Source organism: Bubalus bubalis, chromosome 18 (genome assembly GCF_019923935.1).
Source record: "Bubalus bubalis isolate 160015118507 breed Murrah chromosome 18, NDDB_SH_1, whole genome shotgun sequence".
NCBI lineage: Eukaryota > Metazoa > Chordata > Mammalia > Artiodactyla > Bovidae > Bubalus > Bubalus bubalis.
The window spans coordinates 4551010-4655625 of NC_059174.1; the positions used below are offsets into that span (position 1 = coordinate 4551010).

General features: G+C 43.2%; 2 long non-coding RNA genes across 2 annotated transcripts; both read right to left on the bottom strand.

The window, feature by feature from the left end:
- Positions 1-575: 575 nt before the first annotated feature.
- Positions 576-103883, bottom strand: LOC123330213. The gene is made up of 3 exons (XR_006545943.2): positions 102791-103883; positions 29982-30646; positions 576-1167 (listed from the first exon to the last, which is right to left on the bottom strand). It is a non-coding gene; the product is annotated as an uncharacterized LOC123330213 (long non-coding RNA).
- On the bottom strand, positions 33113-84169 carry LOC123330214. The gene is made up of 3 exons (XR_006545944.1): positions 84087-84169; positions 50070-50370; positions 33113-33935 (listed from the first exon to the last, which is right to left on the bottom strand). It is a non-coding gene; the product is annotated as an uncharacterized LOC123330214 (long non-coding RNA).
- Positions 103884-104616: the final 733 nt, after the last annotated feature.

Consider the following 104616-nt stretch of genomic DNA (forward strand, 5'->3'; position numbering starts at 1 on the left):
TACTGTCAGAATTGATTTAAAAAATAAGGCCCAAGGATATGTTCACTATAAGACACCTTGTTAAATACATTGCTGTAGGTTGGTAATAATAAAAGGATGGGAAAAGACATACCACGAAAATACTAATCAAAGAAGCTGGAATGACTCTATGGATATCGGATAAGGTAGACTTTAGAAGGAGGAAAATCACCAGAAATAAGGAGGAATGTGACAGAATGATAAAAAGGTCAGTTGATGAAGAGACATAACAACCAAATGTGTATTCACCTAAAAACAGAACTTTAAAATACTTGAAGGGAAAATTAACAGAATGAAAAGGAAAGACAGAGAAATTCCCAATTATAGCTGAAAACTTCAACTTTCTCTTTCAACCACAGATACCATGATTAAACAAACAAATCAGCAAGGATGCAGAAGAATTAAACAACACCCTCAACGAACTTGATTTAATTGACCTTTGTCAAGGGCCCCTTTGCTAAGACAGGAAGGACACTGTATCAAAAGAACCCGTGTGCAGCGAAAATGCCGGACAAGTTGCTAGGGGGCAGATAGCACACGTCCTAAGTCCAGGATTAGCGGGATTGGTGATGAAAAGCAACAAGCTTTTCCTGGGCTTTCAACTTCTTAGCAGTGGAGCAGGCAGCTGGTGAAACAGGGCAGTGAACAGGCTGAAAACAGATGCTCTGGGTTAAAATCCTACCCCTGCCTCTTGTTAGCTGGATGAGCTTGGTCAAATGCCCTGACTACTTGTCTAGGTCTCTTTATGCTTCTCTGTGTAGCATCTCCACATTCCTGGGTAAAAGCACCTACTCTGCACCAGGGTTGGGTGGAGGGAAAAGGTGGGGGATGGGCAAGGAAAATGAAACAGTCTAAGCTGCTGTTGTTCAGTGGCTCAGTCATGTCCAACTCTTTGGGACCTCACTAACTGCAGCACGCCAGGCTTCCCCATCTCCAAGCATGCAAGACTTCACTATCGCTCAGTTTGCTCAGACTTACGTCCATCGAATCGGTGATGCCATCCAACCATCTCATCCTCTGTTGCACCCTTCTCCTCCTGCCCTCAATCTTTCCCAGCATCAGGGTCTCTGCCAATAAATGGGCTCTTTGCATCAGGTGGCCAAGGTCCTGGAGCTTCAGCTTCAGCAAGCAGTACACTTAAAGCAGTATCTGATCCACGGTAAACAGACAACAAATGTTAGTTATTATTAAAAACTATGATTAATTCCAAAATTACTGAGATAGAGCAGTGTTTCTCAACTATTTTATTATCGCCTCCTTAAGAGGCTTCTTTTTGATTTTTTTCTCCTTAATCATTCCCCTTCTCCTTGAAATTTTAATACCACAGGTAGACTGTATATCTGTATATGTATTATGACCCTTAATATTTAAGAACCAATTTATATCCTCGGGAGAAATATTATGACTGTTGAAAATGCACATGTTAAAGAAATTAATCTCTAACATTCTATAATTCTAAATCAGTACAGATCGTATTGTAAGACCTTTAAAATTACATAGTCTTCCCTGGTGGCTCAGTGGTGAAAAAAAAAAAAAAAATTCACCTGCCAATGCAGGAGATGGTTCAATCCCTGGGTTGGGAAGATCCCCTGGAGAAGGAAATGGCAACTGACTCCAGTATTCTTGCCTGGGAAATCCCAAGGACAGAGGAGCCTGGTGGGCTACAGTCCATGGGGTCCCAAAGAGTCAGACATGACTGAACACACACACATGCACAAGCACAAAATTACAAATTTATGTTACATAAAATGCGAACTCAAGTTGCCAGTAGAATTGTTTATTTATTGTTAAATTATGCTTGGCAGGCTTTGGGAGTATAATGGGTTAAATCAAAGGATTTGGGAAAGGCTCCCTGAATAGTACAGACAGGCAGCTGGCCAGAGACTCGGTCCCATTAGATAAATATCATTACATCCTGGAAACAGATTTATGTCTAAGTTACTGGTATACACTCTGAGATTGAAGATTTATGAGAGTATAAAAAATTTTTAGTCATGAAGAATATGAAAAAAATGAAATATTTTTCTTCTAGTCATGTAACTGGGCAAATTGCAATGTTCTAATTTCTCTTGACCTACAGCCCATTTCTCATTAGCTTATAAGGGTGTCTGTAACTGCGGCACCTGTCAAATACTTATTTCCAGTGATCAACGATCACATTACAAAGACAGCCCAACCTCATCTCATCTTTAAAAGTGGAGAAAAAAGCCTAATGCTAAATGTCTCTTCTGCAGTCAGGAAAGCATGTATTTTCTCAGCCCCTAAATCACACACTGATGGTTAAATAAGACCCAAACAGCTCTTTGGAATACTCCAACCTTTCATTCCTTATTGACCATAGAGATATTCAGCCTATTCTTCATAAATTATCAGAGCATCACTTATCCTTCACATTGGTTTCTATTTTTTCCCTTAAAATTCTCATTTCGGTCATAACGAGTTATTTCACATGGGTTCCACCTCTGATGCCATCTAGTTGACAATTATTGAAGTATTCCAAATTATTTCAGAAAGAAAGAATTTAGTGATGTCAGAGGAAACTGACCAGTTTTCTAAACAGGGAATGTCTTCTGGGACGATCACGCTCAAGGTCAGATTTTCACATGAAGGAATTTACATTATCACTTGATCATGATCTCTGAAACTGACTCAATTTAATCAAACTCCTGAATGATTAATATAAATCATGGTGTCAAACTTCTGGCTTTAGGTTTTTGGATTTGTTGGTTTTCGCTTTATTTTTCCCCTACTGTGAAGAAGACACCTATCTTGTGACTAAAAAATGGATGTCTGTCATTCATATCATCTCTACCCAAATAGCAAGGAATACATGGACACAAATTAGTAATCAGGTTGTTAGGTCAGAATGCAATCCCCCCAAAAGGGGGAGCTGAGTGGGAAATGATGATCTGGAATAGCAAAGCAGATACAGGCAGGTGTCCCACTATTACCAATGAAAGACACTGTGCCAACGTCTGTACCATTGGAACACGGTACCATTGGTACACTGTCAATGTACCAGTGAACGGCTGTACCAATGAAAGACATTGTTAATCAGCCACTGCACACTTGTCATGATAAGCTCTGATGCAGCCCTCTATCCGTCCCACAAAATACTCTAGGCAGCCTTGTCCAATCAATCAGAGTTACTAAATGAGATGAAATCTTATATGCCATATTGGCCTAGAGGGATCATTAGTCCAAGCCATGGATCTCCTTTTTCTGCCATGAAACAGAACACTCTTCATTAGTTATCAGGTTTCATAGTCTTCTCTCACTAGTGGGACTAAAAAATTATTACCAAATTCTCCTTTTATTCTGGTGGAGCATATCTGACTGGTAAAATCTGAGAAAGTAACACTGAACTTTAGGAAAAAGGACTCTAAGCAATGTGACCTGAGCCTCTGTATTTGTCGAAATCCCCATGGAGATTCAGCGCTTAAGAGCACCAAAACTGTGTACTGATGACCATCCAGGAAACGACTCAGCCCATGTGATTCAAAGGTCCTAATGCTAGCATTACAGATAATAGTGATTAATCACAGCCCTGCTAGATAAGTGAGGCCAGATATTCAAGACTTCACAATAGGGTGCTCTAGACTCCTCCTCCCAAGCAAGTAGATGTGGTGTGCCACATCTTTCACACACTTTTCTTCTGAGCATGGCAGGAGAATATTGAATGACATATGCCCAGTCCCTTTAAGGTAAGTGTGGCCAGGGCCAACGCTATTGGAGCTGAAGAGACATGCAGATTTCTAAGAGGCAGTTCGTGATTACACTGCATCAAAGTGATTGAACTGCATCATTCTACATGGCAAGTTCAATATCAGCTTTGGGCTTACACAGATGTGCTTCAAGTCCCCCAGTCTACCCACGATAAAAACTTGGATGGTTAATTGCATGTGTCAGCTTGACTGGGGCAGGTCATCTGCTTTACTGGCTTCATCAATTCAAATGCTAACCTTATCAGGAGACACCCTTGCAGATACACCTAGAAAGAATGTATCTGCAAGGGTGTCTCCTGATAAGGTTAGCATTTGAATTGATGAAGCCAGTAAAGCAGATGACCTGCCCCAGTGTAGGTAGGCATCTTTCAATCCGCTGAGACCAAAACAGAACAAAAGGCAGAGAAAGGAGGAATTTGTCCCTTTTCTTCCCTGCCTCACTATGTGAGCTGGGACATCTCATTTCATCTTCTCCTTTCCTCAGACTGGGATTTATACCATAGGCTCCCTTGGTTCTCACGCCTTCAGATTCACACTCAATTACATCATCAGCTTTCCTGGGTCTCCAGGCTGCAAAGAGTAGACCACTGGACTTCTCATCCTTCATAAGTGTGTGAATCAATTCCTCATAATAAATATTTGTGCATATTATTGGTTCTGTTTCCCCTGAGAACCCTGACAAATACAAGCATGCAGAATGAGTGAGAAATAAGCCTTTGTTCTTTCAGGCCATAGAGATGGAGGGGCTGGTTGTTTCTTCAGCATAATGCAGCTCATTCTGAGACGTCGTGCAAGGATAACATTTTTGCAATCCTTGCAAAATCTTTCTGGGAACTTTCAATGGGAAAAATTTGTCCTCATCAAGGTCCATTCGATTCTGGAAAACTTTAAACATACAAGTAGATAAAAATAAGCTCTCTTGATGCTGGGGGAATCTTTGGAGATGAGATCTCGAAAGAGGACCAGAGAGCGGGTTTGAACACGATGGGGAGAAGAAGAGGGAAGGAAATGAGGGCGAAATACACATGGGAACAATTCTGCAGGCCCCGTGCAAACTTGTGCTGATCCCTGATTTTTCATTTCTCCAGGATAGCTGGGCAGGGACCCAAGCCAGTCTGTGTTGGAATAAGATACTCTGAACCACAGTGACTGTGCTGGACCCAGAACTACCATTGAAAGCAAGATGGGGATGGGAATGGTTAAAAGTTACCAAGCACCACTATTTTCTAGGCAAACATTTGATTCTTTTGTTGTTTATATATCTTCCACAATACGAAAAAAAATTCAAATGACTAATTTAAAGAGGGCTTGGTGCTATAAAAGATGGTATTTTTTTTCTGCCTAGCTTTCACAATATATAGTACTTTCAGGCTTTAAAACATTTTTCAACAGTATGATTACAAATTTTAAGAGGTACCATCCAAAAATTATAAATGACAAATCCAAATTCGAAAAGTGCATACAATGTCAAACAATACAATTTTTATATAATAGAAAACATGTTTTCTTGAGTAAAGTAGGCTGCTGATATTTTAAATAATCCCATAATAATTAATTCTCAAACAAACAAACTGAATTCACTTTCGTTCTCCCTCCAACTGTTAGTTTCCTAGCAAGGATATGTTTTAGAAGAAGATTCGAAAGCGATAATGTCAACTCGCATACAAATACAGTGCTTTCCCTGTCAAATTTCATCAAAACTACACATTCAGTTATGGTTTTATTAAAGTATAAGGCTCTGGGAATACATTTCATAATTGTGGGTGACACTGAGAAGATAAACTTTTATAAATCATCCCAAAGGAGAAATTCAATTATTGGACACAGATTATGAATAATTTTTCCCTTCAAATCAGATAGGCAGTATTTTTCTGAATGGCATAGATTAATTCATCCATTTATTTTATAAAAGAATATATTTCTAAGCTCTTATCACTCACCAGGCTCAGTTCTAGACGCTGAAACTACCACTGTGAAGGAGACAGACAATAACCAGGGCTTTCCTGGTGGTCCAGTGGTGAAGAATCTGCTTGTCAATGCAGGGGACATGGGTTCAATCCCTGGCCTGGGAAGATCCCACACACCATGCACAGCTAAGCCTCTCTGCCACAGCTGCTGAGCCTGTGCTCTGGAGCCTGAGAACCGCAACTCCTGAAGCGCACGCGCCCTAGAACCCGTGAGCTACAACAAGAGAAGCCGCCGCAATGAGAACCCGTGCACCGCAGCTAGAGAGTAGTCCCCACTGGCCACAACTAGAGTGAGCCAGTGTGCATCAACAAAGACCCGGAGCAGCCAAAAATAGATAAATTTTAAAAGACCGACAATAGCCATGAGCTCAAAGAGCTTACACTCTCGCTGGGGTAACAAATAAACAGAAATGACAGAGATAGATGGACGGGTGGGTGAAGGATGGATAGATAGATAGGGATGATATGTATCACACATGACTTGTTACTTTATATATAAAAGTTATAGTCAAGGGATAAAGGATGATGGTCAGAGGTACTATTTAAATAAAAGAGTCAAGGAAGGCATCTCTGAGGAAGAAACCTCTGGGAAGGAACCTCAATGAAGTGAGGAAGAACAGTCCAAGTAGAAGGGAGAAGAACTGAAAAATCCCTGAGGTAGAAACAAACTCAGAAGATTTAAGATGTGGACCTTGAGATGACTTTCCAGGTGGCACAGCAGTGAAGAATCCAACTGTCAATGCAGGAGATGCAAGAGAGGCAGGTTCAGATCCCTGGATCGGGAAGATCCCCTGGAATAGGAAATGAAAACCCACTCCAATATTCTTGCTTAGAAAATTCCATGGACAGAGGAGCCTGGCAGGCTACAATCCTTAGGATCACAAAGAGTCAGACACGACTGAGCACTCAAGCACTCAACTCAAGATGGAACGATGAGAAAAGATAGTCAAATGAGGTGAATAAAGGCCTCATTGGAGGCAAGAAGGTCAAAGACAGAGAACCCAAAGCATCAGCTGATTCATTTAGGTGGAAGGTCCCAAATCCTTTGGTTAAGCATTTGTGAATTAATTTTGAATTTAATCTCTCTTATGCATTCATGTCAGAGAAGGCGATGGCACCCCACTCCAGTGCTCTTGCCTGGAAAATCCCATGGACGAGGAGCCTGGTGGGCTGCAGTCCATGGGGTTGCGAAGAATCGGACACGACTGAGCGACTTCACTTTCACTTTTCACTTTCCTGCATTGGAGAAGGAAACGGCAGCCCACTCCAGTGTTCTTGCCTGGAGAATCCTAGGGACGGGGAAGCCTGGTGGGCTGCCGTCTATGGGGTCGCACAGAGTCAGACACAACTGAAGCGACTTAGCAGCAGCAGCAGCAGCATGCATTCATGTAAAGCTCAAATTTTCACTCTAAAGGCCACATCTCACCATTCCTCAAGTGTTTGATATGTAGTGTTTGTACTGTCATTTGGTTCTAAATATTTTCTAAATTCCACTACAGACTTTTTTAGTTGAGCAATGTTAAGTTTGAAGTTTTAAAATTACCAAACATATAGCCTGTGAGGGGGCTATTATCATTGATTTCTAAGTTTATTGCCTTGCAGGCAAAGAATGTGGTATAATCAATTCTTTGGTTGTGATTGAGAATTATTCTACAACCTGGTATAGGATCAATTTTTGCAGATGTTCAATGTTTGCTTGAAAAAAAAAGTCAGTATTCTGTAATTTCTGAAACAGGGGTATATGCATCCATGACATAACTGTTGCTCAAGTGTGGTGTTTGCCTGTTTAATCTACTGGTATCTATAAGAAGTATGCTTCAATCTCCTACTTCAGTTTTTTCCATTTCTCCTTGTAATTCTGTCCATTTTTGCTTTATATATTTTTGTGATTATCTTGTTATTTATGTACATCCAGGAACAACTTTCTAGTACCTTCTTGGGTAATGATTTCCTTTATTCAGATCAGAGTAGTCGCTCAGTCGTGTCCGACTCTTTGCGACCCCATGAATCGCAGCACGCCAGGCCTCCCTGTCCATCACCAACTCCCGGAGTTCACTCAAACTCACGTCCATTGAGTCAGTGATGCCATCCAGCCATCTCATCCTCTGTCGTCCCCTTCTCCTCCTGCCCCCAATCCCTCCCAGCATCAGAGTCTTTTCCAATGAGTCAACTCTTCGCATGAGGTGGCCAAAGTACTGGAGTTTCAGCTTTAGCATCATTCCTTCCAAAGAAATCCCAGGGCTGATCTCCTTCAGAATGGACTGGTTGGATCTCCTTGCAGTCCAAGGGACTCTCAAGAGTCTTCTCCAACAACACAGTTCAAAAGCATCAATTTTTCAGTGCTCAGCCTTCTTCACAGTCCAACTCTCACATCCATACATGACCACAGGAAAAATCATAGCCCTGACTAGATGAACCTTTGTTGGCAAAGTAATGTCTCTGCTTTTGAATATGCTATCTAGGTTGGTCATAACTTTCCTTCCAAGGAGTAAGCGTCTTTTAATTTCATGGCTGCAGTCACCATCCGCAGTGATTTTGGAGCCCAGAAAAATAAAGTCTGACACTGTTTCCACTGTTTCCCCATCTATTTCCCATGACGTGGTGGGACCGGATGCCATGATCTTCGTTTTCTGAATGTTGAGCTTTAAGCCAACTTTTTCACTCTCCACTTTCACTTTCATCAAGAGGCTTTTGAGTTCCTCTTCACTTTCTGCCATAAGGGTGGTGTCATCTGCATATCTGAGGTTATTGGTATTTCTCCTGGCAATCTTGATTCCAGCTTGTGTTTCTTCCAGTCCAGCATTTCTCTTGATGTACTCTGCATATAAGTTAAATAAACAGGGTGACAATATATAGCCTTGACAAACTCCTTTTCCTATTTGGAACCAGTCTGTTGTTCCATGTCCAGTTCTACTAACTGTTGCTTCCTGACCTGCATACAAATTTCTCAAGAGACAGATCAGGTGGTCTGGTATTCCCATCTCTTTCAGAATTTTCCACAGATTATTGTTATCCACACAGTCAAAGGCTTTGGCATAGTCAATAAAGCAGAAATAGATGCTTTTCTGGAACTCTCTTGCTTTTTCGATGATCCAGCGGATGTTGGCAATTTGATCTCTGGTTCCTCTGCCTTTTCTAAAACCAGCTTGAACATCAGGAAGTTCACGGTTCACATATTGCTGAAGCCTGGCTTGGAGAATTTTGAGCATTACTTTACTAGCATGTGAGATGAGTGCAATTGTGCAGTAGTTTGAGCATTCTTTGGCATTGCCTTTCTTTGGGATTGGAATGAAAACTGACCTTTTCCAGTCCTGTGGCCACTGCTGAGTTTTCCAAATTTGCTGGCATATTGAGTGCAGCACTTCCACAGCATCATCTTTTAGGATTTGGAATAGCTCAACTGGAATTCCATCACCTCCACTAGCTTTGTTCGTAGTGATGCTTTCTAAGGCCCACTTGACTTCACATTCCAGGATGTCTGGCTCTAGGTCAGTGATCACACCATCATGATTATCTGGGTTGTGAAGATCTTTTTTGTACAGTTCTTCTGTGTATTCTTGCCACCTCTTCTTAATATCTTCTGCTTCTGTTAGGTCCATACCATTTCTGTCCTTTATCGAGCTCATCTTTGCATGAAATGTTCCTTTGGTATCTCTAATTTTCTTGAAGAGATCCCTAGTCTTTCCCATTCTGTTGTTTTCCTCTATTTCTTTGCATTGATCACTGAAGAAGGCTTTCTTATCTAGGATTTAATAAATCTTAATTGTGCAATGTAGGGGCTTCCCCAGCGGCTCAGCGGTAAAGAATCTGCCTGCAATGCAGGAGCTGCAGGAGATGTGGGTTTGACCCCTGGGTCAAGAAGATTCCCCTGAAGGAGGGCATGGCAACCCACTCCAGTAATCTTGACTGGGAAATCCCACAGAGGAACCTGGCAGGCTACAGTCCATGGGGTTGTGAAGAGTCAGACATGACTGAAGTGACTTAGCACACATGCATGCACTAATACAATATATTTTACCTTATAGTCTATTCTGTCTGACATTAATAGGACCACTCAATCTTTCCCTGATATATATATATACACACACACACACACATATATATATATATATATATATATATATAGTTTAACCCTCAACTCTTTCGTGTTATCATATTTAAAAATATCTCAGGACTCTGTGGGAGAGGGAGAGGGTGGGATGATTTGGGAGAATGGCATTGAAATATGTATAATATCATATACAAAATGAGTCGCCAGTCCAGGTTCGATGCACAATACTGGATGCTTGGGGCTGGTGCACTGGGACGACCCAGAGGGATGGTATGGGGAGGAAGGAGGGAGGAGGGTTCAGGATGGGGAACACATGTATACCTGTGGCAGATTCATTTTGATACATGGCAAAACCAATACAATATTGTAAAGTTAAATAAAATAAAATAAATATCTCTTATAAACAAAATGCAGATTTTTCCCCAGTCTAAAAATTGCTATATTTTAATACGTGGTCTAAGAAATGTACATCTATTATGATTATTGATATATTTAAATTTAATTCCACCACTATTATTTTTAAGACCAATTATTTTGTTAATCAAATTTCAATGAGAACTTGATAGCAACAGTCAGATTATACACTAAAGCATGGCACAAACTTGTGACTTTGCCTCCTCTTGGGGAATTTTTTCCCCTCTACAGACCCCCAAACAGCATCATGCTCCCAGTTGTTCCTCCACCTAGTGTTTCTACCGTCCATTTCACACTGAGGCAGCACTTTGGGGTTTCATGTGAGGGTCTCCATCCCAAGGGGCTCCCTTAGGGACTCAGACTGTAAAGAATCTGCCTGTAATGTGGGAGACTAGGGTTTGATCCCTAGGTCAGGAAGATCCCAGGGAGAAGGGCATGGTAACCCACCCCGTATTTTTGCCTGGAGAATTCCACGGACAGAGGAGTCTAGTGGGTTACAGTCCATGGGGGTGTAGCCTGCCAGGTTCTCCTGTCCATGGGGTCGCAAGGAATCAGATTGGATTACTAACACTGTCACTTTCTTTCACAGTCCAGAATACAAAGAGAGGGAGTTTGCTGGTGGTCCAGTGATTGAGAATCCACCTTGCAATGCAGGAAACATGGGTTCAATCCCTTGACGGGAAACCAAGACCTCGTATGCCAGGAGCACCTAAACCCACATGTGTGGCAACTACCAAACCCTCACACAACTATGGGATTCGCACACCGCAGTGAAAGATTCTGCAGGATGCAACAAAGGCCCCAAATGGCCAAATAAATAAATAACCATTTAAATATTTTTTTTAAAAAAGGGATACAAAGAGAATATCCCAAACAGGAAGAGTATGTCCCAAGATCCTGTAGAGGAAGAAGACTGGACAAAAACCAAAGAACTGGAAGAAGATCCATGTGGCTAGAGCACAGAGTGAGAAAGAAGGCAGTGTGGATGATTTTAGAGAGGCTGGATGGGAGAGAAGATGCTACACCTCCCTACAGACTTCTACCAAAAGGGTCTTACCAGATTTAATCCATCCATAACCTGTCAACAATAATTCCTTCCTTGTAAGGCTGTAGTGAGGATCTTTTGGAAAAAAAAAAAAAAAAAAAAAAAACTATGCCAAATGTCTGGGTCGTGGTCAGCCCTCAGCCACCAGTCTTTTCTTCAGCTTTTCTCCACTGTATTTCTTGTAAGGAATGTCTAGTCAACAGTCTTGCCCACTGGGGTTTTAGTCCTCCTTCAAATTGATTTCCACACAAAAAGTAGGACATTGGTATCTCGCTCTGCAGCCTGTCCTTTCAACCTTCCATTTGCATGAAACTTACTAGATCAAATAATGTCATCCTGCAGAAAAACCACAACTGTGAAATCAAGCAAACCCTGCAAAAGTGGCCAAAGCAGAGGATCTGCCAAACGCTACCACTACCAATTAGAAGCCGGGGTGATTTGGGACAACATCTTTAAAAAAGAACAAGAAGTCTTTCTTCCAAAGAGTACCACGAAAGCGCTCCTTTCATACAGAGAACAGAGGGTAACAAGGTTGAACGTATTCTTCCCCACTTTTCAGTACAGCTGAGTGCTGAGGGCTGATCTGGCGAGTACTTTCAGTGGGTGCTTCACGGTTTTCTTTAGGGCTCTACATTTCCTGACTTCTCAAATCTAATGTAAAGTACCCCTTCTCTCTTATCTTTATCAAGTACAACATTTGGAACTATGAAGCTCACCGCTGCAAGGAGACTTTGGTTGAGAAGGACAGTTAGATCTTGCAGCTCCGACTCCGTCCTAAGATTGATATTTTCTATAGGAGGCCCAGTGCCACCACCCCCAGTGGCCTTGGGTAGTGTTAAACCAGATGAAATGACTCCCATTTTAACTTAAATGTGGGCAAAAGACCCTTTCTTTATACGCTATAACTTAACTAAGACTTTGTCAACATGGTCACATCCAACTTTGCTAAAAGGGAAACCAACCCCAAAGTCAAGACTACCATGAACACAGATCATGTGCTTTCCAGGCGTGACCTACTCACTGTCAGCTTGTAGTTCCATTAGCTGAAGACAACCTCAAACTTCTTTAACTCTCAGCATCTCGGAGTTCATATATACATGTCTTACCTCTTATATTTCCCAACTAAACACTGAGCCCAAAGAGAAAGACCCATATCTCCTTTGTGGTTTACCTAAACCCATCTCTTCCTTGGTGGATGACAACAGGAATAAAATTCACTTGCGACCTCACCTCCTATTCATCCTTAGACTGAGGCTTTCATGGGCATCTCTCAAAACAAACCCAGAAATGCAAGAGCTGCCTGCCCATCAGCAGAGGGTCATCTCCTCACAAATACTCTGTTCTCCAAAGCCCAGTTTTCTCAAAAATGGGGGGAAAAAACTGCACCACAGAAAAGAACAAATCTAATATGCACTAACCACTCTCTTGGGATATCTTTTTTAAAATGCAGATGTTCCTTGAGAGAACAGCATTGAAACATGTATATTACCATATGTGAAACATGACCAGTCCAAGTTCCACACATGAAACAGGGCACTCAAAGCCGGTGCACGAGGACAACCCAGAGGGATGAGATGGGACGGAGGTGGGAGGGGTGTTCAGGATGGGGGACACATGTACACCCATGGCTGACTCATGTCAACATATGGCAAAAACCACAATATTGTAAAGCAATTAGCCTCCAATTAAAATAAATTAATTAATTTTTAAAATGAAGATGTTATTGTCATGTAATTATGTCTCAGTTCAGTTCAGTTCAGTCACTCAGTCGTGTCCGACTCTGCAACCCCATGAATCACAGCACGCTAGGCCTCCCTGTCCATCACCAACTCCCGGAGCTCACTCAGACTCACGTCCATCAAGTTGGTGATACCATCCAGCCATCTCATCTTCTGTCGTCCCCTTCTCCTCCTGCCCCCAATCCCTCCCAGCATCAGAGTCTTTTCCAATGAGTCAACTCTTCACATGAGGTGGCCAAAGTACTGGAGTTTCAGCTTTAGCATCATTCCTTCCAAAGAACACCCAGGGCTGATCTCCTTCAGAATGGACTGGTTGGATCTCCTTGCAGTCCAAGGGACTCTCAAGAGTCTTCTCCAACACCACAGTTCAAAAGCATCAATTCTTCGGCATTCAGCCTTCTTCACAGTCCAACTCTCACATCCATACGTGACTACTGGAAAAACCATAGCCTTGACTAGACGGACCTTTGTTGGCAAAGTAATGTCTCTGCTTTTGAATATGTTGTCTAGGTTGGTCATAACTTTCCTTCCAAGGAGTAAGCGTCTTTTAATTTCATGGCTGCAATCACCATCTGCAGTGATTTTGGAGTCCAAAATAAAATAAAGTCTGACACTGTTTCCGCATCTATTTCCCATGAAGTGATGGGACCAGATGCCATGATCTTTGCTTTCTGAATGTTGAGTTTTAAGCCAACTTTTTCACTCTCCTCTTTCACTTTCATCAAGAGGTTTTTTAGTTCTTCTTCACCTTCTGCCATAAGGGTGGTGTCATCTGCATATCTGAGGTTATTGATATTTCTCCCAGCAATCTTGATTCCCGCTTGTACATAATTTTCATGGAATTATGTCTACATTCTATTTAATAATTTTGTAATAATTTTCAGGCTGTTACATCTCTCTTCTCTAGTCCCCAAATACCTCTATTTACTGAATTGTACAGAAATAACTAAAAGATGAAGCACAGCAGGCTGTGACCCCCTCTTCTCAAATGAGCTATAAGCTCTGAGAGGGCCAGGCTGTGTGAGTCACTTTTTATACAGCTATGATTTTGCACGTACTGGTGATCCTGTCTTGAATTGCTTCAAGTAGACACTTACTGGCTTCCTGGCATCTCAACTTTCTTCTGTGTTTGGAGAGTTCTCCCTGTGCTTCACTACAAACGCTGCAAATGTCAGGCACAGGTACTTGTTTCCCATTCTCCCTTGCAGCTACGGCATGAACACATGACTCAGGCTCTGCCAATCAACATTCAAAAAGCTGAGATCATGGCATATGGTCTGACCACTTCATGGAAAATAGGTGGGGAAACAGTGGAAACAGTGTCAGACTTTATTTTTGGGGGCTCCAAAATCACTGTAGATGGTCACTGCAACCATGAAATTAAAAGATGCTTACTCCTTGGAAGAAAGCTAGGACTAACCTAGACAGCATATTAAAAAGCACAGACATTCCTTTGCTGATAAAGGTCCATCTAGTCACAGCTATGGTTTTTCCAGTAGTCATGTATGGATGTGAGAGTTGGACCATAAAGAAAGCTGAGCGCCGAAGAATTGATACTTTTGAACTGTGGTGTTGAAGACTCTTAAGAGTCCCTTGGACTGCAAGGAAATCCAACCAGTCAATCCTAAAGGAAATCAGTCCTGAATATTCATTGGAAGGACTGATGCTGAAACTGAAGCTCCAATACTTTGGCCATCTGATGCGAAGAACTGACTCATTTGTAAAGACCCCGATGCTGGGGAAGATTGAAGACAGGAGGAGAAGGGGATGACAGAGGATGAGATGGTTGCATGGCTTCACCGACTCAATCGGCATGAGTTTGAGCAAGCTCCAGGAGTTGGTGATGGACAGGGAAGCCTGGCGTGCTGCAGTGCATGGGGTCACAAAGAGTTGGACACGACTGAGCGACTGAACCGAACTGGACTGCCAGTCAGATACACTCTCAACAGACTTTGGAACTGGATCTATCGGTACCAGGAAGTGGAAACATCTCAGGAAGCAATAGAGGTTGCAACAAACTTGAGTTCCCAGGGCACATCTACAGGCTGTAAGTCCAAGTATTCAAGGCTTGAGCTTTTTTGCCAGACCAGTTCTAGCTATGATTTTGATCTTTGTCTCTGGCTGTGCAGATTTGAGACTGGTTTAGCCCTAACAACATCCTTTTAACAAAACATCACTTCTGCTTAAATCAGCCAGAATCAGTGCCTGGAATGTCCAGTTAAGTGTCCCCACTACACTTTTCTTACCTGGAGAACCCACTCCAAGCTCCCACTAAGTGGCTGGTAAATGAAAATAGGAGGCAATTGCCCATCTATCAGTAATCTAATTCCTGCAGATAAACAGGAAAATGGATTTTCTAAAAAAAAAAAAAAAAGACCAATCTCTGATTTTGGAGTTTATGGATCCAGTTCAGAATGCTGTTCTCCTTTATGTGGGAGCATAGACTTTCTTCCCAAGTTAACTGCCCATCAGACCGATGACAATACTGTATATCTGTAGAGACACACAGAAAATTCTTCTGAACTATGATGGTGAAAATGTTTTTGTTTTTTTTTTTAAATGCTTTCCACTGTTAAAAGATAGAAATCCTCAGCTGAAGGGAATTTTTTTTTTCCCTATGAACATTTTGGACTACAGGTCTCTGCACACTTTTACTGGAAAGCAAATAACATGTCACGGTTTCAAAGCACAAAGAAACATTGCCAAGTGAACCTGCATAATTCCATCCTTTATTTTTGTCACAGACTCGGGGTCAGGCATGAGTGAAGTGGCTAAGCAGCTGCAGCAGCAAGATCAGGTGAATTATGTTTAATGGCATAAGTCCTCTCTCAAGGGCTGAGAAGTAAGATCTTTCCAGAACAGGAAAGAAGACCCAGTCACCCTCCAGGGTTGTTCACTGCTCATGCCCTCTATTCCCCTTCCAAAAGCTTCCGTGTGGGGAACCCTCCCTTCTATGCCGCAGACAGAGAGGCATGGGGTGTCCTCTGAGAAAACCTGGGAATGGAGCTCATCACGTTGTCACCAAGACTTGAGGACAAAGCAGTGAGTGATGATGTGCAAGCAGATTCACAAGCAGCCCATTGTTTGAGGCTGTGGTTACTCATATGTCACTGTGCTTGCAAAGTGCAGGCTTCTCACCAACGGGGTCAGCAACAGACCCTCAAATTACATGGTTGCGGGTGTAGACAGTACCTTCCGACCCTGGCTCTCAATCAGAACAAAATTTGTGCTGAGACGTAGAGAAAGTTTTGTGCTGCTGGGAATGTTCATTCCGGGAAACCTACAAACAGTGAGCTGTGATACTACAGATGCCCAAGCGGGAGCTGAGGATAACACTTTGCTATCGGTGAGTTTCAGGCACAGTTTACCTGCTGAGCTGCCAGTAGAGAAATCCTACCTAGAATCCAAGAGGATAAACTGGACTCAACCTGCTTGTCAATCTCAAACAGTGGGTGACTCGCTGGCTTAGAAGGAAAGAGTACAATATTTTTTTTAATTGCCATTTAGCTTTTATTTATTTATTTTTAAATTTTATTTTATTTTTTAACTTTACAATATTGTATTGGTTTTGCCATGTATCAAAATGAATCCTCCACAGGTATACATGTGTTCCCCATCCTGAACCCTCCTCCCTCCTCCCTCCCCATACCATCCCTCTGGGTCGTCCCAGTGCACCAGCCCCAAGCATCCAGTATCGTGCATCAAACCTGGACTGGTGACTCGTTTCATATATGATATTATACACGTTTCAATGCCATTCTCCCAAATCATCCCACCCTCTCCCTCTCCCACAGAGTCCAAAAGACTGTTCTATACATCAGTGTCTCTTTTGCTGCCTCGTATACACGGTTATTGTTACCATCTTTCTAAATTCCATAAATATGTGTTAGTATACTGTATTGGTGTTTTTCTTTCTGGCTTACTTCAGTCTGTATAATAGGCTCAAGTTTCATCCACCTCATTAGAACTGATTCAAATGTATTCTTTTTAATGGCTGAGTAATACTCCATTGTGTTTATGTACCACAGCTTTCTTATCCATTCATCTGCTGATGGACATCTAGGTTGCTTCCATGTCCTGGCTATTATAAACAGTGCTGCGATGAACATTGGGGTACATGTGTCTCTTTCCCTTCTGGTTTCCTCAGTGTGTATGCCCAGCAGTGGGATTGCTGGGTCATAAGGCAGTTCTATTTCCAGTTTTTTAAGGAATCTCCACACTGCTCTCCATAGTGGCTGTACTAGTTTGCATTCCCACCAACAGTGTAAGAGGGTTCCCTTTTCTCCACACCCTCACCATACACAAAAATAAACTCAAAATGGATTAAAGATCTAAACATAAGACCAGAAACTATAAAACTCCTAGAGGAGAACATAGGCAAAACACTCTCCGACATACATCACAGCAGGATCCTCTATGACCCACCTCCCAGAATATTGGAAATAAAAGTAAAAATAAACAAATGGGAACTAATTAAACTTAAAAGCTTCTGCACAACAAAGGAAATTATAAGCAAGGTGAAAAGACAGCCTTCAGAATGGGAGAAAATAATAGCAAATGAAGCAACTGACAAACAACTAATCTCAAAAATATACAAGCAACTCCTACAGCTCAATTCCAGAAAAATAAATGACCCAATCAAAAAATGGGCCAAAGAACTAAATAGACATTTCTCCAAAGACATACAGATGGCTAACAAACACATGAAAAGATGCTCAACATCACTCATTATCAGAGAAATACAAATCAAAACCACTATGAGGTACCATTTCATGCCAGTCAGAATGACTGCGATCCAAAAGTCTACAAGCAATAAATGCTGGAGAGGGTGTGGAGAAAAGGAAAGAGTACAATATTGATTAGTCATGTCTACCCTGGGATGGGAAGTGGTACTATGAGTTCCGCGAATGTTTAAAACCTTGTCATCTGATGTCACAGTGTCAATTAAGCATTGCCTGATCAGCTCTACTCTGTTGAATTCTCTGTCCTTAGAAACCCCAAAACTGTTTCCATCTGCTTCTTTTGTAATACTTATTATACTCCCCTCCAAGTTATTTTTTTTTTCAGTGTTACAGCTCTATTTTATTTAAAAGATAGCAGGAGAATCCATCCTCACTCCAAGTTATTTGCATGTTTCTGTTTACCTCTTCCAGCTCTTGAATTCCCCAACATAAGGAACTTTATCTTATCTACAACTGCATTCCTTTCACATCCTAGCAATCTTCTATCCCTCCTTTTGTTGTCGTTGTTCAGTCACTAAGTCCTGTGCAACTCTTTCACGACTCCATGGACTGTAGTCAGTCAGGCTCCTCTGTTGGTGGGATTTCCTAGGCAAAGATACTGGGATGGGTTGCCATTTCCTCCTCCAGGGAATCTTCCCGACCCAGGGATCGAACCCACATCTCCTGCTTGGAAGGTGGATTCTCTACTACTGAGCCAGGGAGGTCCAACCAACCTTTTACCTGTTCCTTAATTCTGCAGCAACTATTGAATTTCTTCTTTGTGTAGCAACTGGTTAGGCTTTATAAAAGAAGCGTTAATAAGATTCACCCACACCTTCAGCAAGCGCATGGCCTAGTGGACCCCTGAGTGAATGAAGCAACAATAATATTCTGGTTCCCCCACTGCTGTGGTCTGTGTTGATGACCGCCTCTTAGAGGGGTTGGTAGTTTATGATGCATGAAGTTGGTTTCCATATGCATTATACTCTGATGTCATCCCAGCAAAATGGACAAAACAGTGAACTGAAATCATATCAGAGAGACTTGCCCCGAGTTTCACACGATGTGTTTTGGCAAATCAATTGAGGAATGTTTTTCAAAGTAGCCACACAGCAAATAGTCCCATAGTGCTGTGACCTGAAGCCTGGATCTCAAGCCTGGATCTTCTTGTCAAAGCTCCCTAGGCAATTCTAAGGTGTGATGAAGGCTGAAAATACCCACCCAAAGCTGCCGAGGAGCTTTTACAGCAAAAGTGTGAACACAGCCCTCTTGATCTTGTGACCCTAAAACTGTCCCCACAATGCCCACAATATGACATTCCAGCACCTTTTCCTCAGTAAACTGGTTCTCCTGTTTTGTATTTAGTACCAGAAAGCTCTTGCCAAGATAAAACTGACTCAGAAGTCTAGTTGATGAAAATGGGATATGAGAGCCAAGAGTCCTTTGAATTCCAGCCTTCTACATGTCCCCTGGAGCCAAAGTTCCATAGTTGGAATTACTGCTCATCAGTTGACCATGGAGGTGGGCTGGACTTGAACACTCATCTGGTGTGGCATGCCCCCAGCTGTACACTACAGACCACTAGATTCTCAAGACACTAACGGACAATAACAATGGGGTGGGGGGTCCGTGATCAAATACCTTTGAGAAACACCACCCACACTCTCCCGCTGTTGGATATTAAAGGCTCTGGGATGCCCTGCAATTGAAAATATATTTATTGTTTAACTTCATACTTTCTAAACTTACTTGACCAAGGAACTGTTTTGCAAGGAATACCTGTCACCCAGGGGACCCGGTGTGGAATTTCAATTCCTTCTGGTGAAAGATGATACAATGGGGTCTTAGGGGATGATGGAATTGGTTCAAGGTCAGGAAGCACCAAATATTCAGTCCTGAATATTCATTGGAAGGGCTGATGTTGAAGCTGAAGCTCCAATACTTTGGCCACCTGATGTGAAGAACCAACTCATTTGAAAAGACCCTGATGCTGGGAGGGATTGGGGGCAGGAGGAGAAGGGGACAACAGAGTATGAGATGATTGGATGGCATCACTGACTCAATGGACATGAGTTTGAGTAAACTCTGGGAATTGGTGATGGAGAGGGAAGCCTGCCGTCCATGGGGTCACAGAGTCAGACACGACTGAGCGACTGAACTGAACTGAACAGGAAGCACAGTCTGCCAGTGCCTCCCTGTCTCCCCCTGACTCACCAGGGCTTCCAGGACCCAGGCTATTTCCAGCTCCCTGACAGCTTCCCAGCCCCAGGGGTTTACGTTTGCCGTCCCTGGCCCAGTCCACCTGGAAGACTGGCTTCTGAGCCGTCCTCTTACTGGCTTCCCTCCTTCTCCTCCCCCTGCTTTTCCACCTGCTGTTCCCGAGATCAACCTCCTAATGAGTTCCTCCCAGGTTTGCTTTTGGGGAACCCCAAAGAGTTATTCAGAGCTTCCCTGGTGGCTCAGCTGGTAAAGAATCCACCTGCAATGCAGGAGACCTGGGTTTGATCCCTGGGTTGGGAGATCCCCTGGAGAAGGGAATGGCAACCCACTCCAGTAGTCCTGCCTGGAGAATCCCACGGACAGAGGAGCCTGGAGAGCTACAGTCCACAGGGTTGCAAAAAGTCAGACATGACTGGGTAACTATGCTACAACAACCTGGGTTTGGACAAATGTATCATGACATGTATATATCATTAGAGTATCATACAGAATGCTTTCACTGCCTTAAAGCCCCTCTGTGATAATGATTGGGTTTCTACAAATGAAATTAGATTCAAGCTCAAGATTCTAAGTTTTCAGCACACATAGACATTCTCTCCTGAGACAAGCAGTTAAATTCTGTCAAAATCAAGACGTTACGCTTTTTTTTCCCCTTCTTACACTAAAAAAAAAATTTTTTTAATATAAGGCTGTATTAGAGATAAAGCATTTTGCCTTATCTTCAGAAAGTAGCAGGGCTCCTCCATGTGTGTGCCCCATTAGTGAAAGGTCACAGACAAATAATCAGTCATGTTGCTAGAATGTTCTTTGAGAGCTAAGAAGAAAACAGAAACGCTTAAGAAAGTTGGACTCGGGAATTTCTGAACAGGCTGCACATCTGAGGTGGCTCCAGGCAGCCAAGTTTTTTTTGTTTTTTTTTTTGTTTTTTTCAAAAACAGTGAATAAATTTGCTCAAGAAATTAGCTGTCAATAGCAGGGGTATGAACACCCAGCCAGAACTCTAAGTTTGGCCAAGGATCTCAAACTGTTTTCCAGATATATGGGGCTCAGTAAACTCTAACACATTTCCCCCAGCAACTTCTTTTCCCCTTTCGTTTCCAAACCCTGAAATTACAAGGGAACTTTGATGTGTGCTTTTTAAACAGTAGTTGATATCAAGCCAGCAGATAAGCATTTTCTGGTTTTTGCTTTAATGGAAGGATTTTCAAGAAATTAATACTTGATTTTGGTGAATGCTACTTTTCTCCATATTTAAATTTTGCACCCTCTGTTGAGGGTGGGCATTTATGGTTGAACTCTTCATGAGAGAAGCTTACACTTTCACAGGGAGGGGAGGAGGGAGACAGAGAAAGACCAAGAGAGGGCGAGAGGGAGAGAGTCTACAGGGGCTTCAGAAGACCTGCCCTTTTAGACCTGGGAGGAGGGAAACATCTACTGAGGCAGAGAAAATGCAGCCCTTGCCTGTCACTTTGGAGGAGACTCATGCTGTCGGAGGCCAGCTGGACAACAGTCAGCACAGCCGTGACAAGTGGATGAATAAGTTGTTAGAATCCATCTGCTCAGCTCCGAGTCCTTTCACAACTGGCTGGATCAACAGTTGTGTGTTTCGAAGCACAACTACATCTGACTGCTCTTCATGAAAAGTCACGGCTGCCCAGAAATCCATTCCCAGAGGTCCCCCTTTCGTGCCCCATGAGGGTGTGACTGTGTCGCTCCTTCCTAATTGCTTTCTCCATCCACAGCTCTCATCACCCCCACGGCCAGAAACTTCCCACCTTCCTGGGGTCTGACTTTAATCCCAGACAAATGACCAGACCATCTGATTCTCCACTAGCCTAGCTCTGAAGACAGATTTCATTCTGAAGGACGGAGAGTCCATCTGAAAAGGTTGCTCTGTGTCACCTTGACCTTACACTGTGGAGCTCCTGCCAATGGATAACACCAGCCCATCTGCACATTTTGGACCATGACTCCTCCCACAAAGCCTCCCTCCACAAACATTCTCCCTACTCCATACATCTAGTCACCCTGCTGTGCAACCACCCTCCGCAGATTAAACAGGAGTTCTCCTCCAAGGAATGCTTTGTGAGAGTGATGGAAAAGGTCCCTTTTGACCAAAGGTGACTCCCTTAGGAGCATGCCATGGGACCAAAAAGTCCACCATTCCTATCTCTGGATGAAAACATGGATGGCAACTGTCTAGGGAGATGGGGGACAGGCAAAGCTGTTATCAACCCTAGGCTAACAAGGAGCTTAGCAAATTTGCTGTGGTCACCAGCAGGGCTAATGAAAATGGATCATGGACTCAAAATATGTGTTTAGATCTGACAAGGAAACATGCCTGGGGCACACGGGGCTGAGCGACCAAAATGCATTCTGCTTTGAACAAGGAACTTGCCTGCAATTCTAGTGGGAATGCAAACTGGGGCAGCCACTATGAAGAAGAGTGTGGAGGCCCTTAAGGCATTAAAAACAGATTTGCTATATGATCCAGCAATCCCACCTCTGGCCATATATCAGGGAAAAACTCTAATTCAAAAAGATACTTGCACCTTCCATGTTCACAGCAGCACTCCTTACAACAGCCAAGACATGGAAGCGATCTAAATGTCCATTGACCAAATGAATGGATAAAGAAGATGTGATGTATATACACAGTGGAATACTATTCAGCCATAAAAAAGAGTGAAATAATGCCATTTGCAGTTTATATGGATGGACCTAGAAATTATCATACTAAGTGAAGTAAGTCAGAAAGAGAAGTATATGGTAGCACTTATAAAGTGACAAAAAAGTGAAAAGTCGCACAGTCGTGTCTGAGTCTTTGTGATCCCATGGACTGTATCCTGCCTGGCTCCTCTGTCCATGGGATTCTCCAGGCAAGAATACTGGAGTGGGTTGCCATTTCCTTCTCCAGGGGATCTTCCCAACCCAGGGATCAAACCTGGGTCTCCTGCATTGCAGGCAGATTCTTTACCAACTGAGCCACTAGGGAAGCTTATGTGGACTCTAAAACAAAATGATTCAAATGAACTATTTTATGAAACAGAAATAGACTCATGGACACAGAAAGCAAACTTATGGCTACTAAAGGGGGATGAAGAAGAGGGATAAATCAGGAGTTTGGGATTAACAGATACACACCACTGTATATAAAATAGATAAACAGGGCTCTACTGTATAGCACAGGGAACTATATTCAATATCTTGTAAACACCTATAATTGAAAAGAATCTGAAAAGAACACATATATGTCTATATTATATATGTGAACCACCTTGCTGTATACTTGAAACTAACAACATTGTAAATCAACTTTACTTCAAAAAAATATTCCTCCTTAGTTAGGGGAATAAGTTGGAGCTGGGCAGGCATTAGGAAACAAGACTACTACATGCCTATAAAAGAAGATAACCCCAAGGAGAAGACACACAGGTAGGAAAAGATGATGAAATGAGCATGAAAACAAGGCTGTAGCCATTCAGGGAGAAGACACGGTCTACACATTTAGGAAACAGTCCCTGATCTGATTACCACTATCTTTATATGAGGTCAGTATCCTTATTTCCATTTTACAGAGGAGTATATCGAGGCTCATAGGAACTTCACCGCTTACCTCATTCACATGACTAAGTGGCAGGTTGTGGGTTCAAGCCCAGATTCCCCTCCAAAGATCATCATCATTCTATTTGGCTCCACCATCTTCCTAATAATGCATCAGTTGCAATATTGTTAGGGGTACATATGTGCTTTCTCAGGGAAAGAAAAAGAGAGGAAAAAAATTCCACTAGACTTCAGACTAGAGGCTTGGCCCAGAGAAGCAGAAATGTCAGAGAACTCAACCTATGATTGTTCCTTAGCCTCACGCCCCACATTCACTTAAGTCTGTGGCTCCCAACCGGGGACTCAGAGGTATTGTAAGGGATCTGTGTATCCATGTGTATGTTGAACCTTGTCTGCAGACAACATACATCATGGACATCTATTTCTGTGATTGATAATATACCAGTTGATTCGAAAGTGTTATTGAATTCACAGGAGATATTTATCATTGTATATTTCCCAACCTAGGAATATTAAAAGCATAATTAGAATCATATGAGATGGCCGTCTTTGTTATTAAAAAGGGATTTTCAATCCTGCAACCCAGAAATCCCATCCTTAGATACATACTCAACAGAAATGCAGCAATGTGTCCATCCACGGACATTATACAGGAATAGTCTTAGAAGCATATTCAGAAATTCCCCAAAGTGAAGCAACTCAAATGCCAGCAATGGATAAACACTGTTCAACAATCACATGGCAGATACAACACCGCAGCACACATGGACAGACCACAAGTGTACACAGTAACAGGACAAACCTCACAACGCAATACAGAGCAAGGAAGCCACACACATAAACAGGACGCTCTGTGTCATTTATATGATAAATTATGTATTTATATAATAACTTAGATAATATTCAAAACATTATTTTGAATATTGCCAAAGAATTGATGCTTTTGAACTGTGGTGTTGGAGAAGACTCTTGAGAGTCCCTTGGACTGCAAGGAGATCCAACCAGTCCATCCTAAAGGAGATCAGTCCTGGGTGTTCATTGGAAGGACTGATGCTGAAGCTGAAACTCATAGTACTTTGGCCACCTCATGCGAAGAACTGACTCATTGGAAAAGACTCTAATGCTGGGAAAGCCTGAAGGCAGGAGGAGAAGGAGATGACAGAGGATGAGATGGTTGGATGGCATCACCAACTCGATGGACATGAGTTTGAACAAGCTGTGGGAGCTGGAGATGAACAGGGAGACCTGGCGTGCTGCAGTCCATGGGGTCGCAAAGAGTCAGACACAACTGAGCAACTGAACTGAACTGAGTATTCAAAAACAAGCAAATAAATCTATGCTGTTAGAAGTCAGGAGAAAGTTTACCATGAGGTGACTGGGGGCCGGTGAGTGGAAGTTGAGTGACAGAGCCTGAGAATGTCCTGTTTCTTGATCATTTGGTTGTGTGAGTGTATCCAGTTAATGGACATTCCTTGGGATGTGTGTGTGATTTGTTGGTTTTATGTTTCTATTTTAAGAAAAGACTTTTAAAACAGAGGGGGTCAGACCTCTAACACCAACGACCACAGCTCTATACAAAGTTCATCCCAGCCAAGCCAGACATTGAGGTTTAGCCTCCCCATTTTTGCTCAGGTTAACTCCCCAACTACAAATCACCCACCCCACATTCTCTGACTATAAAAATCATTTTTTATTCTTCCAGACTCAGCTCCATAGCACTGCCTCCAAGGAACCCTTTCCAGTTCTCTGGTCAGAAGGGAACTCTTGCGCCCCAAGCCCCAGAGAACTTTCATAGCAATTTCTCTGATCACAGCTCAGAGGTCCCCAAGCCTAGCACAGTGTAGTGCTTGCCAAACGATAGGTCATCAACAAAGGTTTTCTGTTGTTATGATAACCTCCGCATCTGAACCTCTGAATGCAGGATTATGTTCACTTACCTCCTGCCCTCAAGAAACTCCTGGTCTTGGGAGAAACAGACGTCTACTCATCTTTGTATTACCCACCAGACCCAGCCAGTGACCAGCCATCCAGCTGGTGCTCAGGTAATGTTTCTGAATGAAGATTTATGTCCTCTGCAAAAAGCACCTGCAGTGAAAGACTCCTTGAAGACCTTCACAGGTCTAGATCACACATGCACAAAGGCCAATAAAGAAGAATTGAAGATGAACGTCACCCTTTCTCCCTGCTGGCTGGCATTGTAGTAGATGGATACTAGACTGCATACCCCCTTGGGAATCTAATTATCTCTACAGGCAAAAATGTGCTTTTGTTTTTTTTTTTTACAATAAGAAAACTGAAGGCAGCTGATATGTTTGGATCACGGGGATGAAAACCTCAGCCCAATTCCAAGCCCCTTGGATCAACCTTGGCACACACTTCCAAAATGAGGAAAAGGCATCTGACAATCAAATCAACAAGGCAACATCCCAGGAAAGATGACAGAAGTGGCCTCGACGGATAAGTCCTCAAAGCCACTTCATCCTTGTCGCCTGGGGAAGAAGCCTCCCCCGCGTGTCCTCAGTCTACCTCTCTGCCTCCTTCCTTCCCCGTTTCCTCCCCTTTTCTCACTAACCTGCACACACACTATCTGGGACAAACTCACAATGGAATGATTTTTTTCCCTTTAATCATTAGGGCAAAATGAGTGGCGCTGGAGCACTAAGATCCCTGAATTAATAATATTGCTGCCATCCGTGATTTGAGCTTTCTCTTTCCTGGTGGCAGAAGCCAAAGTATGAGGAGATATTTTCCAGCATTACATTTTTAGATTTGTGGGCAGGCTGAGTGATCTTCAGCCAGCCTCTCAGCCCTCAGGCCTACATTCCAATGTCATTCTCTGACCGCAGCATCATTCCTGGGCTCCCCCAAGTCATCGCTCTGGAGAAAATGAAGCACATTTTCAGAATTTAATTTAAGAACAACCCAGGCAACCTAAGGCTAACTGACAAGGCACTGGGTCAAGTCTGCTAGAAGGAAGGGCAGATATTGACGATATGGATGTGGTCAACACCTCCCACCAAGAAGATCTTTTATGCCTACATCAAGAACTTCATCAAAAGCTGGAGTTCACAGGTCCAAGAAGCCTCAACTGCCCACATCTTGTGCTTTTTATTCCATTTAAAAGATAACAGAGCATTTGAATTAAAATATGTATGGTAGGATTAACCTACTTACCATTTAAGTATCAACTTGAATTGCATATCTCATGGGAGCCTGGCAGAAGGCCTTCCTTCAAGGCCTTTACTATGATTGTTATTTGCTAATAATTACTTGAGCAATCCTACATACTATGGAAAAATAAGTTCCATGAAGACAAGGATTGAGGCTGTCATGTTCATGACATCAGTAGTACCTGGGAAATACTTGGTGTACTTAATATTTGCTTGCTGGCTCCACGGATTACTAGAACCCATCCATCCAGCAACCTCCACCCTCCATGGTTAGAAAGAAGGGAGGCCAGAGAAGTGTTTTTCATGAGCCCATACAGATGGTGAATCCATGATCAAATTTTCATTCCTTCTTCCTTTCTCTCAGACTTTAGGGCCTCAAATGGTCTCCTGATCCTAATTTATGGCTCTGCCATCCTCCAAGTTAATCAGTTCAAAGCCTAAGCAACATCACTGATTCTGTCTGCCTTGCCAATCTGCCTACTTCCGACTCACTGATGCTGCCTCTAAAGGCTTTCTTTCAGCCCTACCGCTCTCCTTCCCCTCAAATCACTGCTGTGTAGGACCTTGTTTCCACTCTCTTGGACCTTCCACTGGCCTTGACCTTCACTCTCTCTTTCAACCAAATCTCTTCATTTCTAGCTAGCAGATAACTCGTAGTACTTTCAGATCACTCCTTACTAGAAAAAACATTCATACATTTCTCACACTGCAGTGAATAAAATGTAAATATCCTACTTTAGAATACTCTTCTGTCCCCAGGTTGTCTCCAGCCGCCTTCCAGATGATCCGTCTATGCCCAGTTGAAATGCCGTTTTCACACAGGAAGTCTTTGCTAAATCGATCTCCACATGAAAAAGCAACCAAACGCTGCCACCACATTTTTAAGAACTTTGTAAATGTTCAATTTTATAAATTCTAAAGCATCTCTTAAATTGTTCCTATTAGTCTGGAAAGATCTTCCAGTCATAATCTAGATCACATTGGTTTTTGTTTACCATTGAACGCCTAACACTATGTCTGGCACAGAGTAGCTTTTCAAAACTATTTCTGGAACTTAATCAAATTCATTCCTTCATTCATTCTTTCAAACATGCAGTCTTTGTTTACTATCCCTGGCTCCACCCCAGGAATAATGACTTAGAATAATTGTGTGACCTCAGACACGTACCTTTCATACACCCATAGCTCCTTCATCCACAAAACAAGCTATGCTGTGGACCAAATAAAATAATGCATGTAAAGCACTAATCCCAGGATCTGATGCATAGTATATGCTCAATAAGCATTAACCTCTTATTATTTAAGAAGGCACTCTGTTCCACTGTTGGGCAGCTATGATTACTAAAACATTTTCCCCCAATTCTGAGTTAAAACAGACCTCCCTATAACTCGTCTTCACCGATCAGAGCTTCTTTGCCTGCGGGCAATAAGAATGAAGTGACTCCAAAGAAAGCTCAGATACACTTTTAAAAACCTGATTCTCAGCCCCAGGCCTGGAGCTGAGAAAGGAAAACCGGGGTCAACTGAGGAGAGAAGCTGGATTTTATTAACTCCATGGGTTTCTGAAAGGGGCTAAGGTTCTGTAAGTTGGTGTTCATTTCTATCTTAGGACTTGCGCTCTGGGAGTCCAATATACTGCTTAAATTTCACTTATTTCCTTCAGCTGTAGGATTTGGGCAAGAAAGGAAAATTCTGCACAATGACTTCACCTTTGGCAGTCATTTGCCCTTGGCCAAATTAGTTTGCAATTACTCAAGAATGTCAGGAGTTTCCAAATCAACTTAGGCCGTCTGATGCTGAGTGGGCTCCTTGGGGTGGGTCACGTCCATGACCTGAGTCTTAGGGCGTGAGATGGACCCAGCTGTTCTGCGGAGGCCTGCGTCCTGTGTCCTCACTTTCCCCAGCACCTGGTTCAACTCCTGCCAGGAACCATGACCCTTCAGGACTTGTTTTCATTTCTCTGGCTTCCCACTCCCTCTTCCGCTGGACTTTCCACCTCTGGGCTAATTATTTTTTTTAATAAGTGGACTTCAGCTGACAGAAGGTTCCCTTCTTTAAGACAGCAGTTTCTCCCTTGCTGGACAGTTGTTCTGCTGTGTTCTGCTTGTGCGTGCCAGGTCACTTCAGTCATGTCCAACTCTTTGTGACCCCACGGACAGTAGCCCGCCAGGCTCCTCTGTCCATAGACTTCTCCAGGCAAGAATGCTGGAGTGGGTTGTCATCACCTGCTCTGGGGGAACTTTCTGACCTGGGGATCAAACCTGTGTCTCTTACGTCTCCTACATTGGCAGGCAGGTTCAGGCAGCTTCTTTACCGCTAGAGCCACCAGTCTGCACAAACCAAGTTGTGTAGAAACTTCCACACCTCCACACAGGTATGAGGGCTGATGATGCTATAAGCCTATTTTCAGAAATCTGAAACCATTTCTAGAACTTTCAAGAAGAGTCTATAACTCTCCAAGGCTTGGCAATGATTTATTGTCAACTACCTTCAGAATAATCTGTAATTCTCTTCAACTCAAGCACCTAGGGAGAATGAATTATATAGTATTTTTACAAAATTCATTGAGTATCTACTCTAACCCACAGCCTGACAGCCTAGCCTCCTAATTGACCTCTGTTTCCACTTTTGTCCTTTATATTCTATTCTGTATTAGACCCCAGAGTGATTTTTTTTTCAATATAAATCATAATATCTTATGCCTTGTTTAAGAATGTTCCATGGCTTCAACCATATTCCAAATGAAACCACGGTTGCTGAAGCTCTAAACACCTTGGCTCCTTAAGTTTCTCAGCTCCCCACAACCTGCCCTGCTTTGTGTACCATGCACACACAGGGCTCCTCCGAGTTCCTCAAGTGTGTGGAGTCTGTCCTGGCTACAGGCCTGTAATTTTTGTACTTCCTCTTCCTTCCATCTGGACTCTTCTTCCCAAGCTTCTAAATATATGTCTCAGTCACATATTTTTGCTCTTACCTTGCATTTAGCTTTCTCAGGGAACCAGAAAATAGAAACCCCTTCCTCAACCTGCAAAGCTGCTCTTTAAATAATTCAGCATATTTTCTTCACATCAGCCTTCCTGGGATGGTCATAATTTATGTCATTGATGGCCCCAATTCTACATAAATAAAGAGGCTAATGAGAGTCAACAAGTATGACTGGCTGCACTGACCACTGTGGGAGGGGGGGAATATATCAATCCTGTAGTCGTTAGACAAATGTGAATCATATATAAAAGTTAGCAACATCGCAGTCATGGAGCCCCACCACCAGAGAGGAGGATTAAAAAGAGGAAACACTCCCTTCTTTTGAGCAGCGTCTTGCTCACTTTGTAAGAAGGAATGCTTACCCAGGATGGAGCTTCTCACTGCCACTGGAAGAGCCAAGTTTGATGGGACTGCGACAACAAATTGTTTCTTGAATATTCCAATTTCCTTCTAGGATTGAATTACCAGCCTACTTCATACTACTTAGACGTCACAAGAGAAATAAAACTAACCAGAAGAGGAATTTCTTCTTGATCACCATCCACAGTTCCTTTCCTCAGCAGCAGACTCTTTTTTTTTTTTTTTTTTTTTTTCATTTTGGTCCCTTGAGGACAGACTGTCTCAAGAGGCTTTATAACACTGAAAACTACGATTCAAAAAGAAATCTGAGGGACTTTCACGGCTGTCCAGTGGTTGAGACTCCAAGCTTCCAGTGCAGGTGGTGGGAGTTCAATCCCTGGTTGGGGAACTAAGATCTTGCCTGTGTCTTGTTAGGACTTCTTCTTTGTCTTTGGACGTGAGGTACCTCTTTTGGTGGGTTCCAGTGTCCTCCTGTCGATGGTTGTTCAGTAGCTAGTTGCAATTTTGGTTTTCTCAAAGAGGTAAGCACACATTCTTCTATTCCATCATCTTGAACTGGAAGTCAAAGGGAGAGTCTTGATACAGAAACCCTTCTCCATGCTGAATGAACAAGCCTGTGGCTTGTGAAGTTAGTGAGAGCGTGTCCAGGTGTCACGAGGGTTAGAAGCTGAAAACACAAAAATAAAAGTGTAAAAAAAAAAATAGTAGCAATATTAGTGAATCCTAACATTAAGCGAGTGCTTATTGTCTGCCAGAAAAGCATTTAAGCCTGTTATAAATGTTATTTCACTTCAATCCCATACAATCTTATCTGTTTTACAGGAGAAAAAAAATGAGGCACAAAGAGATGAAATAAACTAGCACAGGGTCATTCAGGCCATTAGTGGAGTGTCAGAATTTGAACCCATGAAATCTGAGTTCCACTCCTCCGTCTTAATCACTTACTGCTCCTCCGTGTGCCAGAGGGACTTAGGGGTCAGGACATCACAAACAGTACTGACAACACCCACGAACTCAAACTCCAAGTCCCAGAGGGACAGGGTCTGCAGAAGTGGCCACGTAAGGTGTCTGCCAACATGTTGAAATCATGAGAGACGGTGATGAGTCTACTCAACTCTGCTCCTGGAAAGTTCTGGGAATTCTTGCAATGTCTCTCCCTCTCTTCCACTGGGCAGCTCTTTTGTATATAACCCTGTGTGTGCCATTTCAACACACTCCTCACCATCAATTTCTTCTCTTTCATCATGTAGTCAACGATCATTCTGAATCTCAGTTCTAATCACATTGACCCTAGTACCCCCATTACCTACTGAACCACCAGATTTCCCTGCCACAGTCTCCTGTTTAGCCCAAAGGGCTGGAGAAATTTCCCCAGCATCTTGTTTGGTTTCTGACTCTGTGAACAGTGCAGGCTGGTTGCTGTTCTCAGTACAACTGAGCAGAAGCACTCACTCACTCAATGTGCTCCCTGTCAAAGTATCCCAGTAATTTTCACTCCTATGTTTTAGGCAGCTTGGGCTGCTACAACAGAACGTTATACAGACTGGGTTGCTTAAACAATTGACACTTATTTCCCACAGCTCCGAAGGCTGGAAGTCTGAGATCAGGGTGCCAGCGTGGTTGGGGGCTTGGTGAGGGCTCTCCTCCTAATTGACAGACCACCCAGCCTCTCACTGTGTCTTCCATGACTGAGAGAAGAGGGGAGGCACTAGGGAGAAGGCGTCTCGCTCCTATCGCTTCGTTGAAGAATATCAGCCCATTTGTGGGGGCTCCACTCTCATGATCTGGTCACCTTCCAAAAGCTATGCTTCCAAATACCATCACATTGCAGATTTGGGCTCCAACACGTGAATATGGGAGGGGGACACAAGCATTTAGTTCTTACCACCCCAAGCGCCATGATCTCAGTACAGCACATCCTGAGTTTGGGCACTCCTTCTCCTGAAGCAGTGGCAAGCAAGATGGCAGGGACTATGCCAGTGTAATTCCAGATGCAACAGTGAACTCCCATTTCACTAAGGCAAGAACAGGAGTAACTGCTTTCCCGGCACACTCATCTTACTCACTGTTTTCCAGCCACTCATCCTCCAGTTCTTCAAATACACCAAGCTTCCCACCTCAAGCCCTTGCCAATTCCATCAGTCTGTGATGCTCCCCCTCCATTTATACACAGAGATAAAACTTTCCTTTAAATCATCTTTCCTTTAAGCCTCAGCTTAAATCCTCAGTCTACAGAGCAGGTGTCTATGGGTGTATTTTTTTTTTTTAATTAAAGTAACGTCCTTTTCCAATTCATTCCTATTTTACCCCCTTCCTTCCTTCCTTCCTTCCTGGCATGTACCACAGTCTCTGATTCTTCTATTCATTTCTTTATTTTCTGACTTCTAGTTGGTCTTTCCAGAAATGATATAAATGGAACAAGGTCAAAAATTGTGTCCAGGGGAAGGAGGGGTGGATTGGGATGAATTGAGAGGCTGGCATTGACACATATACACTATTGATAGTCTGTATAAAATAGATGGCTAATGAGAGCCTACTGTAGAGCTCAGGGAACTCCACTCAATGGTCTGTGTATGTTTGTGTGTTAGTCCTTCAGTCGTGTCTGATTCTTTGTGACCACACGGATGTAGCCCACCAGGCTCCTCTGTCCATGGAATTCTCCAGGAAAGAATACTGGAGTGGGAAGCCATTCCCTTCTCCAGGGGATCTTTCTGACCCAGGGGTGGAACCCAGATCTCCTGCATTGCAGGTGGATTTTTTATCATCTGAGCCACCAGGGAAGCCCATTCAGCGATCTGTGGTGACCTAAATGGGAAGGAAATCCAAAAAAGAAGGGATATATGTGTATAGATAGCTGATTCACTTTGCTGTAGAGCAGAAACTAACACAACATTGTAAAGCAACTATACTCCAGTAAAAATTAATTTTTAAAAATTATGGTCAAAATAAAACAAAAAAGGAATACAATTGTGTCTATCTTGTTCACCATTCCTGACACATACTGGCAGTTCAATGAATATTTGTTGAATGATTGAATAAAATAATTACACAATATATAATCATAAGGAAAAGGAAGGGAGTCACAAAATAAATACATCAAATCTTTTACTCATAAATAATGTTACAACCAGGAAATAATCATCTCATTTAATTTTGTAACAATATCAGATTTCAACATGAGCTCCCTGATTTGTTCTTTTGCTACTAAAACAAACCGGTCCTCCTCTTTCTCCTGGACTATGATTTACCATGATACTTACTCTATTGCCTCTAAAGAATAAATCTTATTTCTCCCAATGGAACCTAGTTCTTGGAGATTAAAAGTTGACATCCTTATGAGACATCAACAAAGAAAAGACAACTTGAAGAAGCAGATGTGGCTATTTTAGAAGGAAAAAAAAAAGTCTACATTCTGTTTTGACTTTGCAAGTCTCAAAGAATTCTTTCATGACAATGCATGGAGAACTACTTCGTGAAAATAAATAGCCACAGTGGAATATGGATTTAATTGCTTGAATTGCTGCATTAGCTAAAATAAAACAGCTGTGATCACATTCTGGGATAAAAACCATTGTTCAACAAAGGCTTCTATTAAAGATCACCCCGGTGATGAGTCTGGCTTTCTAAAATTAGGCATACCCCTTCCTGGACCACCCATTGTCCTTAGGGTAACAGTGATTCCAATTTGGGGGGCATCTGGGTTGGACAAATGTTGTCTGTACCATAGGGCACAGGACTGCTTGATAGATTTTTCCCTTTTTCACCCAATACACAGCTCAAGTTACTCAAAATTATCCAGCAAAACAAATTCCTTTCATAGTTCCATAATCCCAAGACACAGGAAGGTGTTGGGCTGGCAGCTGGGGTTTTAGAGTTCCAATTCACTAAAAGATGAAACTTGAAGCAAACCTTGTCCAAGTTCTTCCCAAAGAACCCTGGTGAACAGACCATGGTCCCTGAAAAAAAAAAAAAAGTCTCTGAGGTGGTGGGTTTTGATATTTCTTGGGCCATAGTGCTTTTCCATGGAAAATTTCTAAATGTATCGACACAAAGTTTGAAGCCTTGCCTCCAGAAGTTCTGTGTACACCCTAAAATTATCCATGAACCACAAACGCAGAACTCTTATTCCAAAATGCAGAAGTAGGGCTTGAGATGGGGAAAGCCAAGAATTCAAATGTTTTTGTCACCAACCACCATCGTGTATCAACTTTAAATAACTGCCACACTCCAGTCCCACCTCTAACCCATCTGCAGACCTTGAAACCTGCGATCAATATCAAGGGAAAGTTTGATGGAAAAGAAAGCCCAGAGGGCAATTAAACTGAAAGTCACTCAGTCATGTCCAACTGTTTGTGACCCCATGGGCTATACAGTCCATGGAATTCTCCAGGCCAGAATACTGGAGTGGGTAGCCTTTCCCTTCTCCAGGGGATGTTCCCAACCCAGGGATCCTATCCAGGTCTCCCACATTGCAGGTGGATTCTTTACCAGCAGAGCCACAGGGAAGCCCAAGAATACTGGAGTGGGTAGCCGATCCCTTCTTCAGCGGATCTTCCCGACCCAGGAATCGAACTGGGGTCTCCTGCATTGCAGGCGGATTCTTTATCAGCTGAGCTATCAGGGAAGCCCAAGTACCAGAGGCACCACTCCTTCCTTCTCATCTATACCCCTTCTCAGGGGAACTTGCAGAGAAAAGATGGAATGAGAGGTTCCCAGGTGACCCAGTGCCTAAGAGTTGCCCGATGACTATCAATTGATCAGTAACCTTATTTCATCTGCATAGTCCCTGTTGCCATGGTGTGAAACAGTCACGACTGTGCAGGGATAAGGTCAGAGGGCCAGTATCTTTCCTAACCTTCTCTGCCCATCCTTCAAAGTCCTTCTCTAGAATGTCTCCTTGATGATTTTAGCCCTAATTCCCACAAATGATCTCTCTCCTTTTGGGGTTCCTATTTCACCTGGTGAACTATTAATATAGAGATAATTCCCCTTCTTGTTCTCATACTGTTTCTTCTTATCTGCCTCCTGAGTACTAGTTCTTTGAGAATATGAGTATGCGTGAAATGCCTCTTCATCCCACACAATACACAACCCATCATAAGCACATAGCAGCACCTGCTACTCTGGCCTGCCCCCAGAGCTGCTGCTGCTGCTGCTGCTCAGTCGCGTCAGTCGTGTCCGACTCTGTGCGACCCCATAGACGGCAGCCCACCAGGCTGCCCCGTCCCTGGGATTCTCCAGGCAAGAACACTGGAGTGGGTTGCCATTTCCTTCTCCAATGCGTGAAAGTGAAGTCGCTCAGTTGTGTCCGACTCTTCGCGACCCCATGGACTGCAGCCTACCAGGCTCCTCGGTCCATGGGATTTAGCAGTCAGCGTCTATTCCCCTCTTTCCCGAATTCTTTCCTAGTAACCCTATCTCAGTTTCCCTTGAGAAAACTACCCTCCTCCAGCCTAAGTTCATTTGTTTCAGAGAGCCTAATTCTATCCCTTGATTGTAGACGTGGGCCCGTGATCTAGGTTGGACCAATCAACATAAGCCATTTTCCCGGCGCAAATGATTGGTTTCTGATTGTCACATGATCCGAGCTGGGCCAATGAGATTCAGTCCCGAAACTCTGGCAAGAATTACCAAGGAAGTGAGTGGTCTCTTTTTGAGCAGGCTGTCGGGGCTAGTGAGCTGGCGTCGTGTCAGGTGACCTGAGAATTGCTCAGGCCCCTGGCTTCCCTGAGCTAGTGACAGGCATCCTGTCATCACCAGGGGAAGACCCGCTCAAGAAGAAGCAGTTGCAAGCGGGGGCTGAGAAATGCAGAACCAGTGACTGAATCCTAGGGACCTGGTTCCTCGGTTCAGCCCAGCCAGAAGCTAGCCCTACCTCCCAAAGTTTTCAGTTATACACAGTGAACAGCTAATAAATAGTATCTCACAGTATTTGAACCAGTTTAAGTGTGTTTCTGTCACTTAGACAGAAACAGCCCAGATTTGCTTAATGCTTTATAAATATTGACTGAATTAACAGTCATTTTTAGTTTCGGAAATGTTGGATGTATTTGGGTTATTAAAGCCTACTAAGTACCTTTTTTGCAGAAGGTCAGCTGCTTAACTTCCGTCTTTGGCAATGAACACCGATATGGTCATTAAAGAATGCCCTTTGGAACTGGACAAATGAACTTGGATTCCCAGCTCTGCCACTTAACAAAGGGTGTGGCCTTGGGCATTTTACTTAGGAATCTCTCAACTGAGGAAGACCACAGTAAAACAATGTGCATTGTTACTAGAGGGTTAGTTTTATGTAGATGATGGAATGAAGGGTGGAGAGACAGAGGCAGGATAGCATTAGCCAGTTGCATCAATAGCAGATGAGGCTTTAGACTAAGGCAGGATCACAAGAGACGCAGACCAGAGGACAAACTGCAAAAACTGCAGCATATTGGCAAGTTCAATGTGGGATGCAAGAAAAACAAAGAAGTAAAAGTTCCTGGAAACTAGTTCAATTATTTTTAGTATGAAACATTAAAATAAAAACAGACTTGCAGCCTGCTAGACAGGTGAGGGGGCTGCACTTAAATTCTAGTCTATCTAGATGAGTTATCTTTAATAACACAGATAGCTTTGGAGTTATATCCGTAGCTTCCTTCTTCCTTGTGAAGAAGTTGAGTGGCTTCTCGCTTCTAGGCAATAGCTGTGATTTAAAGCTGTGTTTCCCAAGGTATTAGAGGATCTGCTGGTGGTAGGCAGGTTGTTTTAGGTGGATTATAGGATGACTATCTGCACAGACAAGACATGAAATAATTCTGAATCGTGTTGGGGGAAAGCTGTTCCCTTTCAGGCCTCTTGATTATTTTGTCAAGGAAAATAAAAATCTCATAGGGGGCCTAAAACGTCTTTAACACCTCTTTCTAGCACTTGCTAATCCTCTTGCTTAAGAGGGAGCAGGTCTCAAGCTTAAAATTTTGAGGAGGGCTGAGTATCCATCTAAGTAATATCGTTGTCTGCTGAATTTATCTTGACACATGCTTTCTATCAATGGCAAGTGGAACTTATTTTCCACTTATAATAGCTATACGTCTCTTTTTAAGATAAATTTATTTTAAAAAGTTGATCCTATAAAGGCAGCTAAAGAAATGTGGCACACAGCCATGGCAAGAATTGGAAGAGCATCTACAAAAAAATAATAATAATAACTGTCCAGGGCCAGGGATTCTGAAACGTCATTCATCAGCGGTGGGACTTCTGGCACTCGGACAGATGTCTTCTTAGGAGGTATATACCCGGAGCACCACTGAGCGCGTGACTTGCTGCTAAAAGCGCGTCTTAAGTGTGTCTATTCTTTGGACAGGTACCGGGGCCGAGTCTAGCCCTGCTCTGTGCGCAGCACCCTTGCAAACCCTTGGGAGGCCAGCGCGATCTCCTATGCAACTTCTGATTCTAATCAGTCCGGGAGTTTGGTTCACTCGTGAATAAGCACTCTCAGTGTGGAAGCACTGGGGTTTGTCCCAGACGCGCTGCGCTCGGCGGCCCGCGCCTCGGCCGGGTGCATCAGCCCTTCCCGGACGCCCCGCCGTGCTTCTGCGCAGCGTCGGCTCAAAGGTGCCGCGGGAGAACTCCGGACACGCACACCAAACCTTCTGGCCTGGTGCTGTTTGGTTTCGAGAGCGATCTTTTGTTTACTGAGGAGTCGACAAAAACACTTCTGGCTGAGCGGAGGAGCTCTAACGCTACTAAACTTCTCCCCCTAGCGGACCTTTCGTTAAGACGTAAATCATTCAGAGGTGGAAGTCCAAAGACCACGGAACGAGAAACTTTAATTTCACAGTCAAAAACGGCACTAAAAAACCAAAAAAAAAAAAGGAAAAGAAGTTGCCAACCTTGTTCAGTTCGTGCCTTGTGCCTTTTTTTTTTTTTTTGCCAACTAAGATGAATAGAAAATATATGTCATCTGACATCACTTGAAACGCATAGATGTTTGATGTTTTCACACCAAAAAGTGGAAGGGCAGAATCTCGAAGTAAAGGCCAGCACCAAGGTTTTCTCCATGGACAAGGTGGATGGCTTCCAATGCTGGGTTAAGTGGTCTTTCTTCTTCTTCAGTGCATTAAAAATAAATGAAATACATCACCGACTCAATGGACATGAATTTGAGCAGACTCCAGGAGACAGTGGAGGACAGAGGAGCCTGGCATGCTGCAGTCCATGGGGTCACAAAGAATCGGATGTGACTTAGCTGCTGAACAATAACAACATAAATATAGTCAGTTGATCTTCAAAAAGAACAAAGGCAATACCATGGAGGAAAAGCAGGCTTTACAACAAATGGTATTGGAAAACTGGATAGTCTAAGGCAAAAAGAGAAGAAAAAAATCTAGACCTTTCACAAAAATCAATTCAAAATGGATCATAATGCTAAATGTAAAGCACAGAGTTATAAGATTCCTGGAAGATAACACAGAAGAGAATCCAGATGACTTTGGGTACGGTGATGGCAGATACAACACCAAAAGCATGATCTGTGCAATAAACAATCGATAATCTGGTCTTGATTAAAATTAAAAACCTCTGCTCTGTGAAAGATACTAGAGAGAATGAGGACTCAAGCCACAGACTGAATAAGATATTTGCAAAAGACACAACTGATGAAGGACTGTCATCCAAATATACAAAGAACTCTTAAAACTCAACAGTAAGAGAATGAAGAAGCTGACTTAAAAAAAGGCAGAAGAACCGAGCAGATGCCTCACCAAAGATACACAGATGGCAAATGACTATATGAAAAGATGCTCCACAGCGCCTCAAAAAACTAAAAATAGAACTACCATGGGATCCAGCAATCCCACTCCTGGGAATATATCCAGACAAAACTATAATTTAAAAAGATACATGCACCCCAGTGTTTACAGCACCGCTATTCACAACAGTCAAGACATGGAAACAATATAAATATCCATGGAAAGATGAATGGATAAAGAAAAAGTGGTACATATATGCAATGGAATACTACTCAGCCATAAAAAGAATGAAATAACATTTGCAACAACATGGATGGGCCTAGAGATCACCCTACTAAGTGAAGGAAGTTAAAGCAGGACAAATACATGGTATCACTTATATGTGAGATCTCAGATATGATACACATGAACCTATCCACAAAACAGGAACAGACTCTCAGACACAGAGAACAGACTTGGGATTGCCAAGGGGAGGAGGCTGGGGGTTTGGGGTTAACAGATGCAAACTATCATTACAGAATAGATCAACAGTGAGGTCCTACTCTATTGCATAGAGAACTATATTCAATATCCTGTACCAAAGCATAATGGAAAGGAATATTAAAACAAGATGCTCCGTATACTGTTATTCAGTTCAGTTCAGTCCCTCAGTCATGTCCGACTCTTTGCGACCCCATGAATCGCAGCACACTAGGCCTCCCTGTCCATCACCAACTCCTGGAGTTCACTCAAACTCACGTCCATTGAATCAGTGATGCCATCCAGCCATCTCATCCTCTGTCATCCCCTTCTCCTCCTGCCCCCAATCCCTCCCAGCATCACAGTCTTTTCCAATGAGTCAACTCTTCCCATGAGGTGGCCAAAGTACTGGAGTTTCAGCTTTAGCATCATTCCTTCCAAAGAAATCCCAGGACTGATCTCCTTCAGAATGGACTGGCTGGATCTCCTTGCAGTCCAAGGGACTCTCAAGAGTCTTCTCCAACACCACAGTTCAAAAGCATCAATTGGTTGGTGCTCAGCCTTCTTCACAGTCCAACTCTCACATCCATACATGACCACAGGAAAAACCATTATTAAGGAACTGCAAATAGAAACAAGGACATGCCGCAACACACCTATTGGAATGTCAAAATCCAGAACACCGATAACAGCACACGCTGGTGCGACAGGAACTCTCATTCACTGCTGGCAGGAATGCACAGCAGGCCGGGCGCTTTAGATGACAGTTTGCTGCTGCTGCTATGTCACTTCAGTCATGTCCAGCTCTGTGCAACCCCGTAGACGGCAGCCCACCAGGCTCCCCCGTCCTTGGGATTCTCCAGGAAAGAACACTGGAGTGGGTTGCTATTTCCTTCTCCAATGCATGAAAGTGAAAAGTGAAAGTGAAGTCGCTCAGTTGTGTCCGACTTTGCGACCCCATGGACTGCAGCCTACCAGGCTCCTCTGTCTGTGGGATTTTCCAGGCAAGAGTACTGGAGTGGGGTGCCACACACTCTTACCATGTGATACAGCCATCATGCTCCTTGGTATTTATCCCAAAGGGCTGAAAACGTATATCCACACGAAACCCTGCTCATTGATGTTTATTGCCAATTTGTTCATAATTGTAAGCAATCAAGATGTCTTTCAGTAGGTGAATAAATAAACTGTAGGACATCAAACAATGAAATAAAAAGTTTCATTGTTTCATCAATGAAACTCTCACATGTGTTTCATTGTTTCATCAAACTCATAAAAAGAAATGAGCTATCAAGCCACGAGAAGACACAGAGGACACTTCAGTGCACATTACTAAGTGAAAGGAGTGAGTCAGAAAAGGTTACACACCGAGTGACTCAACTATATGACATTATCAAAAAAGGCAAAACTTGGGAGGCGGGAAAAGGACCAGCGGTTGCCAGGGGCTGTGGGGGTGGGGAGGGATGAATAGGCAGAGAAGATCTTTACTGCTGTGAAGCTCTTCTGTGTGATCCTATAATGATGGAGACATGGCATTATATGTTTATCCAAACCCACAGAATATACAACACCAAGAGCGAGCCCTAAGGGGAACTATGGACTTTGCATGATAACGATGTGTCGGTGTGGGCTCACTGACTGTAACACGTGGACCACTCTGGTGGGGATGAGGCCCTACTGTATAGCTTAGGGAGCTCTACTCAGTGCTCTGTGGCGACCTAAATGGAGGGAAATCTAAAAAGGAGGGGATATGTGTACATGTATAGCTGATTTATCTTGCTGTAAGTAGAAACTAACACAGCGTTATAGAGCAACTATACTCCAATAATTTTTTTTTTAAAGCTGATTTACTTAGTGGAAATTTTTAAAGTGTGAGACAACTTTCTAAATTATAAATTTTATGAACTCTAAATACAGATCAAGGATTTCCAGAAATTTAGCATCTGATTTGAGATGTACTTGTATGTGTAAAAATACACACTAGGTTGGAAGACTCACTATGAAAAAAATAATGTACAATATCTATGAATCATTTTAAGTGAGTATATGTTGAAATGATGATAGTTTAGAGCAAATATACAGTAACAATTGGTTTCTAAAATTAATAAGATTATGAAATTAATAGGCTAATTTCACATTTTATTTTCTAGTATGATTCCTAGAAAGTCTAATTTATATATATGTGATATGCATTATATATCTATTAGACTGGGCTATTCTAGACTATAAACAAAGTCCTGGAAACAGAAAACGATTATTTAATTATTTTATGTTCACTTCCCAACATAGTATATGGTAAATAATAAGTGTTGAAGAATTATTTCTTTGATATTTAGCGAAGTGAATGATTATCCATATGTGCTAAGGCTGAGTGAGAGTAGGGCTATTTGTTCTGTATTTTCTAGCTCTGTGCTAATTTTTTCCATTGACTAGCATAGGGCTTTGAAAATCATGGTAATAACCACAACTATCATTTTCATTCACCTGCTATGTACACTTTTAATCTATTGGAAATTTGTTGCAAAATTTAGAATGTATGGGAAGTAATCTGTCCAAAGTTATGTTACTCATAGAATTCAGCAAATGCTTGCTTATGAATCACTGAATGAATGAACAAACAAACTGGAATGCCTAAGAAGAATGAGCATAAAATTTTTCTAGGCCTCTGTTGCTTTGAATGTGAATATGAATCCTTTCGTTTTTATCTGATTTGAGATTGCTTGTCCCAGCTTAGAAAGACTCGTAAGAGATTGTCAAGTATGAAACCCTGGAACAGGAACAAGAAAAATACTCTACTGACAAGAAAGTAACTTGCTCAGGTTACAACAATAAATTAGATTTGGAAACACTGAAGACACAGCTGCCTTCGGGAGCCTAAGAGAGAGAAGGTCCTGGCCGTGGCTCCCTCCTCATCTGTCATTTGGCCAAAGATCCTCCAAAAGCACCACAAAACCCAATTAATTAGAAATAGATGAACCTCCATGTTCTTGGGTCCTACAACATTTCAGGCCGACAAGCCGACCTTCCAAGCTGAAGGAGACACACATTTGGCCACATGCTTCGCTCTCAACTTTTAAACCCATGCGTCTATTTTAATGGCAATTCAATCCAGATGGTCCCAGTTATTTGCATTAGATTCATCAGAAGCAATTTTGGAAAGAGGCTTCAATCTAGTAACTTCCTCAGGGCTGTCTCTAGACCTAAACTCCTCCTCCACGGTTCCTCCAGCAGAGTCTGTTGGGTGGTATTTGTATTAACTCAAGACAGCACAGAGATTAAGAGCAGGGACTCTGGAAGCCAGACTGCCTAGATTCAATTATAGAAGCCTCACTGGGTGCCAGGCATGGTTATAACCATTAGCGATTATTTCTATTACGTTTAGGAGCAAGTGACAGAAAGCCGACATTGGAAGGGCCTGTGAATGATAGCTTACTTCTCCTTCACATAAACACAGGTGGTTCAGGCCTGGGAGGATTACCCCTTCTCACCAAGACCCCAATGCCTTCTATCTTGTTGCCCAGCAACCTCAGCACACAATTCTCACCTTCTGATCCAAGACAATGAGCCCAGTTCCAGCCAATTTGCCCACCGTCCAGCCGGAAGGAAGGATGAAAGAGGAGAAAAACCACACTCTTCCTTTAAGGATGCTTTCTAGAAGTTGTACACATTACGTTTCCTGCATCCCATTGAACAAAACTTAGTTGTGGTCATGTATCTTTTAAAGGAGACTGGGAAGTGTAGCTCTTTATTCTGTTATTCTTTATCTATTATTGTTGCAGAAAAAATGAAGGACAGATATTGGGGAACGGTTAGATGTCTCTGTGACAAATTCAGAGTGAAAGATCATAAACGCCATCTCACAGGCACCCCAATGTTCCCAGCAGCACTGTTCACAACGGCCAAGACATGGAGACAACCTAGATGCCCATCGACGGATGAGTGGATAAAGAAGATGTGGTCCATACATACAGTGGAATATTACTCAGCCATAAAGAATGGGATCATGCCATTTGCAGCTACATGGATGGATCTAGAGATGATCATGCTGAGCAAAGTAAGTCAGAAGGACAAATACCATATGATGTCAATTGTAAGGGAGACCTAAACGATGACACAAATGAACTTACCTATGAAACAGACTCACAGACATAGAGCACAGACTTGTGGTTATCAAGGGGAGGGGGAGGGGGTTGGCAGCTTGTGACTAGAGGATGCAAACTATTGTATATAGAATGGGTAAAAATACAAGGTCCCACTGTGCAGCACAGGGAACTATATTCAACATTTTATAATAAACCACAGTGGAAAAGAATATGAAAAGGAGTGTGTGTGTGTATACCTGAATCACTTTGCTCTTCACCAGCAACTAACACAGCATTATAAGTCAGCTAAACCCAACTGGATCTAGAATGCATACCAAATGGAGGAAATCTTGGGGTAATGGAATGTGGTTTGAGAAAACTGCATTTTAACTCAGGACTTGGCCATCTCCACATTGTTTGCTTCTAAATCCCATAAATATAAGCTGCATAAAACACTAAATAAATGTTTATTCTAATTATTGTACAAAAGTGACCACAACTCTCTTTTTTCCACTCTCACCAGAATTATATCCAGGGAAGGCTTCAGATGCTTGTGGATTCAGAAAGAAGAGATCTGGTGACTTGTAACATTGCTTCAGTTGAGAAGGAAGATCCCTCCAGCACCCACCAGCCATCACACTCCTGAGCCACTCTCTTAGCTCTGGGCCCTCCATCATAACTAAGGAAGTGATGACACCCCAACAGGTTCAGGGTGCCCCTCCTGAAACTGACCACAGAGGCTGACATTAGACAAGGCATCTTCCCATTCTGTCTGAGCCTATACAAATAAGTCATTGACAACACATACACAGATAATAGGAAACATATTTTTGGTCAGTGAGTTAGCTTTCTGGTTGGGCTTGAATACTGTAGCAGATCCTTTGAAAGCTTCCCCATTAACCACACGCTCCTTCTGAATAGAAATGTATTTCCCAGCCTTGAGGTTAGGTTTGGGATTGGCTTAAGCCAACCAAATGTATGCAACCCTGTGTCCACAATAATCATTCCAGATTTGGGCATGTGGTTGAATGAGACGTGAAGGAAGAGGTGGAAGGGCTTGGAGAAAGAAGCGTCAGTTGACGTTGGCCGTTGTCTTGGGTTCACAAAGAATATCCAGCCTTAGAATGAAGACATCAGGCCAACAGCCTATATGAAACTACAGCAGGAGGATGAAAGTCGGTCTGTCAAGAGGTTATTGAGTCAGTGGCTTGAAACTTATCTAAAGCTCACTTTCATACAGACTCTGAGATTCACAAGCCGGTAAACTCTGTTTATGGTTTAGGCCTCCTGAGTGGGGGTCTCTGTTAAGCAGTAGTCTAATGGACTGCTGCTGCTGCTGCTAAGTCACTTCAGTCGTGTCCGACTCTGTGTGACCCCATAGACGGCAGCCCACCAGGCTCCTCTGTCCCTGGGATTCTCCAGGCAAGAACACTGGAGTGGGTTGCCATTTCCTTCTCCAGTGCAGGAAAGTGAAAAGTGAAAATGAAGTCGCTCAGTCATGCCTGACTCTTAGCGACCCCATGGACTGGAGCCCACCAGGCTCCTCCATCCATGGGACTTTCCAGGCAAGAGTACTGGAGTGGGGTGCCATTGCCTTCTCCGAGTCTAATGGACACTGGGTCGTTAAATGAAAACCTGGGAGTACTTAACACAAGGCACATTAATCAGGAAGCTGTAGCCAGACATTCGTCACATCAACTATACCAAGATTGGAGTGCTGGTCTACCATTTCAGCTCTCGTGTGAGCACAGGCAAATTATTTGAAGAAAATGTGGAGTCCTGCCCCAGGGCTTTAGAAGGGAGGGCTTGTACCAAGGCCACAGAAGTGGAACCCACAGCCCTCCGAAGCTGACTGAGCCCCTTTGTAACTTGCCAAAAGCCCCCCAATCATCACTAGGAGGCTTCCTGACCCCAAACTAGGCAAAAACACCCAACCCAGCAGTCACCCTTTCACACCCTAACTAATCACCTAATGCCAACCTTTTAGTGGAATTTTCTTTGTCTTGAGGCTATAAAAATTGGCTACTAAACCATGAAAAGCGTCGGCTCTCCCTTGAGACGGCCAGCTGTTCTAACTGTCCTGCTGGCTCTCCCTGGTCTGTCGGGCTGGCCCGCTGTGCTGGCAGTGGGCTCATTATCTCTGCTCTTTGTTCCTAACTCACTGCCTTCCGAGGTGCCCTGTGTCTAGAAATTCTTTTCCAAGCCACGCTCGGACAGCCTCAACAGAAAACATGAAACTGCTTCTTAATCAGGAAATGGGGAATAACTGTATTGCTGCTAGGGCTTCCCAGGTGGCGCTAGTGGCAAAGCTCCAATGCTGGAGAGGCAAGAGACGAGGGTTCGATCCCTGGGTCGGGAAGATCCCCTGGAGGAGGAAATGGCAACCCACTCCAGTGTTCTTGCCTGAAGAATCCCATGGACAGAGGAGCCTGGAGGGCTACAGTCCATGGGGTCGCAAAGAGCTGGACGCGACTGAAGCCACTGAGCACACAGGCTTCTCTTGGGGCTGTTGTGTGTATAATACATACAATCTAAATGAGCTTGCCCTGGACCAAGCCTGCTTCCTAAACAGAGAAATCAATAAAGACATAATACAGTCACAGATAAAGGGAAGCTGTGTGTGAAGAGTCTAACATAAACTCAAAGAGGAAGGTGGATAGAGCCTGGATGGACAATGGTGGACCCTAAACTTTGTAAGACATCACATGGTTGACAGGGAGCCCAGACATTTCTCAAGTAAAGTTTACATATAGTTAAAAGAAAACAAAACCCTTTTATGGCCTGGTTCTGTCAGTTTTAACAAATGCATGCAGTTGTATAACCATACATCATAGTCAGGGCATGGAACTGCTCCATCATCACCCCCCCAAATTCCCTCATGCTCCTCTGATATCAACTTCTTCCTGCACCCCCAACTCCAACTCCCAAGAGATCAAAACAAATCATGGATCTGTTTTCTGCTCCTACAATTTAACCTTTTCCAGGATGTCATATAAAAGGAATCATGTGTTAGGTCATCTTGTGAGTCTGACTTCTTTGGCTTAGTAGAGTGTGTTGGAGATTCATCTGTGTTGGGATTAAATCTTTTGCTTTTATTGCTACACTGAACATATGACTACGAGAGACAAGGGGTGGAGTGAATAGCCTTTCCCTTCTCCAGGGGATCTTCCCAACCGAGGGATTGAACCAGGATCTCCCACATTATAGATGGATTCTTTAACAGCTGAACTACCAGGGGAGCCCCCAGTGGTAAAGAATCTGTCTGCCAATGCAGGTTAGATGTAAGACACACTGGTTCGATCCCTGGGTCGGGAAGATTCCTTGGAGAAGGGAATGGCAATCCACTCCGGTATTCTTGCCTGGAGAATCCCACGGACAGAGGAGCCTGGTGGGCTACATTCCATAGGGTCACACAGAGACGGACACAACTGAAGCGACTTAGCACAAACATGTGATTAAAGCCTACCTTCTTTTTTAGTTGTTGATTTAATTTGATTTAATTAATTTATCTAATTCATTATGATTTAATCTAATTGCACAAAAATTTGAAATTATAACTCCTTTAGATTTCTGAGAGGAAGATTATACATGCCTCCATATTCAATTCAGCACTGTCACATTGGAATCATACAGTGAATTTCAGCAACACCTCAAATTATATAAAACAAGCAATTTTTAAAGCTTCGTGGAATGTTTTATGCTAATGATAAAAGCTTTTTTTTTTTAACTGGCAATTTTGGATTATAATGTATCAAGTGGCTAATACTGTAAAATGTAGGTCACTGAATATCATGGATTTTGAACTGGTTTCTGCTCCTAAAATCAGATCATCCACTTAGGTGGACAACCAAAAATTCCCTTCACTCTAAAAGCCTCAATTGTGTTTCTTAAAAAAATAAGATTTGTGTAACCAACTGTCTTCTATGGGTCAAGGATTATGGTAATAGTGAGATCAACTATTACAATCATGCTAATGTTTTATTTTCAAAAGCACTTTGTAAGAAAATATGAGCATGGCTTCCAATAGGAATGCCACACCTGGACTCAACACCCAGCTCAGATTTTGGTTTTGCAAGGTAAAGCCTACCTTTCCTCTTAACCATGTATGCCACACAGGATGACAGACAGAGAGCTCACTTCCAATGACCATTTGCATACCCCTAATTTTTTAACTGTTTCTATTGAAGTATGGTTCATTTACAATGTTGTGTTAGTTTCAGGCGCAGAGTGATTCTGTTATATACATACATATGTATTCTTTTCTAGATTCCTTTCCATTATAGGTTCTTACAAGATACTGATAATAGTTCTCTGTGCCATACAGCAGGTCTTTGTTGTTTTTCCATTTTATACACAGCAGTTCAGTTCAGTTCAGTCGCTCAGTCACGTCCGACTCTCTGCGACCCCATGAATCGCAACACGCCAAGCCTCCCCGTCTATCACCAACTCCTGGAGTCCACCCAAACCCATGTCCATTGAGTTGGTGATGCCATCCAGCCACCTCATCCTCTATTGTCCCCTTCTCTTCCTGCCCTCAATCTTTCCCAGCATCAGGGTCTTTTCTAATGAGTCAACTCTTCTCATGAGGTGGCCAAAGTATTGGAGTTTCAGCTTCAGCATCAGTCCTTCCAGTGAACACCCAGGACTGATCTCCTTTAGAATGGACTGGTTGGATCTCCTTGCCATCCAAGGGACTTGCAAGAGTCTTTTCCAACACCACAGTTTAAAAGCATCAATTCTTCGGCGCTCAGCTTTCTTTATGGTCCAACTCTCACATCCATTCACGACTACTGGAAAAACCATAGCCTTGACTAGATGGACCTTTGTTGGCAAAGTAATGTCTCTGCTTTTTAATATGCTGTCTAGGTTGGTCATAACTTTTCTTCCAAGGAGTAAGCGTCTTTTAATTTCATGGCTGCAGTCACCATCTGCAGTGATTTTGGAGCCCAGAAAAATAAAGTCTGACACTGTTTCCACTGTTTCCCCATCTATTTGCCATGAAGCGATGGGACCAGATACCATGATCTTAGTTTTCTGAATGTTGAGCTTTAAGCCCACTTTTTCACTGTCCTCTTTCACTTTCATCAAGAGGCTCTTTAGTTCCTCTTCACTTTCTGCCATAAGGGTGGTGTCATCTGCATATTTGAGGTTATTGATATTTCTCCTGGCAATCTTGATTCCAGCTTGTGCTTCTTCCAGTCCAGCATTTCTCATGATGTACTCTGCATATAAGTTAAATAAGCAGGGTGACAATATACAGCCTTGACGTACTCCTTTTCCTATTTGGAAGCAGTCTGTTGTTCCATGTCCAGTTCTAACTGTTGCTTCCTGACCTGCATACAGGTTTCTTAAGAGGCAGGTCAGGTGGTCTGGTATTCTCATCTCCTGAAGAATTTTCCACAGTTTATTGTGATCCACATAGTCAATCTGCTATTCCCAACTCCTAATTTATTGCCCCCAGCAACCACTATCTCGTTTGTTTTCTATGTCTGTGACTCTATTTCTGTTTTGTTAATCAGTTCATTTGTATCACTTTTTTAGATTCCACATATAAGGGATATCATATATTTGTCTTTCTCTTTCATTTAGGTGGTAATCTCTAGGTCCATCCATGTTGCTGAAAGGGCATTATTTCATTCTTTTTTTGTGACTGGTAACATTCTACTGTGTGCCCCTAATCTTTATATGAACTTGGAACTGTTGAAGAGTAAAAAACAGGCTATGGAATGAACTGTGTCTCCCCACTAAAATTCATGAGTTGAAGCCCGAACTGCCAACATGACTGCGTTTCAAGATAGAGTCCTTAGGAGGGAATTAAGATTACCTGCTGTCATAAGAGCAGGGTCCTAATCTGACAGGACTGGAGGTCTTACAAAAAGAGGGAGACCCAGGCTCTCACATGAAGACACCACGAGAAGATGGCCATCTGCAAGCCAGAAAGAGAGTCCTCTCCAGGAGCTGAGCCTGTTGGACCTAATTTGGGACTTTTAGCCTCCCTAACTGTGAGAAAACACATTTCTGTTGTTGAAGCTACCCAATCTGTGGTCCTTTGGTATGGAAGCCCCAGCAGAATTGAACAGAGTGACTCAGAAGAAAAACCTGGGGTTGGTAATCAGTGAACAGGTCAGGTCCTAACATCTGTTTCTTCTTTGTGGGATAAAGGTGGAAACAGCCTTCCATGCAGCCTCGTGACAAAGACTGAACTACAGGGGTGATATATGTAAATCGCTGAGCGCAGCTCTTTGCACCTGGAAATGCTCGACACACACGACACTTCCTGTTGGCCGGCTCTGTGTCCCTCCTGCAGCCAATGTGAGCCCTGCCACATACAGGGATATGCCAGAAAATAGTTGCAAAACGCAACTGGAATGTGATTGGACGTGCCAAAGGACCTCTCATATTTTAATTTTTTTTAATATGCAGAGCAAAGTAGTTGAAACAAATGAATGTGTCTGATATTTGACACTCATCTATTCTGTTTCTCACAATCTAAACAGGAAAGAATCTTAGGGTAGTCATTTTCACTGGGATATAAGCAGATTTCAGTCAGTCATTGCCACAATGAGAGGTCTACGTGTTAGTTACGGGCTTCCCTGGTGGCTCAGAATCCGCCTGCCATGTGGGAGACCTGGGTTTGATCCCTGGGTTGGGAAGATCCCCTGGAGGAGGGCATGGCAACCCACTCCAGAATTCTGGCCTGGAGAGTCCCCATGGACAGAGGAGCCTGGAGGGCTACAGTTCATGGGGCCGCAAAGAGTCAGACACGACTGAGCACAGCACACATATTAGTTACCAGGAATGAAAAAGAAGCCTGGGTACTTACGTCCCTGGAGCATGACTTGTCGACAAGAAGAGGGTGGAGGAGGGGAGCAGACAGGGAGGTGCTTTCTTGGGCACCTGAAACCATAATTGGTAAGGAGGAATGAAGCGTGTCCTTGGACTTCACATGCCCCCAGGGAGGGAAGGAGGAACAGGTGGCCGTGTGGACCAGGCATGGACCCCCTTGGTGGTGTGCTGAAGCAGGCTCCTTCTAGCTCCTGAGAGCCCGCTGTGGATTCCTCTTCCCAATTCCACATTCAGTTGTGCCATCTTGTTGGCAAAACTTGCCATGGTGGGAGTTCTTTCTACAAAAGGGAAAAAAAAACACACACACACACAAAACTGCACAATGCTGTACAGTTGGGCTTCCCTCACCCTCCAGGGAGCTGGCGGTTAGACATTTACCAGCACACCACTGCGTCCATGGCCCAGGCTTGATCTTGCCTCCCAGGGTTTCAGAAAGCTTTACGGTAAGGTGAAGAATGGATAGCGGGGGTCTGGGATCCACAGGCCACAAGAAAGCGTCAAGGAAGTTAAGGGGGCCCAGATTTTGGAGTTTGGATGCCAGCGTTGTGTTAGTCACTCAGTCGTGACCAATTCTTTGCGACCACATGGACTGTAGCCTACCAGGCTCCTCTGTCCATGGGACTCTGTCCAGGCAAGAACACTGGAGTGGGTTGCCATGCCCTTCTCCAGAGGGTGTTCCTGACCCAGGGATAGAACTGGGATCTCCTGCATTGCAGCCAGATTTCTTTACCATCTGAGCCACTAGGGAAGCCCTTGGATGCCAGACCTTGTTTTAATTTTCACCATTTTTGAGATTCAGTGGATTATTTGTGGCCTCGTTCTGAGAATTAAACCATGGATTTTATTGAGAAAATAAATATGGTTTATTCTCACAGACTGGCTGTACTTTTTTAACCTAGCAACTTGACTTCCAGTGAAACAGTCCCTCTGAATAAAAGTATTAAGAATGGGCAAAGATTTAGGCACCAGAAGGTTCCACACAACATTCACTATCATGCAGTGTGTTTGGGTAATACCTAACATCTGACAACAGGGAATTCTGCTTAACTTTATCATGGTGTGTTCATATAAATGGATAGTCTTTAAATATTCTTCTAAAACTTGATTTTTCTATTATGGGAGAAGACTCATGATAAAAATAGAGAAGAGTAAATTGCAAAAGAGAGTTATTTAATGATTAGAACTTTATAAAATGCAAAAACATTGATGGTTATAGAGTAAATTTTGAATGGAACCCTTTTTTCCTTTGGTGCTTTTCTGCATTTTTCAATGTTTCTGCAGTGAGAATGTATTACTTTATGAAATAAGAAAAAAAAGAAATACTATTTTTTAAACTCATTTCTCCAACTAGATAATCTAAGAAGTTAAATCATAAAATTTGGTTTACTGCTAAGTTGCTTCAGTCATGTCCAACTCTGTGCGACCCCATAGACTGCAGCCCACCAGGCTCCCCCGTCCCTGGGATTCTCCAGGCAAGAACACTGGAGTGGGTTACCATTTCCTTCTCCAATGCATGATAGTGAACAGTGAAAGTGAAGTCGCTCAGTCGTGTCCGACTCTTTGCGACCCCATGGACTGCAGCCTACCAGGCTCCTCCATCCATGGGATTTTCCAGGCAAGAGTACTGGAGTGGGTGCCATTGCCTTCTCCAAAATTTGGTTTATCTATATATTAATAAAAGTAACACTAATTGACAAAATTTAATAACATCTAAGCCAAATTGGCAACATAGCAAGGATTATGAAATCAATGATTGTATCTGATACAACTATTTCTTTCTCCTCCTCCCTAGTCAACCACCTTGCTCTTCTTCTTCTAACAATAATATTTATTAAGCGTTTTCCATATATCAGCCATGGTGCCAAGTAAGTGAAATAATTTATTTATTCTTCAGAAAAAAACCCTATGAAATAGTTACTATTTCATAATATTTACATCTCCATTTTGCAGATGGAAAAGCAAATGCTTTGACTTATAAATAACCTGCCCAATCCTCACAGCCAGTCAGTGCCAGACCCAACATCAAACTCTAGTTCACAAAAGCGGGCATTTTGCACTGACAACAAATAATCCAATTAAGCTCATAAAGTCTCACTTTTAAGGAGATGATAGGCTCCACACTGACAGTATTAAAGTCGATTCACATTTTCAGTTTCCATGGATTGCTTGGGCTGAGCTGACAAACACATTCTAGAAGACTGCTGCTGCTACTGCTAAGTCGCTTCAGTTGTGTCCGACTCTGTGCGACCCCATAGACGGCAGCCCACCAGGCTCCCCCGTCCCTGGGATTCTCCAGGCAAGAATACTGGAGTGGGTTGCCATTTCCTTCTCCAATGCATAAAAGTGAAAAGTAAGGGAAGTCGCCCAGTTGGGCCCAACTCTTAGCAACCCCATGGACTGCAGCCCACCAGGCTCCTCCGTCCATGGAACTTTCCAGGCAAGAGTACCAGAGTGGGGTGCTGTTGCCTTCTCCGTCTAGAAGACTAGGAAGGAAATTACAAATCAATGAACCACGTTGCAGGTACCTATTCTAAAACAAAAAGGAGAGAATTCCTTGGTGGTCCAGAGGTTAGGACCTGCAAAACACTTCTTAGCATTATTCTGAGAGTTTGAGACCTAGTAGGAGAACAGACGATGGCACCCCACTCCAGTACTCTTGCCTGGAAAATCTCATGGGCAGAGGAGCCTGGTAGGCTGCAGTCCATGGGGCCACGAAGAGTTGGACACGACTGAGTGACTTCAGTTTCACTTCTCACTTTTATGCCTTGGAGAAGGAAATGGCAACCCACTCCAGTGTTCTTGCCTGAAGAATCCCAGGGACGGGGGAGCCTGGTGGGCTGCCGTCTATGGGGTCGCACAGAGTCGGACACGACTGAAGCGACTTAGCAGCAGCAGCAGCAGCAGCAGCAGGAGAACAGTGGTGAGGTGACCGAACTAATGGCATTCGCAGTATTCCTTTTTAAGGAAACACTAGTGCTCCCATGCTCAGCCCCTGCTCCTTCATTCATTTTTCTTTTTTCACCCAGATCCTGTAATAAAAGCACGACACTTTGCAGCCTGAGACTAGATTCCTGGAACTCCCCCTACGCACACCCACAAAGCATCCGAGTGTTGCCTCTTCTCATTAGAGCGGCTCTCAGTGCGACGTCTGGCTTGCCAGGTGGACTTCCCTTTGCGTCAATACACGAGCTGTCCAGCAGAGGGCAGGCTTGCACAACGCACCCGGGGATTCTCTCCAGTTAGGAATAAAAAGGGAGAGATGGTCCAAACCTACCAGCATCGAGGGAGATTAAAACACAGCGCAAACCATAGCCTGTGTTCTTAGAGACGACAACATGAGAAATATTCCACACTGGGAGTCGTACACCTGGTCGCCAGAGTCAATCTGGGAGTCACTTCACCCGGCCTCAGGTGAAGTCCTCATGGCTGGACCGGCCCTTGTGGTTCTTATTATAATTGCAAGACCCCCACAGCAATAACCATCAGGAAACTCTGAAGTGCAAACGATTTATAACTTACGGGGCCTGGAAATTACATGGCACACCTGAGGCCACACAGCGAAGTCACGTGGGGAGAGAGGAGGGGAGAGAAGAGGAAAGAGGGGCAGAGAGGGTGAACCAGAACCGGGTTCTGCTAGTACTAGGTCCAGGGTAGGGCCTGGGGTTTTGCAGGCTCGTTCCTAATTGGGGAATTTAAAGCATGGAAAGAGGCCAAATGGTCAGTTACTGAAATCAATCACGATTTCTGAAACAAAGAAGCCTGGGGTAGAGGACTGGTTTTCCAGTCTAGCCCCGTGAGTGACTGGTGTTTATTTCAAAGAGATAGCTTTGAAGTGGATGTCTCAGCCACTTAAGTCAACCACTTGCCTTATGAAAAGAAAAGCCCACTGTCCGCGTTTACACTACGAGGTCTCAATTTCCCCAGCAGGGTAGTGAAGGCATTCTCTTAGAGGATCCCCAGTTCTTATTTCTCCTGTAAATTTCTAATACTACATTCTGATCTGACCTGAAGTAACGCTTCTGAAGTTGTGATCTTGCTAAATGCAAACTGAAGTATGTGTGTCCTCGGTTTTTAACATGAGAGTAGGGGTTGAACATGAGCTCTTTTACCTTGATGGCTCCAAGTTTCTCTTTCCAGCAGAGGGCGAGACTGTCTTCCCAAGTTTGACTCAGCAGTTGGGGTGGTTGAACCAGTAGAAATTATAATAGGCTAATCCCACGTCCAAGGAGCGGTAGCTGCGCAGGCACAGGAGGGCCGAGAGAGGCTACTCCACATTCAAGGTCAGGAGGGGCGGCAGTGAGGAGATACCCCTCGTCCAAGGTAAGGAGCAGCAGCTGTGCTTTGCTGGAGCAGTAGTGAAGAGATACCCCACGTCCAAGGTAAGAGAAACCCAAGTAAGATGGTAGGTGTTGCAAGAGGGCATCAGAGGGCAGACACACTGAAACCATAATCACAGAAAACTAGTCAATCTAATCACACTAGGGCCACACCCTTGTCTAACTCAGTGAAACTAAGCCATGCCATGTGGGGCCACCCAAGACAGGCGGGTCATGGTGGAGAGGTCTGACAGAATGTGGTCCACTGGAGAAGGGAATGGCAAACCACTTCAGTATTCTTGCCTTGAGAACCCCATGAACAGTATGAAAAAGCAAAATGATAGGATACTGAAAGAGGAATTCCCCAGGTCAGTAGGTGCCCAATATGCTACTGGAGATCAGTGGAGAAATAACTCCAGAAAGAATGAAGGGATGGAGCCAAAGCAAAAACAATACCCAGCTGTGGATGTGACTGGTGATAGAAGAAAGGTCTGATGCTGTAAAGAGCAAGATTGCATAGGAACCTGGAATGTTAGGTCCATGAATCAAGGCAAATTGGAAGTGGTCAAACAGGAGATGGCAAGAGTGAATGTTGACATTCTAGGAATCAGTGAAATAAAATGGACTGGAATGGGTGAATTTAACTCAGATGACCATTATATCTACTACTGTGGGCAGGAATCCCTTAGAAGAAATGGAGTAGCCATCATGGTCAACAAAAGAGTCCAAAATGCAGTACTTGGATGCAATCTCAAAAACAACAGAATGATCTCTGTTCGTTTCCAAGGCAAACCATTCAATATCACAGTAATCCAAGTCTATGCCCCAACCAGTAATGCTAAAGAAGCTGAAGTTGAACGGTTCTATGAAGACCTACAAGACCTTTTAGAACTAACACCCAAAAAAGATGTCCTTTTCATCATAGGGGACTGGAATGCAAAAGTAGGAAGTCAAGAAACACCTGGAGTAACAGGCAAATTTGGCCTTGGAATACGGAATGAAGCAGGGCAAAGGATAATAGAGCTTTGCCAAGAGAACGAATTGGTCATAGCAAACACCCTCTTCCAACAACACAAAAGAAGACTCTACATATGGACATCACCAGATGGTCAACACCGAAATCAGATTGATTATATTCCTTGCAGCCAAAGATGGAGAAGCTCTATACAGTCAGCAAAAACAAGACTGGGAGCTGACTGTGGCTCAGATAATGAACTCCTTATTGCCAAATTCAGACTTAAATTGAAGAAAGTAGGGAAAACCACTTGACCATTCAAGTATGACCTAAATCAAATCCCTTATGATTATACAGTGGAAGTGAGAAGTAGATTTAAGGGACTAGATCTGATAGATAGAGTGCCTGATGAACTATGGATGGAGGTTCGTGACATTGTACAGGAGACAGGGATCAAGACCATTCTCATGGAAAAGAAATGCAAAAAAGCAAAATGGCTGTCTGGGGAGGCCTTACAAATAGCTGTGAAAAGAAGAGAATCAAAAAGCAAAGGAGAAAAAGAAAGATATACCCATTTGACTGCAGAGTTCCAAAGAATAGCAAGGAGAGATAAGAAAGCCTTCCTCAATGATCAATACAAAGAAATGGAGGAAAACAACAGAATGGGAAAGACGACCGATCTCTTCAAGAAAATTAGAGATAACAAGGGAACATTTCATGCAGAGATGGGCTCGATGAAGGACAGAAATGGTATGGACCTAACAGAAGCAGAAGATATTAAGAAGAGGTGGCAAGAATACACAGAAGAACTGTACAAAAAAGATCTTCACGACCCAGATAATCACGATGGTGTGATCACTCATCTAGAGCCAGACATCCTGGAATGTGAAGTCAAGTGGGCCTTAGGAAGCATCACTAGGAACAAAGCTAGTGGAGGTGATGGAATTCCAGTTGAGCTATTTCAAATCCTGAAAGATGATGCTATGAAAGTGCTGCACTCAATATATGCCAGCAAATTTGGAAAACTCAGCAGTGGCCACAGGACTGGAAAAGGTCAGTTTTCATTCCAATCCCAAAGAAAGGCAATGCCAAAGAATGCTCAAACTACTGCACAATTGCACTCATCTCACACACTAGCAAAGTAATGCTCAAAATTCTCCAAGCCAGGCTTTAATAATACGTGAACCGTGAACCTCCAGATGTTCAGGCTGGATTTAGAAAAGGCAGAGGAACCAGAGGTCAAGTTGCCAACATCTGTTGGATCATCAGAAAAGCAAGAGAGTTCCAGAAAAACATCCACTTCTGCTTTATTGACTATGCCAAAGCCTTTGACTCTGTGGATCACAAGAAACTGTGGACAATTCTGAAAGAGATGAAAATACCAGACCACCTGACCTGCCTCTTGAGAAATCTGTATGCACGTCAAGAAGCAACAATTAGAACTGGACATGGAACAACAGACTGCTTCCAAACAGGAAAAGGAGTACGTCAAGGCTGTATATTGTCACCCTGCTTACTTAACTTATATGCAGAGTCCATCGTGAGAAACGCTGGGCTGGAAGAAGCATAAGCCGGAATCAAGACTGCCGGGAGAAATATCAATAACCTCAGATATGCAGATGACACCACCTTTATGGCAGAAAGTGAAGAGGAACTAAAAAGCCTCTTGATGAAAGTGAAAGAGGAGAGTGAAAAAGTTGGCTTAAAGCTCAACATTCAGAAAACGAAGATCATGGCATCTGGTCCCATCACTTCATGGGAAATAGATGGGGAAACAGTGGAAACAGTGTCAGACTTTATTTTTTGGGCTCCAAGATCACTGCAGATGGTGATTGCAGCCATGAAATTAAAAGACACTTACTCCTTGGAAGGAAAGTTATGACCAACCTAGATGGCATATTCAAAAGCAGAGACATTACTTTGCCAACAAAGGTCCATCTAGTCAAGGCTATGGTTTTTCCAGTAGTCATGTATGGATGTGAGAGTTAGACTGTGAAGAAAGCTGAGCGCCGAAGAATTGATGCTTTTGAACTGTGGTGTTGGAGAAGACTCTTGAGAGTCCCTTGGACTGCAAGGAGATCCAACCAGCCCATTCTCAAGGAGATCAGTCCTGGTGTTCATTGGAAGGACTGAAGCTGAAGCTCCAATTCTTTGGCCACCTCATGCGAGGAACCAACTCATTTGAAAAGACCCTGAAGCTGGGAAGGACTGAAGGCGTGAGGAGAAGGGGATGACAGAGGATGAGATTGTTGGATGGCATCACTGGCTCAATGGACATTGGTTTGAGTAACCTCCGGGAGTTGCTGATGGACAGGGAGGCCTGGTGTCCATGGGGTTGCAAAGAGTTGGAGACGATTGAGTGACTGATCTGAACTGAACTGAACTGAAAGACTCATAGTTGTCTCTGGTCAGTTTCTCTCCCATCCCCAAAGTCCCTAAAAGCAATAAGAACAGTTGTGAGCCCATTCTCTGCAGTTTAGATACCAGCTTCATCAGCTCCCATTTGCACGCTCTTCAACAGTTTATCTCTCTGGCTTTGGAATCTTACCTGGAAAATGCAGTGGGTGGAAGATTACAACGTTTTGAACATTGCCTGGCACATCCATGAATATTTGTTGTTGTTTAGTTGCTAAGTCTTGTCAGACTATTTTGTGACTCTGTGGACTATAGCCCACCAGGCTATATAGTTCGTGGCATTTCCTAGGCAAGAATACTGGAGTGAGTTGCCATTTCCCTCTTCAGGGGATTTTTTTCCCAGGGATCGAACCCGCATCTCCTGTGTCTCCTGTATTGGACGGCACATTCTTTGTGCCACTGAGAAGCCCTTCAGTGAATATTCAGTTCAGTTCAGTCCTTTGCTCTGTTGTGTCTGACTCTTTGTGACTCCATGGACTGCCGCATGCCAGGCTTCCCTGTCCATCACTAACTCTTGGAGCTTGATAAAACTCAAGTTCATCGAGTTGGTGACTGCCTGCAATGTGGGAGACCTGGGTTCAGTCCCTGGGTTGGGAAGAGCCCCTGGAGAAGGGTAAGGCTACCCAGTGCATTATTCTGGCCTAGAGAAATCCATGGACTGTATAGTCCATGGTGTTGCAAAGAGTCAGACACGACTGAGCAACTTTCACTTCAATGAATATTCAGTTCAGTTCAGTTCAGTCACTCAGTTGTGTCCAACTCTTTGCCACCCCATGAACTGCAGCATGCCAGGCCTCCCTGTCCATCACCAACTCCCAATGTTCACTCAAACTCACGTCCATTGAGTCGGTGATGCCATCCAACCATCTCATCCTCTGTCATCCCCTTCCCCTCCTGTCCCCAATCCCTCCCAGCATCAGGCTCTTTTCCAATGAGTCAACTCTTTGCATGAGGTGGCCAAAGTACTGGAGTTTCAGCTTTAGCATCATTCCTTCCAAAGAACACCCAGGACTGATCTCCTTTAGAATGGACTGGTTGGATCTCCTTGCAGTCCAAGGGACTCTCAAGAGTCTTCTCCAACACCACAGTTCAAAAGCATCAATTCTTCGGCGCTCAGCTTTCTTCACAGTCTAACTCTCACATCCATACATGACTACTGGAAAAACCATAGCCTTGACTAGATGGACCTTTGTTGGCAAAGTAATGTCTCTGCTTTTGAATATGCCATCTAGGTTGGTCATAACTTTCCTTCCAAGGAGTAAGTGTCTTTTAATTTCATGGCTGCAATCACCATCTGCAGTGATCTTGGAGCCCAAAAAATAAAGTCTGACACTGTTTCCACTGTTTCCCCATCTATTTCCCATGAAGTGATGGGACCAGATGCCATGATCTTCGTTTTCTGAATGTTGAGCTTTAAGCCAACTTTTTCACTCTCCTCTTTCACTTTCATCAAGAGGCTTTTTAGTTCCTCTTCACTTTCTGCCATAAAGGTGGTGTCATCTGCATATCTGAGGTTATTGATATTTCTCCCGGCAGTCTTGATTCCGGCTTATGCTTCTTCCAGCCCAGCGTTTCTCACGATGGACTCTGCATATAAGTTAAGTAAGCAGGGTGACAATATACAGCCTTGACGTACTCCTTTTCCTGTTTGGAAGCAGTCTGTTGTTCCATGTCCAGTTCTAATTGTTGCTTCTTGACGTGCATACAGATTTCTCAAGAGGCAGGTCAGGTGGTCTGGTATTTTCATCTCTTTCAGAATTGTCCACAGTTTCTTGTGATCCACAGAGTCAAAGGCTTTGGCATAGTCAATAAAGCAGAAGTGGATGTTTTTCTGGAACTCTCTTGCTTTTCTGATGATCCAACAGATGTTGGCAACTTGACCTCTGGTTCCTCTGCCTTTTCTAAATCCAGCCTGAACATCTGGAGGTTCACGGTTCATGTATTATTAAAGCCTGGCTTGGAGAATTTTGAGCATTACTTTGCTAATGTGTGAGATGAGTGCAATTGTGCAGTAGTTTGAGCATTCTTTGGCATTGCCTTTCTTTGGGATTGGAATGAAAACTGACCTTTTCCAGTCCTGTGGCCACTGCTGAGTTTTCCAAATTTGCTGGCATATATTGAGTGCAGCACTTTCATAGCATCATCTTTCAGGATTTGAAATAGCTCAACTGGAATTCCATCACCTCCACTAGCTTTGTTCCTAGTGATGCTTCCTAAGGCCCACTTGACTTCACATTCCAGGATGTCTGGCTCTAGATGAGTGATCACACCATCGTGATTATCTGGGTCGTGAAGATCTTTTTTGTACAGTTCTTCTGTGTATTCTTGCCACCTCTTCTTAATATCTTCTGCTTCTGTTAGGTCCATACCATTTCTGTCCTTTATCGAGCCCATCTCTGCATGAAATGTTCCCTTGTTATCTTTAATTTTCTTGAAGAGATCGGTCGTCTTTCCCATTCTGTTGTTTTCCTCCATTTCTTTGTATTGATCACTGAGGAAGGCTTTCTTATCTCTCCTGCTATTCTTTGGAACTCTGCAGTCAAATGGGTATATCTTTCCTTTTCTCCTTTGCTTTTTGATTCTCTTCTTTTCACAGCTATTTGTAAGGCCTCCTCAGACAGCCATTTTCCCTTTTTGCATTTCCTTTTGTTGGGGATGGTCTTGATCACTGTCTCCCATACAATGTCACAAGCCTTCATCCATAGTTCTTCAGGAACTCTGGCTATCATATCTAATCCCTTGAATCTATTTCTCACTTCCACTGTATAATCGTAAGGGATTTTATTTAGGTCATACCTGAATAGTGTAGGGGTTTCTCTACTTTCTTCAATTTAAGTCTGAATTTGGCAATAAGGAGTTCATGATCTAAGCCACAGTCAGCTCCCAGTCTTGTTTTTGCTGACTTATAGAGCTTCTCCATCTTTGGCTGCAAAGAATATAATCAATCTGATTTTGGTGTCAACCATCTGGGGATGTCCATATGTAGAGTCTTCTCTTGTGTTGTTGGAAGAGGGTGTTTGCTATGACCAGTGCATTCTCTTGGCAAAACTCTGTTAGCCTTTGCCGTGCTTCATTCTGTACTCTAAGGCCAAATTTGCCTGTTACTCCAGGTGTTTCTTGACTTCCTACTTTTGCATTCCAGTCCCCTATGATGAAAAGGACATCTTTTTGGGGTGTTAGTTCTAGAAGTTCTTGTAGGTCTTCATAGAACCGTTCAGCTCCAGCTTCTTCAGTGTTACTTGAACCAAAACTGGTTCATTCATTCTCTTACATCCTCTCTCAATGAAGTGACTACTATGTCCCTGGAACTTTATTAAGTGCTGGGATCCATAATTCTTCAATGATGGCATCTTGTCCAGTCATGTGATTTTCCACACAGACTCAGAAGCCTGAGGGTAAGACAATTTCAACCTTGGCCTTCGGTTGAGGTTTTGGTGGCTAGGTACAGTGCAAAGTAGGATTTTGGGGAGGAGGTAAAAAGTGCCACAGAGACTGTGAGTCAGACAATCAACCACGAGGCCCAGACAATCAACATGAAGCCCCCAGGGCTTCAACTGGTCAAGGTTCTGTGAATGTCCTGCCTTCACTTTTTCCCAGCACTACCCTCACTCTCTGTTGATAAATGGTCTGATTGCACCAGAAGAATGGCCAAGGGTACTAAGTTCCACTGTAGTGCTGCCCTGAACATCTATGCAATGTGGAAAAACCATTTACTATCTCTGAGTTTGCTTCCCTCACCTATGAGGCATCACTCACACTGAACAGAATGGCCAACATCAAAATACCTACAAAGAATAGACACAGGAGAGGGTGTGGGGAAAACGGAGCCCTCCTGTGTTATTGGTGGACTGTAGACTGGTGCAGCCACTGTGGAGAACAGGATGGACGTCCCTTAGAAACTAAAAATAGAGCTACCGTATGATCCAGCAACTCCACTACAGAGCGAATATGCAGAGAAAACCATGCTTCAAAAAGATACACGCAGCCCAGAGTTCACTGCAGCACTATCTGCACTAGTCAGAACATGAAACAACCTAGAAGCCCATTAACAGAGGAATGGATAAAGATGTGGTACACATATACAACGGAAGAGCACTCAGTGATAAAGAAGAATGAAATAATGCCATTCGCCACAACATGAATGGACCTAGAGGCTATCATACTAAGGGAAGTAAGACAGAGAAGGAAAAATATCATATGATATTGCTTAAATGTGGAATCTAAAAAAGGTGGCACAAAGGAACTTATTTACAAAACAGAAACCAAGTAATCGATATAGAAAACAATTCTGTGGTTAATAGGGGTGGAAGGGAAGGAGAGATAAATTGGAAGATGGGATTGATGTATACACACTTCTACATATAAAATAGATAACTAATAAGGACCTACTGTATAGCATAAGGAACTATCCTCAGGATTCTGTAATAACTTATATGGGAAAAGAACTAAAAAAGAGTAGATATATGTATATGTATAACAAATTTATTTTGCTGTGCACCTAAACTAACACAACATTATAAACCAATTATGCTCCAAAAAAGATTTTAGAATAAATAAAAAATAAAATAAGGAACCATTCAGCTCAATTACTAGAGAAATATTTTTGAACCAAGTAGAATATTCCTGGCACTGTGCTTCGTGCTAAGGACACAGAGCACCAATAGTAACAACAATTTCTCTATTCAAAAATGCTCACATTCAAACACCTTCTATACATTTTCAACTGAGAATAATAGAACAGTGGCCCTACCTCTGATGGAAGGGTCTATAGGATACTGCAACTACTATTACAGATAAACCATGTTTTGAGGCATCTAATTTGGGCCAGGGGCTTCCCTGATAGCTCAGTTGGTCAAGAATTAGCCTGCAATGCGGGAGACCTGGGTTTGAACCCTGGGTTGGGAAGATCCCCTGGAGAAGGGAAAGGCTACTCACTCCAGTATTCTGGCCTGGAGAATCCCATGGACTGTATAGTCCGTGGGGTCACAAAGAGTCAGACACGACTGAGCGACTTTCACTTATCACTATATGTAAATTATTTCTGCAAGCCTTTGCCCCAACCCTCTGGAATAGATATAATTATTATTTCCATTTTACTGATTTTCTAAAAACTGAGAATTAAGAAGATTCAGTTACTTACCTAAAGTCACATGGTAATGTTACTGTAGGTAATGTTATCTGTCATCATATCAGGGAACAAAGGATGCTGGGGCCATCAGGCCATCAGGCCATCAGCCAATGCAGCCACCCCAGGACTGTGCACCTGTGGGGATTCAGGATAGAGAAACCAGGAGCCTGGTCTTGGATAGCTGGGGTGTATATCCATGGAATTATTTCAGTGAGTCTGGACTCTTGCTGCATAACATACATAGAAAAGCACTAAATTCATAAACTTGAGATGTCTTGCTTTCTTTAATTAACAGTGATCTTTTGATGATCTGACTACCTGGTCCTTGTTGCAAAAACTCACATATCCTGGCTCCTCCCTTACATCTTCAGAGCAGCCCCTCAGAGCCATCACAGAGGCTGTCTTCCAGGCAAGGGTCCTCAGAAAGTCCTCCAAAGAAAACACAATTCTCAACTTTTAGGTTGTGCATTTTTCTTCAGTCAACAAAAGTAAGAAGTAATAGAACCAGAACTAAAACCAAGCCTGCTGGAGACCAGTGCCTATTTGTTCCTAAGCCCTCAGTTCAGTTCAGTTCAGTCGTGTCTGACTCTTTGCAAGCCCATGGACTGCAGCACGCCAGGCTTCCCTGTCCATCACCAACTCCTGGAGTTCATTCACACTCATGTCCATTGGGTCAGTAATGCCATCCAACCATCTCATCCTCTGTCATCCCCTTCTCCTCCTGCCTTCAACCTTTCCCAGCATCAGGGTCTTTTCTAAGGAGTCAGTTCTTTGCATTAGGGGGCTAAAGTATTGGAGCTTCAGCTTCAGCATCAGTCCTTCCAGTGAATATTCAGGGTTGATTTTCTTTAGGATGGACTGGTTGGATCTCCTTGCCCTAGGGAAGCACAGAACAGGGGACCCAGGAGATGAAATTTCAAGTCAATTTCAGATGACACCCACCTGATTCTTGAGAACGAGTTGTGCTAATCCTATCGATTCCTCTCCTAGAGTTAAATTGCTCTACTGACTTTTCAATCCTTATCCAAGAAAAGTTGGCTGGATAAGCACAACTGGAATTCAAGAAAACTAGATTTTTTAAAATGTTTCCCATGACTTTGGCTCCAGGGCTTTTCAAAAGAGATATGAAAAAAAATGTGAAATGTTAATTTTATACATTTTGTTGTTGTTGTTGTTCAGTTGCTAAGTCGTGTGACTCAATGTGATCCCATGAACTGCAGCATGCAAGGCGTCTCTGTCCTTCACCACCTCCCAGAATTTGCTCAAATGCATGTCCGGTGAGTCAGTGATGCTATCTAACTGTCTCAGTCTCTGCACCCCCTTCTCATTTTGCCTTCAATCTTTCCCAGCATCAGGGTCTTTTCCAATGAGTCAGCTCTTTGCATTGGGTGGTCAAAGTATTGGAGCTTCAGCTTCAGCATGAGTCTTTCCAATGAATATTCAGGGTTGATTTCCATTAGGATTGACTGGTTGGACCTCCTTGCAGTCCAAGGATTCTGCCCAAAGTAACATAGTCTTGTGTTGGCTAATTCATGGCTCTTGGTTGAGGAATCGCATTTACTTCCAGGGCCTCCCTTAGATACTACACAATTGCAGAAAAGGACTGCCAGCGCTAATCACTCCATCACAAATCCAAAAAGTCCTACAGAATCTGAGATGCTGACAAGAAGTTCAGATCTGCTGGAAAACATCTGTAAATCATAAATCTTGTCATTTTAACTAACATGGTGAAAGGTTTAGCTTCCATGATTTACTAATGCCCTGAGCCATCTTTAAAGTCTTGTGTTCTTTTCTAAAGACAAAGAATAAAACAGATTTGAAGGCTATGTTTAAAAGAGTAAACAGCCAGGACGGCTGCTACAGTTGTTAATGATAAACATTGACATTTCAGACACTCCAACTAACTCAAACAGAAATTTTAGTAGGACATTTGGTCATTGTTTACAAGTTTTCTAAAAGTATAATTAGGCACCATAAAATACATTTTTGAGCAGACAATTCAATGATTTTTAATACATTTTCAAAATTTTGCAACTATCACCGCAGTTTGGTTTTTAGAACATTTCCATCTCCTAAAGGGATCCCTTGCCCCAGTTAGCAGTCATTCTTCGTTTTCACTTCCAGCCCTAGGAAAACCTTAATCTCCTTTTTGTCTCCAAATGTCTGCCTTTCGGACATTTCATATACACGGAACCAGACAAATATGCTTGCACCCGGCTTCTTTCACGTAGCCTGTCTCTGAGGTTCATCCATGTTGTAGCGTGTAACAGAATTTTGTTCCTTTTTCTTGTTGGATATTGTCCCACTGTATATATAATATGTTGTTTATTAATTTCCCATTTGATGGACTTTAAGGTTGTTTCACTTTCCGACCTTACGAATGAATAAGGCTGCTACCTACTTCTCGCGTGAGTCTTGGTGGCAACATACATTTTCCTTTTTCTCGGAAGAAAGCTAGGAGTGGAATGGCTGGATTATACAGTAAATGTATATTTAACTTCTTTTTTTCACCTTTTTGGTTCACTTTCCTCTTATATGTAATTTTTGAAAGTGTATGTGCCAAACTGTTTTCCACAATAGCTGTTCCGGGATTTCCCTGGCGATTTGGTGGTTAAAGACATCGCCTTCCAATCCAGAGGGTACAGTTTCAGTTCCCTGTGGGGAAGCTAAGATTCCATATGCCTCGCAGCCAAAAAGTCAAAACATAAAGGAGAAGCAATATTGTAACAAATTCAATAAAGGCTTTAAAAATGGCCCACATCAAAACTATCTTTAAAAAAATAGTGGTACCATTTTCCATTCCCACGGTGTTCACTTTTAAGCCGACACAGTAATGGGAGCATGAGGTTTCTGAGCAGTGGAGTTAACTCCACAATGTCGAGAATATCAATTCTCTGTTATCCATTGAAGGCTTTCAGGCTCTAAGATGCTTCAGACTTTGTTATTGCTCCATGGGTAGAGAGGAGTTGAAAGAACATTAGGCTTCTTAGTAAAGAATCCAGAAATTATCTATTTAAATGATCACCCCAGCCTTGCACCCTTCCTGATTGTTTTCGACTGCTTTCTGGCACCTCTTCTTGGCTGCAGGCTACAACGGTGAACTCCACTCGGACCCCCAAATTTAGAAGTGCTTTTTCTCATGGTTCTTATAATATCCCATGCATGCCTTTTGTTCCTGTATAATTTTCCAGCCTCTCTCAAGGAACTACATTTTGTTCACCTTTGTCTGCTCGGTACTCAGCACAGACATCATCTCGTTGTATATACTCAACAATCTCTATGGATCAGTGCATGAATCAATGAACACAGAACAAACCTACCTGTTTAAGTATATCATCATGGTCTTAATCTCATTTAACGGAAATATGTTACAAATGCAGGTAAGGAAAGACTTAAATGTCTGTCTAGGTAATTTCTGATTTTCTTCCCAAAGAAACAGGAACTAAACCTATCAATTTAGTCCCAGGGTCTAAGAAAAACTGTGAGCTCTAGAGAAAGCCTGTCTGTTCCCTCTCTCATCAGCTTTGTGGCCTCAGTCAAGTTACTTGGTTTCACTAACCCTCAGTTTCTTTATCTAAAAGCATTGCTGTTAGGATTAAAGGAAATAATCCACATAAATCCCTTAGTTATTACTTTGTGATGTCACCATTTTAACATTTATTGAATAAGTATTAAAATCATTATGAATATGAGTAAACAGGGTGATTCCCTGTTATAGGCATCCTAGAAAGTGAGGGTACCAGGTCACACCCCCAGAGAGGTTGTTTTACATCATATAACAAATCTCATCAACCAACCTCCAATTATAGTCATCAGTTGAGAGACTGAAATACAAGATCTAAAGGCAAAGATAATGAACGACCATGAATATTTATACTGTGTGTGTGTGCACGCACGCACACACACCTATACACACATCTCCACTTTAGTCATATCTCAGTGGATCCCTTTAATTTCAGGACTTGCTTCCAAGTGTAACTGAGCAGGTCCTGGGACAGACCCCACCCCCATATCCTCTTGCTGTAGCTCCTCTCTGATGTCCCCCAATAATAAGATCTGATGCATATTTCCTGAGTTTTTCAGATACTAAAAACCACCACGAACAAATGGAGGAAATAAACTAATGATCAGACCTTCTGATACCTAAGGATGGATCATATCAACCAATCAGAAAACTGTACCAGCTGATCATGTGACCTGAGATGCCCCTCCCTCAGTTGGCCTTTAAAAATGCTTTGCTGAAACCTTTCAGGGAGTTCAGGGTTTTTTGAACACAAGACACCCTTTTTCCTTGCTCGGCTCTGCAATAAACCTTTCTCTGCTCCAGAGTCAGTTTGTTTGGCATTACTGTGCGTGCGGCACACGAACTTGCATTGGGTAACACGTGGAGGTTCTTCTCGAAGGGAGGCTGGTTTCAGCACAACAGCCTCCATCAAGACCTACGGCTGGTCTCCAGTGGTTTCACCCAACACCACCCACCTCTTCAGTCTCTCAGAGGAAAGAACAAACACCACCAGCAAGCTCTTTGGAATCTCAGACAGAGCAAACCATGGCTGTGGCAACGCTTTCACCACTCATCACCCAACTTGAAAACATCAGGGTTGCTAGGCTGCTTGGGGCTGTGGGCCCAGAAACGTGCATCAAGCAGCCTGTGAGGCTACAGAACCCTATACGAACGTGTGCACATTTATGGGGAAGTGCCATCTTTGGAGGCAAAATTTGATTGGAGTCCTCACCTATCACCTGCTGTCTCTGTTTAGTTGCTCAGTCATATCTGACTCCTTGCAACCCTGTCCATGGGATTTTCCAGGTAAAAGTACTGGAGTGGATTGCCATTTCCTCCTTCAGGGGATCTTCCCAACCCAGGGATCAAACCTGTGTCTCCTGCAGTGCAGGCAGATTCTTTATCTGCTGAGCCATCGGGGAAGCCCCATTACTTGCTAGTCTTGGACAAATCTTTTTGCTTTTCTGAACCTCAGTTTTCCTTGTTTGGAAATGAAGATCAAATACTTGGCTGACATAAGAATGAATGAAATGATGCCATTTGCAACATCATGGATGGATCTAGAGATTATCATACTAAGTGAAGGAAGTCAGACAGAGAAAGAGAAATATCACATGATGTCACTCATATGTGGAATTTAAAAAACAGAAACAGGCTCACAGACATAGAAGACAAACCGAAGGGGGATGGAGGGGACAGTGGAGGTATAGATTAGATTGGCCGATACAAATTACTACACATAAAATCGATAAAAAACAAGCTCCTACTGTAGAGCACAGAGAACTATATTCAATATATTGTAATAAACTATAATGGAGAAGAATATGAAAAAGAATATATATGTACATATATCTGTGTAGCTGAATCACTTTGCTATATATCAGAAATTAACACAACATTGTAAATCAACTACTTCTCAATTAAAAAAAATTTTTTAACTACTTGGCTGAGTCATTGTGATAACTGCATATAATAAATGTAAAATTTCCCAGTAAAGTGTATGACAAATCACAGTCACTCAAAGGTAATATGTGTTACTATTCTACAATGTCTATACAAACATGCTATGCTGGGCTGTGCTTAGTTGCTCAGTCATGTCTGATTCTTTGTGACCCCAAGGACTGTAGCCCACCAGGCTCCTCTGTGCATGGGGATTTTCCAGGTAAGAGTACTGGAGTGGGCTGCCATGCCCTCCTCCAGGGGATCTTTCTGATCCAGGGATTGAACCTAGGTCTCCTGCATTGCAGGTGGATTCTTTACCATCTGAGCTACCAGGGAAGCCCTATTAATACATAACCAGTGACATAAAGCTCCCAAACATAGAAGTGAGAAGATCAAGGTAAGTGCTTTCCTGGGTCTTGTCTCCACTTTATTTGCAGAGTTTCTTTTACACTGGTACTCTGTTTGCATTCACCGATTGCCACTAAGCTAATTTTTTTTACATGTAGATTCTGATTACCTGTGATGGATCTCAGTGTCACTGAGACAGCAAAATAAATGAACTTGTGGAGGATGGGGCCACCCCAGACCTGTTGCTTCCTGGCTAACCCCATGACATCAAGCAATGGAGAGAAAGATGGCAGATAGTGGCCCCACATACACTCAAGCATCTGAGATAAGGGCATGGCCCTCCAGACACTGGGGAGAAGAACGCACAACAAACACACACCTCAGACAACTGGAAGCTCCTCAAACCCCACTCACCTTCTCCCAAGCCCACTGAAATCCCAGAACACACTTGTCAAAAGAGGAAAGATCATTGCCCCAAGTGGTTTGGAATGTTCTTCCATTTCAGAGAAGGATAAATATTTGTTTGTCAAGGGGAGAATGTTGTCTGGCATCGTGGCTAGTATATTTATGACAATGTATTTTCCTAATTGCTTATAAAATGTATTCCACCATAATGTGCAAATAACACCGAGACTTGCAGTCATGAAGTGTGTGATCAACAGATGTCAGTTGCTCTCCACTTAAGCAACTTAGAAACAACCAAAAATGAATGAGGATTATTGAATGCCGATGTGGAAAGCTAAGGTATTAAATATTTAACGCCCCAAACAGAACGATGGAGTTGATTTTGTGTGCTTGTTAGTTGCGGCTTTATCATTTTGCATCAGTGATCCTGCGAATGCGTTCATTTTTCTGCAAGGCTCGTCGGGTGTTGCTATGGAGACAAGAGCTGCTCTGACATATTCCCAGCGGCCCTGTTTGCCGGCTTTTTCGGTAAACACTTAATTATGCATCGCATTCTGCAATCAGTGTCGTTGGAGGGAAGTTCGCTTAGCTGATCTCGGATAAAGATGAGTTCCGCTCCTAAGCAGATGCTTTCATAAGTGTTGAGTGTGGTTCTAATAAATGGAGCAAAATCAAAAAGCCTCTGAGAGAAAGATAACAAATAAGAAGGCAAGGATTCAGTCTAATTACTTCTGATTACCTACCTGTATGGGCTTCTTAGGTGGTGTCAGTGCCAATGCATGAGACGCAGGTTCAATCCCTGGGTCGGGAAGATCCCCTGGAGGAGGACATGGAAACCCACTCCAGTACTCTTACCTGGAGAATTCTATGGACAGAGGAGCCTGGAGGGCTACAGTCCATGGAGTCACAAAGAGTCGGACATGACTGAGCACGCACACATGCATCTAACTGTATAAAAGATTGTCAAAGTCTTAGCAACCTCAACTCCATACTGAAACCTCTGACAGGCTGGGGAGGAGGATGAGTTATTCTATACCATATAACCTAAGCAGACAAATCAAACAAGCAACAACAAATATAACTATATATTTGAAGGCTATTCTGTCTAGGAAGAGGTATTATCAAAATACAAGATCTTTCTTTAGGTCAAGCATTCTCGACATAAAAATACACTTCTTAGGGCTGGGACATTCCCCCTCTTTCCATAAGCGTAAGCAGCATATTGTTTCGGTGTGTATAAATGCATCTCTTGAAAGAGTCTATAACTTTTATCAGAAAGTCAGAAACTCATCAGACTAGGCAAGACAAAGAACCAATTGACTGTATTCCAGTGAAAAATACCCCATCTCCTCCAGACAAAGTGTGTTTTCCCACCTTGTGCAATTACCAAAATGCAAGAAGCATTTCTGTGGCAAGGATCCCACCCCGATTCTGTCCTTTATTCAACTCTAGATTTTGAGACAGACATGCCTGGAATTCTCTCTCATTTGAAGGAACAAACACAGTACTGGGTTAGATGCTCCAAATAAAGAAGTCAGCTGATCCATGCCCAGCATTCTGAGTTACAACAAAAGCTGTATCCCAGTGGACCCCTTAGTTTTATGAAAATGATCTAATTCAATGAATGAGATATTTATTTGACTGATTCTTACAGGAATCAGATCTTTATTCAATTCGCTTTTTACTAGGTCAGGCACTTCCTTCACACACTGCTACTGATATATATATATATATGTACATATATATATACACTATATATATGTATATACATACTCTATTTTATGTCCTCCTTGTGATTTCAGTGTATTATTTGCACTGAAACTAGAAAAGGGAGACAAGGGTTCAGAGCCAAGCATAATTCAGACAGAACTGCCGATTCAAATTTGGGAATGAAAGAGACAAGCTGGGAAGAGCCAGAAAGAAAGGATTCACACTTCACCTTCCCTGAATGTCAACAATGTTAATGTGAGTATTTGTGCAGCCCCTCAGTGTGTGCAACACCACCTGAAAGCCACAGCTGACTTTTATGATCTCTCAGGGTTCTGGGGGGTGGTGGAACAGGGGACAGCTTGTCTCTTCTGCACAATGTCTAGGGCTTCCCCTGGTTTGACCCCATGGCTGAAGGCTGGACCACTGGGACTGCCGAGCACCCTTCTGGATGCAAACTCAGGGTCTCTCCGTGTGCCTCCACCTAGGCTCACCTTAGCATGAGAATTCCACAGCAGTCAGACTTCTTGCATGATGGCTCATGGCTCAGGTTCAAGTTTTCCAAAAGCCAGGGCAGAAAGTGCAAGGCTTCTTAGGACCTGGCCTCATGAGTCCCAGAACATCATTCTGTTAGTCATGAAGATGCTCAGGCCAGCCCTGACTGAAAGAAAGGGGGCTTTGTCTCTACCTCTCAAGGGAAAGAGTAGCAGAGACTGTGTGACTATGTTCAGCAGCTCAAAAGGCAGGGCAGATCTACAGGAACAGTGTTAAGTCACTGTCCTAACTTTTGTACACACACATGATGTCAACTACCTCTACTACCCACCCTGCAGCCCCATATTACAGATATGAACACTGAGGCAGAGTAGGGATTCAACCCAGGACTGTCTGCAGATTCTGTACCATTGACTACAACCCCTCCTGGTTCCTCCAGTCTTTCCCTCAAGTTACAAACACTGCAGCCTCCACTGATTTCTTCTGGCCTCCTCCTAACATACTTGCGGCTTGGATTTTACATGAAATACAGTGGAATTACCCATCTTTTTTTGGTACGTAGGGGTCTCCCTAAAGAGTTCACAGAATCACAAACTGGGAGAGCTTTGGGTTCTGAGAAGGGGAAACAGAAGGTACGTAGGGCCAGCATCTCGGCTGGGATCACACAGAGACTGGAGGAGACAGAGCTGGGCTCAGAGAAGGGGAGAAGCTCCTGCTTCCTGCTCCTGGCTCCATCATCTTATCTTCAGTTCTTGGCCCCCATAGGGGAGGAAGAGATTTTCCTCTAACCTTCTAGGTTCTTTGGCTGGTCTATTAATTAAATTGACCTAAGAGAGATTAGCAGGAGGAAAAACAAATTGAATTTCCTACATACAAGAGCTTCACATTGACACTGAAGCTTACATGCCATCTTGAGCTAAAGAGAAGCAGGCAGGGGTCTGGGACTTCAAAGGGAAGGAAGATAATTTAAAAGAAGATTGGTAAACAAATCCGAGTCTTGGCGCAAATAGACAGTGGGATCCAGAGAGGAATTTGAACAAACAGGCTTAGCTGAGGTCTCCCGGCCTCCTACACCAAGCCCATTCGTTTGTAGTTGTCTTGGGCGACAGCTGTCTTCCTGACACAGCTCCTCTATCAAAATTCTTTATTTTTAAGAATTTTATTGAAGTACAGTTGATTTACAATGTTGTGCTAATTTCTGCTTTATAGCAAAGTGACTCAGTTACACATATATATACTCTTCCTCAGAGTCTTTTCCATTATAGTTTGTCGCAGGATATTGAATATAGTTCCCTGTGCTGTACAGTAAGTCCTATCCATTCTATATATAACAGTTTTTTTAATTTTATACCAGAGGATAATTGCTTTACAATATCGTGCTAGTCGCCAAAGCACAGCAAAGTGACTCAGTTACACATGTACATATTCTTTTTCATACTCTTTTCCATTACAGTTTATCTCGGGATATTGAATATGTGCTATACAATAGGAACTTGTTGTTAGTCCATTCCAAATATAATGTTGCTGTTGTTGCTCTTTAGTTGCTCAGTCATGTCTGACTCTCTGCAACCCCATGGACTGCAGCACACCAGGCTTCCCTGTCCTTTACCATCTCCCTGAGCTTGCTCAAACTCATGTCCAGTGAGTCGGTGATGCCATCCAGCCATCTCATCCTCTGTCGTCCCCTTCTCCTCCTGCCTTCAATCATTCCCAGTATCAGAGTCTTTTCAAATGAGTCAGTTCTTCACATCAGGTACCCAAAGTTTTGGAGCTTCAGCTTCAGCATCAGTCCTTTCAGTGAATACTCAGGACTGATTTCCTTTAGGATGGACTGGTTGGATCTTCTTGCAGTCCAAGGGACTCTCAAGAGTCTTCTCCCACACCATAGCTCAAAACCATCAATTCTTTGGCACTCAGCCTTCTTTATGGTCCAGCTCTCACATCCATACATGACTACTGGGAAAACCATAGCTTTGATTAGACAGACCTTTGTTGCCAAAGTAATGTCTCTGCTTTTTGATATGCTATCTAGATTTATCACAGCTTTTCTTCCAAGGAGCAAGCATCTTTCAATTTCATAGCCACAGTCACTATCTGCAGTGATTTTGGAGCCCAAGAAAATAAAGTCTGTCACTGTTTCCACTGTTTCCCCATCTATTTGTCATGAAGTGATGGAACTGGATACCATGATGTCGTTCCCTTCTCCAGGAGATCTTCCCAAAACAGGGATCAAACCCAGGTCTCCCGCATTGCAGGAGGATTTTTTATCGTCTGAGCCACCTGGGAAACCCTCTCTACATAATGGTTTTTAATTTAATTTTTTTTATATTGGAGTATAGTTGATTTATAACATTGTATTACTTTCCGATGTACAGCAAAGTGACTCAGATTGAGGCAGTTACAGAGTGAGATGAAAAGCTCTTCCTGTGTCTTTAGGGCCTTGATTGACTCCGGCTCAAAACAATCCACATGCCAGAGTGGCACATTGTGGGGAGGCTGTTCTGACCCCTTCAGTGCACACAAGCCGCTAAAAACACCGTGTGGCAAAACCAGGGATGTCAGCGGTGTTCCTTCCCTGCTGTCTTGTTGAGGGCGGAAACTCGTCTAAGGGAAGATAATTTGCTCTCTAATGAGAGTATTTGAAGGGCATTTCTTTCACTTGCTTTGAGATTTCTGTCAATTTTTTCATCTAGTTCTAATCTAATAGAGGCGAAATCCATTTTCAGCTAATTATAGGAAACGCTTCTAATGGGTAAATTAAGTCTGCTTCAACCCCGAGAGGCTCACCCACCTCCATTACCTTCTCTTCTGTCCCCAACTATGCACGTTTCCTTCTTCTCAGAGGGCTTGTCACACCCCGTCTCCCCACATCACCAGCCGTGGTGGAAGCTTGCAGAGGTCAGTCTGCCCTTAGGAGGAAGTGGCTGTCTGCCCATGACACGTCCAAGGGCCGTGAATTTACCAACTGCAAATTGCTCATCATGGCGGCACTACGAGACTTTCCTGATGGCTTTATGAGAATAAAAGATGGTCTGCCACTTGCTTGGGAGCTACAGTGCCTGCCAAAAGCAAAGCGGTGGGAGTTGGAATGACCCAAAAGAATGATTTGCAAATGTGAAAAGGCCTGTCCATCCACAGTGCTAGTTTGCTTCCTTTTAGAAATGTGTGGAAGGAAACTCTGGGTCACACAGCCCTCGGTGCTAAAGTGACAGGGGAAAACAAAAATACTTGGCTGACATTATGCTTAGCAGTTAAGTCCAGGTGCAGATACAATAGCAGCTACTGGATGTTAAAGAGAATTATGCATCAGGGGGCCCAGGAGGTTATAAAGATAATAATGAAATACCCAGAGAAGGGTGGATCCTTATATATTTCTCAAGAATCCAACTGTTTTGCTCAAAACCAAATGCACTGGAGTTGGGGAGCAAAACTTGCCACTCCCAAATGTTCCTTTGGCATGAAGATAATTTTGATGAAAACAATCAGGGCCTGAAAGACTTGGCAAGCAACTTTGATCTTTCCCATAAATGCCTAAAAGAATTCAGGTCAAGGGCCTGTTCCCCAAATGGAGGTATCACCACCGATATCTGCAAAGACTCTGGGCTAAGTGGCGGGGAAACTCTAGGCAGGACCTGGAGATCCTGAGTCCACCCTGGTCTCCACTGTCTGTGTGGCCCACCAAACGTTCTTCATTTACCAAATATTTGCTTTACCACATCCATGTGAATTGTCTTCCTCCTCTTTGAAGTCCCAAACCTATCTCCCCAGCATCCTCTTTTGTTTTCAGGTATTGTATCTAAGGTGAGGGCTTCAGTCACTTCGACAAGTTACTCAGTTTTCCTGGGTCTCAGCCATGTATGTTATTGTTGTCGTTTAGGCACTCAGTTGTGTCCAATTCTTTGCAACCCCATGGACTGTAGTCCATCAGGTTCCTCTGTCCATGGAATTTTCCAGGCTAGAATACTGCAGTGGGTAGTCATTCCCTCCTTCAGGGGATCTTCCCAACCCAGGTATCAAACCTGGGTCTCCTGCATTGCAGGTGAATTCTTCATTATTTGGGATACCAGGGAAGCCCAAAAGATCACCAACGTCTCCATCTCCATTAGGGAATTGAACCCTAGACTGCCGTGTGACAGGTGGGGACACTAACCATTGTACTAACAAGGAGTTGTTGTGTATGGATGGATGTTTCTAAACTTCTGATTTTCTCTTATAAATCTGTCTTGTATCAATTTAATTCTTAGATCAGCCAGAAGCACCTCAAAAGGTAGAGGAAAATTTCTTCCTCCCTGAACAACATTGGTCAATGACTCCCACTAACCCTTAAAATAGTTAATAATATGTCTGTAAAATAAACAAAACAAAGCATAGAGTATCCATCTCTGCTGGCTGCATCGTACACCTTACTGAATCAATATGCAAGCCTCACAATTCTGGCTGCCAAAAATATCCTTCATCTTTGCTTTCTGATGTCTTCAAATCCAGTTAATGGTACACGGCTCCCTAAGATCAAAACAGAAGTTTATTTTGCCTGTTTAGCCTCCAGTGTTAATCAAACCTTTGTGATAGATACTCTAATCATTGACCTAGAAATACACGCAAGAGAAAATTGATGCCTGGAGAAATTAAACCACAGTCCCTATAAAGTTTATTCACCATTTAATGGAAAGGTTTTAACCCAGTTCTCTAGTCCCCAGAAGACTTGATGCTCTTTCCTCTCTCAAGTTGCCAAACATGGCAGCCCCACCCCAACAACACTCTCAACTATGATTCCTTCTTGTCTGTCTCCCGAATTCAAAGCCTTGTCATTTCTTCCTTAGACTGTTCTATTTCTCATGAGGCTGCATCATTTCCACCCGGTCCCCTTGCCAACCCTTCCTTTAAATTGTTCATAGGATGGTCTTCTCAAGCATAATACCAACTGAGAACATGGTGATCTTGGAGGTTTGATGGTATTAAGATAGAATTAGGACAAGGGAGCTGGCAATGCCTGAACTCCACCTTTGCCAAGCATCTCTTTGTCCTCTGAGGACCTGGAGAGATGGGTGCACCTGAAACATGAGATTCCACTTGACAGGTGGGACATGGTTCCTGCCCTCGAGGAGCTTGTACTCTGAGGGCCTGTGCTCAGAACGTGGTGGGTGTGGTCTACTCCACTGATGTCTGCAATGGACTCAGGAAGGAACGGTGATGCTCTGATGATGATGTCTCTAATGGACTCAGGAAGGGATGGTGATAAGGTTGTGCTACATTCCTGCCAACTCAGCATGCTGTTGCACACCGCTCACTAACCACCACCAGAGAAAACTCTTTAGAAAAATCAATATCTAATTCACGAAAATGTTTTCTAATACTCAAGCCAAATTATTCTCACCTTTCCTCTCTCTCCAATAAATCTAAAGTTTGGCCAACTTACTGAGAAATACATACATATATAATTTAGGATGGAAACCACCTGCAAATTTCATTTTTGTGTTCCTTCCTTAAACCAACCATGATTTTGACTAGAAGTGTTCAAACAGGCAGACTCAGCTTGAGGAGCTATTCAAAACCATATTCAGAATCCACAGTTTGCCTTTTTTTATGAAGCACATTGCTTTTGCAGACATGAATTTGCTAGCTTTTAAAAATGGGCTATTAAATTTAGAATATCGGAGAGCGGAGCACCGGGGAGTCTAGACAGTGGGGGTGGGTAAGGAAAACCCTGGTGAAGATAGTTGGCGAATTGGGAGACACTGAAACGGCATTATGGGGAGCAGAGGATGACTCCTGAGGTGTGTGCCGTGCAGACGGGTGCAGGGAAGAAGCCTGAATGACAAGCTAAGACATGTGGGTTGTGGGTTTGTTGTTTTTTTTTATAAAGACTGTGGACTTAAAAAAATATATTCACGACTAAAGTTGAGAGTTCTGTTTTATTGGGTGGGAATTTTTAGGACTTCAAGCCCAGGAGACAGCATCTCAAGTGACCCTGAGAGAGCTGCTCTGAGGAGGTGAGGGGAGGAGCCAGGTTCAAGGGAAGTTTTGCAACAAAGGGCAAATGGTCTGAATGTCAAAAGATTACTGAAATTAAAGAAAACTAGATATCCCAAGTTTAGGAATTTAGCACTTTTCTGTGTATGAAAAGATGGCAAGAGTCTGGGCTCACTGAAATCATTCCTTTGATAAGCAGCTCAGGTATCTGGGGCCAGACTCTTAAGAGTTTCTTGGACAGCAAGGAGAGAAACCAGTCCATCTGAAGGAAATCAACTGAAAATTCATTGGAAGGACTGATGCTGAAGCTCCCATAATTTGGCCACCTGATGCAAAGAGATGACTCATCAGAAAAGACCCTGATCTTGGGAAAGATTGAGTGTAGGAGGAGAAGGGGGTGACAGAGGATGAGATGGTTGGATGGCATCACCGACTGGATATGAGTTTGAGCAAACTCTGGGAGACGGCGAAGGAGGGGGAAGCCTGGTGTGCTGCAGTCCATGGGGTTGTAAAGAGTCAGACACGACTGAGCGACTGAACAACAACAACAAACCCTGTGTTTTCACACCCTGAGCTTCCTCAGGGCTCGCCAGCTCACTATCCACAGTGGCTGCAATTGCTGGCGATTGTGACACCCTTGTTTGCTTATACAGAAGGAAATATTCCATTTCTCAAGACTTCCTGTTGAACACAAACATTTCCTGTCTAACAGGGCTGACTTGAATGGTAATGAACCCCCTGGCTCTGGGGGTGACCAAGCAGAAGCTAGTACTATCAGAAATGCTGCAAAATCAGATGGGAAGGTAGCTAACTCTGAGGTTATTAATGTATGGTCCATAGAGTCTGCTTTTTTTTAAGGGGTAAGTGGAGGGGAAAAGGAGATAAAGAATCCAGATATTCTTTAAAAGGCCAGAACTCTAAAGACAATGGGTCCATTCCATTTGGCCACATTAGGTAACTAGCAGGTTCTGCTGAGTAACTGTTAACCCCTTAGGGTCAAGTGCATTAGTCTGCCAGCTCTACATCATTAATTATAAGCACCTGTGGGCTCCTTGCAGGCATCTGCACATCTGACCCTGGGCCTTGATTCTATGAAAGGATTTTTTCCTATATTTGATGGTGAGCAACCATACTTGACCATTCCAGACTTCCTTTATCTTGCTAGAAAGGGACTATGGTGGTCTCGAGCCAAAACGGGCCACCCAGGCTCCCTGTGTTTCCTGAGGAAGGGACAGATCTGAGTTGACTTGTCACCAGGGTCCCTTTCTCAGGAAAGGAGGGGAGCAAAAGGTGCCACTGCACAATGTGTGTCTTTGGCGTGAGGATTCTTTTAGGTTGGCTGTTTTTAAGAAATAAAAGTCTCAGGGGACTTCCCTGGAGGTCCAGTGGCTAAGACTCCAAGCTCCAAATGCCGGGGGTCTGGGTTCCACCCCTGGTGGGGGAACTAGATCCCGCATGCCACGATTAAGAGTTCACATGCCGCAACTATTAATAAAACTCCCACATGATCCAACTAAGACCCAGGGTGCTGCGTGCATGCTCAGTGGTCTCAGGCGTGTCTGACTCTTTGTAACCCCATGGACTGCAGCCCGCCAGGCTCCTCTGTCCATGGGATTCTCCAGGCAAGAATACTGGAGTGGGTTGCCATGCCAGTATTCTCCAGGGGACCTCCCCACCCCATGATCAAACCCACGTCTCTTATGTATCCTGAATTGGCAGGCGGGTTCTTTACCATTAACACCATCTGGGAGACCCCCAAAATAAGTTCACACCAAAAAAGAAAAAAAAAACAGACTTAAAAAAAGAAAAGTCTCCATGGGGTGGAGGTGGGGGTGGGTGTCCACGGAAAAGAGTTTCCCCCAGAGTCAGCTACAAGGAACATGAGCTAGGTGGGATTGACTGAGGGGTAACCAGCCAGGCCCGTCTGATCAAAGTCCCTGGGTCCTGTGGTGTCTGCACAGAATGACGCACATGTTTACCAAGGATCTACATTTCCCCATCTTCATGTAAACTGTTTGAAATCCCAAGCCCCTGCCCCCTTCTTCTCTCAGATGCCAGATTAGCCTAAACTTCCTAACCTGTTCTGCAGCCTCACATTCTTATGGAGCCCCCATATGTATGTCATTACATTTGTTTTTTTTCTCCTGTTCATCTGTCTCATGTCACTTTAATGACTAAGCCAGCCAGAAGAACCCACAAGGGTAAAGGGGAAATTTTCCTCCCCGACAGAAAAGACAGTGTCTCTTAAAATCTGCATTTTCACAGTAACATTCTCCTCCAACTAAAAGATGTCACTTTCTATCATAAAGCCTCATAAATCTTGAATTTATACAGAATTATCATGAGATGAGGCAGAATCACAGGCTCTCGGGTTTGGAGGGGAGGGGCTGGTGACGCCTCCATCACGAAATCAGATGTTTTCAATAACAGCGACTCTCCTCAGCCCTACCTCCAGTGTTCCTGCTGGCAGAGTAGGGGAAATGTGTTTGTGCAATTATTTGAACTTTGCAGATAATGAATGACAAGCATTTTGAAAATCTGACTCGCTTTCCACTCTTCTCTCCACACTACCACTTGAGTGGTGCTTCTAAAACATGGATGTGGAAATATCATGCACTCACTTATAACCCTCTACCCTCTCTTTACCTACAGCCTTATTAACAGAGAGAGACATTGCATGCTTGAGGTGAGGTAGGAGGTGTATAGATGAGCCTTTTATATGTTAAAAATCATGTATGAAGTTTAACATGTATTATGTAAAAACATACCAGCACACTGAGAAAGTCAATTTCTAGGTAGAAGTCCGGGGTCCCCAAGGAGGAGAAAGGAGTCTGGGGCTCTTGAAGAGGAGATAGGGGTCTGGAATTCTCAAGGAGGAGGAAAGGACAAATTTTTTTTTCTACATTCCTTAGTTGTAATCACATAAAACTTTTTTTCTTTGAGCCTGGAGCTTATGATTACACAACAAAACAACTCAGCTTAAACTCTGTACTAAGGATTATATATGTATAATAGGATTATATATAATATATAATGTTTATATAACAGTATATTATTTTTCTATTATATATAATATATATTATAATTTTATATTATATTATATATTTATATGTTTATTATTATATAATTATAAAATCAATATAATATATATAAATTACATATATTATATATAATGTATATAAATGTGTATATTTATATAAATTATAAATATATGTTTATATAATATATAAATTATGTATATATAAATTATAAATATATATAATGTATATAATATATATATTATGTATATTTATAATGTAAATTATATATTATATATGATATAATTATATTATATATAATTATGCTGCTGCTGCTGCTAAGTCGCTTCAGTCGTGTCCGATTCTGTGTGACTCCATAGACGGCAGCCCACCAGGCCCCACCGTCCCTGGGACTCTCCAGGCAAGAACACTGGAGTGGGTTGCCATTTCCTTCTCCAATGCATGAAAGAGAAAAGTGAACGTGAAGTCGCCCAGTCATGTCCGACTCTTAGCGACCCCATGGACTGCAGCCTACCAGGCTCCTCCATCCATGGGATTTTCCAGGCAAGAGTACTGGAATGGGTTGCCATTGCCTTCTCTGATATATATAATATAATATATAATAAAATATAATGTTATATTATATTTATTATTTTATTTATATTTATTATATCATATAATATAAAATATATAATATATTTAATGTTATATATAATTTAATATGCATTATATTATATTACATATAAATAAATAATATAATTATTTATATATATTTATAATCATATATAAATATATATAAATAATTATCAGATCAGATCAGTCGCTCAGTCGTGTCCAGCTCTTTGTGACCCCATGAATCGCAGCATGCCAGGCCTCCCTGTCTATCACCAACTCCCGGAGTTCACTCAGACTCATGTCCATCGAGTCAGTGATGCCATCCAGCCATCTCATCCTCTGTCATCCCCTTCTCCTCCTGCCCCCCAATCCCTCCCAGCATCAGAGTTTTTTCCAATGAGTCAACTCTTCGCATGAGGTGGCCAAAGTATTGGAGTTTCAGCTTTAGCATCATTCCTTCCAAAGAAATCTCAGGGCTGATCTCCTTCAGAATGGACTGGTTGGATCTCCTTGCAGTCCAAGGGACTTTCAAGAGTCTTCTCCAACACCACAGTTCAAAAGCATCAATTCTTTGGTGCTCAGCCTTCTTCACAGTCCAACTCTCACATCCATATATCTGGTCCTCTGCCTCAGAGGTGGGACACAGATCTTCGTGAAGACCTAGACTGTAAGACCATCCCCCTGGAGGTGGAGCCCAGTGACCCCATCCGGAATGTCAAGACCAAGACCCAAGACAAAGAGGGCATCCCCTCAGACCAGCAGAGGCTGATATTTGCAGGGAAACAGCTGGAAGATGGGTGCATCCTGTCTGAATACAACATCCAGAGAGTCCACTCTGCACTTGGTCCTGCACTTGAGGGGAGGTGTTTTAAGTTCCCCCTTTTAAGCTTTTGATAAATTACATTGCACTTTTCTTTCAATAAAGTTGTTGCATTCCCCCCCAAATTATTATAATTATTATATATTATATATAATACATACAATACATATTATATTATAATATATTATATATTATAATATAATATATAATATTTATATATTTTATATTATATATTTATATTGTATTTTATTATATAATATATATAATCTCTGTACTAAGGATTAAGAATTAAACTCTGTACTAAGGATTATATATTTGGGCTGGGAGAAATATCAATAACCTCAGATATGCAGATGACACCACCTTTATGGCAGAAAGTGAAGAGGAACTAAAAGTCCTCTTGATGAAAGTGGAAGAGGAGAGTGAAAAAGTTGGCTTAAAGCTCAACATTCAGAAAACGAAGATCATGGCATCTGGTCCCATCACTTCACGGGAAATAGATGGGGAAACAGTGGAAACAGTGTCAGACTTTATTTTGGGGGCTCCACAATCACTGCAGATGGTGATTGCAGCCATGAAATTAAAAGACGCTTAATCCTTGGAAGAAAAGTTATGACTAACCTAGATAGCATATTCAAAAGCAGAGACATTACTTTGCCAACAAAGGTCCATCTAGTCAAGGCTATGGTTTTTCCAGTGGTCATGTATGGATGTGAAAGTTGGACGGTGAAGAAAGCTGAGCACTGAAGAATTGATGCTTTTGAACTGTGGTGTTGGAGAAGACTCTTGAGAGTTCCTTGGACTGCAAGGAGATCCAATCAGTCCATTCTAAAGATCAGTCCTGGGTGTTCTGGAAGGACTGATGCTGAAACTGAAACTCCAATACTTTGGCCACCTCATGCGAAGAGTTGACTCATTGGAAAAGAGCCTGATGCTGGGAGAGATTGGGGGCAGGAGGAGAAGGGGATGACAGAGGATGAGATGCCTGGATGACATCACCGACTCGATGTACATGAGTTTGGGTGAACTCTGGGAGTTGGTGGTAGACAGGGAGGCCTGGCGTGCTGCGATTCATGGGGTCACAAAGAGTCGGACATGACTGAGCGACTGAACTGAACTGAACTGGTGGCTCAGAGGTAAAGTGTCTGCCTGCAATGGGTTCGATCCCTGGGTCGGGAAGATTCCCTGGAGAAGGAAATGGCAACCCACTCCACTACTCTTGCCTGGAAAATCCCATAGACGGAGAAGCCTGGTGGGCTACAGTCCATGGGTCACAAAGAATCGGACATGACCGAGTGACTTCACTTTTTTTTTTTTGAAGGATTATATAACAATGTATCCTGCTTGAGGACATGTTTCTCCCTCTTGAGAACCTTCTGACTAATCCTGTTATCTTAAAATGTATATTGTGGGAGTGGGTCTGGTAAGACCTTTACAACCTTGAGACATTCTTTTGATTTATTGTAGTAACCAACTGAAATAGTAGACAGCCCCATCGCTAAGACCAGTGAGGGGGGCACCCTGTCCCCCTTCTGATGTCTGTGTCAGAAGTTTTCTCTGTCCCTTTTTCACTTTAATAAAACTCTGCTACACTAAAGCTCTTGAGTGATCTAGCCTAGTCCCTGGTCCCAAAGCTAAATCTTCTTTGGAGATCACAAATCCGACATTGTTCACCGTAGGCTATCAACATCAAGCTCAAAATTTCAGTTGAAACGTATGTTTCTTTACAATATTAAATTCCCTGGTGGCTGAGTGGCAAAGAATCAGTCTGCCCAAGAAAGAGACATGGGTTGGATCTCTGATCTGGGAAGATCCCATGTGCCTTGGAGCAGCTAAGTCCATGCACAACTGCTAAGCCTGTGCTTTAAGCCCAGGATCTGCAACTACTGAAGCCCACAGGCCCCAGAGTTCACGCTCCACAACAGGAGACGCTGCTGCAGCGAGAAGCCCGCGCTCCACAACTAGAGTAAAGCCCGTGCAGCAGTGAAGACCCAGCACAGCCAAAAATAAATAAATTAGAAAAAAAAATTTTTTTTAATGAATATCAGCCTGAGACCAAGAAAAAACTCTTTACCAAAATGTCATAAGTACATTCTGAGCATCATTTAAGAGCATGAGATCTAGACTCCTAGACCCTAAACTCCAATCAATTTAACAAAGACATTCCAGAGTACTTTGTCGCAATACAATATACAGAGTTGATTTCTCCCAGGCCTAAGTGTGGGGGAAAGGTGACGATGGGCATGCAGGAGCTCAGACTTTGCAGATGGGGTGAGAAGCCCACCGAGCCCCCCTCCTCTGACACCCCATCCTCTCCTCACTCCTGTGACATCCTGTCACCTCATCTCTCCACCTACCTTCCAGCTACTCATTCATTAGCTCTGTCTTCACTGTTGGCTCTTCCTCCTGCTGGAGTTTTTCAAGGCTCACTTCCAGATCCTATCCACTTCTCAGTAACACCAAAAAAAAAAAAAAATAACAACAAATACTTAATATGAGCCAGACTCTCCTCTACACGATTTTCTCGAGCTCTTGCATTAAAGCAAATGTACAAAAAAAATAATAATAATAATAAAGCAAATGTACCACCTCCTGCACTTGCCTCTATTCCACACATTTCTCCAACCCTGGGCTCATCCTAGACAGAGCCAAGTCAGGTACCACAACCTCAGCTCACCACCCTTACCCCACACCTGTGGTTCTCAACCAGGAGCAATTTTGCCCCCCACCCAGGGGACAGGAGAGAACAACTGGAGACATACCGGCGGTCACAACTGGCAGAGAGAGTGCTACTGGCATGTAGTGTGTGCCAGCCAAGAAGTTACGGATGCTCCTAAACATCCCACAGCGCACAGGCCAGCCGCACAGCAGAGGATTACCCAGCACAGGACAGCCAATGGTTCTGAGAACGAGAAACTCTGCTCTGTACCACTTTGTGCTTCACTGGTGGCTCAGATGCTAAAGAATTCGCCTGCAATGCAGGAGACATGGGTTCAATCCCTGGGTCGGGAAGATCCCCTGGAGAAGGGAATGGCAACCCACTCAAGTATTCTTGCCTGGAGAATCCCATGGACAGAGAAGCCTGGCATGCTACCAGTCCATGGGGTGGCAAAGAGCCAGACAGGACTGAGCAACTAACACTTTGTATCACTTTGTAACCTTTTGGTAGGAGAACTGACCCATGCGCACAGGTGTGAGTTCAATCTGCAGACTGAGTATACCAGGATTGATATTCTTAGCCCTGACCTCTTCTTTGACTTTTATAACTTTCCTGCATTGGGGTATACCACTTGACATCCCCATTCAGTTCAGTTCAGTTCAGTCACTCAGTTGTGTCCAACTCTTTGAGATCCCATGGACTGCAGCACACCAGGCCTCCCTGTCCATCACCAGCTCCCTGACTTTACTTAAACTCATGTCCATTGAGTCAGTAATGCCATCCAACCATCTCATCCTCTGTCATCCCTTCTCCTCCTGCCTTCAATCTTTTGAAGCATCAGGGTCTTTTCCAATGAATCAGTTCTTTGCATCAGGTGGCCAAAATATTGGAGCTTCAGTTTCAGCATAAGTCCTTCCAATGAACACTCGGGACTGATCTCCTTTAGGATGGACTGGTTGGATCTCCTTGCAGTCCAAGGGACTCTCAAGAGTCTTCTCCAACACCACAGTTCAAAAGCATTAATTCTTCAGTGCTCAGCTTTCTTTATGGTCCAATTCTCACATCCATACATGACTACTGGAAAAACCATAGCTTTGACTATGCAGACCTTTGTTGGTAAAGTAATGTCTCTGCTTTTTAATATGCTGTCTAGGTTTGTCAGATACTAAACACTCAGTGTATCCAAAATTGAACATATGGCCCTTGCCCTTCCATATACCCTCCTCCATGGTCCTCTATCTTAGTAAACAATAACACTGTCCAATCAAATGGACAACCCAGAAAGCCAGTAAACCTCATTGGCAATTTCTTCTTCTTCTCCCTCCACAATTCTCTCCAACACACACACTGTAGATTCTACCTGCTAAGTATCTTTGAGCCCACACATGTCTCTCCATCTCTCTCAGCACCAGCCCCCTAGTCCCAGTTTCCCTCCCGTGATTTCTCACTTGGGTGATGGCAGTCATCCCCTGAACTCTGGATCCCCACTCCACACCATCCATGATGAGTCCGCAGAGACATCACTTTAAAACTGCTATCCTGATTTCTCTTTTTTTCCCTAAGTTTTAAGGTTATTAAATAGATATTTCCCCCAGTTCTAACAGCATCCTTCTCTGAGCAGATTTCCTAGTGTGATCATGGTTTATCTGTTAGCGTCGCGACAGAAAACAGATGGCACATTCAACACAGGGTGGTTCGGATCAAGATGGTGGCATAGGAGACCCCAGCCTCCACCTCCCCACAAGGCACAGTTAGACTGTTGTTTATGAATGAAAATAGCTCCAGGAAAGCTACGGAGTCCACAAAGAGGCTTCAGCAGAACAGCAGAGCAAAAAGCCTAGGAGTCACAGGAATAAATGTGTGTATATTTTTTCTTGATCTTCACACTTTTAAGAATACATTATGTTTTTGATCGGTGCTTGCCTGCATCAGTGGTACTTGAGGTACTTTCAACTCTGATTTTTTTCTGGCAGTTGGAAGAAACCCCTCCCCCCCAAAGAAAGAGAGCAGGCACTTAATAAATTAAAAATAAAAGGCTTTGAATACGTATCAAGCACTTACTAAGCACCAGGTCCTATGTTGAATGACTGGATGACACAGGTGAAAAAGACTGGCATGGGCCCAAAGATCTTACAATCAAGGCTTTTTCTGATCACGAACCAAGCATCTTCACAATTAAACTGTTTCAACAGAGAAGACTGTTCCACTCGTTTCTGTAGTCCTGTCATAACCATCTCCTGAAAACAGTGGCTTATGGCCTTTTCCCCTTTACCTTAATTCTTGCATGACTTCTTGCCCATTCTGACATTTGAAACGAATATTCTTTATAATTTTCATCTTTATTGTTTATTCCCTCCAGGACTGAATGTCTAGCCAGTCATCACGCAGGATATGAAAAATCAATGCATTGTTGCTCCAAATGTTATCAAAGAAGGTCACGCTCTATCGATTCCCCAGACCACGTTAAAGCCCTAAATCGAAATACTGACAAACCCTTACCCATTTTCAATGATTTTTATCAGGCTAAAGAGCTATTTTATACGTTTTCTGCTATAATACAATCCTGCAGCCTTGCAAGAGCCTCTGGTTTCAGACCACCAAAACGATTTGATTTGAATAAATTTAATATTGGGTGCTCTGGAGAGTAATTGATTTATGGCTTAATGAGTCTCTAAATACAGTATGTTTTAAGGCAAATTATCTGCAGGGAGAGCATGCTGTGTTGGAGCACAGAAGAAAGTTGTGTGAAGGATTCTTACTGCCTGTTCTTGTTGCCAGAAATAATGTGCTTGCTGTGTACTTGAATATCATCTAAGAGACTCTCGAACCTTTGGCCCTTGGTTGAAGAATGTCTTCAGGATTCAGAGTTCCACTCATATAGCTTAAATTTATGGATGCTCTTTGCCCTTGTCAACTGAAAAAATATATATAGCACAACCTAAAAGTTGAGAATTGTGTTTTATTTGGGAGACAAAACTAAGGACTTGAGCCCTAGACATAGCTTCTCAGATAACTCTGAGGGACTGCTCTAAAAAGGTAAGGGTGTAGCCAGGCTATATCAGAGATTTTGCAAAAAAACCTGGTAGTCAGAATTCAAAAGATTGCTGTTAATTACAGAAAGTCAGGTATCTCAAGTTAATGAGTTTCGTGCTTCTCTGTGTTTGGGAAGATGCAAAAGTCTGGGCTCATTGATTTCAGTGCGCCTGTTGGGGCCAGGATCCGGTGTCTTTCCATCCTCAGCGTCCTCAGGGCGCACGGTCAGCGGTGGTTGCAGTGGTTGATGACTTGATGGCGGGCATCCTGTTTCTACCGTGAGTTCCCTCAGGGCTCACTGTCAGCGTGGCTGGAATGTGATTGGTTGACGGCTGCAACATCCCTTGTTTACCGATACAGCAGGCAACATTTTTTTTCACACGCTCAACAAAGTCAAAATGGCTACAGAGAATGAAATTCATGGAACAGCATGGTGGAACAGGAATTGATATAAATGGAAAGTCAGGAGACTTGGTTTCAATCCCTTAACATTTCTGTTCATTGAGTAAACACAGATGTCATTTTCTCCTTAGCACTGTGACCTGTGAAATGAGGTACTGGACTAGATTAAAAATCACAGACTAGCAGCGAACTGGCAGGACTTGGTTTGCAGATGTGTTTTCTTTGGGTTGCACAGTATAAAATAAACAAAAACAAACAAATGCAGAAACCAACATGGTCAAGAATTTTAAAGTCAACAGATGTCCAAGCAAATTCCCAGCTCCCAGCTTCTACTATCAGAAGGTTCGGTCACATACATCTGCATTCCTCGTGGACACAGCTGTTACAGCTGTGCAGCTTCTACCCAGTTAAGATGGGGCCCGAGCAACCACACGCCCCATACTGGTCCTTGAGATCTGTTATTTATACTCACATGACTCCGTCATTCTCTTATAGTGGAGAACCATTTCGTTTTCTAACTAGTGATAGAAAAAAAATAAAAAAATATATATCTATGTACAAGGGCAGGTAGACTATGAAAGCCACTTGATTAAATAAAAGTGGCAAAAAGAACATGTTCTGCGAACTCAAGGCTATTTCTAAGTGTGTCATATGCAAACTGGGTGTGAGCTTACTGAAATGATGCAACAGGCTTATTTCATTCATTGAATAAGGTAGACAGAATTTTCACGTCTCAGATAAAAAGACCTCAAGGTCTCTTCCTAGTTTTAGAAACTTGAAAACATGTGTTCTGCTGTTAGAAAAGCCATTTATTCATCTTTCTCTCTCTCTCTATTTAAGAGTAACTCACATACAAGCAAATTGATGTCCGTGGAGAAAAGGATCTGACCATATTAATTGGGAAAGTATGACTAGACAAAATGAAACACTGCTTATGTTCAGAACACATACAAGCCCATCCATCTCTACTCTGCCTCCATGGGTGAAAAATCACCTATGCTCTGCAGCTGGGGCAGAAATAAAATTGCTAAGATGGTGGGTGGCATATTGATAAGTTGTATAGAGAAAGATGGTTCATCTCTCTAGCTTTATATCAGCATCCGCCATCTACAGCAAGAATTCTTAATCTGGAGTCCAGGATCCAATTAAGTCCTGCACTGGATGGGCTTGAGAGGGTGTCTCAAATGTTCTAAAGAAAAATGCAAATTTTTCCATATCTATGCCCTTGTGCATTTTTCTAAGATGATGATCCATCAGTTCAGTTCAGTTCAGTTCAGTTGCTCAGTCATGTCCGACTCTTTGCGACTCCATGAATCGCAGCACGCCAGGCCTCCCTGTCCATCACCAACTCCTGGAGTTCACTGAGACTCACGTCCATCGAGTCAGTGATGCCATCCAGCCATCTCATCCTCTGTCGTCACCTTCTCCTCCTGCCCCCAATCCCTCCCAGCATCAGAGTCTTTTCCAATGAGTCAACGCTTTGCATGAGGTGGCCAAAGTACTGGAGTTTCAGCTTCAGCATCATTCCTTCCAAAGAAATCCCAGGGCTGATCTCCTTTAGAATGGACTGGTTGGATCTCCTTGCAGTCCAAGGGACTCTCAAGAGTCTTCTCCAACACCACAGTTCAAAAGCATGAATTCTTTGGCACTCAGCTTTCTTCATAGTCCAACTCTCACATGCATATATGACCACAGGAAAATAGCTTTCACCAAATTCCCAAAGTTCCATGACTCCCCACTCCCAAAACTTAAGAACCACTGATACACAGTGAAAGTCACTCAGTTGTGTCCAACTCTTTATGACCCCATGGACCACACAGTTCATGGAATTCCCTAGGCCAGAATACTGGAGTGGGTAGCCTTTGCCTTCTCCAGGGGATCTTCCCAACCCAGGGATAGAACCCAGGTCTCCCCCATTGCGGGCAGATTCTTCACCAGCTGAGCCACAAGGGAAGCCCAAGAATACTGGAGTGGGTAGCTTATCCCTTCTCCAGTGGATCTTCCTGACCCAGGAATTGAACCAGGGTCTCCTGCATTGCAGGTGGATTCTTTACCAACTGAGCTATCAGGGAAGTACCACTGAGACACACAGAGTATCAATTAAGCAAACCAACCATTTATGTGTTCTTGCTGGGGCAGAATCACAAGGACCATATTTTCAAAACCAAAAGTTGGGGTGCAGATTTGGCTACATAGCTGGAAATCTAGATAGGATACTAAAATGAGGATTGCTCCAGAAAACTCAGGGCATAAGGTCACTTTAAAAATAGGGTCCTCAGGATGGGATGGGGGCTGGGGAAATGTGGTTTAGAGGGGTCAGGCCAAACCAGGTAGAATAAGTAGTTTCCCTGAAGACCACAGTGTTTTTGGCAAAATCAGTACTAGCACTGGGATCTTTTACCATCATTTGCAGTAGCATTTCCATAAACCCAAACCCTTGCATTTATTTGAGAACTGTCCCTCTTCCCTGCCCCCTCATACACACACGGTTAGTGTTATTTAACTATTACAACACTTAAAAGGCAAACAGGACTCTGCAGGCACATAGCAAGCAATCGGTGTTATCATCTGCATGAAAGTACCCTACAAACTGTGAAGAGCTTTACAGATGAAGGAGCTTATTTTCATTGGTGGGCAGACATGCATGGCAATCCACTCCATTATTCTTGTCTGGAGAATCCCCATGGGCAGAGGAGCTTGGTGGGCTACAGTCCATGGGGTCACAAAGAGTCAGACACAACTGAGCAACTATGCACAGACATGCAAGGCTCATTGTCTCTCATTCTCTAGATGAGTATTAAAGAGCTGAGAGCCTTAATGAGAAATTAGTGGTCCATGGCTTACTCTGTCCCAGTGGCCCTAAAACACACATAGAGACGTGTGTGTGAAGGGGTGGCATGTTCATGCTCAATCATGTCCAATTCTTTGTGACCCCATGGACAGCAGCCCGCCAGGCTCCTCTATGGGATTTTCCAGGCAAGAATATTGGAGTGGGTTGCTATTTCCTCCTACAGGACACACGTCTCCTGTGTCTCCTGCATTGCAGGTGGATTCTTACCCCTTGAGCAATCGGGGAAGCCCACAGAGAGAGGCAGCAGGACCTTACTTTCAGAATGACTCAGGCTTCTCTACGATGCCCAGGCAGCAAAGCTATGAAGTCATAGGGTTCTTTGTAAAAATCAATGAAACAGTGTCTGTAATTACGAACACTTGTACTCATCATATGCTCACTGTTGTTTTATTTTTGGGTTTATAGAAAACCATCTTATGATAGATTCTAATAAACAGAAGAGGCAGAAGGGGCACTAAAGTTTTAATCAAAAGGATTTCCTCGATTTTACCCACATGACTTTATCAACTCATTTTGTGCAACTTATAACAGACTGCTATTTTATGAAACTGTAACAGAGAGGGACAAATCTGAAATATACATAGCAGCCCATTCTCAAGGCTCTGACTGCCAGGCTTGACCTTTAAAGGTATCACAATTTTCATTCATATAGAGATTAAAAGTTGCAAAACAGAATATCATTTGTCTTGTTGGAGGTTTACAGAAACATTGTGACTAGACCACATGAACAGCTGCAAGACCAAAGGATTCTGGCGCTAAGAAGTTTACAACAACCAGCCACACCCCTTTCCCTTTTAGAATAAAAGAATCCTGAATCCTAAGCTGGAGAGGATGGTTCTTTGGGACAGTAGTCCATCATCTTCTCGGTCTGCCAGCTTTCTGAATAAAGTTGCTATTCCTCGCCCTAGCATCTCATCTCTCTATTTTTTATTGGCCTGCTGCATGGTGATCAGTATGAGCTTGGGCTTCGTAATAGAACCATCCTGTTTTAAGTGGTTCACATATAGAATCACATTTGATCCTTGCAATAATCTTATGAGTTAGATACTAACAGAATCTGCATTTTACACATGGTGAAACTGAGGCTCAGGGAGATACAGATATCTGCCCAAGGCAGGATTCTGGTCTGAGAGATTCCAAAGCTGCTGCTCTTCCTTTCAGGCTCCACCCTCTTGTTCAGTTTCTGCCAAGGTCCAGTCCACTGAATATCTGGGAGAAAAGAGTGGGAGAGCCACCAGGACGATGGGCCTGTTGCATAGCAACCCTGTGCTGGAGCCTGGCGAGGGGAGACAGGCTCCTTAAGTTTTTAAAGCATCACCACTAAAAATAGCCTAGCTATGACAGCTCAGCTCCAGGTCTCCTCCAAGAAAAATCCATCCCACCACCGAACGTCTTTGCTGTGTTGTCCTTGAGAAAAGTATGTGACGTTATAGGAGGCTGGGCATCAGCAGCTTTCCCCCAAAACCATACCACTACATTTCACTCCTTCACCTCCGAGGTGAAGGTGCCGCTGTGTATATGGGACTCATGAAATATCTATCTCCATAATTTTTTTCCACTCCAAGGCTGGAATTCAATACAGGCTGAGGCAAGAGAAATCTACTTGATTGCAAAACATGGCCTTCGGCTTCCCTGTATTAATCTCCCAGAAATTAATCACCTTGGCTGGAATCACCTTAGGTACAGACGTTTATAATGCCCACATTTGTCACTCTGCAAGAGACCGTGCCAGTTCCAGGGGCACCAACTATAAATCTCATACCTTCCAAAGAATATTAGATATTTAATTATATCTTGAGAAAACTCACCTAGTACCTGGACGGTCTCTGGGTCCTTGTCTAAGGCTGATAATTAAAAGGACTGTCTGAGCCTGCTGCATTTCTCTGGCAGTCAGAAAGTTCCCATCACAGTCATTACTGAGCCTGAATGTTGGCCTGGCTTGGGTAGGCATGCGAAGCAACAAGAGAAATTTAAATGCAGTCATTTACCCAGAAAGAATTTCTAAGCCAGTTGGCCATTTATTTATTTAAGGCCGAATAACGGTCCCCCAAACCATTCATCTCCTAATCCCCAGAACCTATGAATGTGTTAAATTACTTGGCAAGGGGAATTAAGGTGACAGATGGAATTAAAAGTACTAATCTGCTGACTTTAAAATAGTGAGATTATTGGCATCAACATACACACATTACTATACATAAAATAGAAAAGCAACAAGAACCTACTGTATAGCAGAGGGAACTATATTTAATATGTTGTGATGACCTGTAAGGGAAAAGAATATTAAAAAGAACAGAAATATATATGTGTGTGTGTGCATGTGTGTATTACTGAATCACTTTGCTGTATGTCTGAAATTAACACTGCATTGTAAATCAACTATAATTTTCCTTACAAAAAGTATTTAGCTCAAAAAAATAAAATAGCGAGACTAGCCTGGATTATACAAGTGTGCCCAGTGTAATCTCAAGGTTCTTAAAAGTGGAAGAGGGCAGCCGAAGAAGAGTGTCAGAGGAATATATGACTAAAAGAGAAAGGCACCCAGAGATGCAATGTTGATGGCTTTAAAGAGAGAGGCACGAGGTGACACCGACCAACAAAGGAAGGGCCGGTCATGCTGGGCCTCGAAGGCCTTGACACCAGTTTGGATTATCTGCTGAGAGTTCTGGGTTTGCAGGATTTTAAGTAGACTGCCAAGATGCAATTCAAAGTTAAGAAGACCCGTTTTGCTGCTACACAGAGGACAGGTTGAAATGGAAGAAGGTAGGGGCACTGGGCCATCCCCCCACGTGGGGAAATAACAGTGGATCAGGTCTGGGCAGCAGCCGTGGAGATGGAGATGGTCAGGGACAGGTTGTGTTTTGAACATAGGACTTGACTTGCTGTGAGAAGTAAAGGATGAGGAAGGTATAGCACCTCTGGATTTGTTTTTATTGCCCCTGCCACAGTTTTCTTAAGCAAGAGAGACACCAGGGGCTGAGTGCCTTTTTTTTATCTTGTACGCTAGTCAGTTGTTGCAAATTTTTAAAGTGAAAGTCGCTCAGTCGTGTCCAACTCTTTGTGATCCCATGGACTGCAGTGCACCAGGCTTCCCTGTCCATCACCGACTCCCAGAGCTTGCTCGGATGCACGTCCATTGAGTGGGTGACGCCACCCAACCATCTCGTCCTCTGTTGTCCCCTACTGTGCACTAGTCATTCTTGCAAATATTGGGTTGGCCAAAAAGTTCTTCTGGGTTTTCCACAACATCTTACTGAAGAATCCAAATGAACTTTTTGGCCAACCCAATATATTCATTCGTTCAGTCGACAAGGGTTTATTGAGTATCAACTACATACCACAAGCTTTTCAGGTGCTGGAGATACAGCAGTAAATTCAATATAAGCCCTTCTCCCATAGTGCTGATACTCAAGTGGGTTAGACAGACAACAAATAAATGTAAAAATCTATAACGAAATTTCAGAACAGTACAGGGCTATGAAAAAAAAAAAAAAGCAGGGGATTACTACTTCACACAGACAGAAATCCTGGCTAAATCAAGGAAATCACAACTTCATTAGTTAGGCTAATTAGAAAATAGAGATGTTAATTTCATGGTTAAGATAATTAGCAATAACTGCAATCAGGAGTTGTCATGAGCCCTGAGGCAGCTACCTCTTTTTTCTGTCAAAAAGTGTGAATCTTGAATTGGACCGTGGAGAATGCCTCCATTTTTGATAGAAGGAAAGAAATAATAGAAAGAAGAGAACAAGTAAAAAGGTGGAAGTGAGGAGAAGGGTAAGAAATGGGAAGGGTGAAACCGAGGAGGACCCTGCAGAGCCCGCCCAAGAATGAAGACCTTTCTGAGTGCCCCATTGCTTGCTTCAGCCTCCTAGACCTTCCCTGAATTCCAAAGGGCAGATCCAAACAGCTACTAATTAGGGGAGTGAGGGAATACAGAAAGAAAAAAGAGTGTGGCTGTGGGGCCTGGTCATGCTGGTGGGGGGAGGGCTGTGCTTAAAAGTCTGTTACAGATTTCTGAGTTCTTCTATAGGAACAAAGTCCCCCCCCACCCCCCAACCCCCACACACACACAGGGAGAGGATGGTAACTGAAGGCTGAGCACAAGCCCAGAATGGCTGGAATCAGAAGGCTGACGGTGGAGATTCCTGGAAGGCCATCCTGTTATCTTACCACCAACCAATCAGAGGAGGGTCACACACCTGCAGCCCTCTCCCCAAATGTCGCTTCTATCAAAGCTTCTTCCCTGGGCACATCTGGTCTTTTGAGCAGGTGCCACCCTGTTCAACTTGTATGGCCCTGAAATAAATAAACCTTTCTCTGCTCCAGAATTCAACATTTCTATTTGTGTGGCCTCATTGTCCATTGGGGCTTCCCTGGTGGCTCAGACAGTAAAGAATCTGCTTGCAACGCAGGATATCTGGGTTTGATCCCTGGGTTGGGAAGAGCCCCTGGAGAAGGGAATGGTTACCCATTCCAGCATTCTTGCTTGGAGAATTCCATGAACAGAGGAGCCTGCTGGGTTACAATTCCTGAGGTCACAAACAGTCAGACACGACTGAGCAACTAACACTTAACTAACTTAACTATTGTCCCTCGGGGACATGAACTTGGGTTCAGCAACAAGGGCACGGCCAGGCCTCAGCACCAGACTTTGCCAGTCTCATCACTGATAGCTGGATGGCTGCATGCTTCTTAGAGATGCAGGAGCACCCATTTCCCTTGATTTCAACAAGAAGAAGGAAGAACTGATGAGAAAGTCCTCTCAGGCTAACAGACTTACTTTACCAGACATACCTGAAATGGATGATTTGTATATTTCAGTACAGAGTTCCCCTACAAAATTAAATTTCCTTCTCATTCGGATATTACTGAAATTGCAAAGACCAGAAAAACACTGCTGCTCCAACTGGAGATTCACCAGTCAACATCAACAAAAGCAATCAGGCAGGTAAAGTCATTTGAAATTGCTCTGTGCTAAAAATAGAAGAGTTAGCCAAATGCTGAGCATACAATAGGACAAAAGAGACGTTAGACTCTGGGCTTCCTGATTGGGGTGGGTGTGGGGGGCAACTGGGCAGCATTCAGTTCAGATGGATGGGTGCACAGGACAATGTGAAATGTACACTAGCTGCTATGTTTGAGAAATAAATTAGTAAAATAATCGAGTGTGACTGCACCACGACCATGTAAACAGTGGCTGTGTTTCTTGTAGCAATGCCTGGGACATAGCCTTCAGAGGAAAAATATTTACCGTCTATTTATAGAGATGGCAAAAAAAAAACTTATGAAATAATCAATAAACATGTATTAAGCAACTGCATCTAAGTATGGGACACAATGCCCAGTGAAGATTAAACAATATATATGTCATAGGAGATCTTTTGTTTTTTGACAGGTTTTCATGTTCAGGAGAGAAAATATCAAAATAAATTGTGGAGCTGATGATAAGAAGGAGAATATCCATCACTGATTAAAGTCTTACTATTTGTTTAGATCTCACTAAAATTTTATGTCTATCATTACATTTAATTCACAAAACAACCCTATGGGAAAATCACTGGATTATTCACATTTTACAGATGAGGAAAGTAAGGACCAGAGAGGGTAAGAAAGTAGCCCCAAGTCACACAGCATACAAAGAATGGAGCTGGGGTTCAAACCCCTATATTCCATGCTCGAAAATCCTGCTTTATGCTGCTCCCACTGATCATGTAACGAGGCGGCACTTGATTCAAAAGGAAAATACATCAGAGTGTAAACTGCAGCTCATATTCCATATTAAATACAGGAAAAGTCAGCAGCTATTTACCCTACTGAACGGAAGAGAAAGAATCCTACTCGTTGGCAGACAGAGATGAAAAGGCACTTTTTAGAGGTTGTAATTAGCATCAGTGTCGTCCCCAGCATCATCATCCTTTGAGAAAGAATGGCTTTAATGACATCATATTCTCAGCCTCCACTGATAAAACAAGAACCTACTCAAATTTCAATCCATCAGAATGCAAGTTGTATTCAACTATTAAAATTGTATTTTGGGGGGAAAAAAAGATCTGGAAAAAGTTCATGCTATACAAAGTTCAGTGATTTTTTTTTTAAGCAGGATATACAACTGTATATAGCTTAGCATACTTCCATACCTCCTGACACCAACACATTGGGTAAGATTTCAACATGTGAACTTTGGAGGTGTCTAAGCATTTAAACACAGCAATGCTCAAAGCCTAAAAACATATTTGCTCACTCACTTGCTCAAAGACCCCTTCTCCAGCTCTGCCTCTTATTAACCCTGCAGCCTTGGACAAGTGGCCCCTTCACCTGTCAAGATGCCAGTTTCCTCATCTGTACCTGAGTCATCTGAACTGGAAGATCTCTGGAGACACTTCTCTGCCTCCATAGTGCTAATAAATGAATTATCCACCCTTTGGTCCCAAGAAAAGAGTTTTTTTTTTTCTTCCTATCTTTGTTTTATGATGCTTCTCAGAAAGTTAAAAGTGAATCATGATGGACCAGGTTTTGGCATGGTCTAAAGGCATGGTCCGGAGAAGGCAATGGCACCCCACTCCAGTACTCTTGCCTGGAAAATCCCATGGACGGATATAGTCCATGAGGTCGCCAAGAGTCAGAAACGACTGAGCGACTTCACTTTCACTTTTCACTTTCATGCATTGGAGAAGGAAATGGCAACCCACTCCAGTGTTCTTGCCTGGAGAATCCCAGGGACAGAGGAACCTGGTAGGAGGCCGTCTATGGGGTTGCACAGAGTTGGACACGACTGAAGCAACTTAGCAGCAGCAGCAGCAAAGGCATGGTCTGAGGCATGACCTGGTTCAGGTGGCCAGTCAGGTAACTCCGGTTCTGTGAGACTGTGCAGAGGTGAGAGTCATCACCAACCCACAAAGCACTCACATCTCAGAGACAAGCTACTCTAAACTTCACGCCCCACCTCCACCCCCATGGGCAAGTTGATTCCTTACTGTGTGCATATAATTTAAGCTTCTGTCATTAAGTAGGACAAATGAGACAATGCTGATAAAACCACCTTCAAATCTCAGTCGCTTAAAACAAAAGGGTATGTTTAACTCATATAACGCATCAGTGTGGATCAACACTATCTCAGGTTTGCACTCTATCCTCCCTAATGTCCGTATCGCCGTCCTAACCTCAGAATATGACCTTATCTGGAAGTAAGGTCATCACGCAGGTAGTTTACATGCAGTTGCCTAGAGCAGCGTGGGCCTTTAGCCCAATGTGACTGGTGTCCTTATTAAAAGGGGAAGTTTGGCATCAGAGATGGCATAGGAAGAGAGCCAGGTGAAGATGAAAGCAGAGATGGGGTGATGTTTCTACATGCCAAGGAATGCCAAAGATGGCCAGCCAACCACCAGGCATGGGTCAGAGTCTTCCTTACAGCCCTTGGAAGGAACCAACTCTGGGAACACCTCGATCTTGTACTTCTAGCTTCCAGAACTGTTTGTCCACATGATTCTGTTATTTAAGCCACTCGGTCTGTTATACCTTGTTTACAAAGTTTGCAACTCAAGCAAACTGTCCCCCAGCATCCAGAGATACTGAAGACTTTACCATTTGGTAGCTGAGCCCTGTGGGACTCATGGCCTTCCCAGCAGTAAGACCGAGGGAAGAGCTCCCAGGAAGCCCTTCCATGCTTTGGCCCAGGTCACTTCTGTTCAAAGGCTGCTGGTCAGCACTAGTCCTACAGGTCCTGGCTGCACGGCTGAGACAGACACAATGTTGGCTGAACACTCTCCCGCGTCTTCCACCAGGGACCCTCCCTAGACGCTAAATTTCAGCAAAACAATGTTTTGTTGGGTGGTAACCTCATAGTCATTCTAGTCTCCCCCTTTGTAAGTTTCAGGGGCATTGGAAGAGCTACAGAGAAGTACTAGGGGTCCTTGGAAGGTTTCATTTCCTTTCAGATGACCACTGTAATGGAACTGTTGTAACCGTAACTGGCTGTCAAGAGTGTTGTACCAAGACAGACTCAGCTTTGCACGGATTCTGAGATGATGATCCGTAGCAGTCATGACAGGTGAACAATGGAAGGGAAGGGAGTATGCAGACCATGGATGTGGCCCTCCGGTTTGAGGGGAAATAAACATGGATAATGGGGCAGTGCTTATTTATGGGTCAGCATAGAAAACAGGTCAGAATGCCTGAATTTATGCTTCTGTCCCAAATAACATGGTAAAAGTCCTTCCCCGGAAATGTGTATCCCTTTGTGATTTTCAAACTGCTTCTACTTATGTTACCTTGTTTGGTATTCTCAACACTCTTAGAAGACACACATTTTAGATACAGGTAAAAAAAATTCAGGAAGTTAAGTGACTGTCCTAAAGACATGCCCTGTGAGTGGTTTTCAAAACCAAGATTAGAATCTACATTTCTGGGGGCTCCTCGCAGGAGCCCTTGCCATAATCCCTGGCACAGAGGTCTGGCTGTCATTAGTAACTGAAAAACCTTGCGGGCTCTATTCTAGAAGGGTTTTTGAAAGAACGACAAGGGAAAAAAAAAAAAGGAAACATTTTGCTCAGCAGCACGTGAGTAAGGTTGTGGAAAGTTCTTGGAATGACATTACCAAGGAGTTGGCCATGATTTCTCTCGATCTTTAGGACTCAGTAAAGTATGGCTAGTCCTGAAGGATGCGTGGCTTATAGTGCTTTTGCTCCATCCAACACACCTAATAATTCAGCACTAAAAAGGCCCTGCTCCAGAATTTAACAGACAGACCTGCACAGAAGCACACACGCAAGCACCAAGCTTTTAGGTGTCCAGGGAACAAGATCACGCCCTCATTTCCCTATCCAAACTGCTGCTTTGAGAAGTTTTCCAAATGTGCAGCCTGACAAAGATTATTAAAGTGGTTCTTTTTAAGATGACTTTTTAATTGCAAAATGATAATATCCCATCATCTCTGCCTCATTGAGATTAGGGAAATATTTAGAATGTGTTTGCGTGTCCTAAGAGAATGACTGGTACATAATTGCAAATTATTACCACTTCTGCAGGTCATGCTGACAAGATTATCTCCCAGCAGGCTGACAATCAGAAATCTGCTTCTAATCTGGTGGTTTTTCACAGCTGGTAACCTTTTTCTTTATTCTTGGATAGAATGGAAATGAGTGTGGTATGCCTTCTCCTCTCGCTTTCATGGACCATTTATCATATCAAAGCCCATTCGTCTGCATACCAGCCTAACCAAATTAGGTAAACAGAGTTCGAGAAGGAACTGACAGCTGTTAGCCAGACGAGTAATCACAAAACACAAAGCTCGTGGCAACAGCTGCCACATAAACACAGTTTTCAAAATTATGGCAGCTCGGAGGCAGTTTCAGGAGAGAATCTTCAGAGGACTGTTAGTACACTCAAAATGCTTCATTTGAAATGGAGGCTTGAATTCCCCATTCCTTAATAGGGTAGAAAAAGCCCTGTAAGATCTGGTCTGGCTCATCTCTCTGAGTGTATCAACTCTCTGCCCTCCCCCTCCATGCCTGCAGCACCCTGGTCTTCCTTTGGGCCCTCCAATGCTCCGAGCTCCTTCCACCCCAGGACCCGTGTGCGTACATCCCTCCTTTGACGGAAGCGTAGCATGAGCACACAGATGACACGGACACCTGCAAGTTCATTCGTTCAGGCAGCACTTGCTGAGCAGCTGAAGTCTAAAAGGTCTTGAGCCAAAGGATATCAAGATACAGAACTGAATGAGACACTGATTCCTAAGTTCAGCCCTCAGCACACAGATGCTGTGCTTAGACATCTGTATAAGAAATCATGATATGGGACTTGCCTGGTGGTCCAGTGGTTAAGACTCCACGATCCCAAAACAAGGGGTCTGGGTTGGATCCGTGATCGGAGAAATAGGATCCTGCATGGCATGAACATCTTGCCACCTTGCCCTCGACTTCTGGTACAATCTCCTCCCCATCCCATTTGTAAAATTCGTGTTCTCCAACTGTCCTTAGTTTTAATATCAAGCAAATCATTAGACCACTTTTTAATAGGCAGAGTATACATCACCAATAAAGGACATCTAAGGGAATGTATACACTCATATATATGCACACGTATGTGTATGTTATGGAGAAGGGCATGGCAACCCCCTCCAGTATTCTTGCCTGGAGAATCCCATGGACAGAGGAGCCCGGCAGGCTACAGTGCATTGTGGCTGCAAAAGAGTCGGACACGATTAAGTGACCAAGCACATGTATGTATTAAGTAGCAATCAAATGGACACAAAAATAGACCTAAAAAGTCTAAAAACTGTGTTCAATAAGGAGCAAAATGCCATAGAGTGTATATGGACATCAGGATGAAATGGTTTATATTCAAATCCTAGCCCATCTCTACCTGCCCTGAGATGCTCAATTGCTTATCAGCTCTCTGTCTCCGTACACTCATAGCAAAAAGAAAAAGAAAAGCATCTGTACATCAGAAGGTGGTTACAGAATTAATCAAGCCCATCCATGTAAAGCACTGAACGCACTTTCCTACAACGCCTCACACAGAGGCCTTCAGACATAAGTGGTTGCTGTTGATGCCCATGTGTTGCTACTGGCCTCATCCTTCAGTTGGCTGCGGGGGTGGGGGTGGGGCGAGAGGTCGAGGGGAAGGGGGCGGGGCACTAAGGAGCATAAAACTCAGGTGACTTTGGCTGAGGGTCAGGGAGGAAAAACTAGCCCCGGCTGTCAAGGTTGAGGAAGATGCTATGGGCAGTACGTTCTTACCTAAAGCGAACAGGATGTACATTTTAATCCCTACACAAGGTCAGAAGAAGACTCACATTGTCAAAATCATGAACATCTCATTTCCCATGAGGCTGTACAAATTAGCCTAGTTAGCAGCCCAGCATCTATTTGAGGAACAAACCATTGCTTTTAATTATGAAAAAAGACAAACAACATGAAAAGAAACATATTCTGCTTTTTGTCCCTGTCTCTAAAGCACATCTGTATTCTAAATGAGAAAGCAAAGAGAAACACAGCCTGACAGCTGATGCCCTTTTCCCAGAAGGATGACTCATCTCCTCAACGTCTGAGACGAGTTTGTAAGGATGGCAACCTTCGAGAGCCGCTGGTCGTGCGTGTTTCAGGTTATGAATCTGGCTTCCATGTAGACACATTGGCGCAAGTTCACTTTAAATGCACAATTTCATAAAAATGTATACAAGCAGATACCAGGTATATATCATGCATGCATATCACCACGCATATATATCAATGGATTTATTTGTAGGCAAGTAAATTGGCCAGAATGCCAGAAAATAGAGTGGCTCACTTCCTCAGCAGTGCCTCTTCCCCAGTAAAGACTCGAGTACTCTCTGGAGATAGTGAGGTACCTCCAATATCTTGCCCCTCTTAGAAAAGGCTCCTATAAAGCGAGCCAGCCACCACCACCCCTCTCTCAATTTATGTACTGGCCTCAGTGAATCCTTGCAGTGTTATCTCCTGCCCCTGGGAGACAGCACTCTGGCTTCAAACAAAGGCAGCTTATTGACAACTCGTTAATTGCTTTTATTCTTCTGTGCTTCTCCTTCCTTCCAGAATGAACTTCTAGCCCCTCAAAATCCTTCCTCCCCTTTAAAGCCCAGTTGAAATGTTTTCTTTACCAAATTCAGTCAGAAGTCATGCATTGATGATCTAGGTGCTGCAGCCACAGCGGTGAGGAAAAGATATTAGTACACTGTTCCCTCTCTCCTGGAGCTTAGATTTGGCAGGGGTGGAGGGGTGGGGGGGTGGGGGGCGGGATGGAGGACCAGAGAATTTAGGAAAACTAAACATGTATTATATCATTCAGTGATGAATGCCCTGAAGAAAAACAAAGTAAGTTAAAGGAATGGGAGCAGCAGCAGGCTTCTCCGTGAAGTTGGCCTTTATCCTTGGGAGCAATATTCATCCTTCCCCTGTATCCTTACCCATCACTCTTAATGTAGCACCACTCAAAGTGCTACATTCACCAACAAAACAGGGACACCAGTTCAAATCAATGTTAGTGGGTATCACGGGGGCAAAAAGAAGTCTGTGGCCAAATACATCAGAGAAAAGTTGCGTTGAACAAAGTGAAGTCGATTTCTTTACAGCTGAATATTTTGAAAACTTCACCGTGTGTAGAATTAATGAAACTTCCGGTAAAACTGGAGTCAAGACAGGCCCGAAGGTGGAGGTCCCGTGTCCCTGCCATGCACAGCCAATGACTCCACGCAGGACGAGACAGTACCTGCATCTCCCACAGGGAGCTGTCACCTGTTCTGCGATCCAGCAGGAAGAGGAAGACGGCTCTTGGCCTGACAGCCCAGCCAATCAGAGACTGGGGCAACTCCACCAATGAGAAGCCTCCATACACTGGGCTCCTAATCTCCTCCAATGGACTCTGTGGTTTTTATAGCCCTTTCTCAACATCCTTCACCCTATTTCCTTATAAAAGCAAATTCCCCTTCTTTGTTCTCTGGATTTGCCTACAATCTGCCATTTTTATATAGCCGAAATGGCAATTCCTCTGGCTGTTCCCAAGTAAACTTGCTTTTGTAGCTAAAAGAACTGGCTATTACACAATTAAAGATGAGACCTATTAAAATAGATTGCATACCTGCAAGAGTAAGACCAAACACAGACTTCCCAAAATGAATGTGGCCACCGTGCCTTCGTAGAGCGCACATCATCCATCTGAGGTTGCTTGGAACATACTTTGGGAAATACTTTATTCCCCCATCCACAGTATTAATTCTTTAACGAGTGGTATGATGTCTAGTTGTCGTTAACAACACATAAATCAACACAACTCGCCACGGAGTAGGTATAAATAGGCACTTTGTTGCTAACAGCTTATTGTCTCCAATAAAACTAAAAGCTGGTTTCAATGCCCTCACCAATGTGATAGGTGGTGGGAGAGGAATGGGTGCCCACGGAGGGGAATGTCAGCTTACGTTCTTTGTAAAAGAAAAGAAATAGTGATGCTGGTGTTCAGCTCCATCTCCCCAAAATACCGTGCGGGGGGGGGGGGGGGGACCTCCAGGAATTTTTCTCAAAGCAAGTTTTTAACCAGGAAGATATGATACCCTGTGTAGAGGACATGAGCTGATGTTTCTAAGAAGATGGCAAGACAGAAGGAAATTTAGAAATTACATCCCTCTGACTGTACTAATATGGTAGCCACAAGCCACAAATGACCCTTTTAAATTATCTAAAAGTAAATAAAATTTAGGGGTTTCCCTGGTAGTCCAGTGGCTAAGACTCCACGCTCCCAAGCAGGGGGCCTGGGTTTGATCCCCGGTCAGGGAACTAGATTCCACATGCCGCAACTAAAGATCGTGCACACAGCAAGGAAGATAGGAGATCCTTCATGCCACAACTAAGACCCAGCACAACCAAATAAATAAATATTTTAAAAATGAAAATTTTAAATTTAGTTCTGTCACATTAGCCACATTTCAAGTGTTCAATACCCACATGTGGTCAGCTGTCACTGCATTAGAAAGTGCCAACAGAGAGCATTTCCATCATTGTAGAACATCCTGCTGGACAGTGGCTGCTAGAAGTAGAATCCTCCACCATCAGACCCTTGAAATTACTCTGTGACAGCCCATGTTCTTTTCTGGCTTCCTCTGAAGACCTTATACCATGGCCAGTGCCCTCCAGCCCTGACAAGACTATTGTGTGGTCTTTTTGGAACAGCCTGGGGCTTCCTTGGTGGCTCAGTGGTGCAGAGTCCTCTTGTCAATGCAGGAGACACAGTTTGATCCCTGATCCTGGAGGACCCCGCTGGTCACAGATCGACTGAGCCTGTGCACCACAACTGTTGAGCCTGTGCTCTGGAGCCTGAGGCACGTGCTACTGAGCCCACGTGCTGCAGCGGCTGAAGCCCTCCTATGGTAGAGCCCATGCTTTGCAGCAGGAGAGGCCTCTGCAATGAGAACCCTGCACGCCACAAC